The 121,896-nt window shown below is 35.8% G+C and overlaps 4 protein-coding genes across 19 annotated transcripts; all 4 read left to right on the top strand.

The window, feature by feature from the left end:
- Positions 1-1,231: 1,231 nt before the first annotated feature.
- Positions 1,232-3,098, top strand: LOC129242637 (phospholipid scramblase 2-like). 2 transcript variants are annotated; one of them, XM_054879396.1, is made up of 5 exons: positions 1,232-1,300; positions 1,460-1,791; positions 1,888-2,378; positions 2,500-2,658; positions 2,718-3,098. In XM_054879396.1, exons 2-5 carry the CDS (start codon positions 1,707-1,709, stop codon positions 2,739-2,741), a joined length of 759 nt encoding a protein of 252 aa, XP_054735371.1. In that variant the 5' UTR covers positions 1,232-1,300; positions 1,460-1,706; the 3' UTR covers positions 2,742-3,098. The 2 variants fall into 2 exon arrangements, with proteins under 2 accessions (XP_054735371.1, XP_054735370.1); XM_054879395.1 differs by lacking the exon at positions 1,232-1,300 and having other exon boundaries at positions 1,409-1,791.
- A 1,809-nt stretch (positions 3,099-4,907) lies between these two features.
- Positions 4,908-18,964, top strand: LOC129240166 (phospholipid scramblase 2-like). The gene is made up of 5 exons (XM_054875761.1): positions 4,908-5,343; positions 8,309-8,576; positions 17,740-18,230; positions 18,319-18,477; positions 18,875-18,964. The coding sequence occupies exons 1-5, from the start codon at positions 5,209-5,211 to the stop codon at positions 18,905-18,907; spliced, it is 1,086 nt and encodes a 361-aa protein (XP_054731736.1). The 5' UTR covers positions 4,908-5,208; the 3' UTR covers positions 18,908-18,964.
- A 3,986-nt stretch (positions 18,965-22,950) lies between these two features.
- Positions 22,951-41,132, top strand: LOC129240165 (phospholipid scramblase 1-like). 4 transcript variants are annotated; one of them, XM_054875756.1, is made up of 5 exons: positions 22,951-23,282; positions 26,203-26,470; positions 39,487-39,977; positions 40,066-40,224; positions 40,622-41,132. In XM_054875756.1, the coding sequence occupies exons 1-5, from the start codon at positions 23,148-23,150 to the stop codon at positions 40,679-40,681; spliced, it is 1,113 nt and encodes a 370-aa protein (XP_054731731.1). In that variant the 5' UTR covers positions 22,951-23,147; the 3' UTR covers positions 40,682-41,132. The 4 variants fall into 4 exon arrangements, with proteins under 4 accessions (XP_054731731.1, XP_054731732.1, XP_054731734.1 ...); XM_054875757.1 differs by lacking the exon at positions 22,951-23,282 and adding an exon at positions 23,593-23,712; XM_054875759.1 differs by lacking the exons at positions 22,951-23,282; positions 26,203-26,470 and adding an exon at positions 32,433-33,084 and having other exon boundaries at positions 39,500-39,977.
- Positions 41,133-47,585: 6,453 nt separating this feature from the next.
- Positions 47,586-117,051, top strand: LOC129240818 (nocturnin). Of its 12 annotated transcripts, none has more exons than XM_054876828.1 (7): positions 47,586-47,750; positions 48,770-49,066; positions 114,809-115,032; positions 115,405-115,470; positions 115,602-115,723; positions 115,791-116,495; positions 116,637-117,051. In XM_054876828.1, exons 2-7 carry the CDS (start codon positions 49,002-49,004, stop codon positions 116,757-116,759), a joined length of 1,305 nt encoding a protein of 434 aa, XP_054732803.1. In that variant the 5' UTR covers positions 47,586-47,750; positions 48,770-49,001; the 3' UTR covers positions 116,760-117,051. The 12 variants fall into 12 exon arrangements, with proteins under 12 accessions (XP_054732803.1, XP_054732805.1, XP_054732801.1 ...); XM_054876830.1 differs by having other exon boundaries at positions 47,586-47,849; positions 48,905-49,066; XM_054876826.1 differs by having other exon boundaries at positions 47,586-47,849.
- The last annotated feature ends 4,845 nt before the right edge of the window (positions 117,052-121,896 follow it).

Below are 121,896 nucleotides of genomic sequence, written 5' to 3'. Positions count from 1 at the left end.
ACGAAGTTGTATATATTTGTGTATGAAAAGAACATGTTTAAAAGCTATTTTTAAAAAAAATTTTAAAAAACAATGTTTTTTAAAATTCATAAATTTTAATTTTTTTTTTTTTTTTATTAATATAAGCCAGCAAATATTACGCACAGGATACATGTAAGTTCATAATTCTAATGTGGCTCAACTTGCAGATCCAAGAATATGAAGGAATATGATTTTTTTTTTCGTAAAATTAATTATAAATAGATAATCAAATGCTTCACAGCCTTTGTTCTTCCGGCTAAAATATATAAAAATATCGTACCCTAAATGAAAAATGAAAAATTGGAAGTCGGCTCAAGCAAAAGGAAAAAAAAACCACCTTGGGCTTTGAAGTTTTTTCTTAGTCAGTTCAATACTATAAAAAAATTATACTTTTGACATATCTATAAAAAAAAACTGTAAGTTGGAGTTTAGTAATTCTTTTTGATTTTATTGTTGGTTCTATTCTGGAATTTAGAAATACCATTAAACATTGCGTAGGTGGTGTGTTGCAAATTTGACTTTCTTCCGCTAAGTCCCCAGTGTGCGTCGTGTTATAGAATGGTGGCATTAGCATATAACATGACCATTAACATTCAACAGGAGTTAAAAAGTAATTAGTTGTGAAAATATTTTTAAATATATGTATCACCGGGGACAAAAACTTTTGGATTGATAAACTGCATTATTTTAACTCAAAATTCAAATCTAAACAGTAAACTGTAAAATGGTTATGTTTATTTTTATATAAAAAATAAAAATAATTTTTTAATAAAGAAATTAATTTTTTACGGAAAAATTTAGTAAAATTTTATTACAAAAAGTACATTCTAACGAGATTTTAAACAATTTCGCAAATCGTATTCCCCAACCCTGCTTGAAACTAACAAGGTGCTTTTACCAGAGCAGCTGCTTTGTTTTGTTATTTTCTTGCCATTCGATAATTTGCAAGTCAAAGTGATCGATATTTCTATCAGAATGTAAACAAACAAGCAAAACAAAAACGCAAAAGAGATAACTTGGATATCAAAACTTCCAAAAACCAAGAAAAAAACAAATCAGCTACTATAGCCGTTATATCTTATATTAATTCTCTGTACACCAGCATGAAAAAATCAAGCACAAGGTTGTATTTTCAACCACAGAAAGTTGATACACAACACTGGCTGTCCTTCAAATATGTCATTGGTTTATTTACTTAAAAATTAAAATTAAATAATTGCTAGCTATGCATGTACCGCAAGTACACAACATAGCATGTCGCAAAACTTTCTATTAAAAGGTAAAGGAAATTTGGAAACTGATTGTTATTGAAATTGAATATACGCCAATTCCAATGCATTCATGTGGCACTCGTATATTTCTTTATCGATTTGTTTTGTCTTTTTTCTTTTATCTATTGCCCGTTTGTTGTGGTTTCATTTTACCCTTTTTATTTAAGGAGTGTCTGTTACACAGTTTTTATTATTTAGTTCTTTTAATTTTTGAGAAATGGCTGAAAACTTCTTTAAATAGAGATCCAATATAACACAGCGAGCCCCAAAATAATCAAAGTCATATAAACAACGCTGAAGATAGCTTAACAAGTGAATGATAGATTCGTGACAATAGTCATATTCTCATAACACATTTAAAACCGAAAGTGCCTACGATTACATTCAATTTTGAGGCGATAAGAAACGTTCAGAATGCAAAAAAATCGTGACTATGAAGGTGTCCCACAAGATGCTCCACCAATTGTGAGACAGCCACGAGCCACAATGGGACCGCAAGGTAGTTTAATGTTTACGCACTTATGTATGCATATATACATATGCAGGTATTGAGTGTAAAATGTTTACAAGATCTTTCACATTTTCCTTTTAATAGAGACTTGGATGAGTATTCCTATCGGAATACCTAACTGTCCATCTGGCTTGGAATATCTAACGGCTGTTGACCAATTGCTTATAAAGCAACAAGTGGATTTGGTTGAAGTTTTTTTCGGCTGTGAAATGAAAAATAAATCAAAAATAAAGAACGCGGCTGGTGAAAATGTCTACTTAGCTGTCGAGGACACGCACTGTTTGACCAGAAACGTGTGTGGCTCCTGCCGTCCATTTGATATACAAGTGCTTGATAATTTTCAGAATGAAGTCTTACATATATACAGACCACTACGATGCGAGTCATGTTGTTTTCCGTGTTGTTTACAAACGTTAGAGGTATCTTCGCCCCCGGGAACGGTTATTGGAAGTGTAGAGCAAGAGTGGTCACTATTACGTCCATTATATTTAATCAAAAACGCTTATGGCGAAGAAGTATTGCGTATACGTGGTCCACGCTGTACCTTCAAGTGTTGCGCTAATGTAGAGTTCAATGTAAGTGACGAAAACTAAAACTCAAACATTTATATCATACATACCTACATGTAGTACGCATAATAGTTTTAAAAAGATTTGTGATTTTGAAATATGTATACATTATTTTATCGACGTGTAGATTTTCGCGATGAATGGTGACAAAATAGGAAAAATCTCAAAGCAGTGGACTGGCATAAACAAGGAAGTATTTACAGATGCTGATTATTTTGGCGTTAAATTTCCAATTGAATTGGACGTACGCATGAAGGCAGTGATTTTAGCAGCCACTTTTCTTATTGTAATTAATCATTTACAAAAAAAAAACGCTTATATTAATTTATTTCTTTTATTTTGTAGGACATGGTGCATTTTGAATATTAAATAAATGTTAAAAACATTTTACCAACTTAGCCAGTACAGCAAGCATTGCTACGACTTGAAGAATTTAAGTCCTCTATACTCAACACGCACATCAATAATTTTGCGCTCGATATTTTTTCACTTTTTATAATTTCATGCTAACTAAGGAAATACTTACAAATCAAAATGCTCTCAAACAAGCCACCAAACCCCGCCTTTTATAACTCCGTGACTATATATTTTTTTATTAATATTTACAATAACAATATCAAAAGACTAAAGTTATATTTATAATGCAAGCGTTTTTAAAATGTTTACAATAAAGCTACTTTGAATATGTACTTAAATGAGAAAATTGCAATAAATTAGTATTCTGAAGTGTTCGGTTCTTCTTTATAAAAGCGAGAGCTAACAAAGGCATAGCACAGATGAAAAACAACATTCGGGTCGAATTTTCTTAATTCAATGCGATTTCATAGTCCTTAAGTTTTAATTCTCGTATGACAGCCTGCAGACGTGCTCATAGTGGACATTAAATTGATGTGATTTTTCCAACGCTCCGGCTCTGAAAGTATTCGATGCGGTACCGACTGGCGGTAGCAGAGGAAGAGGAAAGCCTCCTATGCGTTGGAAAGATCAGCTGGAGAAGGACTTGTTTTCATATGTAGTTACCAACTGGCGCCGGTTAGCACTAGAAAGAAACGACTGGCGAGCTTTGTTAAAATCGGCCAAAATACTTAACGGTTATCGCGCCATTCAAAAAGAAGAAGAAGAATTTTTCAAACTTAAAAATAGTGAAGCATGAATCTAAATTTTTAAATGTTTTGTTTTTTAACAGCGTTTAGGCGATACATTTCAAATACCCTTTTATATATACATATGTAACGAGAAAACTCATAAAACGCTCAAATTTAGTTATAAAATGTGTGTACTATTACGACAACGCCCCTCCAAAATTAAATATTTGTTAAATTCTATTATGCAGGGTTGCTTTCTGCCGTCGCTTAAATTTACGCACTGAAATCGGCGCTCAAAGTTGCACACACTGTGCAAGGCGAATTCAATGCAAAAGGTGACAGTTACTTAATTTTTCGTTTTTCGTTTTTCGACAAGTCTAACGACAGGCTTCTTTCCAATACAAATTGAACGAACGAAACGAACAAAATAAGGAGAAATTACATGTTTATGGAAATTCTAAAAACACGTAGTTGTGGGCCACTTCTTTCATTTACTTTTTCAATTATGTTTTGTGACGGCCAAGGAATTTTCGAGACATTAATATTTAAAGGTATTAAATGACGTTTGACCATCGATATTTCCTCATTTTCCAACACTTTACTCGCTTCAATATTTTAAGTGTAGGCATTGTCATGCTGTGTTATCGTCACTTTGGAAATGTCATCAAGTAAGCTAATAAGTTGTACCCGCGCTCGTGATAGTTTGATGCATACGATGAAGAGAAAGAAGGACGCTGAGATTATGGGTGAGTCCCTTTTGCAAAGAAAGGAAAAAACTGAAATTATCAAAGACACTGTCAATGTGAGCGTCAAAAAAAAAATACCAATTGGTTATCAAACATGCAAAATGACAACCCATTGCTTCACAGATGTTGGCAATATATGGCGTAAAATATTTTATAACATCAATTGCCAAATTCATTCAATTTTTACCGCTTTAACACAATCATAAATATAGTATAGAGTTGTCTAGTAGTAAGAAATCAGTAAGTGTAAATAAATGAAAGAGTTGTTAGGGTAAGAAATCGATAGTGACGTTATTTTTTATTATCGATGTCATAGATGGAGTTGCAGCATGATGGAAAGAATAATGAAATGGCGCCTATCGTGGTCCTATTACTTTGCGCTCAGCGAATTTGACAACTAGTTACGTTATTTTAGCTCCAGTATGGCCAGATTACCATTTTCGTAACTTGATTTAGCATTTCTTTGTTTTTTTTTTTATTATTTTTTGTCTCGGAGTTTTAGTTCTTTATTCATGACATTTTTCTAGCTGTTCTAATTAAAATGTCATGTTTATAATTTTGTAAAATATACATTTTTTAATAAGTATTTAAATAATTCACTTAGTTTTATTTAGCTTTACTTTTTTTAACATCTGGTGGCATTGCCCGCGATTGCAGGTGTTGTTGGTGTTCTTCTGCTTTCGCTCAGATGGGCGCAATCTTCTTTCTATCATTCTTGTCGGCAAACGTCTTTCTATCACTCTTGGGCGCAATCTTCTTTCTATCATTCTTGGGTGTGCAGCATGATTAATTAATCAATTAATAATTGAATCATGAGTTCTAACATAATGTGAAACGTGACAACTTTTGGAGTGTAGTCTTCCTTATTTCTGTTTCTAGTCCTGCGTTTTGCTTACCCCTGGAAGGAATATATATCCGAGGGACTTGACTGATTCTCTCAGAAGGCGAGGAGTACTTATCACAGAAAACTTGTTAAAAGAAAATCTTCTAACATCTCAACCCACAATGTCGATGCCAATGAGTAATGTAGATAAGGGCGGATATGTGCCGGCAGGATTTGGAGCGGGGTACCCATCAGGAGGGCCTGCCCCTAATATGCCGCAAGGGGAAGCCTATGGGCCCTCAGCACCGGGTGCATATGTGAGTATGTAAATTAACTTCCGTAAAAGGGGCGTTAAAGTAATCTTGTACAACGCTACAAACAACTAAGAATGTCGTCATTATATCAAAATAATGTCTTCGTATATCAATATCAAAAATTTATTTGATTTATTTCGATCATTATAGAGCAGACAAATAAATTCAAGCCGATTTGGATTTCCTCCAGCGAAAAAAATATTGGTAATAAATGAAGATTAAGCACCGTTTCGCCAGAAAAAAAAACCTGGGCACAGTAGAGCAAAAACAGCAACAATATATTATGTTCTATTTTTACTTTTGGAATGTCAAAATCTAATTTAGACAAAATTTGACAATTTAAAGACGAAAAAAAATGCTTACTGCTACTGTCTGCTCAATATACCTTGTTCGTTAGAGCATTTTTATGCTGATTTCATATGAAAGGTATCATATTTGAATTTACTTGTTCATGACCTTCTTAATACTCTGGTAATTGGACTTTTCGGAGAAAAGAGATAGTATATATACACTTTATGGAATAAGTGGAAAAATTGGTCAAAAAATTGATCACACTATATTTAAGCTAATGTTAAGTAATGTTCCGCGTTTCGTGGGAAATATTGTTTAAATATATTACTTTGTGTAAAGAGAAAGTGAAGTTTGACCTCTAAGTGTACTAATCTTTGTGTATTTAGTGATTGGAAAGAGCAACAATATAAAAGTGTTTTTGTTAATAACTTTTGAAGGGGAAAAAACATTTTGCTTCTTCAGATTTGTAATGCTGGGGTTAATACGCATTGATTGGTACCACGCTTGATTTTTCTTGATAAATTTTTCCACTTATTCCATAAAGTGTATAATCACCAAAATGTTTTTTTGTACCTTTGTATTTTTTATAGAAATGAAGTTTTTTCAGAAACTCAAAAAGATATAATGAATTAGTAGTTTTCGAGGTATTAACGTTTTTAAAAGGCTTAAACTGGAATTTGACTTTTACTTGTTCCTAAACAAAAAAATCGAAAAATTTTCGAAAAATTTTAATCGAAATTTAACTTTATTATACTAAAATTTAATGGGTTATAAAACTGCGTATCCAATTTTTTTTTATTCAGATTAAACATTTTTATTATTTCATTCAACACCCTTTATTGGGTGTTTGGCTCTACTTTTTATTTGAGGTGTGTCTTTAAGTTGTTCCACGTATTGATGTTGACCTAAGCTGACACCGAATGGCACATATTTTTTATGAGGAGTTTTTTCATAACAGAAATACACTTGGTGGTTTGCCAATGCCTGCCGAGGGGCGACTGCTATTAGAAAAATCTTTTTCTACCCTTTCGGTGTTTCATGCACGGAGATTCGAATGGTTCCTGTACACTTACCATTCAGCTAATTGTTGCCTTTATTAAATCTTTTACTAAACTTGTGAAAGAAAGGTTACTATTATATTACTACGATAAGGAAGCCGATTTTTGGAAACGAGAAGCTGCTTGAATACAGAACCTTTTATTATTGAATCATGATCTGAATTCAGTAACGAATTTTTTTTTTTTTTTTTGAACATGTTTTTTAAATTATTTTTCATGTCGTTACTCATTTAAAACTTATTAACAGTTCCGTTCTGACGCATTTTTGAAGCCAGTTGGCTGAAACGCACCAATCCAAGTGGAAATAATTTAATGATTTCGAAAAACAAAGAATTTTAGACTTGAGGAACTGTGGCAAAGCGCTAAGAGAAATAGTTTGTAAAATAAATAGAACACAGTGTGTTGTTAAAAACATTTCGAGGTTTGGGCGTGAAAACTAGGTCCAGTAAAAGATCACAGGGCATTCTTCCAAAGATTCTGCAATCATAAAACGTTTTACGCTCAGAGAAATGTCTGCCACTGGAGCTTCTTCATCTAAAGTAGTAAATAGGCTGAACTTAAATTGCCATCCCGGTACCCTACAAAATAGATAGCGTCTTCAGGACAACACGCTTTTTCATATGGCAAAAGTTGCTCAGTTTTATCATATCCAACCTTATATACTGGACATCGGTCGAAAACTTGTGGGGAATCCTGGCAAGATGAGTTTTCGATTCTAAAAAGCCGTCTTTTGCCACTAGTGTGTGTAAATGAATTCTTCCTGACACTATTAAGAACCTCGTTCGAAGTGTTCCTTGTGAATTACTGGCCATGATCGAATATAAGACTGGGTGTAATAAGTAAAACTTATCTTGGTTTTATAATTATTCTTATATTGAAACTTTTCCGATGTTCAGCACTAATTTGAATAAATAAGTGAAGGTGAATACGTAAATAAAAATAATAGTTTTCTATTATTATTTTTTATTAATAATTATTGAAAATATCAAAGGAGAAAATAAAGCAATAGTGCAAATTTGTATGATGCCGATTCAAAAGGCTTTGCGTACAACAATGGTCGATTTTTTACACTACATTTTTTCCAAAGTTGCTAGAATTTCACATCGAAGCCCTTAATGTTCACCAAGTCGAAAACAAATCTTAAAACCCCGACTATTTTTTACTCACTAACTATAAATCTATATATCGTCCCCTTAGTATTAAAATAGCCTATAAATTTTTTGATGTTTTGAGAAAATGAATTTCAAACTTTTTGTCGAAAGTAGCTCTCACTCAAATCTCGTTATGTCTGTAAATATTTATTATTTTTTGTCTGACGTTTTGACCCACTTTGTGGAACTAGAATTTGACAAAATTTTGACCACATATAAAATCGACGATGGAGAATCCAAAAATTCAATAAAAAAATAATAGCCTATGAGCACATAGGCTATTGTTATACTAAGGGGACGATGCATAAATATTATTGTGATCGTTTTTATCTTTATTGCGTCTCACGAAGTCGCTGAATTTCAATGTACTCCACAAATTGCAATATAAGAAAATAAACTTTGTTATTGTATAATTTTATATTTCCTTTATTAAGACGTAATTTTTATCAATTATTTTCATTTGATTAGGGTTTTACTCCTGGCCCACCACAGGGCGGCGGCTATGCGCCCGTACCACAAATGCCTGCCTACGGTGAAGTTCCTCCAAATATTGGTGGTCCACAACCTCCATATGGTGGTATGGCTCAACCACAGCCACTGTACAATGGTGGCGGTGGCTTTCAACCTTCGCCTGGATTTGGCCCACAAGGTCCAGTAGTTACGCAACCGGGAATGCCGCCACCAGGACAACCTGGACAACCAATGATGCAACCACCACAAGCAAAGGGACCGGCAGGTGAGTAATATATAATATATGCACTCGTACATGTACAAATGTAATACATTTTATGTATATTCAAGTTCTGAGAAGTGTCAACTAAGGCATTCTCAGAGAGTATATGTAGCCCTCAAATCATAAACGGGCGGCCTATCCTTAAACGGGTGAAAAAGTAGGGAGTTCTTTGGAAAGGAAGTTAAATAAACATATTTTTTTCATTCAATGTTAAAAGTAAATTCCGGAGTATTTGACTCGAGGCTGGTCTCTTACAAGCGTCCAACAAAAGTCTTCAACTTATAGATAATGAATTTCATCTTCACTTGCACTACATGAATGTAAATCAATTTTCAAAAGGCAAAAGGCAATATAAAGTATTCAACGTTTCCACCGCAGTCGATTCTACGTTACCGAAAGGACCCGGATTTATATCCGGCCAAGGATTGCCACTCCAGCAGCATCCCCCGTATGTAAGTATGGGGGATGTTTATGCTGCTACAACAACAACAACATAAAGTATTCAATTCAGTATTTTTGTTATAAAAAACGAAAATAATTAAATATACATATAATATAATTTTTTTGGAAGTTTTCCAGTAAACAAAACAAAAACTTCATTTTATAACTCAAACCTAAAGTTGGGCAATGAAAATTTGGAAATAAACGAAAATTGATTTTTGTGCAGTATACCTTTGCACTAAATGCTGCTTGAAGACGGCATTGAGTCTACTAGAGTTTTGGGGAAATATTTTGGAATATTTTTCCATATATTTTGAATGGCTAATTTAAGGTAATTTTTACCACTCATCTGCCGTTGCGCAATTCGCTCTCAATATGGGTCCACAAGTACCACATGGGACTGAGATCTGGGCTCAATATAGTACGTTTGTTGGGGTGATTGATACACTTCATTTCAATGTTTAGAAACAAACAATGATTATTTACTCATAATTTGACACTGTTTTAAAGGAAAACTTAGTGCAATTCGCCATGACATACAGGCAAGTTAACGGAAATACATTAAATGCATGCATGGATATAGTGTAGCGGATTAAGACTCAGCGGCTCCGCTGTCTAGATCATGTCGTACAAACAGGCACAAACGACGACAAACAAATTTCAGACTGATTGATTGGTTTGATTAGTTTGGATTTAGGAGCTATTCGAGTAAGACATGCTTCGTGATTTTCGCTAAGATGGAAAAAGAGCAGAATTGTTTTTGTTTTTGGATGGGAAAAAATGCGAGGAGATAAAAGCAAAGTTGGATGCTGTCTATGGAGACACTTCACCATCTATGACCACCGAATTTAAACGTGGGCGAACATCCGTTTTTGATGAGGAGCGACCTGGACACCTGACAGACGAGTTTACCGAGGAAATCATTCAAAAAGTCCACGACATGATTCTCGCTGATCGACGAAAGAAAGTGCACGAAATAACAGAGGCTATAGGTGTATCGACCGGACCGGCAATTAATATTTTGCATGATAAGTTGGCGATGAAAAAATTGTCGGCCCAATGTGGGCCTCGATTGATCCCGGAGGATAACAAGCGAATGGGGCTGTTAACTTCGAAGCAGTGTTTGGAGCAATTTAAGCAAGACCTGAGGAAATTTTTGTGTCAAGTTGTTACCGTTGATGAAATCTGGATTCATCATTACACACCAGAAACTAAGCAACAATCAAAATAATGGATTTCTCCCGGTGAATCTGCTCCAAAGAAGGCGCAGACAGACCCATTGGCCGGAAAGATCATGGGATGCGAACGGAAGATTTTTTGGGATGCGAACGGCGTCATCCTCATTGATTTTTTAGGAAGGACGATTATTGAACAATATGCAGTAAGTTATTGGACCGCTTTTACAAAAAATTCATCCGGAGTTGTCGCCGCCAAACTGCATGAATTGCTGCTGCGTCCCCCATATTCACCCGATGTGGCTCCCTGCGACTTTTTCTTATTCCCTGACATGAATAAATGGCTCGTGGGAAAAAATTTAGTTCAAACGAGGAAGTCATCACCGAGACAGAGGCGTATTTTGTAGAGTTCGACAAATCCTATTATTGGAGAAGTTAAAAAAATGGCCGTTGCGTTGGGAGAAGTGTATCTTTCTAAAAGGAAACTATGTTGAAAAAAAAAATAAAAATAAAAAAGAAAGGGTGCCTTCATTTCTAGCACGGGTACTATTTGAATCTCCCTCGTATATATTTTAATGACCACATGAATATTTTCTTTTTGTTCCTATTGTCACTAGTTTAAGTTTTAAAAGATCATTGAATTATTGTTTATATTTGTTATATTAATCTCTGAAATAAAATCACATACAATGAATATCTGTTATTATTAATTTGAAAAACTTGTGTGTGGATGTGGTATATCTCTATGTATGCACGTATGCACGTACAAGTTCATACAACTTATACAGTCCGCGTCAAAAGATAGCACCAGATTTGACTATTTTTCCTTTTCCTCTAATCTTGTTTGTTTATTATTTTTTATAAAAGTATAGCTTTTAAAAATATTATATATATATATATATAATTGGCGCGTACACCCTTTTTGGGTGTTTGGCCGAGCTCCTCCTCCTATTTGTGGTGTGCGCCATGATGTTGTTCCACAAATGGAGGGACCTACAGTTTAAAGCCGACTCCGAACGGCAGATATTTTTGTGAGGAGCCTTTTCATGGCAGAAATACACTCGGAGGTTTGCCATTGCCTGCTGAGGGGCGACCGCTATTAGAAAAATGTTTTTCTTAATTTTGATGTTTTCGAGATTCGAACCGACGTTCTCTCTGTGAATTCCGAATGGTAGTCGCGCAACAACCCATTCGGCTACGGCGGCCGCCTAAAAAATATTATAGCATTATCTAAACAAACCATATAAATGCCAAGGTTCAATTTTAATAAAACAATAGAAAAATTCCACAAACTTTCGGAATTGGGATTTTTAATTCTAGACAAATTTTCGGTATGCATTGAATTGATTATTGAATTTTAATATTATATAATATAGTATAAGTGCTAAAATGTCACGTTGACTTCTTATAATTTTTTTCGTTTTCTATATATGATACAAAAATTCATATATACACTTCGGAATTACCAATTGATCGTTGCGTGCATTATCGATGACAAAAACTATTAAAAGTGAGTTTTCACAAAACTGGCTCCGGCGATTATCTTTGTTTTGGTTTTAAAATAGTCTAGGGGCCCATATTGAAAAATCGGAAAAATGTTGATTGCAAGGACTTTTTATTTAAATCCATTTCAGACGCACTGTGATATAGTTTTTGATTGGCGTGATAACCGCTTAGGCGAGTTTGGTCGAGTTTAACAAAGCGTGCTAGTCGTTTCTTTCTTGTGCTAACCGGTGCCACTTGGAAACACCAAGTGAACCCAAGTCCTTCTCCACCTGATCTTTCCAACACAGAGGAGACCTTCCTCTTCCTCTGCTACCACCAGCTGGTTCCACATCGAATACATTCAGAGCCGGATAGTTTCACCAACGTGCAATGGTCCTAAAATCTTCTGCATAATCTTTCTCTCAAACACTCCAAGGGACGCCTTATCGGATGTTGTCATAGTCCAAGACAATGAGCTATACTTTTATAAAAAAAAATCATAAAAATCCAAAAAAAGTCAAACTGGTAAAAATGTAGATGAGCTATCGTTTTGTCACGGAGTGTACGTAGCTTACTGAAGGTTTAATTCCAGTATATGCACGTGTACATATGTACGTATATGTAATTGCATCTTTGCTGATCATTGAAGTAATTATTATTTTAAAAGAATTTACTTGTTCCTTCTGCGATAAGACTTACCGACAAATGTGCGATAGTCGCGTCTGTCATATATTAAATATGCGTATTACGTCCAACATAGTCAATGACCTGGTATTTGTGTATGCTAAATGGAATGCAAATCGATCGAGAGTTGGTCTGTTGTGGGCTAATTTCAGTATATAATTTTGAGAACTCGAGTTCAGCGACGCAGAGTATTGATCTACTTTGCTTCGAAAAGATTCGAAAAATGCGAAGGAGAATCTGAGCATTTGGCATTCCCCTATTCATGTATCATACATACATAGATACTTCAATATACCTATATTTATATGCAACAATTGCCAATGTTTGTTTGCTAAAATTAGTATTAGTGTATTGTAGTTACAAATGGCTGTTTAGTTAGATTCTCACATTTCACCGCACTCCCTTCCTACACATGCATATGCACATTCATATACTAAAAAACCGAATACATTATAATACAATAAACCTACCTATGTACATGATTACGTTTCGAAAATTCTATGGTACCTTCACATCTTATCACTAAGTTCTTTAATTGAACAAATTAAATGATAAACGCGCGCAGCGAATGTGATGGCTTTACGTCCTCGTCGGTTTGAAATTCATCCACATACATTTAGTCTTGCAACAACGGTCCGGCTGGACAATACTTTGTGTTTACCAAGGCGAATTTATTACAGGGGACAGCAAACACATATAAGTAAAACCCTACATGTATTTGTTGTTGCGTTTGGTCCAAGCATCACGTCAAAATCAGTAATCAAATGTAAACTTACGAATGTAAACATACCAATCCAGACATACAAAGCATATCATTTTCACGTAAGCCACCTACGGCGAAAAATTCAGCTGGGTGAATGCTGTCACCTTAATAAATCCACCTTGGTGTTTACACATTTCATTTCAAATTTGTGTTACTTATATAGAGTAAAATTACATAACTAACGCCTTTCAAGCAGAATGTGCGAATCTCGATCGGGTAAAAATTTGTATGCTTCAACAGTTGAGTTGCACGGTTCAGCAGCAGCGGCTCCAAAGAAAACTCATAACGAAAGAAGTGCCAATAGCAACGGTATTGGTGGTGTGGGTGCAAATGTGTTGCGCATAATTTGGCATAGTTTGTATGAAAAATACGAATATTTGCGCAGACGTAGCGGTAGTTTAAAACTTGTGGTCGTGCGCGAAACGAATAAGCCTTTGGCGAAAAAATTTCGACGTTCGCTGTGTTTAAATAAATCGGCAAAAAAGAAAGGATATGCGTTTTTCCTAAGTGATGAGGATAAAAGGTGAGAAAGTGTGTAAGAAATGTCAGAAATAAATGCACTTTGTGCATTTAAGAGCCAAAGTCATAAAGTGATTAAGATTAATGATAACAAAGCTTATTTACTAGTAGCAAAGTATTTATGTAAATGTATTTATGGACTTTGGACAACAAAATTTACAGAACTTTAACAATTTTTACCTTCATTTAAATACGTTTTTTGCGCTTAAAAGAAGTTTACTATATAAATTTTCGTTGCTTTGTTAAGAATCCAAGTACTGGGTTTGCATTTAAATGTCTGTAAGTATGCAGCACACACGAGACCGCCAACGGATCTTTATTTATTTTAATTTTGGAACTTATTTTCGTTCATGGGATTTTTCGTGTATTGAAAAGCCTATGTTCCTAATAGAGTGGTTAGTGCCAATTTATACACGGAGACATCTGGAAGGGAGGCACTGAAAATTTGATGTTTAATTCGTGGTCACACGGGCAAAATTGTTTTCGGCAACATTCGTTTTTTTGACGCTTACTTCTGTATCATCTTCTGGTTCGGATATAGTTTCTTAAATATTTCATGAAGAAAGCAAACTGAGTTGGTTAAATAATAAACATTTTTTTATTTACATACACATATTTTTGTACTTGAATAAAAAAAATTAACTTAAAAATACTTTATATATAAAAACTTAACTCAAAATTAATTTGAGTATCTAGAAATGAAAATTTAGAAAACATTTGAAAAAAAAAAATTGGAATTCAATATAAAACTATCCCATAAGTTTTTTAAATTATACTTACTTTATTAGCAAAAATAATCCTGCATTTCTCAAACAGCGGTCTCATGTTTGCCATCGTTGATTTCTTCCGTTTGACTGAAAATCAACACAGAACTCAGAACTTTCACCCACAAAAGAAGAAAACATATGAAGTAACGTAAAAAAAATGGCTTGCAGTCAACTTTAAGATTGACAATACGAATAAGAGGCACAATGTGTGTCGCCAGTACGGGAGACAAACCCCTCTCTCTTCTCCTTTTCCCACGAACAGAATGTTTCCCTGTGTAAATAGGCGCTTATATTCAAAGTAGTAAAACAGCCCGAATATATATAATACGGCCAAGGACAGTCATTTCAGCAGCATTCATATATTTTATTCTATTACAAGTGAAACAACAGTAAAGGATATTTATTGACTCTCGATGGCTTGAGGGTTTTTTGTGATCGCGGTGGAGTGACCATTTGCAAAAACTTGTTATTGTAGTAGCGGTGTAAGAAGCAAGTTTTGTCAAGTGCTCTAAGATCTTACTGATTACAGCTATTTGAAATGCATGTCATATATATTTACATATATACACATATTCATTTACAGGGTGCGCCATCTTTTATGTCGGTATGAAAACACTGAATAACTTTGAAAAAAAAAAAAAAACAACTGATTTGTATAAGTGAGGTATTTTTATTTGGTTTGGTTATTTACAATTTACTAAAACTATTTTTTGAATACAATATCAATCAAGTGGCCACCTTTATTAACAATCACCCTGTCAAGCATTTCGGGTTTTATAGCGTCGTTTTCGGAACGAATGTTTGCCTTACTTTTCAGATAACCCCCGCTATCCGGAGCGGTTAAGTCAGTAACCGTCTAACCCTTTCTCACGCATTTGCGGGCCGACATAATGAACCAACATCCATCTATATCGGTTTCCATCGACCTTTTAATTTTATCGGTAAAAATATGGCCCAATGATGGTTTTGGCGCAAATGCCGGCCCAAACAGTTGCTTTCCGGTCATGCAAAGGCGTTTCATGGATCTCGTGTGGATTCTCAATTCCCCAAATGCCGCAATTTTGTTTATTCACGCTGCCAGAGAGGTTAAAATGTGCCTAGTCAGTCATTAAAATTTGCTTCCAAAAATTGGGTTCAGTGTTAACCATTCGAGCCACTGTTTGGCCCTATTCCAAGCGACGTGAACAGTCTGTCGGCAATATTCTTTGTGTCAATTGCACTTTATACGGAAACAAATTTAAATCATACCACAATGCACAGCATTGCGGTTTCACCGACGCCAAAATGCTGAGCTCAACGACGATGTTGGCTCCTGGGCAACGCTCTCCCTCACTGCTTCAACAAGTTCATGAGAACGTCTTGGTCGTTGATGAACGGAACGTTGACGATCTCCTACTGTCCCGTGCTCAAAAAAATTCGACGCCAAACGACGAATAGTATTGTCAGACAGTGCCTGTTTGCCGCGATACTTTTCGCGAAATGCGCATTGAGTTAGAACAATAGAACGACTATTTTCGATGTATAGTCGATCGGTTGGTAAATGGCAAAGTTTTACAGTCTTTACATACCGACATAAAGATGGCGCACCCTGTACATATTTATATGTCTTGCAGTTATATGATTACAAGCGATAGCTAAACAAATTTATCTATGAAACACTTGCGATAAGATGTTTGTTTATAAATTACTAGAAAGAACAAAGAAATTTTTTATTGTAGAAATACACTTGTAAAGATATGTATAATACTTTAAAGTAACGTACGCTTACACGATTGGTTTTTGTTGTTGTAGAAGTTTACAAAACCCTACCCAAGTATGATAGATTATCAGATTTGACCTTTAGCTATGGTAAAAAACGAAATAAAACGAGTAACTTCGGTTGTCACGTCACTGGGGTTTCGGCAGAAGAACTCGGCTCTCTCATTTCATACGTATTCGCATACTCGTCCAATCAGTCGTTGTACAGCGAAGTCCATGTTGGTTTGTTTTTTTGCGTATAACCAAAACAATCTCAGTTTATTTGTAAACCCGCTGTTATGACCCCTGTTACGTTAGCCAACCAGCTGATTCTTTGAAATTCGCTGAGAGCTTGTTAACGGTCTGATATTGACCACACCTTCTGAGTTTTTTTTAACATGCCTAATGCTGTGAAATTATCAGTGGCTAATGTTGTTGTTTTTGTTGCTGCAGCATAAACATTCCCCATACAATTACGGAAAACTGCTGGAGTGACAGTTCTTGAAGTCATCGGTCGATGTTATCTAACGGCAGGCCTAGGAAACAGGAAACGTAAAGGGGTGTTACATGAGCGAGTTCAAGTGTGCATGTGAAGAGGTGGTTAGTGTAGTGCAGATGAACTTCACATGCCAGTCACATGTTCGTCATCCTCGATGGGCTCACGATCTCTTCTGAGGCATTCATGCCGCTCATAAATGGCTGTTTTCTTTAAATTATCATTACTTGAACATCGCACCTGAACAACGGGTCGTTAGTTCTGCCTTTTCCAAATTAGATAAAGAAGAATAAAGAACCAAACGAAGTACCTCTTGTCATTGTCATTGTCTCTCATCATGGCCGTCCGAGTGAAAGATTTAATAAGTCCTAACGTATGGCGCTGAGCCTTGGACGATGAGGCGTCCCTTGGCGTGTTTGAGAAAATGATTCTGCGGAGGATTTTTGGACCTGTGCTCGTGGGTAACGGCGAGTATGACAAGCGATGGAACAATGAGCTGCATGAGCTTTACGACGACATAGACATAGCGCAGCGAATAAAGTTCCAGCGGCTTCGTTGACTGGGTCATGTCGTGCGAATGAAAACAAACACTCCGCTCTGAAAGTATTCGATGCGAAAGCAACTGGTGATAACAGAGGAAGAGGAAGGCCTCCGCTCCCTTGGAAAGATCAGGTGGAGAAGGGCCTGGCTTCACTTGATGTTTTCAACTGGCGCCTGTGAGTATGAAAAATAAACGACTGGCGCGCTTTGTTAATCTCGGCCAAAATCGCGAAAGCCATTAATGCGCCAATCAAGAAAAAGAACATATATTCATATATAAGTATACATGTGTTCCCTCGATAGTCCGTTCTAAGCTTGCGAAACGCTTCGGATTTATATCCGGCCAAGGACTGTCACTCCAGCAGCATTCCCCAAACATAAGCGGAGAATGTTTATGCTGCTACATCAACAACAACATACGTACCACATATTTAAAATATGTGAAAATACGGATCTAAACTATGTATTTCTCTTCAGTCCTTTAGTTGTAGTAAATTGATGAAAATCGACAAATATATGGCAGATATTAATGAGTGATGTAATTTTTTTACATTTTTAGGCGATTGGATGAGTATGCCAGCCGGCATACCGAATTGTCCGCGCGGCTTGGAATACCTTACGATGGTCGACCAGCTTTTGGTTAAACAAAAAGTCGAATTACTCGAAGCTTTCACCGGTTTCGAGACCAATAATAAATTCTCAATAAAAAATGCGCTCGGTCAAAAAGTCTATTTCGCTGTAGAAGACAGCGATTCTTGTACGCGTAATATATGTGGTTCATCTCGTCCATTTGATATGAAAGTATTCGATAATTGCCGTAATGAAGTCATCCATATGAACCGACCATTAGCCTGTTCGGCGTGTTGCTTCCCATGCTGCCTACAAACAATGGAGGTATCCTCACCACCTGGCTGTGTAGTTGGCACCATCGAACAAGAATGGTCCTTATGTTCGCCCTCATTTCGTATAAAAAATCATAGTGGTGACACAATGCTACGCATCGAGGGACCCTTCTGTACCTTTTCAATGTGTGGCGATGTACAATTCAATGTAAGCCGATGGAAATAGTTGTTAAGACTGATATCGATGCATGAATTAGTATTTGATATTGAATTGATTATGTTTCTAATTGTTTTAGATTGTTTCCTTAACTGGGGAGTCTGTGGGAAAGATCGTAAAGCAATGGTCTGGTTTAGCACAAGAATTATTTACTGATGCTGATTTCTTTGGTATTACCTTTCCGCTGGATTTGGATGTGCGCATAAAAGCTGTGCTATTGGGCGCTACTTTTCTTATTGTAAGTACTCGATTAATATTATAAAGATTTCACAGTCTCATTTGAGCAAGAGTATTTTTCATAATTGTGTTATATTGTATATAGAGCTATAGCGTTAAGTTTTATCGTTTAAAACTGTTAACACGTTTACGCCGAAGAATTTAAGGATTGAGGTAAACATTGAATCAGTAAACAGTGATTGTGCAGTACTCGTAGTTGGCTAGCATATTTGTTTACATACATACTTACGCATACATATGCATATAAATTGAGTAATGAAATTCTAGAGTGTAAAGCTAAAATCGTATGAGATATAATTTTATTTTCGTTGTATATGTAGATATAAGGAGTTTTTTAAATATTTTCTTATTCTGCAATTAATGTGAATAATAAAAATTATAATTTTCTCTGTTTTTAGGACGCCATGTTCTTTGAAGGAGAAGGAAATTGAGAAACTGATCGACCAGGCATGTTTTAATGAGATTCACATACAACACCGGTAAAAATATAGTGAAATGTTTAAAAATATAGCAACGGATACACACTTCGAAATTAAATACTTATGTTTAATATTAAAACTTTTTCAAAAAAAACAAAAAAAAAACCATTTTGGATAAATTCGAATAACTAACTAGTCCACTTGAAACCAAAGTAAAAATATGGCTTAAAAATATATGTTTTTATGAAATATTTGCTATTTAAAGTGTAAATTACGTGTGTAGTTACGCATTTTGTATGTATTTTTGCACTAAGCCTATGTGTATATATGTACATATGTATGTATTCAATAGCTTTAAAAGTATTGCTGAGAAATTCGCTCTTTGTATGAATTTTTTTTTTTTACTGTTTTTATTATAATCTTTGTAAATGCAAATTTGTTAGAGCTAATAAAATTTAATACTCATGGCCTTATAGCCCTACAAATATAAATGTCTGTATGAATTTTATAATAACATTTACTTCATTCATTCATTTCATTTATTGGCAAATAAAAAAATATATACAATTAAAAAAAGAATTGAATTAATTAAGTGGATTACGATAAAAAGGTTTCTTTGACAACTTTTGCGTACGCAAATCTATAAATGTTGCACAATATTTAAAATAGAAGTAGAAATTATAATGCGGTGTTAAATAAGAAAAGACTAATCAACAGAAAAATATGACCCCTATTATGAGCAACATTCGATCTTCGACTGTAGTCGAAAGTGCTGATCGAACGAATTTTCATTTGGTATTATGGTGCTCATTCGTTGAAGAATAGGACTATTGTGAATTTCGATCGATCGACGCATTTACAATAGATAATTTTTTCTCAGCTGATACAGCAAATCAAAATAAAAGAAAAACTGATTGTATTGAAATTCTTTGCTAACAACATTTTTAAAAGTTAAAAAAAGTATTTTTTGTGAAAATGAGTACAACGGAGTTGTGGTTCGACGATTTATCGGACGATGAAAGATTAGTGGAACTAGCTAGAAGTAGAAAACAGTTGAGGGGCGCATCCAACCCCTACAAATGGCTTCCACTGAGTACGTTTAGAATTTTCAAAAAGTGTTGACGTACTTAATATTACAGAAATTTCCTTACAGATTTTTAAAGAACTTTAGATCATCTAAAGAGGCGTTTATGAACCTACTGTCCAGTACAGAAAACTAGTTGCAGCAGTGCACCCGAGCCAAATCCATTCCAAATATTTTAAAGCTAGCCACAGTTCTGCGATTTTATGCTCAGGGATCGTACCAATTGAGTATTGGTAATGAAGGTATGCTAGGACTTGCTCAACCCACTGTGTCTGTTGTGCTATCGGAAATAATAGATGTCCTGGAAAATTATATTTGCCAAAGATGTATACAATTTAGTAGTATAGAGGCTGATCTGCAACAAAGAAAAGCACATTTTTATTGCAAATACAGCATAAGAAATGAAATTCTTAGAATATTATAGAAAAATCTAAAAAGTATTAAATAGAAACCTTTCCGCCACAGTTTCTGTTTTATTTTTGTTATAAATTTTCTTTATTCAATTATTCGTCATTCGAAAAAATATGTATTTCAGTTCCTCTACGTATTTCAGCCCATGCCTGCCAAGGGAAAATAAAAATGTATTTCTATAAACATCACAAAAAAAAAAAAACCAATATTAACCTTAATCCATTTTGCTGCCGTTCTAACTGGTGGTCCCAAGCAATTCAGCTCCGTTGTAAATTCCTTACATTTTTTTGCTGCTTGAACTTTGGTGCAAATCCCTTTTGCGAATTGTGGATTCGTCTTTCTAATTGTTGTTTGGTACTCACGACTTTCGACCTGCATAAAATTAACAAAATTAGTATATATTTATTATTTGGTTACTATAAAACCATAAATAATCGCAAACAACTTACATTTTAACAAGTTTACCCACAATACGCAACACAATCGAAAGCAAAATTGCATTCGACTCTAAATTCGGTATTCAACGAAAATTTCGACAGGGCTGCACCGCTCATAATACCAAATTGACATTCGATTTTCGATCTTCGACAACCAACGAATATCGAAGATCGAATGCAACTCATAATAGGGGCCTATGTGTTATTATTGTAATAACATAAAACATTCCCAATAAACTTTTCGGTAATGCCATCCGCAATCCGAATGTAAGCAATTTCGATTTACAGAATTCATGTATGAGCAAATACTAAAAAAGGTACTAGTAAGAATGTTCACACCGTTCACCCGTTTACGTCTTTTTGATATTATGTCGACATACACAATATATAATTGGACCAGCATGTGAAGGCACACTGCAAGACACTAACCACCTATTCACATGCTGTAGCAAACCCATGATGGAAAGAATAATGAGATGGCGCCAAGGCGAATTTATTACAGGTGACAGCAAACACATATAAGTAAAACCCAAGGCGAATTTATTACAGGTGACAGCAAACACATATAAGTAAAACCCTACATGTATTTGTTGTTGCGTTTGGTGCAAGCATCACGTCAAAATCAGCAAGCAAATGTAAACATACGAATGTAAACATACCAATACATACAAACAAAGCATATCATTTTGACGTAAGCCATACCTACGGCGAAAAATTCAGCTGGGTGAATGCTGTCACCTTATTAAATCCACCTTGGTAAAACCCATGATTCAATTCAATTCTATAATTGAATTCTATAATTGAATCATGAGTAAAACCCTACATGTATTTGTTGTTGCGTTTGGTCCAAGCATCACGTCAAAATCAGTAATCAAATGTAAACTTACGAATGTAAACATACCAATCTATACAAACAAAGCATATCATTTTGACGTAAGCCATACCTACGGTGAAAAATTCAGCTGGGTGAATGCTGCCACCTTAATAAATCCACCTTGGATGGCGCCTATCGTGGTCCCGCTACTTTGCGCTCAGCGAATATGACAACTCGTTACGTTATTTTAGCTCCAGTATGGCCAGATTACCATTTTCGTAACTAGATTTAGCATTTTTGTTTTTTGTTATTTAGTCTCGTTTTAGTTCTTTCTTCATGACATTTTTCTAGCTGTTCTAATTAAAATGTCATGTTTATAATTTTGTAAAATATACATTTTTTAATAATTATTTAAATAATTCACTCAGTTTTATTTAGCTTTACTTTTTTTTTAACATATGGTGGCATTGCCCGCGATTGCCGGTGTTGTTGGTGTTCGGCAGTCAAATCTCTCTCTCGCTACTGCAGTGTTGCCTAGCTTTGGATATACAAACGCACTAAATGCACATTTAAAGAAAATAAAACATGAAATTTTTATTGAATTACTCAAAGAACTTTGTATGCGTGACAAATTGTCTGTAGAATGTGCGTTTTTTTAAATAAATGTGTTATGCTTATGTATAATTTAATTTATGAGTTTTTTTTTTAAGCGAGACTCTTTTGTTAAGGGAACGACTTTTTTGCTATATTTGAAGTTATGTAACTAGATAAGGTACTCTTTTTGTAAAAATGTCAGTATGGTTTCTTTAGTATTTTCTGTTATTTTGTTGCTTATTTTTACTATGAATACACCTCTTGATGCTCTATGTCTTACTAAGGATTGATGACCGGAAGAAACGATTATACCTCTATGGTTTTAATTCGCATTCAATAAATTCAAAGGCTTTTTAAAATGTGTAAAAAGGTTTTCAATCTTAAGAAGAGTTGAGAGAGGGGCATTTAATAAGTTTGCATAACCTTAAATGGAGCCAAAAATTAAATTTGCACTTTGAAATTATCAAATTTTATAGGAGTAAAAAAATTTTCATTAGCACTAAAATCTTCTCAGAGTGACCTTTTTTAAACTTCTTTTGCATAATAATACAGTTTTTTTTAACCTAAAGTTTCGCTAGCCTTAAATTAAAAACAAAAAGAAACAAACACCAAACTTAAAAATTGTCGCATTTTCGGTATAAAAAAGCACTAAATTTATTGCGAAGAGCAAATGGTTGGCAATACTGCACAACTCAGCAAACGTGACGTCACGTACGCTCTGATGGGCGCAATCTTGTTTCTATCATTCTTGTTTTGGAGTGTAGTCTTCCTTATTTCTGTTTCTAGTCCTGCGTTTTGCTTACCCCTGGAAGGAATATATATCCGAAGGACTTGACTGATTCTCTCAGAAGGCGAGGAGTACTTATCACAGAAAACTTGTTAAAAGAAAATCTTCTAACATCTCAACCCACAATGTCGATGCCAATGAGTAATGTAGATAAGGGCGGATATGTGCCGCCAGGATTTGGAGCGGGGTACCCATCAGGAGGGCCTGCCCCTAATATGCCGCAAGGGGGAGCCTATGGGCCCTCAGCACCGGGTGCATATGTGAGTATGTAAATTAACTTCCGTAAAAGGGGCGTTAAAGTAATCTTGTACAACGCTACAAACAACTAAGAATGTCGTCATTATATCAAAATAATGTCTTCGTATATCAATATCAAAAATTTATTTGATTTATTTCGATCATTATAGAGCAGACAAATAAATTCAAGCCGATTTGAATTTCCTCCAGCGAAAAAAATATTGGTAATAAAAGAAGATTAAGCACAGTTTCGCCAGAAAAAAAAACCTGGGCACAGTAGAGCAAAAACAGCAACAATGTAGTTATTATGTTCTATTTTTGCTTTTGGAATGTCAAAATCTAATTTAGACAAAATTTTACAATTTAAAGACGAAAAAAAATGCTGCTTACTGCTAATGTCTGCTCAACATACTTTGTTCGATAGAACATTTTTATGCTGATTTCATATGAAAGGTATCATATTTGAATTTACTTGTTCATGACCTTAATACTCTGGTAATTGGACTTTTCGGAGAAAAGAGATAGTATATATACACTTTATGGAATAAGTGGAAAAATTGGTCAAAAAATTGATCACAATATATTTAAGCTAATGTTAAGTAATGTTCCGTGTTTCGTGGGAAATATTGTTTAAATATATTACTTTGTGTAAAGAGAAAGTGAAGTTTGACCTCTAAGCGTACTAATCTTTGTGTATTTAGTGATTGGAAAGAGCAACAATATAAAAGTGTTTTTTGTTAATAACTTTTGAAGGAGGAAAAACATTTTGCTTCTTCAGATTTGTAATGCTGGGGTTAATACGCATTGATTGGTACCACGCTTGATTTTTTTTGATAAATTTTTCCACTTATTCCATAAAGTGTATAATCACCAAAATGTTTTTTGTACCTTTGTATTTTTTTATAGAAATGAAGTTTTTTCAGAAACTCAAAAGGATATAATAAATTAGTAGTTTTCGAGATATTAACGTTTTTAAAAGGCTTAAACTGGAATTTGACTTTTACTTGTTCCTAAACAAAAAAATCGACAAATTTTCGAAAAATTTTAATCGAAATTTAACTTTATTATACCCTAATTTAATGGGTTATAAAACTGCGTATCCAATTTTTATTTTATTCAGATTAAACATTTTTATTATTTCATTCAACACCCTTTATTGTTTGGCTCTCCTTTTTATTTGAAGTGTGTCTTTAAGTTGTTCCACGTATTGATGTTGACCTAAGCTGACACCGAATGGCACATATTTTTTATGAGGAGTTTTTTCATAACAGAAAATACATTTGGTGGTTTGCCAATGCCTGCCGAGGGGCGACTGCTATTAGAAAAATCTTTTTCTACCCTTTCGGTGTTTCATGCACGGAGATTTGAATGGTTCCTGTACACTTACCATTCAGCTATTTGTTGCCTTTATTAAATCTTTTACTAAACTTGTGAAAGAAAGGTTACTATTATATTACTACGATAAGGAAGCCGATTTTTGGAAACGAGAAGCTGCTTGAATATAGAACCTTTTATTATTGAATCATGATCTGAATTCAGTAACGAATTTTTTTTTTTTTGGAACATGGTTTTTAAATTATTTTTCATGTCGTTACTCATTTAAAACTTATTAACAGTTCCGTTCAGACGCATTTTTGAGCCAGTTGGCTGAAACGCACCAATCCAAGTGGAAATAATTTAATGATTTCGAAAAACAAAGAATTTTAGACTTGAGGAACTGTGGCAAAGCGCTAAGAGAAATAGTTTGTAAAATAAATAGAACACAGTGTGTTGTTAAAAACATTTTGAGGTTTGGGCGTGAAAACTAGGTCCAGTAAAAGATCACAGGGCATTCTTCCAAAGATTCTGCAATCATAAAACGTTTGTCTGCCACTGGAGCTTCTTCATCTAAAGTAGTAAATAGGCTGAACTTAAATTGCCATCCCGGTACCCTACAAAATAGATAGCGTCTTCAGGACAACACGCTTTTTCATATGGCAAAAGTCGGTCGAAAACTTGTGGGGAATCCTGGCAAGATGAGTTTTCGATTCTAAAAAGCCGTCTTTTGCCACTAGCGTGTGTAAATGAATTCTTCCTGACACTATTAAGAACCTCGTTCGAAGTGTTCCTTGTGAATTACTGGCCATGATCGAATATAAGACTGGGTGTAATAAGTAAAACTTATCTTGGTTTTATAATTATTCTTATATTGAAACTTTTCCGATGTTCAGCACTAATTTGAATAAATAAGTGAAGGTGAATACGTAAATAAAAATAATAGAGTTTTCTATTATTATTTTTTATTAATAATTATTGAAAATATCAAAGGAGAAAATAAAGCAATAGTGCAAATTTGTATGATGCCGATTCAAAAGGCTTTGCGTACAACAATGGTCGATTTTTTACACTACTTTTTTTCCAAAGTTGCTAGAATTTCACATCGAAGCCCTTAATGTTCGCCAAGTCGAAAACAAATCTTAAAACCCCGACTATTTTTTACTCACTAACTATAAATCTATATATCGTCCCCTTAGTATTAAAATAGCCTATACATTTTTTGATGTTTTGAGAAAATGAATTTCAAACTTTTTGTCGAAAGTAGCTCTCACTCAAATCTCGTTATGTCTGTAAATATTTATTATTTTTTGACTGACGTTTTGACCCACTTTGTGGAACTAGAATTTGACAAAATTTTGACCACATATAAAATCGACGATGGAGAATCCAAAAATTCAATAAAAAAATAATAGCCTATGAGCACATAGGCTATTGTTATACTAAGGGGACGATATATACATACATAAATATTATTGTGATCGTTTTTATCTTTATTGCGTCTCACGAAGTCGCTGAATTTCAATGTACTCCACAAATTGCAATATAAAAAAATAAACTTTGTTATTGTATAATTTTATATTTCCTTTATTAAGACGTAATTTTTATCAATTATTTTCTTTTGATTAGGGTTTTACTCCTGGCCCACCACAGGGCGGCGGCTATGCGCCCGTACCACAAATGCCTGCCTACGGTGAAGTTCCTCCAAATATTGGTGGTCCACAACCTCCATATGGTGGTATGGCTCAACCACAGCCACTGTACAATGGTGGCGGTGGCTTTCAACCTTCGCCTGGATTTGGCCCACAAGGTCCAGTAGTTACGCAACCGGGAATGCCGCCACCAGGACAACCTGGACAACCAATGATGCAACCACCACAAGCAATGGGACCGGCAGGTGAGTAATATATAATATATGCACTCGTACATGTACAAATGTAATACATTTTATGTATATTCAAGTTCTGAGAAGTGTCAACTAAGGCATTCTCAAAGAGTATATGTAGCCCTCAAATCATAAACAGGTGGCCTATCCTTAAACGGGTGAAAAAGTAGGGAGTTCTTTGAAAAGGAAGTTAAATAAACATATTTTTTGCATTCAATGTTAAAAGTAAATTCCGGAGTATTTCACTCGAGGCTGGTCTCTTACAAGCGTCCAACAAAAGTCTTCAACCTACTTATAGATAATGAATTTCATCTTCACTTGCACTACATGAATGTAAATCAATTTTCAAAAGGCAAAAGGCAATATAAAGTATTCAACGTTTCCACCGCAGTCGATTCTACGTTACCGAAAGGACCCGGATTTATATCCGGCCAAGGATTGCCACTCCAGCAGCATCCCCCAAAAAAAATTTCTTTTAAATATTTTCTTCATATAAAAAAAGAAAAAATCCAAATATTGTACAAAACAAAACTTGCTCGATTCTTAGATTAAAGTAAGTTTCGAATCGACATTCATTTTATGTGTACAACTTTTTTTGAATTTTTCGTTATTGTATACAGAAATTTCAAATGATTCGAATGAAATTTTTTTTTTTTTTTTTATTTCTTCCATAAAATATTACACCTGTCGTTAGACAATAAGTAATTTGATTTACAAAAAGATGGAATGAGAGTGATATTGAAGGGCCAATGCCCCCAAGCTCATTTAGAAGAAATATATACATATTATTTAAAAACAAGTGGTTAACAAACAATGACATATACGATTAGTTGGCAATTGATTACAAGGATTTTGCAAGATCTGTTGGTGTTTGACGGTTAAGCCGACTTTGGGTAGATTTTTCTTTATTTGGTAGTCTTCTCATCATAAGATTTGTATGCGTTAATAGTCTATTTATGTGTCTTCTGCTAGCGCTTTGTATTGTTTCATCAATAGTATCGATGTCAAGGTCGCGATGAATATTTGCGTTAGGTATGTACCAAGGTGCATTAGTTAAGGTCCTAAGTATTTATGAAAATAATGTTTCAATTCAATTGAACAATGCTTTCTTTGACCAATTCTATATGGAAATGAATGCGTTTGCAAACGATGTTTTCGGCTATGAACAAATGTTGGAATCGAATGAAAAAGGAAAGAAACGCGAAATGATAAAAAAAATTCTTGGAAAATTTAAAATGAATGGTGCTTCATTGGAAAAATTCAGAGGTAATAAGAACATACACAAGATAAAGTTAGAATTCGAATTTTTAGATTTATTTTGTTTATTTCTCATTTTTTCAGAAGTACACCACACAACAACTCATTCCAACTCTGATTTTGAAATCCTGTTGGAATTGGTGATCGATAATTTTGTCACTATAATGGTCAATGGAAATTTGCGTGTATCAGACCCTGCATATTATTTACCATATCAACTTTTTATGGAACATATGGACCAAATGAACACAAAAAAATAATTTAGTTTTGTTTTGATTTTTTGCAACATTTTGGTTTTCAGTTAACACAATAAAAACAATACTGTTTTTTCGTGAACACAAAATTCTAAATTTATTACGTTGTTTGTTTAGAATTTTTTTAGAAAAAAAGTAAATTTTTTGGTTTTGAGGAAATTTGTTTATTGTTGCTATTTGTGAAAGCGTAGATATTTGTAAGTATTTGACTATAATCCTAAAAGTTAATGGAATACCACTATGACACATAGAAAACATTTTTTCAAAGGGGTGCTTTTCGAAAATTATAAAAAAAAATTGTTTTCAAAAATTTTGAAGAAATAAAGTAAAATAAAAAAGTTTCGAAAGCATGAAATTTTTTCAAAACCAAATTTTCCTCAAAAAGATAAAAGAAATTTCTTCGAAGAGGTGTTTTTCTAAAATTACAAAAAAAAAAATTTCAAAAATTTTAAACAAATAAAATAAAATAAAACTTTTTCAAGGGTATGAAATTTTTTCAAAACAAAATTTTCTGAAAACCAAACAAAATTAAAGCTTGACTTGTTTACAGTAGCACAGAAAACAAACTATGTGACTTATCACGTTGAAATTTGCCATGTAAGCTTATAACAGTCCTACCAAAAAACAAAAAAATGTATTTTTGCCATATGTCATCCGCGGACCGTTTTATGGGTAACGTCTCGTTCATATTTGAATAGGAGATATGAGGTGCTCAACCCTTAATTAGATGAGCCACAGAGAAACCAAAATAATTACGCTATAACTGCTTCACCAGTTCAGTAAAATTTCATCGCAGGCTTTTGAAAATCAGTTCACTATATACATATGTAGCAAAACTGTTGGGGTGATTGATACACTTCATTTCAATGTTTAGAAACAAACAATGATTATTTACTCATAATTTGACACTGTTTTAAAGGAAAACTTAGTGCAATTCGCCATGACATACAGGCAAGTTAACGGAAATACATTAAATGCATGCATGGATATAGTGTAGCGGATTAAGACTCAGCGGCTCCGCTGTCTAGATCATGTTGTACAAACAGGCACAAACGACGACAAACAAATTTCAGACTGATTGATTGGTTTGATTAGTTTGGATTTAGGAGCTATTCGAGTAAGACATGCTTCGTGATTTTCGCTAAGATGGAAAAAGAACAGAATTGTTTTTGTTTTTGGATGGGAAAAAATGCGAGGAGATAAAAGCAAAGTTGGATGCTGTCTATGGGGACACTTCACCATCTATGACCACCGAATTTAAACGTGGGCGAACATCCGTTTTTGATGAGGAGCGACCTGGACACCTGACAGACGAGTTTACCGAGGAAATCATTCAAAAAGTCCACGACATGATTCTCGCTGATCGACGAAAGAAAGTGCGCGAAATAACAGAGGCTATAGGTGTATCGACCGGACCGGCAATTAATATTTTGCATGATAAGTTGGCGATGAAAAAATTGTCGGCCCAATGTGGGCCTCGATTGATCCCGGAGGACAACAAGCGAATGGGGCTGTTAACTTCGAAGCAGTGTTTGGAGCAATTTAAGCAAGACCTGAGGAAATTTTTGGGTCAAGTTGTTACCGTTGATGAAATCTGGATTCATCATTACACACCAGAAAATAAGCAACAATCAAAATAATGGATTTCTCCCGGTGAATCTGCTCCAAAGAAGGCGCAGACAGACCCATTGGCCGGAAAGATCATGGGATGCGAACGAAAGATTTTTTGGGATGCGAACGGCGTCATCCTCATTGATTTTTTAGGAAGGACGATCATTGAACAATATGCAGTAAGTTATTAGACCGCTTTTACAAAAAATTGAAGGAGACACGGCTGCGTTCGGCAAAAAACAAGGTGGTGTTTCAACAGCACATTCATCCGGAGTTGTCGCCGCCAAACTGCATGAATTGCTGCTGCATCCCCCATATTCACCCGATGTGGCTCTCTGCGACTTTTTCTTATTCCCTGACATGAAGAAATGGCTCGTGGGGAAAAAATTTAGTTCAAACGAGGAAGTCATCACCGAGACAGAGGCGTATTTTGTAGAGTTCGACAAATCCTATTATTGGAGAAGTTAAAAAAATGGCCGTTGCGTTGGGAGAAGTGTATCTTTCTAAAAGGGAACTATGTTGAAAAAAATAAAAATAAAAAAGAAAGGGTGCCTTCATTTCTAACACGGGTACTATTTGAATCTCCCTCGTATATATTTTAATGACCACATGAATATTTTCTTTTTGTTCCTATTGTCACTAGTTTAAGTTTTAAAAGATCATTGAATTATTGTTTATATTTGTTATATTAATCTCTGAAATAAAATCACATACAATGAATATCTGTTATTATTAATTTTAAAAACTTGTATGTGTATGTGGTATATCTCTATGTATGCACGTATGCACGTACAAGTTCATACAACTTATACAGTCCGCGTCAAAAGATAGCACCAGATTTGACTATTTTTCCTTTTCCTCTAATCTTGTTTGTTTATTATTTTTTATAAAAGTATAGCTTTTAAAAATATTATATATATATATATATATATAATTGGCGCGTACACCCTTTTTGGGTGTTTGGCCGAGCTCCTCCTCCTATTTGTGGTGTGCGCCTTGATGTTGTTCCACAAATGGAGGGACCTACAGTTTAAAGCCGACTCCGAACGGCAGATATTTTTGTGAGGAGCCTTTTCATGGCAGAAATACACTCGGAGGTTTGCCATTGCCTGCTGAGGGGCGACCGCTATTAGAAAAATGTTTTTCTTAATTTTGATGTTTACGAGATTCGAACCGACGTTCTCTCTGTGAATTCCGAATGGTAGTCGCGCAACAACTCATTCAGCTACGGCGGCCGCCTAAAAAATATTATAGCATTATCTAAACAAACCATATAAATGCCAAGGTTCAATTTTAATAAAACAATAGAAAAATTCCACAAACTTTCGGAATTGGGATGCCACGATTTTTAATTCTAGACAAATTTTCGGTATGCATTGAATTGATTATTGAATTTTAATATTATATATTATATTATAATATAGTATAAGTGCTAAAATGGCACGTTGACTTCTTATAATTTTTTTTCGTTTTCTATATATGATACAAAAATTCATATATACACTTCGGAATTACCAATTGATCGTTGCGTGCATTATCGATGACAAAAACTATTAAAAGTGAGTTTTCACAAAAATGGCTCCGGCGATTATCTTTGTTTTGGTCTTAAAATAGTCTAGGGGCCCATATTGAAAAATCGGAAAAATGTTGATTGCAAGGACTTTTTATTTAAATCCATTTCAGACGCACTGTGATATAGTTTTTGATTGGCGTGATAACCGCTTAGGCGAGTTTGGCCGAGTTTAACAAAGCACGCTAGTCGTTTCTTTCTTGTGCTAACCGGTGCCACTTGGAAACACCAAGTGAACCCAAGTCCTTCTCCACCTGATCTTTCCAACACAGAGGAGACCTTCCTCTTCCTCTGCTACCACCAGCTGGTTCCACATCGAATACATTCAGAGCCGGATAGTTTCACCAACGTGCAGTGGTCCTAAAATCTTCTGCATAATCTTTCTCTCAAACACTCCAAGGGACGCCTTATCGGATGTTGTCATAGTCCAAGACAATGAGCTATACTTTTATAAAAAAAAATCATAAAAATCCAAAAAAAGTCAAACTGGTAAAAATGTAGATGAGCTATCGTTTTGTCACGGAGTGTACGTAGCTTACTGAAGGTTTAATTCCAGTATATGCACGTGTACATATGTACGTATATGTAATTGCATCTTTGCTGATCATTGAAGTAATTATTATTTTAAAAGAATTTACTTGTTCCTTCTGCGATAAGACTTACCGACAAATGTGCGATAGTCGCGTCTGTCATATATTATATATGCGTATTACGTCCAACATAGTCAATGACCTGGTATTTGTGTATGCTAAATGGAATGCAAATCGATCGAGAGTTGGTCTGTTGTGGGCTAATTTCAGTATATAATTTTGAGAACTCGAGTTCAGCGACGCAGAGTATTGATCTACTTTGCTTCGAAAAGATTCGAAAAATGCGAAGGAGAATCTGAGCATTTGGCATTCCCCTATTCATGTATCATACATACATAGATACTTCAATATACCTATATTTATATGCAACAATTGCCAATGTTTGTTTGCTAAAATTAGTATTAGTGTATTGTAGTTACAAATGGCTGTTTAGTTAGATTCTCACATTTCACCGCACTCCCTTCCTACACATGCACATGCACATTCATATACTAAAAAACCGAATACATTATAATACAATAAACCTACCTATGTACATGATTACGTTTCGAAAATTCTATGGTACCTTCACATCTTATCACTAAGTTCTTTAATTGAACAAATTAAATGATAAACGCGCGCAGCGAATGTGATGGCTTTACGTCCTCGTCGGTTTGAAATTCATCCACATACATTTAGTCTTGCAACAACGGTCCAGCTGGACAATACTTTGTGTTTACCAAGGCGAATTTATTACAGGTGACAGCAAACACATATAAGTAAAACCCTACATGTATTTGTTGTTGCGTTTGGTCCAAGCATCACGTCAAAATCAGTAATCAAATGTAAACTTACGAATGTAAACATACCAATCCAGACATACAAAGCATATCATTTTCACGTAAGCCACCTACGGCGAAAAATTCAGCTGGGTGAATGCTGTCACCTTAATAAATCCACCTTGGTGTTTACACATTTCATTTCAAATTTGTGTTACTTATATAGAGTAAAATTACATAACTAACGCCTTTCAAGCAGAATGTGCGAATCTCGATCGGGTAAAAATTTGTATGCTTCAACAGTTGAGTTGCACGGTTCAGCAGCAGCGGCTCCAAAGAAAACTCATAACGAAAGTAGTGCCAATAGCAACGGTATTGGTGGTGTGGGTGCAAATGTGTTGCGCATAATTTGGCATAGTTTGTATGAAAAATACGAATATTTGCGCAGACGTAGCGGTAGTTTAAAACTTGTGGTCGTGCGCGAAACGAATAAGCCTTTGGCGAAAAAATTTCGACGTTCGCTGTGTTTAAATAAATCGGCAAAAAAGAAAGGATATGCGTTTTTCCTAAGTGATGAGGATAAAAGGTGAGAAAGTGTGTAAGAAATGTCAGAAATAAATCCACTTTGTGCATTTAAGAGCCAAAGTCATAAAGTGATTAAGATTAATGATAACAAAGCTTATTTACTAGTAGCAAAGTATTTATGTAAATGTATTTATGGACTTTGGACAACAAAATTTACAGAACTTCAACAATTTTTACCTTCATTTAAATACGTTTTTTGCGCTTAAAGGTAGTTTACTATATAAATTTTCGTTGCTTTGTTAAGAATCCAAGTACTGGGTTTGCATTTAAATGTCTGTAAGTATGCAGCACACACGAGACCGCCAACGGATCTTTATTTATTTTAATTTTGTTTTTTTAAGTTTGGAACTTATTTTCGTTCATGGGATTTTTCGTGTATTGAAAAGCCTATGTTCCTAATAGAGTGGTTAGTGCCAATTTATACACGGAGACATCTGGAAGGGAGGCACTGAAAATTTGATGTTTAATTCGTGGTCACACGGGCAAAATTGTTTTCGGCAACATTCGTTTTTTTGACGCTTACTTCTGTATCATCTTCTGGTTCGGATATAGTTTCTTAAATATTTCATGAAGAAAGCAAACTGAGTTGGTTAAATAATAAACATTTTTTTATTTACATACATATATTTTTGTACTTGAATAAAAAAAATTAACTTAAAAATACTTTATGTATAAAAACTTAACTCAAAATTAATTTGAGTATCTAGAAATGAAAATTTAGAAAAAATTTGAAAAAAAAAATTGGAATTCAATATAAAACTATCCCATAAGTTTTTTAAATTATACTTACTTTATTGATTGAAAACCAACACAGAACTCAGAACTTTCACCCACAAAAGAAGAAAACAAAAACGTAAAAAAATGGCTTGCAATCAACTTTAAGATTGACAATACGAATAAGAGGCACAATGTGTGTCGGCAGTACGGGAGACAAAACCCCTCTCTCTTCTCCGTTCGTCCTTTTCCCACGAACAGAATGTTTCCCTGTGTAAATGGGCGCTTATATTCAAAGTAGTAAAACAGCCCGAATTTATATACGGCCAAGGACAGTCATTTCAGCAGCATTCATATATTTTATTCTATTACAAGTAAAACAACAGTAAAGGATATTTATTGACTCTCGATGGCTTGAGGGTTTTTTGGGGTCGCGGTGGAGTGACCATTTGCAAAAACTTGTTATTGTTGTAGCGGTGTAAGAAGCAAGTTTTGTCAAGTGCTCTAAGATCTTACTGATTACAGCTATTTGAAATGCATGTCATATATATTTACATATATACACATATTCATTTACAGGGTGCGCCATCTTTTATGTCGGTATGAAAACATTGAATAACTTTGAAAAAAAAACAACTGATTTGTATAAGTGAGGTATTTTTATTTGGTTTGGTTATTTACAATTTACTAAAACTATTTTTTGAATACAATATCAATCAAGTGGCCACCTTTATTAACAATCACCCTGTCAAGCATTTCGGGTTTTATAGCGTCGTTTTCGGAACGAATGTTTGCCTTACTTTTCAGATAACCCCACAAAAAGAAGTCCGGAGCGGTTAAGTCAGTAACCGTCTAACCCTTTCTCACGCATTTGCGGGCCGACATAATGAACCAACATCCATCTATATCGGTTTCCATCGACCTTTTAATTTTATCGGTAAAAATATGACCCAATGATGGTTTTGGCGCAAATGCCGGCCCAAACAGTTGCTTTCCGGTCATGCAAAGGCGTTTCATGGATCTCGTGTGGATTCTCAATTCCCCAAATGCCGCAATTTTGTTTATTCACGCTGCCAGAGAGGTTAAAATGTGCCTAGTCAGTCATTAAAATTTGCTTCCAAAAATTGGGTTCAGTGTTAACCATTCGAGCCACTGTTTGGCCCTATTCCAAGCGACGTGAACAGTCTGTCGGCAATATTCTTTGTGTCAATTGCAATTTATACATAAACAAATTTAAATCATACCACAATGCACAGCATTGCGGTTTCACCGACGCCAAAATGCTGAGCTCAACGACGATGTTGGCTCCTGGGCAACGCTCTCCCTCACTGCTTCAACAAGTTCATGAGAACGTCTTGGTCGTTGATGAACGGAACGTTGACGATCTCCTACTGTCCCGTGCTCAAAAAAATTCGACGCCAAACGACGAATAGTATTGTCAGACAGTGCCTGTTTGCCGCGATACTTTTTGCGAAATGCGCATTGAGTTAGAACAATAGAACGACTATTTTCGATGTATAGTCGGTAGGTTGGTAAATGGCAAAGTTTTACAGTCTTTACATACCGACATAAAAATGGCGCACCCTGTACATATTTATATGTCTTGCAGTTATATGATTACAAGCGATAGCTAAACAAATTTATCTATGAAACACTTGCGATAAGATGTTTGTTTATAAATTACTAGAAAGAACAAAGAAATTTTTTATTGTAGAAATACACTTGTAAAGATATGTATAATACTTTAAAGTAACGTACGCTTACACGATTGGTTTTTGTTGTTGAAGGAGTTTACAAAACCCTACCCAAGTGCCAAGTATGATAGATTATCAGGTTTGACCTTTAGCTATGGTAAAAAACGAAATAGAGGGAGTAACTTCGGTTGTCACGTCACTGGGGTTTCGGCAGAAGAACTCGGCTCTCTCATTTCATACGTATTCGCATACTCGTCCAATCAGTCGTTGTACAGCGAAGTCCATGTTGGTTTGTTTTTTTGCGTATAACCAAAACAATCTCAGTTTATTTGTAAACCCGCTGTTATGACCCCAGTTACGTTAGCCAACCAGCTGATTCTTTGAAATTCGCTGAGAGCTGGTTAACGGTCTGATATTGACCACACCTTCTGAGTTTTTTTTAACATGCCTAATGCTGTGAAATTATCAGTGGCTAATGTTGTTGTTGTTGTTTTTGTTGCTGCAGCATAAACATTCCCCATACAATTACGGAAAACTGATGGAGTGACAGTTCTTGAAGTCATCGGTCGATGTCATCTAACGGCAGGCCTAGGAAACAGGAAACGTAAAGGGGTGTTACATGAGCGAGTTTAAGTGTGCATGTGAAGAGGTGGTTAGTGTAGTGCAGATGAACTTCACATGTCAGTCACATGTTTGGTATGTATTGGGCAATTCTGGATAAGTGAGAGCTTAGTCTGCGCAATATCCGGGACGTTATTCTGCCAGTTAACTCGGGTCTCACCAGCTAGCAGAAGCTCTTTGTCTGCGATGGGTGGCAGTTAAACTCTGATAATGTTATCCACAAAGATGGCAAGTGCCACTCGGTGAATGTTGTTGATATTCTGTTTGTATCTATGAGTTCCAGTAGTTTTTGTGTGTGTGGAGATTCCTTCTAACGTGTCTTAGAGGTGGTTCAGCCGTTTGCACTTGCCGTCTGGGGCGTTTCCTACGATAGCACCCCATCAGGAATTGCTCGCTGATCATAGTGTTACGATCCATAACAGGGAGCATACATGCCTAGCTGTGTAGATGCTGAACCGGCGGCATCAATAGCATCCCGCCGCCGTTCTGCGGGCAGTAATTTGGTATGTCTTAAGCTTCATCCTGCGTAAAACCGGTCGACCGATTTCCTTGGCATCAACGTTTGCCCCAAGTACTACTGGCTAGCGGTCATCAATCAATCGGGAGAGTTGTTCTCCCCTGGTGAGCTCCGAGAAACCGTGCAGGTTTCATTTTGTATGCTTAGGAAAGGCACCGGCTTGTTTCGTGATGTAGAAGACGTGGATGCTGAGGGCATCTATAACGAGAACATTGGCATTGTGGTCCATTCCCTATCACCTCCACTCGTTGCACTTATTACATCTAACTGAAGTTGAGTTTGGTTAGAGCGTTTTTTGATAAACACAGTAAAATTAAATTTCAAATTTCCTAATCGAAAGTGTTTGGACCAACCTAATTGCATAGAGATACTCCAGTGACGAAAGAGGAGGAGTGAGATTCATTGCATTGGACCGGTTTAGTTTATTGGGGCGATAGCCCTTGGTCGGACAAAATCCCAGTTTTGATTGGTAATAAGTTGGCTTATTGTTTTTGTGATAGCTTATCAAATTCTGCCTAGGTCGATTTGCCCATCGGTGGTCGTAGTCGATGCCATTCAATCTAACGACAGCAGGTTCTACGTACCTGTTCTCCCGACTAAATGCCATAATTTCAGCTATTTAACACTCGACATTACACTATCATTATCTAATTCATTCCCGTTACTTAAGAGAAAATTTGGCAGATATTTTCAAAATGGATGTATTCTTATACACGATTTCCGGATGGGCATATACATTCCGTACATACATACATGCATTTATTCACATTAAAATCAGATAAGTGTGTTTAAAGTTGATGCCGTTCATATGCAAGTGTGCATGTGTGTTTGTATCTTGATATATTTGGACAAGTGACGAACAACTAACTATTGTTGACTTTGAAATCTATTCAATCTCTTATATTCACGCCCAAGTTCAGTTGCTCAATTGGTGTCGCTTAATTGTCTAGTAGTTTTAGTTCAAATGGCGAAACGGTTTTGTTTTGTTTGTCTACCATACATACCTACTATGTATATATGTATGTACGTACTATCTCACTAAGAAAAATGTAGAGGAATGACTATTCAAAAACTAGTGTCATAATTATTTTATATGTTATCAACGTATTAGATTAAACCTTTTTTATATCAACTACTTCAGATAAGAAATCTTATAAGATTACAAAAAGCTTTCCAAAGAAAACCGAACTTATTATAAATAGATATTTCCAAAGAGATATAGCCAGAAAAAGATATTTGTTACAAAAAAAAGAAAGCATGCCTTCTTGATCAAAAAGTTCCCGGAATATATTCAGAAAACTCAACGCACTTATGCCAGTCTTTAATCCACCTCTCAAATCATTGCTAGACCTATTTTCGGTATAGCTATCAGGGCAGATGATATTTGTTTCGTTCTTGGTCAACAATTCACGATTAATGATGGCAATGTACGTCAGCATGGTGCAAAATTCACGAGTTGTTTTCCCAAAAATCCTTTCTTTTTTGGTAAATGTCTCATAACGCCCAAATAATAGTCCTTACTGACTGCCTGATCTGGCAAAAATTCGTGGAGTACAATACCTTTGTAATCCATAAAAACCGTGAGCATCGCCTTCTTTTTTTTGCTGAAAACGACGTGGTACATTCGGAGCACTTCACTCACTCGCCTGATGTCTGGATTGCGTGTTGTACTCATAAATCCACGCCTCGTCTCCAGTAATGATGCGTTTGATAAATGTTGGGTCGGATTGATCTTGGCAATCATGTCTTTGGCGATATCAACGCGGCCTCTTTTTTGCATGAAATTCAGGTCCCTTGGGACCAACTTTGCAGCAACTCGGCGCACACCCAAATCATTAACTATAAGTATGATACAATGCCCTGAAAGGGTCTATAAGCAATGTTCGTGCCCTCTGCCAGCTATTTTACTCTATTGATGTTTTCATCAGTTTTCGATGTCCACGGCCTGCCACTACGTTCGTCATCCTCGATGGGCTCACGATGGCTGTTTTCTTTCACCTGAACAACGGGTCGTTAGTTCTGCCTTTTCCAAATTAGATAAAAAAGAATAAAGCACCAAACGAAGTACCTCTTGTCTTTGTCATTGTCTCTCATCATGCCCGTCCGAGTGAAAGATTTAATAAGTCCTAACGTATGGCGCTGAACCTTGGACGATGAGGCGTCCCTTGGCGTGTTTGAGAAAATGATTCTGCGGAGGATTTTTGGACCTGTGCTCGTGGGTAACGGCGAGTATGGCAAGCGATGGAAGAATGAGCTGAATGAGCTTTACGACGACATAGACATAGCGCAGCGAATAAAGTTCCAGCGGCTTCGTTGACTGGGTCATGTCGTGCGAATGAAAACAAACACTCCGCTCTGAAAGTATTCGATGCGAAAGCAACTGGTGATAACAGAGGAAGAGGAAGGCCTCCGCTCCGTTGGAAAGATCAGGTGGAGAAGGGCCTGGCTTCACTTGATGTTTTCAACTGGCGCCTGTGAGTATGAAAAATAAACGACTGGCGCGCTTTGTTAATCTCGGCCAAAATCGCGAAAGCCATTAATGCGCCAATCAAGAAAAAGAACATATATTCATATATAAGTATACATGTGTTCCCTCGATCGTCCGTTCTAAGCTTGCGAAACGCTTCGGATTTATATCCGGCCAAGGACTGTCACTCCAGCAGCATTCCCCAAACATAAGCGGAGAATGTTTATGCTGCTACATCAACAACAACATACGTACCACATATTTAAAATATGTGAAAATACGGATCTAAACTATGTATTTCTCTTCAGTCCTTTAGTTGTAGTAAATTGATGAAAATCGACAAATATATGGCAGATATTAATGAGTGATGTAATTTTTTTACATTTTTAGGCGATTGGATGAGTATGCCAGCCGGCATACCGAATTGTCCGCGCGGCTTGGAATACCTTACGATGGTCGACCAGCTTTTGGTTAAACAAAAAGTCGAATTACTCGAAGCTTTCACCGGTTTCGAGACCAATAATAAATTCTCAATAAAAAATGCGCTTGGTCAAAAAGTCTATTTCGCTGTAGAAGAAAACGATTGTTGTACGCGTAATATATGTGGTCCATCTCGTCCATTTGATATGAAAGTATTCGATAATTACCGTAATGAAGTCATCCATATGAACCGTCCATTAGCCTGTTCGGCGTGTTGCTTCCCATGCTGCCTACAAACAATGGAGGTATCCTCACCACCTGGGTGTGTAGTTGGCACCATCGAACAAGAATGGTCCATATGTTCGCCCTCATTTCGTATAAAAAATCATATTGGTGACACAGTGCTACGCATCGAGGGACCCTTCTGTACCTTTACAATGTGTGGAGATGTACAATTCAATGTAAGCCGATGGAAATAGTTGTTAAGACTGATATCGATGCATGAATTAGTATTTGATATTGAATTGATTATGTTTCTAATTGTTTTAGATTGTTTCCCTAACTGGGGAGTCTGTGGGAAAGATCTCAAAGCAATGGTCTGGTTTAGCACGAGAATTATTTACTGATGCTGATTTCTTTGGTATTACCTTTCCGCTGGATTTGGATGTGCGCATAAAAGCTGTGCTATTGGGCGCTACTTTTCTTATTGTAAGTACTCGATTAATATTATAAAGATTTCACAGTCTCATTTGAGCAAGAGTATTTTTCATAATTGTGTTATATTGTATATAGAGCTATAGCGTTAAGTTTTATCGTTTAAAACTGTTAACACGTTTACGCCGAAGAATTTAAGGATTGAGGTAAACATTGAATCAGTAAACAGTGATTGTGCAGTACTCGTAGTTGGCTAGCATATTTGTTCACATACATACTTACGCATACATATGCATATAAATTGAGTAATGAAATTCTAGAGTGTAAAGCTAAAATCGTATGAGATATAATTTTATTTTCGTTGTATATGTAGATATAAGGAGTTTTTTAAATATTTTCTTATTCTGCAATTAATGTGAATAATAAAAATTATAATTTTCTCTGTTTTTAGGACGCCATGTTCTTTGAAAAACAAGGAAATCGAGAAACTGATCGACCAGGCATGTTTTAATGAGATTCACATACAACACCGGTAAAATTAATTTGTATATAAAAATATAGTGAAATGTTTAAAAATATAGCAACGGATACACACTTCGAAATTAAATACTTATGTTTAATACTAAAACTTTTTCCAAAAACAAAAAGAGAAACCATTTTGGATAAATTCGAATAACTAACTAGTCCACTTGAAACCAAAGTAAAGATACGGCTTAAAAATATATGTTTTTATGAAATATTTGCTATTTAAAGCGTAAATTGCGTGTGTAGTTACGCATTTTGTATGCATTTTTTCACTAAGCCTATGTGTATATATGTACATATATATGTATTCAATAGCTTTAAAAGTATTGCTGAGAAATGCGCTCTTTGTATGAATTTTTTTTTTTACTGTTTTTATTATAATCTTTGTAAATGCAAATTTGTTGGAGCTAATAAAATTTAATACTCATAACCTTATAGCCCTACAAATATAAATGTCTGTATGAATTTTAAATAACATTTACTTCATTCATCATTTCATTTATTGGCAAATAAAAAAATATATACAATTAAAAACAGAATTGAATTAATTAAGTGGATTATGATAAAAAGGTTTCTTTGACAACTTTTGCGTACGCAAATCTAAAATGTTGCACAATATTTAAAATAGAAGTAGAAATTATAATGCGGTGTTAAATAAGAAAAGACTATTCAACAGAAAAATATGTGTTATTATTGTAATAACATAAAACATTCCCAATAAACTTTTCGGTAATGTCATCCGCAATCCGGATGTAAGAAATTTCGATTTACAGAATTCATGTGTGAGCAAATACTAAAAAAGGTACTAGTAAGAATGTTCACACCGTTCACCCGTTTACGTCTTTTTGATATTATGTCGACATACACAATATATAATTGGACCAGCATGTGAAGGCACACTGCAAGACACTAACCACCTATTCACATGCTGTAGCAAACCTACTCACCTAACACCCCTCTCCTCTGAACTCAACCGGTCGAAACAGCACGCATTCTGGGTCTACCGTTAGATGAATTAGACAAAGACAGCCGATGACTACACCGCACTGATAGGGTTAAGTGAGCTGCTAAAACAACAACCACGTACCGGAACGACTCCGATTTATATCCAGCCAAGGATTGTCACTTCAGCAGCATTCCTCGTACATGTATGCTCTTGCATAATGCAAAATGAAGCCGTTTTTTGATATTTACTATGTATATATAGACTGACTGTTTTGTTCAAATGAGCAGACGCATATTCTGGAAAAGGGATATTATTTTGCTATTCTTATGGTCATTAATAATGAAATTCTTAACATAGATATTATATAGGGTGATCAATTAAGAGGAGTTTTTTTCATTTGCGTTTTTTTTACAGATCGCGCGCGAGTTGTGGCAAACTGTCATCGTGGATTTGTTGAACAGCGTTTGGCATTTCATCATGGAAAGACTCACACCGCAACAACGTCTACAAATTGTTCAACTGTATTATGAAAATCAGCGTTCTGTGACAAGCCACTTGCCATACAGCTCGTGAAACAATGACTTTATTGAGAAGTCATTTCGGAGAGCAGCTGATTTCACGTTTAGGACCTGTGAGTTGGCCACCAAGATCTTGTGATATCACACCTTTGGACTTTTTTCTTTGGGGATTCGTGAAGTCCAAGGTCTATGCTGATAAACCAGCTACGATTGAAGCTCTGGAAGCCAACATTACGACATATCAGTCGAAATGCTCGAACGAGTGATTGAAAATTAGACCTTCAGAATGGACCACCTTAAGCGTAGTTGCGGCCAACATTTGAATGAAGTCATATTCAAAAAGTAAATGTCAAAGAATGTCCTTTCAAATGATAAATAAAGGTTTTGAACATAATTTACATTTTTGTTTTTTTTAACTATTGAAAAAGCACCTCATGATTGATCACCCTATATAATTAGTTAACCCGATTTTTTAAACAAAGGCTCGCGAACACATATACCCGAATGGATTGGTGAGTGACTACCATTTTCCAATAGCGGTCGTGCCGAGTATATTTTTGCCATAAAAAACTCCTTATAAAAAATATATGCCGTTCGGAGTCGGCTTGAAACTGTAGGTCTGTATATATATAAATATAATATATGTAAAGGGTGACAGTTCAATATATTGTTTATAAGCCATCAGAAGCATTTGCGTCTCAGTTTTGTTGATTTTTTTTTCTGTGATGGAATTCAAACGTAATAGTGTGATTGCGTTATATTTGGCTGGAAAATCACAACCAGCCACTGTTCGTGAGCTCAGTCACCTCAAAGTGAATAAAATATTTGTATATCGCACTATAAAACGTTACAATGATACTGATAGCATTGGAGGTGGGCCAAAAAAAACCGCAACAACGCCAAAAATGGTTCGGAAAGTGAAGGCTCGACTTGAACGAAATCCACGTCGAAGTGGAAGAAAAATGGCCAAAGAACTGAAAATATCGCACGACAACATTCGACGCATATTGAAAAATGAGCTCAAGGTCAAGGCTTACAAGTTTCAAAAAGCACACGATCTTTCACCCCAGCAAAAGAAAAGGAGTTTTTGCGCTTGCACGAACTTAGCGAATTTCCTAACATTGTATTTTCTGATGAAAAAAAATTCCCAATAGGGCAGTTCATAAACACTCAAAACGATCGTGTTTACTTGACCGAACGCTCATACGGGCTGAGCCTACTTATTGCCCCTCGAAGCAATTTCCCATCGCAAGTAATGGTTTGGGCCGCAGTGACTTCTGATGGACGCTCTCCAATCGTTTTTATCGAGCCTGGTGCCAAAGTGAATGCGACTTATTATCGGGAAAATGTTTTAGAAGCTGCATTACGGAAACATTTCGGTCGTAAACCATGGACGTAAACAGGACTCGGCACCGTCTCATAAAGCTCGTGTGAACCAAGAATGGTTAAGAAATCATGTTCCACACTTCATTTCGTCAACACAATGGCTTTCGAATTCGCCAGACGCAAATCCGATAGACTATTCCATCTGGTCAATTTTGGAAAGCAAGGCGAGGACTAAAAAATATGCCAGTATGGATGCGCTGAAAAAATCGATTATACGAGAACGGGCCAAAATACCTCGACATTCGTGCAGCATGCAACTCATTTTTTGACCGTTTGAAGGCTATAGTCAAGGCAAAAGGTGGTCATATCGAGCTAAAGTAAATACAGTGAAATTCCTTATAACCGGACGCTCACCGTCGCAGTGTTTTTGTCCGGCTATGGGAGATGTCCGCTTATAAGGGATGAAGTCACAAAATATATACCACACGTATAAATTGTATTGTACATATGTAGTTTATTTAAGAAATTTTTGGAAGTAAAGAATATTTGCATACTTTAGTATTACATATAAATACATATATGTACATATATCGATTAAGTACATTGTACAAGTCTTTACATTTCAATACTAATACAAACTAAGCTTCTATACAAAGTTTTAAAATTTTGGAGTATACCTTGATCAAGGGGTTGGCTAACTGCCGTTGTATAATACTTGGCGGCAAGAAAATAATTTTTATGTTGGTTAAGTTTAATTCCTTTGGATGAGAAGCCGCGTTATCTAAAAACAAGATAATTTTTCGATTCTGGGCTTTCATTCTTCGATTGAACTGCTGCAGCCATTCACTCATTACTTCTCGAGTCATCCATGCTTTTTTATTAGACTTCCAATCCACTGGCAGTTTTGCGATTGGAACATGCTTAAAAGATCGAAAACGGTCTGCTTTACCTATAACCAAAAGCAGCTCCTTATCTCCAGCCATGTTAGCACAGAACAAAATTGTGAGTCTTTCCTTTGATAGTGTACCGCCCACGCATTTTTCGGATTTAAGAGCGAGGATTTTGTCAGGTAAGGCACGAAAAAAAGCCCACTTTCGTCTGCGTTGTAAATGTCTTGAGGCTTGTAACCGGTCAACTGAGATGGCAGTTTTGTCCTAAACTGTTCGACACCATCCTGGTTTACATCTGCAGCTTCACCAGATACGCATTTGAAAGCAACATTATTCCTTATTCGCCGTTTGTTTAACCATCCATCTGAAGCATTAAAATTAGGTACACCCAGTTTGCCTGCAATTTCCATTGCCTTTGCTTTCAAAATGGGACCAGAAATCGGAATGTTTTGACTTCTAGCCTTAGCGAACCAATTAAAACACATCTTGTCTATTTCAGAGCCGCCTTCTTTAAGAAAGCTTCGCTTTTGATGAACATTAACTCCAGACTCCCATTTAGAAGGATTTTTTCCTTTTTTTTTTGATTTCAGCAGCTAGTGTTTTGCCAATATTGAACCTTTCAAAGCAAAAGAAACGTAGGCTCACTATACTTTACCTTTTTGCAATTCCACGTACTGTTAATTTATCTTTTTCGAAAACATTAATAATTTCCATTTTTTTTTTAATAGAAAGTACCTTCTTTTTCGGCGCCATATTATTACGAACTTTGATGCAACTGACTCCATTCGCATGCAACTGACTTAACAAACTGAATGGAAAACTACTCTTAATTTAAAACACAGGACTTGAATGTGTGCATTCATGTTAAAAGGGGAATCACCTACATATTTCATTTTTATAATGAACAACAAAGCTTGCTTGTGATATTTTTGAATTTTGTCCGTTTATGAGAAATTTTTTTATGAAAATGTTTTGAAATACTTTGTCCGCGTCCGGTTATTAGAGTGTCCGTTTATTAGGATGATATTTGTATGAAAAAATGAATGAAAAACCTGTGTGCCCAAAATTTATCCGGTTATTGGAGCTGTCCGGTTATAAGGACTGTCCGTAATGGGGAATTTCACTGTATATGTTAAAATTGTAATCATTTTTGAACAATTTTGACATTGAAGTCAATAAAAACTAATTTCACACAAAAAAGTTATGGTGTTTTGAATAGGTAACACTTCATATAGTTCACCCTGTATATAAATCTAATATATATAAATATAATATAATATATGTATATAAATATAATTATATATATATATATATATATATTGACGCGTACACTCTTTTTGGGTGTTTGGTCGAGCTCCTCCTCCTATTTGCGGCGTGCGTCTTGATGTTGTTCCACAGATGGAGGGACCTACAGTTTCAAGCCGACTCCGAACGGCAGATATTTTTTTATAAGGAGTTTGTAAATGCAAACTTGTTGTTGTATTATATTTATATATATATTATATATATATATATAAGGGCTTTCCAATAAGAGGTGTTATTACCGTAAGAGATCAATGGTTTCGTTGCTTGTGTGGCACGTAGCGCCGTCTTGTTGAAAATAAGATCCAATGACTCCACCGAACCATAAATGGCACCAAACAGTCACACTTTGAGGAAAGAGAGGCTTTTCAACAATAACTCTTGGATTTCTGAGCTCTAGATCCGACAATTTTGCTTGTTGACGAAACCACCGAGGTGGAAATGGGCCTCATCACTAAAGTAAAGTTTCGATGAAAATCCGGATCATTTTCATGCATTTCAACGTCCCAATCAGCAAAGACACGACGTTGTTGATGATCGGCCGGCTTGAGTTCTTGTGTTAACTGGACTTTATAAGCCTTAAGACCCAAATCTTTATGCAAAATACGGTGTAATGAATGTGGAATGCCTAATTCCAAAGAACGACGAGGAATGGACAAACCTGGGTTTTTTCGGCTACAACAGCAATATTCTCGATTTTCGGCTGTTCTTGAGTGTCGTGTACGGGTTTTATTCTTCACATTACTAACTTGTCCCAACAGCTCGAATATTTCACCAATTTCTGTATTGCGGTCCGACAAGGTGCTTCACGATGACCCAAAAATGATCGAGTTTCACGAACCGTCTCTGCCAAATTTTCACCATTTAGTGAATTTTAATAATTTCAATGCGTTATTTAAGCGTGTATCGTTCCATTTTTATTAATGGCGGAGTTTCTACTTGTCAATTATCAAAAAATTACATCTTCAAAAGTTACATCTACCGAAATAGCGGGCTATTCAAAATAACACCTGTTATTGGAAAGCCCTTTAGTAATTTCGTATAGTGCCGTACGAATTTTCGTCAGTTCTTATCTTATAAAAAATTTAATCAGTGGTTCTTATTAAACTTCTTCTAAGGACGTTAACTGTGTTTCTAGAATTATTTTTTTATTTTATTGAATAGTCAGAAGAATTCTGTGAAAAGCAATGCGTTATCGAAGTACAGAGGTACCAATAGGATTTTTCGTGAGTAGCTTCACGCAAATCCAAATAATATTCCTTGAAAGGATATTTTGATTTTTACAATTATTGAGATCTTGTTCCTATTTCTACGCTCGTCGTTCAGTCTTGGCCCAATATTAGCTCAAAAGAAATTGAGTGTATTTAAGGTCATATGAGATAAGACGAGTTTAAGGGCCAAATGGTTTTACAAGCTATTTGAGCTCCTCTAAGTGTTTTCTGAACGAAAGTCACACCATTTTGTTTGATTTTATTGAATTTCCCTTGCATATCCAACTGTGTAAACGAAAAATCTAGAATGTTTATTCGCCAAGTCCAATACTTATCCATACTCTGCCTAATAACAATGCGATATTTATTGACACAAAAATATTTTTTCTTTATTTATTTGTATTTGTTTATACCCGATGCTCTCTAAAGACGCTAATAAGAGGGAACAACACATAATGTAGAAGCCACATTTGCAAACAAAAATTCAAACTACAAGCACGTTTTGCATGTGAATTACTACTCTCTTTTATTCACTGGAGCTCAAGTCAATGTATGTATGTATGAATGAATGTATGTATGTCTAAACACACCAAAGACACTGAACCCGTGAGAGCCGATGCTTTAATAGAAACCACCAACAATGCTCGTTAAAATTAACAATGAGGAATGTGTAGATGTTCAGTTGGGGAAAGCAGTATGCTCTTGGAAGTCTCTGGCGTGGCTAGTGCTGGCGGCTAGTTGATGCCATCGGTGTTGGTGGTACTTGTTCGACTTTGGGGCGGAAATGACATTAAGTGCAGTACTGCAAAACAATTGATAAATATCGGAAGGGACACAAATCATCACGTCGGGCATTATAAAAGTGATATAGATTTTAAAAAAATGTTTATTCGTTCAGTAAATGCGATTCCATTCGATGCATAGTATACATTTTTTTGAGAAAGAATAAGAGTGATTTGAGGTGAATCAGTGAGTGAGTGAGTGACAAGTGTATAATAGGCCAGTCACAATGGCTCCGTTGCGGCAACGTATATGACTGACAAGACGTGTAAAACGCAGCCACAGTCAAATTATTGCCGCACATAAACAAAAAATAGATGTTCTGGTCGTGAACACAAATATGTATTATATTTCGTTATGTATAAAGATTTTTTGTTGATTGTGAAATATATTATAAAATTAATAATATATATATAATTGGCGCGTACACCCTTTTTGGGTGTTTGGCCGAGCTCCTCCTCCTATTTGTGGTGTGCGTGTTGATGTTGTTACACAAATGCAGGCACCCATAAAGTATAAGCCAATTTCGAACGGCAGATATATTTCATGAGGAGCTTTTTCATGACGGAAATACACTCGAAGGTTTGCCATTGTCTGCCGAGAAGCGAACGCTATTAGAAAAAACGTTTTTCTTAATTTTCTTGTTTCACGGAGATTCGAACCTACGTTTTCTGAATGATAGTCAAGCACCAACTCATTCGTCTACAGCGGCCGCCGTTAATAAAAGAAGCGTTATTAAAAATGGGAGATATTTCAGTAATAATACTAATTTTAATGCCAATTGAACCGGAAGAGAGTTTAAATAGAATTTTTGGGAGTCATAGATGGTGGGTGCCCCCAAAAGTTTGAGATCGGGACAGACGGAGACTTTTCAGAACAAATTTTTGATTTTAACTCGCTTCTAGATTTGGTTAAACCTGGCCTATTTCTATACATTTCGAGCTCTTGTCGAACAAACAAGGACACATTTGAATTGACTCGGTTAATTTAGACTCCATTTATTTTTTTAATATTATTTGATATAATAAAACGCATCACCGTAAAAATTTGTGTGATACAAAGTTGTTCTTTAAACAATACTTGGCGGTTTCTATTCAAAAGGACAGTCAAATTCGTTGCCGCAACGGACGCAACGGGTGCATTGTGATGGATCTATAAGTGCAAATGCATATTCCTTATGCGGATCACCGCATTTATTACTAAAACCAACTAAAATTGATTTGCAAAACAATTAAGTGTGTAAGAATACAACAAGGCTAATTGAGTGCAAGTGCAAGGGCAAAGGAAATTAAATCAATTGATATTATTAAGAGGCTACGAATGTCGTTACAGTATGTTCCTGATATCGGCGATTGTCCATTATGCGGTGGCGCTTTACAAAATCTTCAAGAAATTCATGTGAGTTACGCATAAGAAAGTAATATTTACTTTAAGTGTGTACCTGTGTATGTGTGCATGCATGCATACGTATGAACATACATATATTTTTGCTAAATTTACGGTTTTCATCGGCTGATTGTAAGATGTTGACGTTTGTTAGTTTGCCAGCCAAAGTTCATCTTCATGGAAATATTACCTAATTTCATAAAGACGTTGGCGTTAGCAGTAGAAAGTTGTCTGATTATGCAGCATGTACGCATACACACATATGTACATAATTCCATACATACTTTTAGGTATATTGCCAATATCGACAAAACAATATGTTGATTGTATACACATTAGGGTGTCCCTTATGCAAATGAAAAAAGTGACAAGAGCAGGCACCATTTGGTTAATTTTGCATTTGACAGTCAGACATTGGATACATTTGGATTAAGAATATATTTAAGTCATTGGCAATACTTACCAAATTTTTCTGGTTAATACCGTTAAAATATTATTTATTGCCATGAGTAAAGAAAAAGTAAAGTTTGACCGATAAGTGTATTTACTTTCGTATATTTAGTGATAGATAAATGCAACATTCTAAAGTTGTTTTTATTAATTAAAGGTGACAAAAATCATTTCGCTCTTTCAGTTTAATTATACTGGGGTCCACATTCATCGATTGGTACCCCATCGACTTTTTTCTATCAATTTTTCTTTGTGCCTCACAAAGTGGCAAATTGCCGAACCTAAAATTTAATTAAGTTATACTTTTGATGTTGTATCTGCAGACAGATTTCAAATGGATCATGCCAAGATTGATAGAATTACCTGTGACGTCAGCGCTGCATACTAACAAACAAGCAATGGCAACTGTCAAACATAAGAAACTATACATATACATACAAACCCTTTTTTTTGCCATGGCGTCATCGGCAAAAGGTATTGTTATAATTCGTGATTTTATAATTTTACACGCGGCACTTCGTTTTCGTTAGTTTGTTTAATTAAAAAACAGCAAATCTTAAAATCACTATATTACCAAGCCATTCAATGAATATTGAATGAAAAACAAGTAATTTCTTTTCTTTTGTTTGTTTATCTGCAACGCTGACGTCATCGATTGTCAAAATCGGGAAAAATAAAGTAGTGGGTTTCGGAAGGCGTCATCGTCTGTATGTTGTATTCATTGTGCAGATCTATAAGCAAAAACACTCTCAGCTGGTGGTCAAAAAATGCCCACAGCTGAGATCATCTGATACCAAAACGCTCCTTCCTCTGTGTCATGGTTCGTTTCGTATATTATTAAAACAAGTTTCCAAAAACGTGTTTTAATTTAGACATTTCTCAAGAAAAAACTTTATTATAAGTAAGGAATATATATTAATAAAAATATTTTTTACTGTAAACTCTCTTAGTCAAAGTTATTATTTTGTAGTTTCTTTGTGCTAATGTAAAGGTGAGGCGATAAAAATATGACTACAGATTTGATTAGCGCCGGCAGTAGTACTTCGAGCAGTGCTCAAGTTAACATTTGCGAACGTGAACGAATTTTGCTGACTGTTAACCCAAGTAGTAAGAGAAGCAGCTCTAATAATAGTAAGAAGAAAGCGAAATTATTAAATAACACAAGTAGCAAGGGAAGAAGCGCCGTAAGAACCAGTAGAGTTTTTAACCCGGGGTTTTTCGCTAGGCAAATACAAACACAAACGTTCGCAACCAGGTAAAAATTACCACATACTAGATAGGAGTATAATTAATTAAATATTTATTTTACGTAGGGAGCGCGTCTTTTGTTTCTTTGCAGAAAGGTACTTGAAGCGGCAAGTCACGATATTTGGTAGGAAAAAAACTTAAAAGTGGTTTTATTACCTCTGTGGTATTTTTTACCCAGTAACGACGAACGCCATGTTAAAAGTAGTAAGTTTTGTAATTAACTTGTGAAAACATTCTAGTTCCGGAGTTTCCTGTCACCGATCACTTTAGTGCTTTCAACGCAGCGTTATCGCAGAACGAATTCGAAAGTTTTAGTGCGATTAATAATCGGCCATGTGGAATAAAATGTGTGACTATATTTCACTATAATTTAAAGAGATTTTAATAAATATTTAAAAAATGTCCGTCCAAATGTGCACCCAAATACCTGCGTTCCAGTATCGTAACAAAAATTAAAAAATAAAAATGGTACAACACGACAACCGAATATTTAAAGGCAAAAAAATTATTTAACTATGCCCTAATGCCCTAATGCCCTGAAATTGCTTCATAAAACCCTAATTTGACGTAACAACCCCACCAATACGCTCAAACAGAAGCACTAAGCACTCACAAGCACAATCCCACTCCTAGAACTTGTCAAAAAATGCGAAGAAGAAGAGTGTCTGTATTTATTATATGATTTTGTAAAATGTTCGGTAACCTTCGGGTACGAAGGTTCTCTTTAGCGTAATGCGCATGAGCTATTTTAGGCAAAGTAAAGATTGCAGTAGATATCAGTCGTGAATGATTCCTAAATGGCATCTTTTTTTATGACATCTTTGACATTTATCAAGTAGACAGATGTACAATTTTACGCGATAGAACAAAGCGGTAAAATTATTGAAACTTATTATGAAAATGGCCGATGTTTAAGAACAACATATCGCAGAAGTCGTAACTTTTTTGGTGAAAATAATCGTCCGAATGAGTCGACAATTCAAAGGTTAGTGGGAAAATTTTAGAAACTCGTTCTGTGGTGGATAGAAAAGGTCTGACAGATCAAAAACTGGACGTTCTGTTGAGAATATTTGCCGTTGTAGCACAAAAACATCGATATCACAACATTCTCAACAATTAGGCATTCATGAATCGAATGTTTGGCAGATTTTACCTGTAGACATGGACATTTGGTGATGGACATTTAAATGATGCCATTTGCCACATATAATTGTTAAGAGCTGTATTTTGAATAAAAATGTGGGACCTGAAAAAAACTAAATTTTTACATATTTTATTTTACAGCAAAATCTGGGCATGTCTTTTGAAAGACCCTCTATAATGATTTATTGCGGCTACCCTAGCCGAATGGTGGGTGCGTGACTGCCATTCAGAAGTGCACGGGTTCGAAATCTTAATGATAGAAAAAGTTTTTTTTAATAGCGGTCGCTACTTGGCAGACCACAGCGGACCTCCGAGAGTATTTCTCCCATGTAAAAGCAGGTCATGAAAACCATCTGCCATTCGGAGTTGGCATAAAACTGCTCTATTTGTCGAAAAATATCAGAAGCATCACAAATAGGAGAAGGCTAACAACAAATAAAAGTGCAGGCGACAATATACCTTCTGCTCAAATATGAACGAGACGTTATCAATAAAACGGTCCGCGAATGACATATGGCAAAAATAAATTTTTTGTTTTTTGGTAGGACTGTTATAAGCTTACATGGCAAATTTCAGCGTGATATGTCACATAGTTTGTTTTCTGTGCTACTGTAAACAAGTCAAGCTCAACGCGGACCGTTTTATTGATAACGTCTCGTTCATATTTGAGTAGAAGGAATATATATAGTGGTTCTTAAACCGTTTTGTAATTATTTGCCTTTAAAATGCCTTCAGTAATTTCACTATAATCTGGCACATTCTTCCATATTTTCTTCTACACTTCACTTCAATTAATCAAGTATACAGTCACACTCCTGGTTACCCTCGTTTTTATATTTGTAATAAAAATATTGTATTTTATATTTGTAAAAAAAATTGTTCAGCTCCTCCTTCGATGCCGTCTTTATCTCGTAGCGTAGCGTCGTCCTTTCATGAGCTTCTCCAGTTTCGGGAACAAGAAAAAGTCACAGGGGGCCAGATCTGGGGAATACGGTGGCTGTTTTTGGCCAAAGAGTCGCGCACAAGCAACGATGCGTGAGCAGGGGCGCTATCGTGATGCAAGAGCCAATTTTTGTTCTTCCACAAATCCGGGCGTTCTGGCGGATTGCTTTGCGCAAATTGCGCATAATTTGCAGGTAATATTCCTTATTGATCGTTTTACTCTGTGGCAAGAACTTATGATGCACAACGCCCCTGCAATCGAAGAGAACGGTAAGCAAAACTTTTACATTCGACCGAACTTGGCGCGCTTTTTTCGATGTTGGTTCATGCGGCAGCTTCCATTGAGATGATTGAGCTTTGGTTTCCACGTCACAGTCATAAACCCACGATTCGTCACCAGTTATGACCCTCTGGAGCAAATTTGGGTCGTCGCGGACAGAGTCCAACATCTCATTAGCAATGTTCATGCGATGCTGCTTTTGGTTGAAATTGAGCAGTTTTGGTACGAGTTTTGCACGACCCGTCTCATTCCCAAATCATTGGAAAAAATCGAATGGCACGAGCCAATCGATATGTCTAGGTCCTTAGCAACTTCTCTAACGGTAATTCGACGATTGGCCAATACCATTTTCTTCACTTCATCAATTTTTTCGTCTCTTGTTGAAGTACTCGGGCGTCCGGCACGCTTATCGTCGTTCACATCTTCTCGGCTTTTTGAGAACATTTTGTACCACCGATAAACTTTGCTTTGGTCTCCGTATGACACAGTCAACATTCGGAATGCATCCGCGCACTTAATTTCTTTTTCACACAAAATTTGATACAGCTTCTTTGATCCATCTTTTTGAATAGGTAAAAATCGAAGACGAACCGAAAAACGTGCAAGCAAAGCAGCTGTCAACAATTAACTGACCATTCAAAATAGCCGAACTCGTCGGCATGAGTGAGAGACATGAGTACCAACATATCGCCACAAAATTATCGAAATTCGATATAAGTTACCTGCGAAAATTTAAAATTCGCGATACTTTTTGAACACACCTCGCATGCAAAATTATTTTTCTTTCAGCTTCGGTTGCGTCTGTTTGTTTCCATTTGATTATGAACGCGAAAGCAAGACTGGAAATGATCAAATAAGTTGAGTTTCGAATGATCTATTCTTAACGGGACTTATTCGAAAGCATAGGTTGGTTTGTTCGCAAAATGAAATCAGTTATAATTTAAAATTTACACTTTGTGTGAATAATTTTGTCCCTTAAAAATATGAGTAATCGTATGATTTTCATTAATATTTTTTTTATGGAGTAAAGTTTTGCTAAGTCTATGTTAGTTTTAGATAATACAATAAATATGTGGATTTTTCTTAGAATACCATTCTTAATTATATTAATTTTTGTTCTCAAGATACAGCTTATTGAATGAAAAATTAGTTGTTGTGTGAATAATTTTATCCGTGTGTGTATATCTTTCTTTTTTTCATTTTCTTTTCTCTGCTATATAATTTCAACATTCTGTATATCTTATACTCTACTGGGTCCCTGTGCTAACTCCATATACATTATCTTTATGTGTACTTGCACTGTATTAGTACTTAATTATTATAATAAAAGTATCCACAATTTCAAACATTGTAAAATAACCTTTGATTATGTTTGAAAACAAATAAAATAAACAAAAAAATAATTATGTACTATACTTAATTAAAATAAATAAAATACTTGATTTTCTATAAACACTCCAATAAAGCTTGAATACCAGATGATTTGTTTTCAAGTGATAAGCTTATATTGAGCATTTGAAGAACCTAAGTGAATTTGGACAAATTCGATAAAGCGTATGCTAACGGCAATCCGAATAACTCAGCGAAGTAAATTCTCTTGGAAGTTTCTATTGATGATTTCTCTCTTTAACTACAGACAACAGAGTCTAGCTGAATCTCAATTTCAAGAACTGTTTTGGGTTTTTCGTTAGTTAGTGCATATTCCGAGTTAGTTCATATTTCATAAGCGCCCTTAAATGTTCCTATCCGCTTTCTAACACTTTGAGCGTCGCAGCAAAGGATATTGTGTTTATAGTTTACTAGCACACCCGGCCACCTTCGCTGGGCACACTAAAATAGAATAGATATGGTTTAGAACAGAAAATATATGATTTTCATATTATTTATTTCTTTATTCTTTATTCAAGCGCTTTGGCATAAACAATATTTTTTGTTTTTCTATTTGTTTTTGAGTAAATATGAAATATAAATTGAAAATCAGGAAAAAAGAAGATTGTTGTTTCAAATCAACGCATATGAATAAACAATCGTCTTTTTTCCTGATCGTCCATGAATTTTTCGTTTCAATTTATATGTTTTATTAAGCATTGGAGCTTTTTTAACCATTATCCATTTATATTTTTCAAAAAAAAAAAACGAAAAAAAATTTTTTTTCCACGAACACATAATTTCTTTCGGATTTCACATTAAATTCTCAAATTTCGTAAGAAATTATTCACTGTTCCAAAATCCACTCCATTCACAAACAATTTTTACATGTTGCACTTACGTTTTTTCCTTATGGCATCCAAATCAGAAAGAAATATTGACACATTGTAACTCACACTGTCAATTTGACAGTTCAGTTCCGCCCCAAGCGTTAAAAAAGTAAGCGACATTATGGCTGGCTCAAAAGAACGCTGTACGCGTTGCCACTACTCCGAATTACTACCAAACTTTACGAAACGCATTTTCAATACTTACTTAACAATGTGCGTAAGTTTGGTTTAATTCGGTGCAAAGACACGGCGGGTCCACGTTTTGGCATATATTTCGAGACCCTAGTCACGGAGCGGCCTGAAAAATACTCTGTACTAAAGCATTCACCAACAGCTTCCATTTGATACCCATATTGTACATACACGTCCGAAGGTTACCCGGGTCCACGTTTTGACCTATATCTCGAGACCCTATCTACCAATAGGTATTCAAACTATACAGAAATCATCTTCAATACCTACTTAACAATGTGTGTAAGTTTGGTTTAATTCGGTTCAAAGACACGGCGGGTCCACGTTTTGGCATATATTTCGAGACCCTAGTCATCAATATTTTATAAGAGCGTACAATTGTTGGCGTATGCCGATGATATCGATATCATCGGCCTTAACAACCGCGCTGTTAGTTCTGCCTTCTCCAAGCTGGATAAAGAGGCAAAGCGAATGGGTTTGGTGGTGAACGAGGACAAAACGAAGTACCTCCTGTCTTCAAACAAACAGTCGGCGCACTCGCGTATCGGCACCCACGTCACTGTAGACAGTTATAAATTCGAGGTTGTAAAGGACTTCGTTTATTTAGGAACCAGCATTAACACCGATAACAATGTCAGCCTTGAAATCCAACGTAGAATCTCTCTTGCCAACAAGTGCTACTTTGGACTAAGTAGGCAATTGAGCAGTAAAGTCCTCTCTCGACGAACAAAACTAACACTCTACAAGACTCTCATCATGCCCGTCCTGACGTATGGCGCAGAAGCTTGGACGATGTCAACATCCGATGAAGCGACGCTTGGAGTGTTCGAGAGAAAGATTCTGCGTAAGATTTTTGGACCTTTGCACGTTGGCAACGGCGAATATCGCAGACGATGGAACGATGAGCTGTATGAGCTTTACGACGACATAGACATAGTGCAGCGAATAAAGATCCAGCGGCTACGTTGGCTGGGTCATGTCGTCCGAATGGATACAAACGCTCCGGCTTTGAAAGTATTCGATGCGGTACCAGCTGGTGGTAGTAGAGGAAGAGGAAGGCCTCCTCTGCGTTGGAAAGATCAGGTGGAGAAGGACTTGGCTGCACTTGGTGTGTCCAATTGGCGCCGGTTAGCACGAGAAAGAAACGACTGGCGCGCTTTGTTAAACTCGGCCAAAATCGCGTAAGCGGTTATCGCGCCAATTAAGAAGAAGAAGTCATCAATAGGTATGAAAATTACCCCGTATTAAAGCACTTATCAACAGCTTTCATTTGATATCCATATTGTACAAACACATTCTAGGGTCCAGGTTTTGGTCTCTATCTCGAGACCCTAGTCACGGAGCGGATGGAAATACTCTGAACTAAAGCATTCACCAACACCTTCCATTTGATACCCATATTGTACATACACGTCCGAAGGTTACCCGGGTCCACGTTTTGACCTATATCCCGAGACCCTATCTACCAATAGGTATCCAAACTATACGGAAACCATCTTCATACCTCCTTAACAATGTATGTAAGTTTGGTTTAATTCGGTGCAAAGACACAGCGGGTCCACGTTTTGGCATATATTTCCAGACCCTAGTCATCAATAGGTATGAAAATTACCCCGTATTAAAGCACTTATGAACAGCTTTCATTTTATACCCATATTGCACGTACACAACCAAAGGTTACCCGGGTCCACGTTTTGACCTATATCTCGAGACCCCAGTCACGGAGCGGCATGAAAAATACTCTTTACTAAAGCATTCACCAACAGCTTCAATTTGATATCCATATTGTACAAACACATTCTAGGGTCCACGTTTTGGTCTCTATCTCGAGACCCTAGTCACGGAGCGGCATGAAAGATACTCTGGACTAAAGCATTCACCAACACCTTCCATTTGATACCCATATTGTACATACACATCCGAAGGTTACCCGGGTCCACCTTTTGACCTATATCTCGAGCTCTATTTCCAAAATAAAATATGATCCATGTTACTCGTGGATGATGTAGCTTTCGAATGGTGAAAGAATTTTTAAAATCGGTCCAGTAGTTTTTGAGCCTATTCATTACAAACAAACAAACAAAGTTTTCCTCTTTATAATATTAGTATAGATTAACTGCATTTATTGTAACATCGCCGCCCTAAAGCAACTTTAAAAATTCCTAATGGGCGTTTTTAAAAAATAATAAATATATCTACTTGACCGTCTGGGCACTTGCGTACAACAAGAAAAAATATTATCATGTATTACCCATAAATACATTAGAAAATATAAAGGTAACAGACGCACGCTGTAAATTCACATTTTAATCTTAATCTGTGAGCCATGTGTGAGCTCATACTGATAACGGTCACATATCAACAGCCTTCAAACGCAAGTAAAGCCCTGAAAATTATCTGCGTAACAACAAAGAAATTGTTTTATTGTGTGTAAACTATAATAACTAATAAAAATATTTTAAATAATAGATTAGCGTTCTAAAAAATCTTAATAATAGCATCTTGCTTCCACTTTTAAATTTTGCTAAGCTTCAATATTTGACACCTTAGAACCTTCATTTTTAGAGAGCATCGAACATCTGGAAACTCTCTTTGCTCTAACAAATATATACTCACATATGTAAAACTCAACTATTACATGCTAATCTAAATGACATCTGCAATGACCTATTACCCTTTTTGTTATGTTTGCCGGAAACGGTCACTTCACTTAGGAGATGTTGCCGTATGCCCTGCAAAAATATTGCATATCTCATATGAGAAAAGAACAAGAAAAGTTCATTCTTTCCCCAAATTATATATTGAATGTATGTGTGTACTTATATGTAAAACAATATGAACATATCAAAATATAAATGAAGTTGCTTTCGATTCAAAGCAAAAAAAAAAAGTGTTGGTTTTATATTGCAAAAGCATTTGACTGTGGGAAAGTTCTGTTCAAAGTGTGTGCCGCGTTTGCTCAAGACAATGCACTGTGTCACAAGTCACTCAGAACAATGCCAAAACTACATGAATTGAACTTCGAATTGCTCCACATCCATCGTATTTGCCAGATTTCGCTCCCAGCTGCTACTGGCTGTTCGCAGACCTAAAAAATGCTCGCCGGTAAGAAATTGCGTTTGAATGAAGGGGTTATCGTTGAAACTGAGGTATATTTGAGGCAAAAGATAAATCGTTCTACAAAATTAATATTGAAGCGTTAGAGCGGCGTTGGAATGCTTGCGTTGTTCTTGATTAAATTATGTTGATAAATAAAACTAATTTTGAACAAAACGTGTTTTATTTGTTAGGCCCGGGACTTTTCAGCCCATGTTTTATTTGTTCAACATTAAAATGCACACTTTCTTATAAACGCAATTATTTAGACGGCAGCACAGCACCTCAATTGCAGGGCTTAAATTGTCGACGACGTCTAATTAAAACTATTTAAAATTTAGCCACGACGAATGAGCAGATCTTGTGCTGCCACTAAAATATGAAATGTAAAATGTCTGTAAAATTTTAAAACTTATACTTTATGTAATAAAAAAAATAACGCAATCAAATATTTATGCTTTTTGAAATGTAATAACAATCGATGATTTAAAACAAATAAATTGATTTGTTTTCATTTTTACACCAAAAATGTACCACTCGGAAGAGTTTATTTTAATTTTATAGAAGTCAAATATTTTCAAAGAGCAGCAACGAAAGTATGTGTTTCCCTAACGTTTGTTTTGTAGCTGTCGCTTTGAAAATATTTCAGAAGATGGCTTTAAAAAGTTAGGGTTAGTCAAAATTTTCAAAACAAAAAAAAAAATGATTTGTTTTTGCATTTTCTTAAAGTATAATATCTTTAAAATATTGTGTGAAAATTTGAAGTGAATCCGACAAATACTTTTCGAGTTATTCAACAATTATTAAAGGGCGCTCGGGCGCTCCGGAGCGTTGGAGAGCAAGTAGCTAGCAGCAGTAGCAGATAAAAGTGGCAGATAAGCGCAATAACGATAACACGCGAGAAGTTAGAATGTTAGAATTTTGGAAGCTGCTATGACGGCTGAAGAACCATTACATGGCCTAGGAATAGATGACCGAGTTTAAGTAACTAAATAATTCGAATTACTCTACATAAATCGATAGCAAAACTTTAAATACGTTTTTCTCAAAACCTATGTTTTTTGAACTGGTGATTCTGTAACTTAAAACCCGTTTAGTAGATTTCAATAAAATGTATACTGCTTTTGAAAAACATAAAAAACTCGTGCCTGATCGAAGGATTTTTTTTTTAAATTGCGATTTTTGTTAAACAATTAATTATCGGTTTTTCTGTTAATTTTGAAAAAAAGCTTTCTCCTGTCCGAGTGATTTTAAATAATTCTCCAAAGACTATTGATGATCCCCGCAAGGGACTTCTGGAGAAACGGGATCCACACAAACAGCCATAACTTTTACAATTATTATTTTTTTTTTTTTGTAATTTTGCTAAAGTCAAGTCGAAACATGATGTATTAATGCTATGTTTTTATTTTTATAAAATAAGGCAAAAAAAAAATTATTGAAAATTATCATTTTTTCGTGCCTCGGACTACTCCTAACCCCTTAAGGCGGCATGTGCAGAAAAGGAAATTTTTCTGCCGTTACGTCGTGAAGTGCCGTCATCAATGTGCTTAGACTATCATTTTTCGCTCGGTCTATGTAACACAACCTCGACATAATCAAATTGAATTGGCTCGTGTAGTATCGTCTCTTTTTTTCTTTGCTGTACATTTACAATGTATTATCCTTATCACAGAATGCCGAAGAGCGCGCCGCTGTATTTACGAATCTCGTGTAGTTCGCATGAGTTTACTGTCGATGGACGAGTATGTATGTATAAATGAGATTGCAATGTTTTCATTCGAATTTAGTACGTTTTCAATTCAGTGCGCGTAGTGATCTAATAAAGTCTAGCACATTGCTTTGCTACGATTTTATTTCGTTATAAATCCGTTGCTATTTTGCTTCTATATTTTAAAAGTGAATATTTTGACATGTGCACCTTCAATGAAAAAAGTTTTTCTAAAGAATATATCACTACTAGTGCACTTATTTAATCCTTTTTGAGAGTAAGACTATTTTTTAACGAAAAAACGATTCTAAGTTTACAAATGTGTTGCAGATTAACTTTCGTGCAATTATCTTGTGTAACATTTTTTTAAACTAAAATCTTTGCTAACTAACAAAACAAAAAACAAAAAAAAACTTGTGCATTCATAGGCGCATAAAAGCAATTCTATCCGGTTTTAAGAAATTTGCGCTGGTTTTGTTTACTTGTTTCGAAACAACTGCACTTTGAAGTCAATCCATGGAAATGGTAAGCATAATAACCTTATTTGCGACTGATAGTGGGCAAGCGAGTTGAACAAACCTACGTACATTGATATACATATGTAGTGCGTGTAGTACATTAATATATGTTGCATGGAATAAAAAATATGAAAATTTGTGAACTGTACTTTATATTGAAACTTCGTCTAAAGAGTACCTTCAAGAGGTGTAGGATTTTGTTTTTTAATTTGAAGACAAATAAAAATGTTAGGGAAATGGGAATTTTTTTTCAACCAGTTTATTTTTAAGTTCGGTTACTTTATGCTTAGAATATAAAATTTTCACCACTGTTTCGACTAGTTAACCTTCGGAAGACACACCGGTCGTGAGTCACCCCACAAATGATTTGATGGGTTGTAGTTTGTTTATTTCTAACATCTGGAAATATAGCGTTAGCTGTATTTTAGCAACGCCGATTTTACTCTTTGATTCATGCAGGAAGTCCTCAGTAGTTGGTGCGCACCGAATATATGCAGATTTAAAAAAGTGGTGGGGTGAAATTTACCCCAGTGCGCAGGTCGCTTTTATTCTTTGCTTACCTATACAGTCAACGTCAAAAGAAAGTGCACACCATGTCCTAGACTAACACTATTTACATATATCATTGTCATTAAAATCAATTATTTCATCATTTCATAATTCAAAACAGACAAAAAAATGTCCACCAATTAGAGGTCGACGTCTAGACTACATGGCCATTATTGGTCTAAAAGAAAAACATGGAATTAAAAAATATAAAAATTCTCCTTTAACTAAACTAAGCTAAATATATAAAGGTATATACTGACAGCCTCAAAGGAAAGTGTACACCACATATCGATAATTTTTAACTATTTATTTTTTTAATTTTATACAGAAATATAGTTCATACTACTACAAAAACCATATAATGCAACTAAAAAAAAATAAAAAATAAATAATTGGCGCGTACACTTCTGTTAGGTGTTTGGCCGAGCTCCTCCTCCTATTTGTGGTGTGCGTCTTGGTGTTGTTCCACAAATGGAGGGACCTACAGTTTCAAGCCGATCCGAACGGCAGATATTTTTATGAGGAGCTTTTTCATGGCAGAAATACACTCGGAGGTTTGCCATTGCCTGCCGAGGGGTGACCGCTATTAGAAAAATGTTTTTATTAATTTTGCTTTCACCGAGATTCGAACCAACGACCTCTCAGTGAATTCCGAATGGTGATCATGCACCAACCCATTCGGCTACGGCGGCCACCAACTATAATGCAACTAACTAATAATTCACTAATATTTATGATTTTTCTATTTTTTTTACTTTTACTACTTTATTTCCAAGATAATATTTCGATTTTGTTTTACCAAAAATTTATTTTACCAAAATACTTCGGCTGCCGTAACCGAATGGGTTGGTGCGTGACTACCATTCCGAATTCGAATCTCCGTGAAATACCAAAAGTTATTTTTCTAATAGCGGTCGCCTCTCGGCAGTCAATGGCAAACCTCCGAGTGTATTTCTTCCATGAAAAAGCTCCCCAAAAAATATCTGCCATTTGGAGCGACTTCAAACTGTAGGTCCTTCCATTTGTGGAACAACATCAGAACGCACACCACAAATAGGAGGAGGAGTTCGTCCTTCAAAAAGGTTAGAAGCGCCAATTATGTACCCTATGATCTGAGAGTACCGGGAATGTTTAAATAAAACAAAACAGAGTTAAATTTCAGGCAAATTTATTTTATCTCCTTCAAAATATGACCCGTCTGAAGCAACACACATGTGCCAACGTTTAAGCCAGCCCTGCATGCATCTCTGGTTTTTACTTGGTGTTTGATCACTGAAACTGGTTATCACTGAAACTGAGATAAATCGTTCTGCGAAAGTGGTATTGAAATGATAGAGGGGCGCTGGAATAATTGCGAAATTCTTGATGGAAATTACGTTGATGAATAAAGCTAATTTTGAACAACAAAAAGAAAGTGTTTTCTTTATTTGGCTTGGGACTTTTCAACCCATGTTTACATCACGGCAGACCACCTGGTACCCGAGAGTAAGAGCACACGCTCCTCACCAAATAATCGAATGTGCTCATTATACTGCCTATGCAGTTGTCAACTACGCTGTATGTAAAGGGTGTTTTTTTTAGAGGTTAGGTTTTCAAGATGAAATAAAACGTCTATAATTTATTGTTATGGCCAAGAATTTAGCTTTATTATAAAGATAAGGGTTTGCCATTATGTTTTAAAAATGATTTCGGGCAAGTGGCCGCCGCGGCTGGCTCGAATAAATTCCAGCCGAGAGGCCCAATTTTCGACCACTTTTTGCAGCAATTGGGGCCGTATGTCAGCAATAACGCGCCGAATATTCTCTTCCAAACCGTCAATCGTCTCGGGCTTATCTGCGTAGACAAGCGACTTCACATAGCCCCACAAGAAATAGTCCAGTGGTGTTATATCGCACGATCTTGGAGGCCACGCCACAGGTCCACGGCGCGAGATAATGCGCTCACCAAAAGTTTCCTTCAATAAATCGATTGTTGCGTTGGCTGTATGGCATGTAGCGTCGTCTTGTTGGAACCAAAGGTCGTCCACATCAACATCGTCCAATTCAGGCACGAAAAAGTCATTTATCATGGCTCTATAGCGCTCTCCATTGACTGTAACATTATGGCCGGCTTCATTTTTAAAGAAATCTGGACCAATGATTCCCTCTGCCCATAGAGCACACCAAACAGTGACTTTTTGAGGATGTAACGGCGTCTCAGCAATGGCTTGTGGATTATGTTCACTCCAAATGCGACAATTTTGCTTATTGACATACCCATTCAACCAAAAGTGAGCTTCATCGCTGAACAAAATTTTCTTGTGATGCGTCGCGCGAACCGAACCATTATTTTCGTAATAAATTTGCACGATTTGCAAACGTTGTTCAGGTGTAAGTCTATTCATTATGAAATGGCAAACCAAACTGAGCATATATCAAGTGACAGCTGTCAAAAAGACCATCTACGAAAAAAGTAGTGCCAACTTGAAAACCTAACCTCTAAAAAAAACACCCTTTATATATGCAGTCATCAATATGTATATATTTATATCTAGACCACAAAATCAAGTTCAAGAGTTCTATTTTCCTAGGGTATTTGTTTCCTTAAAGCCATGCCAAGTGGGCAAATTTTACGAAAAATGCGCAATTGTGCCCAAATCAAAAAAAAAGCAGAAAACAGTTTTGAAATTGCATTAAAAGTGCGTTTGTGAAATACGTGAAGAAAACAGAGGTGGTAAAAAGCTACAGCTGACGCATCAATGTGCATACCATACATATACACACGTACTTATCTGCCTGTATATAGTACTCGTATGTTTCTGTATGTATTTACGCGCTGGCAGACAGTCATTCAATTGTGGATTGCTAAAGAGATCGATAGCGTCACGATACGGTGAGTCTTTCTTTAACATCTCGACACTCAATTGTTCATTTTATAGCAACTGTTAAATTTAATTGAAAGTAATGGCGATATTTTAAGTGTCATGTGGGCATGCCATGTTTTGTTATTGTCATTTTGAAAAATTTCGTCAAGTAAGCCAGCGAGTTGTGCCTGCGCTCTTGTTTGTTTGAAAGCATTGTTTGATTTGTACAATGAAAAGGAAAGAAGTACGGCGAGATTTTGCAAAGTAGGGAAATGCACAGTCTGGAAAACTGAAATTATCAAAGATACTGGCGATGTAAGCATCACAAAATAAACATGCAAAATGACGGACCATTACTTCACAGAAGTTCGTAATATGTGACTTAAAATATTTAATGACATTAAATGTCAAATTTATTCAATTTTCCGTCTCAGTTGGCAATTTCACTGAAATTAACCATTGAAAGTATTTAAAAATTTAGTGTCGAGATGCCTAGTAATGAAAATGTACGCAAATGGGTGCATATAGAAGAGATATGTACATATGTATGTGATTTTTTCAAAATTTCTCAAACGTCTGCGAGAATGTTTAGTACGTGGTGAATAGAATTGCAATGGACAGCGGGTAACGGGTTGACGGGTGGTGAACATAGGCTGTTTATAAACATATTTACGTATGCACATATGTATGTTTGTATTAGCTTATCTGTTGCTAAGCGGCTCGTGTGAATCTCTTGTCAAATGAACTCGTTCACTTTTTATCTGAGGTTCAAAGTATTATTTGTGTTAACGGAGCATCACACGTACTACAAGTATGTACATATATGCAACATTAGCTTTTGCATTCGATCTGCTCAAAACGCTTATACTTTAAACTCGTCTCATCTGTTTGTAAAATTTGTGAATGAAATCAAAACGAAATGATTAATTCCGAAGAGTCTTTGGTATTATTACCAATCTTTTACTCAACTAATTTTTGCCCAAAGTAGTTTAGTATTGAAAATGGGCGAAATCGATCAATAATAACGATAGCGAGAAAAAGAACTTTGGACAGCGTATAAATTGTCAGCGCTTTGTTGGCCTTTGAGTGAAATTGAAATTCACTCGTCGCTTCATTTTTTCCTGTTATTCTGACAGCGCTCAAAGCAACCATTTGGTCATCTAAGATTTCAAAGAAAAACAAAACAAAGCAAGAAAGGCGAGCAAAACAAGCCTGTGCTTTGAGATAGACGAGCAAACGCTCTTCTAAATGCTGGATGGGTTGTGAACATACGGCGCGTGCAATATAGAAGTATTACATACCATATTTTTATTTGCACAACGCCTTTTATGTACATACATATGCTTATTTTTAACAAAGAATAAAACTTAGCATACTTCTAGGCAGCATACAAAAAATCTATCATTTTATTTATTACTATTGCGAAAGCATAAAATATAAATAAAATAATGGATAGAAGAAGAATAATTTTAGCTATGTTTATCTATCTGTCTGTCACTTTACACGAAATTTGGAGTGAAAATTATGATTCATAGTATACATACGAGATGATATCAGAGAAAGGAAATATTATTTTCAAAAATATATTTATTATTGTTAAACAAATTTGGAAACAAGAGAACAACTTGAATCTGAAAAACACCGCTATTAGAAAAAAACGTTTCCTTTATTTTGGTCTTTCACCGAGATTCGAACCTACGTTCTTTCTGAATTCCGAAAGGTAGTCAAGCACCAACTCAGTCGGCTACGGCGGCTGGCGTGGAATACATTAACGCTATTAAAAATTGAATATATGAATTTGAATATACGGACCTGTTATACAAGGTGGCGCAAAAGTAACCTTGCGATGTTTTTTGGCTGTAATTTAAAAAAAAATGAAAAACTTTGATTCTTCTTGTGGATTATTTTTATTTGGTATTTTAATTTTTTTTACATCAAGTCGAGAATATGATGCCATGTAAATGGCCGCCGCCACCGTTGATTGCCATTTGAGCCCTTTTTATGGCATTTTCCATCACTTTGGCCAAACCTTCCGCCGATAGGTCCTCACATTCTTGACGGATATTGTCTTTAAGAGCTGCAAGAGTCTGAGGCTTGTTGACATAAACCCGCGACTTCAAAAAAGCCCCACAAAAAGAAGTCTACAGCGGTCAAATCCGGCGATCTTGCTGGCCAGTGCAAATCGCCAAAACGGGAGATTAGACGCCCGGGAAATGCATCCTTCAGCATATCGGTTGTGGCACGTGCAGTGTGTGCCGTTGCATCGTCCTGTTGGAACCACATGTTTTCCAATCCCAATTCATCAAGTTGCGACAAAAAGAACTCGTTGTTCATTGCTCTGTAGCGCTCACCATTCACAGTAACCGTTTGGCCCGCGATGTCTTCGAAGAAAAAAGGTCCGATGACTCCTCCAGCGAGCCCACCATACAGTGACTTTGAGCGGGTGTAATGGCTCTTCGTGGGTTACACGCGGATTTTCAGTGCCCCAGAAGCGTAAATTTTGCTTATTTACGTACCCGCTAAGATGAAAATGGGCCTCATCACTCATGATCATTTTTGATGAAAAATCATCTTCCTCTTGGTAGTGATTAAGGATGGCTTGAGCGTACGTTAGACGCGATTGGCGGTCAGCAGCTAACAACTGATGCACCGTCTGGACTTTGTACGGAAACATCTTCAAATCTTGTACCAAAATTCGCTGTAAAGACCGTCGACTGATACCCATTTGCGTGGCACGTCGTCTGGTCGATGTCAACGGCGCTTCCATGACATCCTCGGCTACAGCAGCAATATTCTCTGCAGAACGGCTACTTCGGGGTCTGCCACGCCTGGCAGCATCTCGTGTTGTGCTAGTATCTTCGAGGCGAGCGGCTAAACGTCGCAGTGTTTCACCAGAAGGCGTTGGACGGCGAGGGTATCTGCGACGAAATTCACGTTGTGCCAAAGTCACGGACCGATTATTGGTCAAATAAATAGTCAGCAATATTGCGCGTTCTGGAGCAGTGAAGCGTAACATTGATTATTAACGTGTATTTCGCACGTGTTTACTACACAAATGTCAAAACAGAACTGACATTAGGGGCCAATCGCAAAATTTATAGCATTTTCTGATAAGAGGATTACTTTAGCGCCACCTGTTACATACTTATTTCTACTACGGGGTGTCTTTTTGATGTATATTAGACGTATTGGCAGCACCATTTCAATTCTTACTTATAGATAAACTTACGTTATAATTCTAGGAAAATAAGAAAACCTTCGTTATAACTATAGAAAATCAAGGAATTTTGGATATAATTTTTATATTTGGTTGCTGTCTGCAATATTGTGTTTTAGTGATATTTGAAGTGATAGTTCTAGAAATAATTGTATAACTTAGTTTTTGAGTTTGGCTATTATTTTCGGAGTGACTTTAATTCAATATCAAAACGGCGTTTAGTGCTACTTGTGGAGTGCCAGACCGGCACTTCAACCATTTCACTTCAATCATTTCATGAATGCATATGAAATCTATAGCGAATATGCAAAATGAGTCATCGAACACTGACGAAGAAGGGGTAAATATTATATTATATTTTGAATGTAAGGAGGCGAAAAAGAATGAAGTTGAGAACAGACATTTATTTAGTTAAAATTTATACTTAAAACTTGGTATAACAAAAAATGTCCGCCCAAGTGAGATGTACGCCTAATAGAGGTGTCCATTAGGAGAAGTTGCACTGTATACTCGTTGTCCTATATATCATTTATTTTTTTTATGGTGTTATTATATATATATGTTTTTGTTTCCTTGTTCACTCCTCTCGGGAGCATAGGGCTTCGACAATCTATTTTATTACTGACAGGGTAGGTGATTAGCCTGCCGCTAGCCTCAACAAGAGGCTGTTATAGACAACCGGTGTATGGATGAAATTATAAAATCCTTGTGCACAAATGCACGCGTGAAGAAAAACAAGGCAATGTTCATAAAATTTTAATTTCTTTATTCCTTGATAATATATAGATAGATAGATAGATAGATATGTAGATACTTTATGAGGTTTGCACTTTGATCTCATGGCCTTTGTGCCCTCTACTCTACTACACAATACCTCATCCAGACCCAGTTCCCTTATTAAACTCAGGATGTCGCAACCTTGTGCATTGAAATCTCCTGAGATTGGTCGCAGAAACGACAAGAGTCCGTAGCCCAAATCCTGATCATTTGCAGGGGATCACGCAGTCTGCAGTGGCCTGCGAGAATGCCCGCTAGCATTTTCAGTTTATTCTTGGGCTAAGTTATGAGTTTTTTAAACCTCTTTTGCTTGTGCCTTCCCAGAAAGGATTTCGCCTGTCGTAGCCCCATAGTTTGGTGCAAACCTCCCTTAGCCCTAGCCCTTCACTCCTAAGCTTCTCCTTGTTGGTGTTTTGTCCCATGGCAAGAAAGACTCGGGTCCTATTAAATGCGAGTTTATACCTTCTATTTCGTTCCCAGTTATACCCATGTGTCCCGGGACCCAAATTAGCCGGACGCAATTGTGCATTAAGAGTAGATTAAGTTTCTCGATACACTCAATTACCAGGGGGGACTTGATCTCTCAGGACGATAGGCCCATAAGTGCTGTCTGACTGTCGTTCAGAATGGCTCATTCCGGAAATTTCTGTCTATGTTTATCTCCGGACATAGACGTATAGCATACGTCTTCGCTTGAGAGATGTTTGGAAATTACCTATCGGCACAGAGCGCTTGGTTCTGGGGCCGTAGCTTCCAGTACCTATGCCTTCTGGGGTATTCGAGCCATCTGTGCGCCAGTCCAGGGTACACTTCTGGGGTTTCTTCTTAAATGCAGTGATAATATATGTGATACTTTTAGATGGCATTTTTAAGAAGAAGTAAAGAACTACTATAAAAAGCATGCAGCATGGTTATCTTTATTAACTGTCACTTAGGCCGAAACAAAAAATGTATATATTTTTCGCATTAAAAAGCTCTGCTTGAATACCCTTATTTATTTGTAAATGTGTGTGCAGGCATGTTTATTTATAGATACCAGCAACTATTTGATGTTGAGATATCTGTCAATCTCCTATGAATTTCAACTGCAAATATGCATACACCTGCGTTGTTTTTGTTTTGCATGCAGTTGTAATTGTTTGCCGGAAATAAATTAGATTTATCGGCGCTTATGTGAAAGTGTACTTGAATTATTTGAGAATGCCAATCGCTCGTTGAGTTGCAACTGAATTCGTATCTATTACAAATTAATAAATCATGACAGCACGGGAAATACGGCTGTAGGTGTATCTGTAGTATTCGAGATTTGCAAGTAAATAGTAAATAAATGCTAGAATACATTTAGAAATATTAAGCAAGGCTTATTAGGTCGTAGTATACAGGTACATATGTTTTTGCATGCAAGCGACTTGTTATGAGTATATACTTACATATATTATATATAACTCATGGGCTGATAAGTCCCGGGCAAAACAAATAAAACATCCATCAACGTAATTTCCATCAAGACCAACGCAATCATTCCAGCGCAACATTTCCATACTTCTTTTGTAGAACAATTTATCTTTTGCCTCAAAATAGGTCTCAGTTCTAACGATAACCTCTTCATTGGAGCGAAATTTCTTACCGGCGCGCATTTTCTTAGGTGTGCGAACAGCCAGCCTGGAAGCCACATCTGGTAAATACGATGAATGTGGAGGAAATTCGAAGTTCACGCGGTGCATTGTCTTGATGAAACAAAAAAACAGTGCGCAAACGCGGCACCCACTTTAAACAAAACTTTTTCATAGCGTCACTCTTAACACAATAACTCACGAACTAATGAATAGAGGATCCTAAAATTCAAATAGCCATCCTTTTAAGGTTAGTACTAACTGAAAACGAGGTGAATGCAATGAAACTAGTTCTATCTAAGTGTTAGGCCGGGAGTTTTCAGTTCATATGCTATATTCTTAGGCTAAGATGAGTTAGTTACAGTGGCTGCCAGCCTACGAATATGTCATTATTTTATTTTTTAGAAAAAGAAACATATTTTTAATAATTCGTAGAAACACATGGGCATCTATTGTACTGAGGATCGCTAGAGAACCGACAAAGTTTCGATAGAAGAGAGGTGTTCGAGTGCATACAGTGTTACACATATATACATACATACATACATATAAGGTGAAATCCAAAATAAACAAGACTGACCAAAAATAGAAACGACAGGAGCTCTGATAAATTCAAGTTTTTGTATTCAAAATAGTCCCCTCTGGTCCTGATACACTGTTTTGCGTGATCTAAACGCTTTTCGAAAGAATGTTTCAGGTCATTAACCGGAATGTCCTTCAGAATGTCGGTACAAGCCTTTTGGATGGCCTCTACGGACCCAAAACTTTTCTTTCCATTGCCAAATGCAATTTTCTGAATAGGTAGAAGTCACAGGGAGCCATATCAACACAGTGAATTGTTAATGGTTAAAATGCGATTTCTAGTAAAAAAATCAGTTACAAGAGTGGATCGATGAAACGATGCATTGTCATGTAATAACCTGCTTCGCGGTATTCAGGGCGAATTTGACGTATGCCAAGATAGAAATTGCATTGACGGTTTGGCCCGTTGGCACGAACTGTCGTGGAATCGTAAAAATAAAGAGGCATCGACTTGATTATTGACTTCTTCAAACGCGATTTTTTGGGTGGTGGCTCGTCTGAGGCCTTCCATTCGTCACTTTGACGCTTAGTTTCAGTTTCATGTTTAAAACACGACATTTCGTCACCAGTTACAATGTTGTAAAGGAAGTTCTCGTCTTTTCTCGTCTCTTTAATGAGGTCTTCCGAATGTTGAATTCTGAGCAATTTTTGGTCCTCAGTTAACTTGTGCGGAATGAAACGTGCACAGACCTTTCGTAAGCCCAAACTATCAGTTAAAATGCGATAAATCGATGTTTTGGAGATATTCAACTCCGATTCCATGAATTTCAACAATGATTTCGGTTCATTTGTCATTTATGTTCATTGTCATTTATGTCCTCACAACCATCTCTGAAACATGCAAACCAGTCATGAACTCTAGCACGAGATAGACAATCAACGCCATAAACTTTTTTCTTTAATTCAAATGTTTCGGTAAACGTTTTACCGATTTTAAAACAAAATTTGAGATTAGCACCTTAGAAGCAATAACTTCACTTCCACTGAACCGAATGTCACCAAGCTTTTACTGGTAGTCAGCTAGGGATGTAACTTCCAACTCACGAACTCAGTAAAAAGATGGCGCCATCAAAAACATTTTTATGACGCCAGCCTTGTTTATTTTGGACTTCTCCATGCATGTAGGTATGTACATACATATGTCGTGTTCGATGCTTCCTCATTGTACATATTTCCATAACAAAATTTTAGAGTGTTGTTTATATCAGCTGAGAAGGGTCCTACACTGACAAGTTTGTCTTCAGTTCAATTTCCTAAGTCTACATCTGTATATGTACATATGTATGTGCATATGTACAACCCAGTACCCACACTGCAAATGTACTGTATAACTTGTGAATATAAAATAAAAATGTAGTATGCAGTATTTTCATTGAAATATTTTGAAATGAATTTTAAATTAATTACACTGTGCGACAGTGATTTTATACTTTTATGGCGACCTAGTACAACTTGTAGGTATAGTAAACCTAAGAAAAATGGTATAGGAGAAATTTCCAATACACCTTCAAAATCTCATTTTATGGCCATAAAACCGTTTTTAGTAGGTGTGTGTGTCAGCTCCGACACGCGACTGGAGTTTACTCCTTAAGAACGATTACCGTGATATTTAAAAATATATTTAATATGCAAAAGAAGTAAATGAAGACCTTTTCTATATTACTGGAAAAATTAAATTTATTTATTCTATTCGCTATAGTAAGCCACCTGGAATGAACAATTTTTTTGGAGTTTTTCTTTTTTAAGCTGTCGTTGCAATGTCCACTTATAATAACACTACAAATATCAAATAGGTATTTTTGATCCGTACTTAAATCTTTTTCACTGGATATATCTGGTAGTGTGAATATAATTGGTTTATAATTGACGAAAGAAAGCTTCACACAATCCTTCAATTTTTTCTCTATTTCACCGTTAAAGCTTTTAGACGTAGAGCCATCAATGTATTCAAACAAATGTCTAAACGGTAGTTCATTGGCGTGTAATTGGCAGATGAACCATTGCAAGGGTTTTTGAAGACAATCTTCTCCAAAGGTTCAGACGATATCACTGGTTCACTGGTTCTCAGCGAACGCACAAGCACTAGATAGGAAACGGAAATAAGCACCAAAATGTGGGCAGTGTTATTTCTGACTAGAAATTAGCAACCACAAGGAAATATATATTTTCTACAAGTTTGCACCAACAAACCAGCGCCACAACGTATGCAGTGCTATTTCTCACTGAAAATTAGGAACCATAAGGAAATATATATTTCCTACAAGTTTGCACCAACAAACCAGCGCCACAAGGTATGCAGTGCTTTTTCTCACGAGAAATTAGCACCCACAAGGAAAATTTATTTCCTGCAAGTTTGCACCAACAACCAAGCGCCACAAGATATGCCGTGCTTTTTCTCACTAGAAATTAGGAACCACAAGGAAAATATATTTCCTACAAGTTTGCACCAACAACCAAGCGCATGGCAGGCAGTGCTATTTCTCACTGGAAATTAGCAACCAGAAGGAAATATATATTTCTTTCAAGTTTGCACCAACAAAGTAGCGCCACAAGGTAGGCAGTGCTTTATCTCGCTAGAATATAGAAAAAGGGCAATGCGTCACTTCCGTCAGCGTACACTTCCGTCAGCGTACGCCAGTGATTCACACGATTTTACTACCCATATTTTTTTCATACCGTGGGCCTTATATATCGTTTCTTAAGGAGTAAACTCCAAAAACAAATTCGAAATCGGATGGAAATTGGCGTAGTTAGGAGTGATTCTTTACATCAACCTACTGAAAAACGGTTTTATGGCCATAAAATGAGATTTTGGGGGTGTATTGGAAATTTCTCCTATACCATTTTGTTTAGTTTTTCTATAGCCACAAGTTGTGCTAGGTCTCCATAAAAGTACAATATATTTAATTTTTTTTGTTTTGTCACACAGTGTTATATGGTAAAATCTGTTTTTTAGGTATTAACAAAATCAATTTTTCTTGAGATAGATCTTTTTTAATGGCATGCATTTCTCAGTTAAAAAAAGCGTACTCATAAACATGTCATTCGACTTTTTGCGTAAATTATTTAGATTAATTTGCAGCTTATCTACTCTCCAAAGCACATGGGTTTTCTATTTCATTTGTGAATCTATTTTCATATCATAATCGAATATTTTATGTACCGCAAGTTTATGCTGTTAGGCAAAAAAATTGCTTGCTTCTGAAAAAATTGTACCTCATTTCCAGCTGATGGCTTATGAAAATTCCATCCATAAAGCGCCTTAAAGTACATATATTGCCTACGCCATATACTGAACCTATTTACGCGTATACAAATATTTATATACATACATAATTTAATTACCTTTTTAAAAAGGTGTGTCAGAGCACTTTATTAGAAAATTCCTCGCCACATATGTTTTGCTGCATTTTTTATTAGAACTACTTTAGCCCGTAACAGTGTTTCAGTTGAACAGTAAAGGAGTAATGCAAAAACACTGAAGTAAAAAGATTTCAATACTCATTAATTACCGGCATATATATACATGCTAACTATATGTATTTTATGTATGTACGTGGATTCTAATGTACCAGAACCACAGATGCATAATGAATTGTGAAAGTTATTTATTTATTAAAGTTATTTTACTCAATTTTTTTGTTTACTTTACATGCGTTAAGGGGGTGTGTATTTGTTTTCTGCAATAACTATCTTTAAGATGTGGTATCGGGTGTTTTTTAAAAGCTTCAGAACTTAAAACGATAATGCAAAACAGAAATATTGGTGGAATGATTTTTTTTTCATGCCATTATTGATTAAAATGATTTCCAAACAGCGAGCGTTATTTCTACCAAGAAAAAGCTCCTCATAAAAAAATATCTGCCGTTCGAAATCGGCTTAAAACTGTAGGTTCCCTCATTTGTGAAATAACATCAAGACGCATGCCATAAATAGCAGGAGGAGCTCGGCCAAACACCCAAAAAGGGTGTAAGCGCCAGTTATGTATGTACTCAATTTGAAGGACAAAGGCCAAAATGTTGAGAACGACGACGAATTGGTGTTTCGGTGCTTTTTCAGTACTTTGCTCTATGAACTTCGCGAACATATTTTTTTTTTTTTTCAAAAGAAAATTTCCATTATTTGGTGCGTGATTACCATTCGGAATTCATAGAGAGAACGTTGGTTCGAATCTCGGTGAAACCAAAATTAATAAAAAGCATTTTTCTAATAGCGGTCGCCCCTCGGCAGGCAATGGCAAACCTCCGAGTGTATTTCTGCTATGAAAAAGCTCCTCATAAAATTATCTGCCGTTCGGAGTCCGCTTGAAACTGTGGAACAACATCAAGACGCACACCACAAATAGGAGGAGGAGCTCGGCCAAACACCCAAACAGGGTGTACGTGCCAATCATATATATATATATATATATATGTGGTATATGTATATATATTTTATATATTTAGAGTCCGTATCAAATGCGCCTTATTCATATTAACCATAATGGTATTAATTGCAGTCTCCAGAACGAAATGGTGTTATAATATAAGGACGCTTATTGGCTTCACGCTTAACTGCGCCCCATACGTATTAATCTTGGGGATTAAAGTATGGATAGTTTGACTGCCATAAGTTCGGTGCTATGAGGTCATGGATATTTCCAACCATTCAATCTTGTGTCGCCACCGCTTTGTGAACAACGATGTATGCAGCAGAACTCATCCGAAATCCTTGAGATACAATATAAAATACCTTAGCATACTAAAAATTTAAAGAAATTAAAGAATCCAAGAAAGAAAATTTTTCGTAAATTCCAAAAAAACCAGCGAATATATTATTTTTTTTAAGTTTAAAGAATATTCTAAAAATTATAACTGTCTAATTAAGTTTTTACAGAGTAACTACACTTTGAATTATAGCCAATATAAAAACCAACCCAAAGCTCTTTGGAGTTTTATAAAGCCTAAAAAAAGTGCCGTAGCCTTTCTATCTGTCTTATTTTTCAATGATAAAAGTCTAAATTCTGCTAAAGAAGCGGCTAACCTCTTCGCTGATATTTTTAAATCTAATTGTATTCCTCCGTCCGTTGGTTATTGTGAGTTCGAGTATGATGCGAATTCGCCTGTTGACTTTGCCTCTATCTTGTTATTTAGGGATGACGTTGCTAAAGGTATTGCTGAACTAAAGATCTCTTCACACTTCGATTGTTCTGCTTAAAAATTGTTTTTCGCCTTCATATCGCCCACAGTGGATCTTCAACAGATCATTATCTACAGATTTTGCTATGTGATGAGAAAAGTATAAACTTGGTTCGGTTCGAGTAGTTCTCATACTTTTGCATATCGTCTCTTGCAAACTTTGAACTGGCAGTGCAGTTTTTGCAACTGATGGCTGATTGGCTTGTTGCGGGCTGTTCGTTGATGGAAATCAGTTTCTCTTAGGTCTCGGCGGACAGTTTCAGGATAGAACTTCACAAGGTATTTTTCAACTTTATTTGTATTAGTGCGATCTAATGTTGATTTTTACGTACTCTTCGCAAAATCCGTCTGGAATCACTGTCGTTAAAAATCTTTTTATGCGCAGTTTAACCTTATTTTGCACTCGATTTTCGAGCTTATAACGCGCAATAATGTATTGAACAGTGCCGGCACTTAATTTCGCCATTTCAGCTATTTTCCTTTGACTGTTGACTTTTGCATCTTTACAGTGATTACACACTATTTCATGTGCTTCAACAGATGTTTGTGCATGCACATCATTTTGGCTGTGACTACATATTTACGTGCTTGATTATGCTATGTATGGAAAATATAATTTGTTTTCTCTTCAAAGTATATAAATATAGGTATATGTGAAATTAAATAATAGAAAAGAATTTTTTGGGGTAATGTGTTTTCAAGATTTTAATTGAATATTGCCTTAAGCGATTGCTGCACCATTTGCCTGTGAGCCACTATAAATATATATATATATATATATATATATATATATATATATATATATATATATATGAATATATAAATTTTTAAGCTACTAATATAAGTATTATCTAAAAGTATAAGAGTGCATAACACCTGTTTTTCATATAAACTATTCCTTTATACAATATACGAGTATTCAAAGTGATTTTCATAAACTCTTATTTCCACATTTTGTTTATGAGTTGCACAAAATAATGATTTGCCAAAAAAACTTAATATCATCACTCAGAAGTGTTATGGGATTTCAACTATTTTGATATGTTGTTTATCAATTAAAAGAGTTCTTGTCATGATTGATTGCATTTGTATTTTGTTGTTGAATGTACAAACATATATACATACATATTTATGTGCACATGTGGCTTATTTTGTTGTTTTCGGATGCTCGCGGAAATTTGCATTTATCATTTATTCAAAAGTTTATTGTCTTAATTTGGGTACTTTCAAGGCCAGAATTTTTTGTAGAACACGCGCGTTTATTACTTGGAAGATTATTTTACAAAACTTACTACTTTATTTGCTTATTAAGAATCGTAATAAAATCGAATTTTATTCACAAAAATATGATTGAATGGTCTTTTATTATTCACTCTATTAGCACTTACGCCCATTATTGGGTGTTTGACTGAGCTTCTCCTACGATTTGTGGTGTATTTTGATTTTCTACTACAAATGCAGGGGCCTGCAATTTTAAGACGACTCCGAATGGAAAATGAGGTTTTATGACGAGAGATTTTTCATGGAAGAAAAACATTCAAAGGTTTGCCATTGCCTGCCGAGTGGTGATAGCTATCAGACTATTTTTTGTTGTTGTAGTAGCAAAAACATTCCTCATACGTGTACGGGTAGTACTGCTGGAGTGACATCCTTTGCCGGATATATTTATATGTAGTAAATCCGGCTCGTTCCGGAAACGTAGAACTGACTGTCGGGGGAAAACCTTTTCCAATCATTTGATGTTTCGGGCCATGGTGGCCGTAATAAAGGGTTTTCCAATAACAGGTGTTATTGGTGAATGGATTGCGCTATAGAGAGATGATTAACGATTTTTTATGGCCGGAATTTGATGGTATTGATCTGGACAACGTTTATTTTCAACAAGACGGCGCTATGTGCCACACAAGCAACGAAACCATCGATCCTTTACGGGAAAAGTTTCCGAGCCGTGTTATCTCTCGAAGAGGTGATCACAATTGGCCACCGAGATCTTGTGAGTTAACACCTTGTGACTTTTTTCTTTGGGGCCACGTGAATGAGAAGGTCTACACCAACAGCCTAGAGTCGATTCAAGATCTCAAAGATGGAATTTGTGAGGCTATCGAGGACATAGGGCATCCACTTTGCAATTCGGTTATGGAAAATTTCATAAAAAAGACACTGTCCTGTAAGCGTGGTCGTGGGGGTCATTTTGATGATATTATTTTCGACTATTTACGACATACCTTCCTCCTTGTAATGAAATAAACATCCGATCATTTATATTAAAAAGTATCATTTTTCTTTGATTATCAAAATAACACCTCTTGTTGGAAAGCTTCGAAACTATCAAACGGATTTTAATACACATCAGTCCCTTAATTAATTAATTAATTTTATGACAGCATCGCCTCATTTTGTGTGAAGAATGTTAAACATAATGAATATTTTTTTATTTTGTATTTATTTTTTAATTAAATTTGACTTGTTTCTATAAATATAAAGTTTCTTTTATTTTCCCGTTTTTTATTGCTTAAATTAAATTTTTTGATCATGAGTCAAATGAACATTTTTTACCAGGGACTAATGCGGGTTAATAAAAATCATAGCCAATAAAGTTCAATATATTTAAGCTAAACAATATATATATTATTATATATTTTAGAAATATTTTAGTGGATTTGGACAGTTTTTTAAACATTTTATGAGAATTTTATTACTGCTTAAAATATCACATTTTATTTACAAAAAAAAAAAACAAAATGAAAATACAAAACAGAAATATTGTTGGAATAGGCCTCTTCCGTTCGCTATTTCCCCGTTCGCTATCTTTATGCTCGATTAACTTAATGAAAAATTTGCTTGCGAAAGCCACAACAAAATTATCGAGCAAGATTCGCCGATAGCGAGTATGGCTATAGCTGATTAGATTGGTATAACTCACTGTCATATAAATACATATAATTTAAGGCAGCTCTATTCCTGCCAATATATGTATGTACATGTATACCAGTTGCTCCAACTGTTCACCACTTGCTAACGCTTGGCGAAAAGAAGGAACCTAGTGAAGTTAAATATCGATCGATTGTTAAGCGCGCTGTATGGCAAATTGCGCCATAAGTTGTTGGAACCAAATGTCGTCGATGTTTAGCTGCTTAGTTTTAGGAAACGAAAGTTCAGTCAGTATGACTCGTTAGCGTTCGCCATTGGCCGTAACGGCCTTCCTGATTTCGAAAGAAATAAGTACCGATGATGCCGCCAGTGCTCGATATCGATAGTTCTCATGCAGCAAAAAAAAAAAAAAAACAGCCCATACATACATGCATATGTCTATTTGAGAAGCGGTGAACGCTGCGGTTCCCGTAGACTGTGTGCACGAAACCTCATAGACAATGCTTCGTAATGCGTTGTCCAACATTGGAGGGAATGTTTTTTATGGGAAATGATAACTATTCTTGATCAACAATGGCACTATATTTTTACACACATATCACAGATCAATAAGAAAAAACAAAATAAAAACAATTTAATCATTTCACTAGCATTTTCATGCCCTCTTAAGCCCCAACCCATAACACCCTTTCCCTGTCGACCCTTTCCGTCGAAACAGCATGTTTCCTGGGCCTACCGTTAGATGAGATAGGCGATGATGAACGGTGGCTACCTGTACTAGCATTGCTTAACGAACTGGTACAACAACGGAGGGACAAATATGGCTAAATCAATTACTCTCATCATTTTGAGTATTTTGGTATATGTATGTCTATATCTTTATCGATTCAACAAAACCTGAGCACAAGTGCGCGGGTATAAATAATTATGATTTTTTTCATCCTCATTTGTTGTACATATTAAAACTAAAAATACGCCCAATGATCATAACAGAGAAATTTAAAAAAAAAACCTAAAAAGTCAACTATTGAATGCATAACTGTTTGCTAACTACAGGATTGCAGTTTATAAACATTTTAACTTGCATAACCATAATACTTGCATGTGTATATGTATGTATGTATATGTGCATAGGTACATATGGGAGTGAAATTAGACGCAATCTCATCATTACTCTTCAGAAAAATTTGAAACTTTTTGCTCATTCCAAATTGCCGTGTTTTGTTTCGAAGGTTACGCCACAACCAACTCGTAAAATAAAATTTAATGGCAAGGATGAAAATGCCGAAAAAATGAAATAAATATGTTTGAAAGCAAAGTAACGATTAATTGAAAAAAGCAGCGCCAAACTTTTGCCAATAACAACAATGACTGTGAGAAACTCAACTCACCTACCAAACACACAGGCAGAGAAATCACGCTGTAGGAGAACTAATGAACTAAGAACAACACTACCAACAAACGATTTTATGCGACAATCAAGCAAAATTTAATGCGACAACAATGACTATAAAGCGCAGAATACTAGTACATATACAGATGTGATGGAGAGTGTGTGTGTAAGTGTGTGGGGTCGAGCAACAGGTAACAACAATATTAGCAACGACTGCAGCACTAAATGCAGCAAAGGCTGCGATCGGACGCCGACTGTCATACCACCAAGCCAAGCAACTAGCCAGTCAGCGATGTTGTGAATGCTGTTAGCCTCGATCTAGCCGATATAAATAAGAAACGTCGCTTGTTGCTCGGATTACTAGTTCAATGTTCTAAACGCAAAGTGTACACGCGAGCAAAACGTACGGAACCAAAGTCAACTAAACATAGTTAACATACAGATGATTAACAACTTGAACCGTTAAAGCAAAAGTGAAAAATAAAATTAATGAGTGCTATTAGAATGAATTATTGAATAAAAAAAATGTGTTAAAATCGTTAAGTGATAAATAAAAACTAAAAGGAAATAAATAAAGTAATTAAGAAGCAAAAAGGCTGCAAATTCAGCGCATGCCCCGCAAGTAGGAATTACCTTACAACCCTTATAAACAGTTCCTCACAACCTTCACCTGAAACTGTTTCCAAATTAATTCGCACTATGCAATCGCATCAGAATACTTTCGGCTCTGAGGCTTCTAAACGTTATGGTCATCGCCGCACACCCACACTGGGCAAAGCAATGCCTGTCACTTCACTGCTCTTACACTGTACGCCACCCACTATGTCCTCATTACGGACCAGCTGCATGAGTGATGGTTGCACACCTGACGAGGAGCGGCCACCACTCTTCTTTCAAATAGAATCAAATTCTATTGCCTTCAATGAGGTTAATAATACTTCTACTTCCACTTCCGAGCTTAAAGAAGTAAAGCCAACGAGTGGCGAAGATGCGCACTCTTTGAGTGAAGAGCTTAGCCTCGAACAGGAATATGAGTTGCTCGTTTCAGAGTGCAGCAGCGATAATGGTGATGGTGATCCACCAAGCAATGATCAAGAAATTTCCATCGTAGGTAATTCAGTATTCTATACACCATGTTTGACATGCACTGGCAATGCACCTGGCGATATGGATGCACGCGCCACCGCCATCAATGAGATGTGTCGCCGACTGTGCACTGATGAATGTCGTCTGCGTTTGAGCTTAGCCGGTTTCGAGCCGCCATCAGCGATGACCTTGAAATCCAGGGAGGCGCTGGCTGAATACGTGCAAGAGACATACCTACGGCAACGACCACAGCTGCAGCATACTTGCTCAGAGGATACAGTGTGTGCTCATGCTTTGAGTGAATCGGAGAAACGAGGGGCAGATGAAGTCGATAGAGTTGCTGCAGCAATTGAGGAACCAGTAGAGGCGGCTGCAAATCTAGTCACGTCCGCCACAGCAGCTAAGACGCCAGCAGTGCGTCCCCCATCATGCATTACAATTCAACGCAAGAAATTTCTCACAGACATTTTAACAACGAATGTAAATGACACAGATAGTGATTCCAGTTTTGTTGATGAACAAAAGGAGCTGGCAGACGGGACAAAAAAAATACTGCCAATCGTCAATAATTTGGTTAGGCCTGCACGTGAGCTAGTTGATGAAAAAGCGACGAATACTCCTGACAACGACCACCCTGATGGTCATGCTCATAGTCGCGATCACATGAATGCCCCAATCGTTGATCAACACGAGATGGCCATGCTCAAGGACTTCCGTGAGAAATTCGAAATTGCGGAAGCATTGGCAAAGACCTCAGCAATGACCTCAACGCCGCAAATAAAACAGCGTCTGGCGGCGCGGCAACTGGAAATTACGAGCGCAAATGCAAACGCGAAAGCAGCGGCGAGGGCGGCGGGCAATGTAACGGCGAATGCTTGTGATGTTGCAGTGGCAAACAAAGACGAGTGTATGTCGCCAGCAAAAAAGCAACAAACAAAACAAGAAATACGACAACAACGACGACGTGAGCAACATAAAAAGCGACAGCAACACCAACAATCACCACAAAAGGGTGGGCCAGCCAATTGCGCGCCAGCGCATGCCACATTCACGCACTACAACAACGCAATCAACGTGAACGATGTGAATAGCCGCATTGATAAAAACAACGAAAAACGCAAAAACTATCACGATGAATATGCCGAACGTAGCAGTGACGACGCCGAAACTGTGTGTAGCGACGACGACTACAACGACAATGACAGTGACAATGACAGCAATTTTGGATTTGCCGGTACAGACAATACGGCTACCATAAAACAACAGCAACACCGCCAATATCAACAGCAAGAAAATATTGTAAGCGATTACGAGCCACCGCGGGATTTGCTGTTGTATCTTGTGAGGTAATTGGCATGTAATTTTAGTAATTTATCACATAACATTTAAAAGAGGAAAAACTAGTCGTTCCAGTAAACGGCAATTAATTTCGTTAATCTTTGCTTTACAAACGTTTCGCGTTGATCGGGTGTCTGAAACGGCGTCGCCCAAAAAGATATTTGGATAAGTCTTGGCACATCTCCGCTCCGCGAATCGATATGACTTATATGTGCGTGCGAATATTTTGTATTTTTTCCCCGCTTTTTATGCAAACAAAGAATCTGTTGGCATTAAAGCTAGAACTCCATATAAAGTGTTTCAGGCGCTATGGCGCTCAGCGGTTTATTCTGCTGACAAATCGTATAGCTGAAAATGTAGAAGAAATACGATAAACTGGTTTTGCAGTCAGGGCATTATTGATCACTTAAATAAAAGGGTAAATTTTTAGATTTTCATTTTTAATATGCATACTTACCTAAATACGTACATACATACATATTAATATTATTATATATAGGAGTGCAAGCTATAATGGCCATCGACTCCGAATACAAGTTCTTAGCATTAAAACTATATTTTATTCCGCAAGTTACATTCAACTAAAAAAATATAAATTCTCAAAATATTTACATAGGATGGTGCTCTCAGCTAATTTTTTATGCTGATTAGTAATTAAATGTTTTTGTCCAATACACTCTAACCAACAAGTGCTGAATTTATTATCGATGTCCGCAATAAGTTTATCGCCGGGTCGGGTTAAGGTTGGAGTAATTTTAGATTTTATATTTCATTACCATGAACGAATAATGCACACAGTTTTGACAGACTTATCTTTAGTTTTGCATCAAAATTGTAGAGGTTGAGTAAGAATTTAAAGCACTTTTATTAGAAAAAAAGCAACAACAATGCAAAAGGTTTTTACCACATACTCAAAAAATATTTCTTATGGTCAAGTACAAGCCGTTGTTGCTATTTTTGTAATAGCAAAAATATTGCAAATAATTGTTTGGGAATACTGCTGGATATCTGCCTTGCGTTATTGTGGTTAACTCTCATACTTTCAAAAGACATGCCGTGTTAAAAAAAATATGTACAAATTTAGATTTTTTTAAGTTTCTATACTTTTATTCAAAATACGGCTCTGAACATTATATGTGAAAAATGGCACCATTTAAATGCCCACCAGGTAAAATACGTCAAACAGTCCATTCCGAATTGCCGACATTGTTGAGAACGTCGCGATATCGATGTTGAAGGTTGTTTAGCAACACTTTGAGCTACAGCATCAATATACTATGCAGAACATCTAGTTTTTGTTCTGCCAGTCCTTTTTCAATCCTCCACAGAATTAGTTTCTTGAAATTTTTTCACCCATCCTTTGAACGATTCGAACGACTATTTCCATTAAAAACCACGACTTTTGCGATGTGTTGTGCTTAAAGATAGACCATTTTCATAGTAGGCTTCAATAATTTTAACGAGTTTTTCTATCGAGTAAAATTGTACATCTGTCTACTTGACAAATGTGAAAAATGGCATAAAAAAGTCACTGATTGGAATTATTCGAGTCACTTTTGAAAGACTCTTTATGAATGTGGCGGCCGCCATAGCGAAATAGTTTGGTGTGTGTCTACCATTTGGAATTCAGAGAGAACGTAGGTTCGAATCTCTGTTCACGAACCAGAAAAATAATAGCAAAAGGTTTTTTTCTAATAGCGATCGCTCCTCGGCAGGCAATGCCAATCCTCCGAATGTATTTTTGCCATGAAAAGCTCTTCATAAAAATATCTGCCGTTCGGAGTCGGCTCAAAACTGTAGATCCCTTCATTTCTGGAACAACATCAATACACACACCACAAGTACGAGAAGGAGCTCGGCCAAGCACTCAACAAGGGTGCAAGTGCCAATTAATTTAGTTTGTTTATGAATGCATATTTGCACATTTTGCATAGCCATTCGTGAGGTTATATGTACATACATACATACATACTTATGTAAATATTAAAGACAGTTTACTTTTAGATCAACATCTATCTCTATACAATTTGTTATTGTTTCTAAGCCAATACGCTTGAGTGGCCTTAAATTGTTCAAACAATAAATCTTATGAATTGCCTATTATTAAGTGTGTGTGGGCATACAAAGTAAAATACATACATACATACATACATACATACTTTTGTTTCTTTTCGGCGGCCGCAAAAACTATTTCGTAGAGGTCATAGTGATGTGTACATACATATGTACATACTATCAAGTATAATAAAATATATTTCATATTTTAAGCATACATATTTCAAAATAATTGGCTTACTAAGCGCACAAGAGTGCTTCAGTAATGAGAATAACAATCAATTTAAAATGCCTAAATAAATACATATCCGCCAGATAAACTCTACTATACACATAACTGCTTAAAAAAACAACCAAACAAAAAAAAAATAAACAATACGCATAAAGTTCAAGGTGAATTAAAATAAAACGTTTTATTCTACCGATTTTCGCAATCCAGTTAGTTCCACATATTTACGTTTATTATATATAACTCCAAGCATACATACATATATCTATGTGAATTCGGTTTGTTTATAAAATAAATATTAATGTTCATGCATACATATAATATATATGTGATAAAAAAATATGCTGTACAAACATCTTTGTCAGAGTACTGTACAAATATTTAGATTGATTATGATAATTGCCAATACGAGCGGAAACAATGGGTTAATTATGGCAAGGTTCACATCTGTCAAACTGAATGTTTTACGGATAAACAAACTAATTCAATTGAGTTAAAAAACTGTTTCATGTGCTTTATAACAATTTCGAAACTGGTTTACTAGTTTATTACTCCTCTTGACACTTATTTCTTTTTTAACAAAAGTATTGCGAATCGGAAATATTTCTACATATTTTTAGAGAGTAATTGTATGCATTACTGGGGTTCAATGTGATTTAGATTTTTTTCTTTTAATATAATATACCTATGAGTACATACATACAAAACATACTTACTTAATGTATGTGTATAATTGGAGCTTATCTCCTTTATTGGGTGTTTGGCCGAGCTCCTCCTACCATTAGTGGTGTTCATCTTGTTGTTGTTCCATTCTAGTTGTGTTTTTTTCCTTCTTTTCTCTTTAGTCCGTCATAATTCTTCTGAAGAATATCGTGCTTAGACTGAGTTTTAAATGTAATTTATAGTTTTATAGCTTAGACAGGCGATGACATTAATCGGGATTAACGGCTTAAATCGGATTTATCTTGCGAATTAAGTGCAACTAATGCGGATTGACAACTAGACTTAATTCTCATAATTTAAGCGGACTAGAGGAATTTTCGATAGCAACATTGCTGAAAAATGACAGTTAATATCTATTGTGAAGGAAAAATAATGAAACTTTTAAAGGGAAGAACAAGAAAGACTGGATGCAATGCTAGTTTGAACTAACACGTTCCAAATTACATTAATTTTTGGGAGCAGTTTGAGAAATTTCAATTTAAGATTTTTTTTAAATAAATAATTATTGTTTAGTATCCCGTATTTGTTGTGACACAATATCAGGATATACGCCATGAATGGGAGGAGGAGCTCAGCCGAATATTCAAAAAGTATGTAAGCGCCAATTATGTATATATAAGTATATACGAGGTGTGTTCAAAAAGTATCGCGAATTTTGTGTTTTTTCAAAAATTATTCATTTATTCATTAATATCTATTATGTCCCCTTCAATGTAATCCCCATGAGATATTATGCACTTGTGCCAACGTTTTTTCCAATTTTCGAAGCATTTCAAAAATCATTTTTTTTATCTTGTTCTTGTGATCGATGCCGTCTTTATCTCGTCAATCGTAGCGTAGCGTCGTCCTTTCATGGGCCTCTTCAGCTTCGGGAACACGAAAAAGTCACAGGGGCCAGATCTGAGGAATACGGTGGCTGTGGTATCCTTAGTGTGTCGTTTTTGATTGAGCTTTGGTTTCTACGTTATAGCCATAAACCCACGATTCGTCACCAGTTATGACCCTCTGAAGAAAATTTGGGTCGTCGCGGACAGAGTCCAACATCTCATTAGCAATGTTCATGCGATGCTGCTTTTGGTTGAAATTGAGCAGTTTTGGTACGAATTTTGCACGACCCGTCTCATGCCCAAATCATTGAAAAAAATCGAATGGCATGAGCCAATCGATTTGTCTAGGTCCTCAGGAACTTCTCTAACGGTGATTCGACGATTGGCCAATACCATTTTCTTCACTTCATCAATTATTTCGTCTGTTGTTGAAATGCTCGGGCTTCCGGTACGCTTTTCGTCTGAGAACATTTTGTATTACCGATAAACGTTGCTTTAGTCGAAAGTACTCGTAGCTTCTCCGTATGACACAGTCAACATTCAGAATGCATCCGCGCACTTAATCTCGTTTTTCACACAAAATTTGATACAGGTTCTCTGATCCATCTTTTTGAGTAGGTAAAAATCGAAGACGAGCCGAAACACGTGCAAGCAAAGCAGCTGTCAACAATTAACTGAACATTTAAAATGGCCGAACTCGTCGGCATGAGTGAAAGACATGAGACCAACATATCGCCACAAAATAATCGAAATTCGAATATAAGTTACCTGCGAAAATTCAAAATTCGCGATCCTTTTTGAACACACTAGTCTTAGGTATCGGAACAAATTGCCTCCCTTGAGCGGACACCTCTATTAGACGGACAAAAGTTATCTGATGGTGACTATCCGCAAAAGCGTGGTTTTCCTGCATTAGGTTTATCTTAATTATAATTTCATGATGAGGAATTGGTATTGTAGCATTCAATGGGGTGCCTATGTTTGCTTTAATTAAATGGTATATAACATCAAACTAAGAATTCAATATTGCTGTCAACTTACAGATTCAATTAAATGCCTATTTTTACATTACTGGAAAGTGGCAAAATCTCAATTACAATTATCTCAACCAATGGCACTATTAAGAAAAATATGAAAATTTTTTTTGCTTAAAAATACATATATATGCACCATTAATCCGTTATAGTACGGGTACACTTAACTTGCAAGATCTTTGATCGATGATAATAACCAATGAGATACCACCACAATTCTCATAATGCTGCGAGTAATTATACAATGGCTCCGGTCAAATTCGCCTAGGCGACTACTGCTCAACCCAAGAAGAAAAGTATTGAGACACCAAAATATCATATAAAATAGCAAGACGAAATGAAGTCTGACGTCAGCTCCCTTCGCAATACAAAACAGACAAAAGTAGGAGAAATTACATGTTTATGAAAATTCAGTGAATGGCTTAGTTGTACTGTGATTTGAGATATAAAAGCTCTAAATGCATTTTTTTTGCGTTTTTATGCAGAAGACGCCGTAGTTGGAAAGTATGTGCATGCTTTCGCATACTCTTCTTCTTCACAAACAAGTAATTCCTCTTCCTTTTGCTTCTTTATTCATGGGCGCTTACGAAATGCGAATTCGGAAGGCGCAATCTGTTTCTCTATCATTCTTGATAGAATAGCACAAAAATATCAGGTGTTTTTTAGCTACAAGAGAACTGTCGACATCGATAACTATGGTTGGACAGCTGAGAATGTCAAACTATATAACGTTTCTGTTCAGTAAGGTTCGGCAAATCATCATAAATCGTTTAATGTATTCACGAAGTTCTGTTCACGATTCTGATTCTTGCGATGCGTTACGGTGAATGGCGCGCTATCGGGACCATGCTCACTGAATTTTTGTTTCCCGAAAAACAGCTAAACATCGACGACATTTGGTTCCAACAAAGCGGTGCCACATGCCATACAGCGCGCTTAACAATCGATTTATTGTAAAATTTAAGTCAGCATTGACGCAACAGGGCCAAATTTATTGGAAAAGTAGTCAAAAATTGTAATCACCATGTAATGGACCATATGTAGTATATCAAATTAAAAAATAGATACTGTGAAATCATCTACCAGATTATAATAATAAAATTCATTCCAACAATATTTCTCTTTTGTATTGTTATTTTAAGTTCTCAAGCTAAAAAAAAAAACACCCGATATTAGAAACATTTTGCAGTAGCAAACCGCGCAGCTACATAATTTCAGTAAAAGCCCGATTTAACAACAGTATAAATCAAAACAACTTTTTCTAATTGTTTCACAAAGTGAGCTATGCAGCTACACTTTCTTCGTCACAAAATTAGCTCTCTCGCTAAACACTTAGCTCTTTCCTCGTCAACTCTGATAATAGCACGAAATACCACATGCAATAAAAAAGTTATGTCACAGGCGGTCATTGCCATTCTCGTCTTATTTAATTTTACTTATTAACCCATAATAGAAATCCTGAGTGTATTGAATATTAAAGAAATTACTCATATGACGTGGGGTATTACATTTAATATTTATTTCTTCAGCGTAAAAATATTCTGTACATGCGTGTTTATGAGTTAATGATTGGAAGTATGTAGTGTTAAATGTGCCCGATTTGTGAATAACAGTTTTGTTTTGAATTATTCTGCCATATTACGGTAACCGAAGGATACCTGCGGCGAGAGCTATGCTCGGATTGAAAACACAGTATGTGAATCGAATTCGTAGTGTGTCGTTTTTCTGTTTCATAAAAAAAATTATAAATGTATTATATGTATATTTCTTGGAGGCGTAGAAGGAGTAGGGAGCATTGCAAAAAATTTAACCAACCTATATGCATTCATTTATTCGTTTGTTCAATTAGTAAATCTAGAAATACAACCTTTCTTACAGACTACATGGAACTATGAGTGTTTCTAAGAATTGTAAATATTTACAATATATTATTATTTATTACTTTTTTTAATATTATTACTTTGTAAAAAATTCATTGAGTGATAATTTCAACTTATCTTTCAATAGAGACAAATCAACTGCCAAAGAACTTGAAATCTGGTACTAATCAAACGTGCGAAAGAATACATCATTACTCCGAAGATTTTTTCGACGGCTTTTTACCCTTCTAGCTATTTTATGTGCTAATATTTTTTTACTTTCAATATATATACTTACATAATGTGGTATGTTTGGAGGGGAGAAACTAATATAAGCTCTAAATGCATTTTATACCCTTTTTATCGCTTTAAGAAATAAATGATGGGCACGAAAAATTTAGTCAGGTTAAAATAAATATAACATACAATTTATATCTATATATATAAAATTCAAATTATGTATGTATCTATAGATCGACTTGCGTCCTAAACGCATAAACCGATCGTAACCAAATTTGAAACACGAACTGGATACCTTACCGGGATGGTCATAGGCTAAAAAATGTTTTGATATATATAGGGGGCGTGGCACCTCCCATACAAATGGAGTTTTTAACAGTCCGTATTTCTGAAAGTATTTACGTGAGGCCACTGAAATTTGGTAAGGGGTTATATGACATTAATCCTTACCACATCCACAAAAACTGCGTATAACGAAAAAGGGGGTGTGGCACCTCCCATACAACTGGAATTTTTAACAGTCCGTATTTCTGGAAGTATTTACGTTAGACTACTGGAATTTGGTAAGGGGTTATATGACATTAAGGGGTAACACCACTGTACACGCGTAAAATAAACACGATTTTTAAAGAATTTTTTTGTATAGAAGGAAAGGGGAAACAATCACTCTGATTTGGGAAGTTATTACTTATATACTAAAATACAAAACTACAAAGTTTGATCGAAAAATTTTACAAAATGGCGGCATTGGAGACATTTTTGTAATGTGGTTTCTCTTGAAGGAGCTCCGCGGCACGCAGCACAGAGGGTGCAAATTTTAATCTGGAACAAAGAAACATTTTTTTTCTTAATCTAGATAAGAATAGCTAGAGAAACACGTAGGGGATTTAAAAAATATTTATTTTTGTGGAATTAGTAAGCATTTGAAGGAAAAAACTCTATTTTGGACTAAAAAAACGGCACTTAAATAATTATAACAATCGTTTAAATTAATCTATCGAAAATCCCCTACGCTCTTCTCTTAAGAAGGTTATTATACAGACGTAGTGAAAAACCGGATTAAAAATATTTAAAATTGTTTGAGTTATGCTGCGTGCCAATTTCAGAAAACGTGTTTTGAGAAAAACGCGTTTAAAGTTTGGAAATTTGGAGAAGTCGTTAGGTAGCAGTCACTAACGCTTGGTTAAAAGCTTAAAATATTTATGAAATAGACTTCGGTAACGTATAAAACTTTTTGTTCTGTATTTTAAAAGGTTCAAAGAATTTTTTAAGCTTATAAAAAAAAATCAATTTTTTGAAATTTCTACAGTGGTGTTACCCCTTAATCCTTACCACATCCACAAAAACTGCGTATAACTAAAGAGGGGGCGTGGCACCTCCCATGCAAATGGATTTTTTATCAGTCCGTATTTCTGGAAGTATTTACGTTAGACTACTGAAATTTGGTAAGGGGTTATATGACATTAATCCTTACCACATCCCCAAAAACTGCGTATAACTAAAGAGGGGGTGTGGCACCTCCCATGCAAATGGATTTTTTAACAATCCGTATTTCTGGAAGTATTTACGTTAGACTACTGGAATTTGGTAAGGGGTTATATGACATTAATCCTTACCACATCCAGAAAAACTGCGTATAACGAAAAAGGGGGCATGGCACCTCCCATACAACTGGAATTTTTTATAGTCCATAGTCTCTAGAAATATTTAGACTAGACCAATGAAATTTGGGAAGGGGTTATATGAGGTTAATTCCTAACACCTCCAAGAAAACTGAGAAAAACGAAAAAGGGGGCTTGGCACCTCCCATATAAATGCAATTTTTCATTGTCCATATCTCCGGAAGTATTTGGGCTAGACAACTGAAATTTGGTAAGAGATTATATAAGGTTAATACCTGCAGGTGCAGATGAAAACTGGTGATAGCTAGAAATGGGGCGAGACACCTCCTATACAAATGGGATTTTTCATACTGCATATTACTTGACGCATTTATGGTATATTAATTAGAATACCAAAAATTGGTAAAAAGTTTAATGAAGTTAGTATTTAGTACTCCTAGAAAAAATATGAGCTTAGAGAAAAATGGGGGTTAGACCATTTGATATAGAAACGAATTTATATTATCAACGATAGAGGTTACGGATCAAAAAGTCGCGTACGAAACTATTCAAGGAATGATTATTGAAAATAAGGGAGGATTATTTTTTTTGGATGCGCCTGGAGGAACCGGCAAAACATTTCTGCTTAATTTGATATTGGCTGATGTAAGAGAAAAGCAAGAAATCGCTGTGGCAGTTGCTTCTTCAGGAATAGCGGCTACCCTTTTGTGTGGCGGACGAACAGCTCACTCAGCTTTTAAGTTACCACTGTCTATGCAAATATCTGACACACCGATGTGCAATATAAGCAAAAACTCAGGTCAAGGTAGGGTTCTAAAGACATGTAAGCTAATCGTGTGGGATGAGTGCACAATGGCCCATAAAAAGTCGCTGGAAGCTTTAGACCGATCTCTGAGAGACTTGAGAGGTAATGATCAACCCATGGGTGGTGCCTTACTCTTAATGGCAGGGGATTTTCGACAAATTCTTCCAGTTATTCCGAAAGGAACCGCCGCAGATGAAGTGAATGCCTGCTTAAAATCGTCATACCTATGGGACTACGTTCAAAAATTGACTCTTTCTACAAATATGAGAGCACATTTGGGAGGAGATGCTTCAGCAGAAGTTTTTTCTGAACAACTACTTACAATAGGCAATGGAAAAATACCAGTTTCTTTACCACCAAATTTAATTTCTTTTCCTCCAGGTTTTTGTCAACTTATGTTATCAGCCGATGCTTTGATAGAAAGGGTATTTCCAAATATTTCAGCCAATCACACAAACTATAGATGGCTTCGAGAAAGGGCAATTTTGGCACCTAAGAATGACGATGTAAATGTCATTAATTCCAAAATTCAAGAAATACTACCAGGAACTGTCACAACTTATCATTCCATTGACACCGTCGTCGAAGAATCCCAGGCTGTTCATTATCCCGTTGAGTTTCTTAACTCCTTGGACCCATCAGGAATTCCTCCTCATCGACTGATGCTTAAAAAGAGGGCCATGATAATTATGCTGCGTAATTTGGATCCTCCACGTTTATGCAATGGCACAAGGCTAATCATCACGAAACTTTTACCGAATGTTATAGAAGCTATGGTTTTATCAGGAAATTTTGAAAACCACAAAGTTTTCATACCAAGAATTCCAATGATACCGACGGATAACCTTTCAATTTTAAACGCCTCCAATTTCCTATTAGACTGGCTTTCGCAATGTCCAAAAGTAAAGCTCAGGGACAATCATTAGCTGTAGTAGGAGTCAATCTAACCAACTCATGTTTTACCCATGGCCAATTATATGTAGCCTGCTCCAGAGTTGGTGCACCGAAAAACCTTTTTATTTATACTCAAAATAATATAACAAAAAATGTCGTATATCCGATCGTTTTAAATAATACCTAAACTGACTTAAAAAAGTTAAAGTTGTTTAATTTACATTGCATTCTTTTTGATAGAAATGTGGGGTGAAACCCACGGGTATAAGCTAGTAAGCTATAAAAACTATTTTTATTTTATTTTTTTCTACATTAAGCATACTACATTTGTTAAACAAAACACTAATATCAGTTGTCTTTGTTATGAGCAAAATGGCGCAATTTAGATTTAACTTCTCTCATTAGGCAAAGGACATCAGCTTTTGTTACGGTATCTGCCGCTCGCTGCCAATTCATTTTAAACTGCTGCTCATTTTTAATTTGGTTTTTTTTTTTGTTTTTAGCAATTTTTTTTTACGATTGCCCAATATTTTTTAATGGGTCGCAATTGTGGACAGGGTTGTGGTACTTTTGAACAATATTTGTTCCCCGCGGTTTTCATACCAATTCATAGCAAGACGGCTATAATGGCACGATGCTAAATCGGATCAGAACAGATTTGAGTCTATATGTTGTTTTATGTATGGCAGCAAAAGTTTTTGCAAAGACTTCTTCATATAAATTTTTTTATTTATAGATTTATAGTGCCCGTGGTAACGAACGTTTTGCTTTTGATCGGCAGATCGCTTGTCAAACCAAATATTTTTTATGGAACATCTCCAACATTTTTAGCTTAAATGTACCTGGGACTTCTCCTCTCTTCGTTGCAGTATACAATTCAGCGCCATGAATCTGCTTAAAATCGGCTTTGTCGTATGTTTCCTCGTCCATAACCACACAGCCATACTTATGGATGTCTTGACTGTATAATTTTTACGTACGTGCTTTAGCACTCATATTTGGTTTATAATTTCGCTTGTGTTCTACAATCCTTTTATACTATATGATCGTAAACCTTCACTTTTGCTCAATTTTTGGGCGTAACTTTTCGACCTATAAACCATTTTTGCAGTATCTCGAAGTGAAAGACAAGATGTTTTTCGGTATAATGACACAACTTCTTTGGATTGTGACTGCGACGCAAAGCCTGTTTTTCCTCCACTTTCCGACATTCATTAAGTCACTAAGGGTTTAGTAAAACTTTTGTAACACATAAGTTACCGTAATTTTTGGACTATTTAAAGTTTTTGTTATGGCAGTGTACGACAAGTGACCATTTTCTTGCATTTTGTGCACAATTCTCTCCGCCAGCTCACACTTAACCGAAAACATTTTGAAGAATGCATAGAAGTTACGAAAAGTGAATATGCCAGTTAAAGTTAATAATGACAATAAACTTTATGAATAGGTGTACTAATTTTTTTTACAGTTACTTTTATGCAAGTGATGAGTAAACACAAACGACTAGTTGCTTTCGTGTCCATTCTTTATCTGATTTTAATAGAAAAAGTATTTAGTTGTCGAATATCATTCTGCACGCATTTAAAATATCGCCTGCTCATATATTTAATTTTAAATTTTTACAAATTTTATAAATTTTTATTAATTTTAAATATTTTATATATCCACTGCATGTACAATATTTGTCAGTTAAACCTATCCACTGAGATATTCGTGATTTTGTTTACACTTGGCGTTGATTGCAATTCCATGCAACTAATTAAGACTACTGTTGCTGCTAACACAATATAGGCTAACACGCTTGCAAAACACTACAGTCGCAAACCTATACCATAGACGGTTTTTATATTCATTAATTTAATATTATATTTTTTTTGATTTTTTCTTTTCTAGGATCATTTGCTAAAACTGAAACTTTTTGACATAATGATATTATCAATGTCTATAAAACGTCGCTCAAGTACTTTTTAAAAGCCAACTAATCGTTATAAGTACAAAAGTAAAGAAATAATTGTGTTATCGTGTGATATTTTAGTATACATATGAGAAAATAATAATTTGTGGTATATATAATATTTGATGATCACCACATTAACAAAATTAAAATTTCATTCAAATTAAATGAAGTTGATGTAGTTTTTTGGAATAAAATAATAATAATAAATTGCGACATTAAGAGCCTTAATTAATATTTCGAATTAAGGCAATCAGATTGTGCAAAAACTCACACGTAGGCCAGATAAACGCATACAAGTTGACTGCAATATGGAATTTTTACTCAAGTCGTCGCGCCTTATTGTGACGTCACGCACATTCACGCGTCGACGAGTCGCGGTGCCCATACCAAGGTAAGGCTAACTGGATCAATTATTTGTTAGTCATTCCTATGAATGTTACACTTGTGTACTCGTACATATGCCTGTATATCGATAGGTCAGAGTTCTCTATAAATAAAACTATAAGTGAAATTTATAGGCAAGAATTTAGGTCTAGTACATACAGCTTTGGGCAGAGGAATAAATTCCTCACAATAACATACATATAATGATGATTATTTCTAATGGAAAACAGTTATTTTTGCACATATATATATTTTCTTTTATTTCTTCTTCTTCTTGATTCTTCTGCGTGATTTTGACCGAGTTTAACAAGGCGCGCCAGTCGTTTCTTTCTCGTGCTAACTAGCGCCAGTGTTACATACCAAGTGAAGCGAAGTCCTTCTCCACCTGATCTTTCCAGCGCAGAGGAGGCCTTCCTCTTCCTCTGCTAGCACATACTTTGAGAGAAAGATTTTGCGGAATATTCTTTTGGATTTCAGTATTATCAAAAAAACGCAAAATAATTTTTTTGAAAATACTGAAATAAAAGAATCCAAAAATCAAAGGTCAAAAAAATCTTCCGCAGAATCTTTTATCTAATAATTCAATATCTAGAATTATAAGGAGATCGAAAAAATCGGAATTTATCACATCTTGGGCTTCGCACTGAAATGGCGCACTTTTACAGATCTGCGACCAAAAAAGAATCTTATTTAAATTTGGTTAAATTTGTTTATTTAATTTCAAGGTGAAGTCCAAAATAAATAAGGCTTATCTAAAATAGAAACGATAGGAGCTTGTTCTGATAAATTCGAGTTTATTTATTCAAAATAGTCCCCTCTAGCCTCGAACACTGTTTTGCGCAATCTAAAGACTTTTCGGAAGAGTGTTTCTTGTCATTGACCGAAAGGTCCTTCAGGATGTCGGTACAAGCATTTTGGATGTCCTCTACGGACGCAAAACGTTTTAGTTTCATGGCCAAATGCAATTTTCCGAATAGATAGAAGTCACATATCAGGTGAATACGGTGAGTGATTGATAGTTAAAATGCGATTTCTAATAAAAAAAATCAGTTACAAGAGTGGGTCGATGAGATGATGCATTATATGCAATAAGCGCCAGCGTCCTCCTTCGCGGTATTCAGGGCGAATTCGACGAATGCGATGCAACAAACGCTTCAAAACCCCAAGATAGAAAGTTGCATTGACGGCGTGTCCCGTTGAACTCCTTGTAGCCAATTTCTTTTGAATCGTAAAAACAAATGAGCATCGACTTGATTTTTTACTTCTCTAAACGCGGTTTTTTGGGTGGTGGCTCGTCTGGAGCCTTCCATTTGACGCTTAGTTCATGTTGGAAACACCATGTTTCAACATCAGTTAAAACGTTGTAAAGGCATTTCTTGTCTTTTCTGGTCTCTTTAATGAGGTCTTTCGAATGTTGAATTCTGAGCAATTTTTGGTCCTCAGTTAACTTGTGCAGAATGAAACGTGCACAGACCTTTCGTAAGCCCAAATTTCCAGTAAAAATGCGATAAATCGATGTGTCGTAGATATTCACGAATTTCAACGACGATTTCGGTTAATTTTTGATAAATTAACGAACAATTTCGATGGAGTTGATTACTGATTTTGGGCGGGTCCGTATGTTCATTGTCATTTATGTCCTCACAACTATCTCTGAAACGTTTAAACCACTCATGAACTCTGGCACGAGATATACAATCATCGCCATAAACTTTTTTCGTCAATTCAAATGTTTCGATAAACGTTTTACTGATTTTAAAACAAAATTTGGGATTAGCTCTATGCTCGAAACTCATTTTTGGAGCGATGACACAAACATACTGACACTTTAGACGCAATAACTTCGCTTCCACTGAACCGAATGCCACCAAGCTTTCACTGGAAGTCAGCGAGGGATGTAACTTCCAACGCACTAACTCAGTAAAAAGTGGCGCCATCAAAAACATTTTTATGACGCCAGTCTTTTTTATTTTGTATTTCTATTATTGATAACGAATTAAGCTTCCCGGGAGCTTCCTAAAACTTAATTTTCTATCGATTTATGAATATAACCTCTTTAAAGTGATCCTTGAACAGGGTGAAAAAAGGCCAGACCCGAGTGCTCAACCAAAGGTTTTAAAAAAGGTGCCCAATGGAGGGTTAATGTAATTTTTTAACTTGGACCACCCATCAAGCCTTATGCCCGATCACCCTAACCAACAGAACATAAACACAAAGTAATTGAGCTGATAATATTCTGCTGATAAGACTTGTTAAGCATTGTTTTTTAACAATAACATTTCTCATATTATGCATACGTTGTTAAGGGTAACCGAAGCACAGTATCCTCTTCTAAGCGAAAATGTGACATGTTTTCTTTTTATTTCGTTCACTTTTATTCTCCATTTTTTCAGCCACTTTTCTAAAAGTCTGAGATATTTATTCAGCTCTCTAGATGCCAGAGACGGATCATTTTGAGAACTAAGCACAGCGGTGTCGTCAGCGAATGTAGATATAGTCAAACTATCGCACTCGGGCAGATCAGAAGTATAAATTAAATACAAAATTGGGCCTAGTACACTGCCTTGAGGGACACCAGCTTCAATTTCATATTCATGAGTCACATAATCGTTGCATTTTACTCTGAATTGTCTGTTTGTTAAGAATGACTTTTGACATGGAAAATAAATTCAGGTTTTCGGGTTCATTAGTAAAAAATAGCAGTCTTTATTTATCTTTGAATCCTTTTTTGTACTACTTCATATTTATGCACAGCATTTAAAGGGGATTAACAAAACAAAACTTCAAATTCTTTGAAAAAATAACATCTAAAGCAACAAAAACAAATAACACACTGCTAATAAACTGTTTTTACAAACTCTAACACAGGCTTTTATATTAAATACATAATGTGAATACGTTACGAACGTTTCTGATTAACTTAATATTTGGTATGATAACCGTTAGCTTCAATAACATTTTGCAGGCGCTTTTTCATGGAATGGACCAATTTGTTCATGTCGTATACGTCCGGTGTATTCTGCCATTCATCCATTATTGCAGTTTTTTATGCTGCTGTATTCTGTGAATGTCTTTTCCGGACTCTTTTCTTCAAAAAGGCCTACAAATTTGATTTTCTTACATTTTGTGCAGACAGCAATGATTTTTTGCGTGCTGCTCTCGATGGATATTTGTGGTGCAGTATGGAGAGACAACATTACCACACTCCTCATTAAGCTCCTTTGCAAGTGTTCTGAAGGAAATTCTCGGGTTTTGATCCAATTTTCGGATCATCAAGCGTTCTGTACGTCCAGTAATTTTGGTTTTAGTCCCATCTGCACGTTTTTGCTCTGATTTACACTCTTATCCGCTCGATTTATAACATTATAAACTATCTGACGTGTTACCGAAAACATTTCAGACAATTCCTGAACACTTTTCCCCCAGTGGTTATAATAGTATAATAATTGCGTAATATCAAAGGATAATATTTTGCCAGACATTTTAAAGACAGAATATTTAAATTTGAATAAAGCAAAAATGTTTCACTGAATTGTAAAACGAAAGCATCAAAGTGATCATTGCAAAGCAGAGATAACGGTAAATCGTAGTTAATCGCGCAACGCATTCTAAAGAAATTGAAAAAGCAAAATGTAAAAACAGTTTATTGACAGTGTCGAAATAGTGTGCTATTTGTTTTTGTTGTTTTTTTCTATCAATTCCCTTTAAATCCTGTGCATAAATATGAAGCAGTACAAAAAGCCTAAATAAGAGTTCTAAATAAAGAGTGATATTTTTTGCTAATGAAGTCGAAAAATTAAATTTATTTTTTATGTCAAAAGTCATTCTTGACAAACTGTATGTGATTGATGCAAATTTGAAAAATGACTACACAAACCAGTCAGCAAAAAATTCAATTGATCGCGCGTAGCCATTAGGAGCTAAACTTCATGCATATGTGCATATCGGACATTCATACATATTTATGTATTCATATATGTATGTATGTACATACATACATATGTAAATGCTATGCAGATTCTTCTGTGAATTTGTTCCTCTAGAAAAATACGAGCAAATTTTGGCGCGTCGCCCAATTGTGTTGTTGTTACTTTCTAGAGTCAAAACCAAAATAAAAATTATGTAAATATAATAAAGGGGTTTTCAGTAAGAGCGCTTCAACTTTTGAACTTTTTTGAATAAAACACAAATGGTTTGACTTTTTTAACTAATTTTTTTTATTATCGAGTTTGAACATATACATTTAAGTATGAAATTCGATTTATTTGCATGACCACCGCGTGCACGTTTTACGAAGTCCAATCGTTGAACCGAATTTTCGACCACTCTTTTGCATAAATCGGCCGAAATTCCAGCAATTTCGCGTTCAATATTGGCTCTGAGCTCACAAATCGTCGCCGGCTTGTTACTGTAGACCAATAACTTCACATAACCCCAAAACGGGACGGCTTGTTCAATGGACCGTAAAATAGCCGTAATGCTCTTAAAGTAGCAGCAACAGAACGATTATTTTCATAAAAAATTTGCTCGATTTGCAATCGTTGCTCAAGTGTGTAGCGTTCCATGATGAAATGTATACTAATGAAGTTTACAAATGACAAGCGAAAAATAAAAAAATATTGCGTCGTTCGCCCTCCCTATCGGAAAAAAGTTGAAGCGCACCTATTGAATAACCCTATATTTATAGCGAAAGAGTTGCAAGCAAAAGAACCAATAAGACGAAGAGTCATATACCCCTAGAACAAAACAAAGATCGACTAGGCTTTAACAGCTATGAGTGGGCGTCACGTATTTACAAATTGATATATGCGTACATACCTATGTATGTGTAAATACATATGCATATTTCTGATTATAGTATCGGACTTTGTAGAAAGTGAGGCCACGCGCTCATGAAGGCAATGCGCTTAGGTAGAGATCAAGCATAAACAGTGGGGGTCTTTGATTTAAGCTAGGTGAGGATGTAGACGGCAATGAGTTTTATCTACAAACACTATGTTTTTATATTATAGTTACATATACTGTTGTATCGTATATTTACATATGGTACTTATGTATGTATGTATGTATATATGTATTGTATAATTGCATATGTTTTTTGGGTTGAATCTGTAAATGCGGACATGCTATACAGATAAACATACGTATGTATGTATGTGTTGATATCCATATCGAAGTATGCATGTATGATGTGGTTCATTCAGCGTCTCTAATGCGGACCACAAACACGCAACAAATCATAACAATCAATTAAAATTCGTTTCGTCACATACTGTGGATCGGTTGGCAATTTTTATTTTACGTTGTTTGCCGCCGAGTAAACATGGAGCGCGGAAATTAAATAATAGTCATGTTTGGAGGTGTTTATTATGAATGTCCCCATTTTTTTCGCTCATCTATTCCCTTCGAAATTAAAAAAAAAATGGGAAAAATCGTCAACTTTTCCACAGGCATTCAAGAAAAACAAGAATTTTGATAACTTCTATCTGTCGAATTTTCAACCGATTCTGAGGATTTCTTAAGTGTTTGTGGCCTGCTTAACTGGCAGGGCTTTTGTCCAGATCGCTCATTTGGTGCAAGAACGTCGTAACTTAAAAAATTAAAAATTTGAGAAAAATGGCTTTAAAGTTTTCAACTTACTTACTATGCCTCCCTAAGTAAAAGTTACGACAGTCTCGTTAAATGACGTAACACTTCATATCGCCTTGAACTTTTTACACAGCATAAAAAAAAAAGCTAGTGGTAATTTCTGCATACCTAACTAAAAAATTATATACATACATATGTTTGTTATGATACTCTTGCAGAAAACAAACGAAATGAATGCTTCCAAACAAAAAAAAAACTTACGTTTATAAATGTGTAAACGTATGTACATAGGTGCGTACGTACCCAAATGCCAAGTATACAGTGGCGGCCAAACCATATGCAACTATAGTCCTATTAAGGAGTAATCACAAATTTGTTTAGTTCAATTTGATAGAATGTTGATTGAAAGTAAAATTAATATAGTTTAATTTAAACCCCCCAAATAATTAAATGCGTGGACAAAACAAATACAACTTTTTGAAAACAAAATGAAAATTATTTTAAACTAATATTTCGTTCTCCATTTTTGGAACGACATCAAGACGCACACCACAAATAGGAGGAAGAGGAGCTCGGCCTAACACCTAAAAAGTGTGTCAGCGCCAATTACTTATTTATATATTATTACTGTTTCATTTATTCGTAGCGAGACCCTTGATTTTTTAATACTGCTCCACATCGTCTTGGCATTGATGCAATTGAAATATCGATGGTTTACATCGGAGTAGATTGCCAAGCTTCTTGAAGTTTATTGAAGAGATCATTGTCATTTCTTATGCTACAGTGATATATTCGCCTATTGACCATCTTCCAATCGGGTCGAGATATGAGGACTGCGATTGACATAAAAGTCTCTAAAATAATTTTTTACTGTATTCGCCCCTAATTCCATTAAATTAACATAATGACTCAGCTATGCTTGCTGAAAAGCAACATCGCACCTTTACATATCATCCCCTTAGTATTAAAATAGCCTATACATTTTTTGATGTTTTGAGAAAATGAATTTCAAACTTTTTGTCGAAAGTAGCTCTCACTCAAATCTCGTTATGTCTGTAAATATTTATTATTTTTTGACTGACGTTTTGACCCACTTTGTGGAACTAGAATTTAACAAAATTTTGACCACATATAAAATCGACGATGAAGAATCCAAAAATTCAATAAAAAAATAATAGCCTATGAGCTATTGTTATACTAAGGGGACGATATACTATATGTAGTACCTTCACGGGGCATTTCTGTTTTTTTATAAAAACGAAGATCATATCGCTCTTGTGAACTGGCCTTCGCACATTATACATTCCATCGCTGCTTATTAAATTAAATTTGGACACATCACTGAAGAGAACAGTTTTCCATTTACCAATTGGCTAATCCAGATGCGATTAAACGCTCTAATTCGCCTTTCACAGCTTTAATTTGTCTTTTTGTGCTGGGCGACAATTTCGTAATGAAGCTTTTAACAAGCGCATATGGACAGTTCTCCTCGATATTTACAAAATTAAATGTTTAATGATCCGCGGCGGTTAAATTTTAGGTTTTTATTAGCCTGTTGTACTATCCAGGTGACAATTGTTGCTATTGTTGTACATGCACATTCTCTATACATGTATGCTGCTGGAATGACAGTCCATGACCAATTGTAATGGGAACGAAACCTTAGCTTGACAAGGTATTTTTTCTTTGGCTTACAGGGTTTGATTGAAAAGTAATGAGCCTTCCCGCGCGGAGCGTCTGCCAAGCGGTCAACCGAATCGGCTGGTGGGGGAAAATTATCGTTGGACCTTCCCCTTCCATCAGAAACCGGTCCCAGTTCACTGGAAACAGCGGTGCAGTCAACATCGCTCCACGCGTGAAAGCTGCTTTAAAAGTGTGTTAGGATTTTGCAGTGTCGAAAATGCAGCGATCTTTGGAGCAACGTTACTCAATCAAATTTTGCGTAAAGCTAAACAAAACGAGTGCCGAAACCATTGGGCTACTCAAGGAGGCTTACGGGGACCAATCTCTGTCCAGTGCCCAGGTAAAACGGTGGCACAAGTCGTTCAAGGAAGGCCGGGAGGACGTCGAAGACGAACAGCGATCTGTTCATCACGACAATGCGCCGGCGCACATCGCCTTCCTCTGCACTTCTGCAATGGCCAAGATGGGGGTTCCGGCGCTTCCCCACCCTTCCTACAGCCCAGACCTGTCCCCTCCGGACTTCTTCTTCTTCCCACGCCTGAAAATAAAGCTGAAGGGGAGGCGTTTCGACTCCATCGAGGCGATCCAAAAAACTGTGGCAGCCGAATTGAACGCGATTCCGGCGGATGAGCTTAAAAACTGTTTCCTGCAGTGGAAGGACCGCTACCAGCGGTGTATTGACGCTCAAGGGCCCTTTTTTGAAGAATATTAGTTGTATAAGCCAAAAGGTTTAGTAAAACTGCTTAAAAAAAATAAGGCTCATTACTTTTCAATCAATCGCTGTACATTGTATTGCTGACCACCTCGGTAAACGACAGACTCTTTCCTTAGAATTTATTTACAATTAAAAATTTTTTTTATGAAATTGTTTAATGAGCGTATTAATTATTCTCGAAATCGTACTTTTGTATGTATTACATTTTATAGACATCCTTTTTTGTGCTTGCTCTTCAAAAATCAGCATTCATCGCTTTCCGGGACTCTATTTCACATTTGACTATTCCGAATATAAATCCAGTAAATCGTGTTGCTATGGTTAGACAAATTCCGTAAAAAATAATGATATTAGATCTTCCAGTATCAACACAGCTAAAAGTAACAGTAAAATACCGCTAGATTGCTTGCAACTATTGTCGAGAGTTGCATTTGTTGTGCCCACGCATTTTTCATTGCCTATAAACAATTTATAATTTGCTTAATTTGGATAAATTAAATACAAGTAGGGGGGATTCTGCTGTTTCCGTGGCGCCGCAATCTTATGGCGGATTCTTTTAGAACTCGACAAAAGAAAACGAAATGAAGGAGTAAAATTTTTTGATATCTCGCTTAGTTTTCGAGATATTGAATAAAAAAAAAGTAAGTTTAGTGTTAATGTTGGGGATGGGGGTTTTTGTACCTCCTTACTACATACACGCATATGATGTTTTAATTTTGGGTTCAATGGTTTTAACACGGAAATCAGTTCTATGCAAAAATACTGTGGATTGTGTAGCCGGAATTGGACTGATGAGGGTTATTTTTTTGAAGCGCGGCCAAAGGCGGCCCACGCGAAAAGAAGTACTACGCAAAAATACTGTGGATTGCGTAGCCGGAGTTGGACTGATGCGGGTTATTTTTTCGAAAACTAAACGAGATATCGAAAAATTTTACTCCTATATTTTGTCTTATCTCGCCGAATTCTATCGAAACTGAAGAAAAAATTATTACAATATTATTATTTTTTATTTAATATCTCGAAAACTAAGCGAGATATCAAAAAATTTTACTCATTCATTTCGTTTTCTTTTGTCGAGTTCTATACGAATCCGCCATTAAATTGCGGCGACACGGAAACAGCAGTATTGCCCAAGTAGGCATACCAGTCTAAACTAATTTTGGCTGGAATTTAAAACAATGTCTATTTTGGAATTTCTGGCAAACTATAATGTTTTTTTTAATGAAACTTGGTGGAGATGTTAGTGAGGTGTTAAGGAACACTCTTTATAACTTTAAATTAATCGGGAAATAATAATTTTTTAATTATTTACATTCAAAATGCCCTTGGGAACATCACTATAATTTGCCACATTACACTCTATATTTTTTAACATTTCACTATAAATCACCAAATATACACTCACACGCGTGTTTTTACCGATTTTTATGCTAATATTCTAATTATATCTATTAAAATTAAATGCAAATACATTTGCCTATGCAATCACATTCCAATTTTAAGCGCGAATAAGAAGAAGATTGGAATTACAACAGTATGGTGTTGCCGGATGCCTGCAAATGAAAACAAAAATTAAGTACTTGAGTTTAGTGTTAATGATGGGAATGGGGGTTATTGTGCCTGCTTACTACATACACGCATATGACGTTTTAATTTTGGGTTCAATGGTTTTAACACGGAAAGGAGTTTTACGCAAAAATACTGTGCATTGCGTAGCCGGAGTTGGACTGATGAGGGTTATTTTTTTGAAGCGCGGCCGAAGGCCGCCCATGCGAAAAGGAGTTCTACGCAAAAATACTGTGGATTGCGTAGCCGGAGTTGGACTGATGCGGGTTATTTTTTTGAAGCGCGGCCGAAGGCCGCCTACGCGATAAAGAGTTCCACGCAAAAATACTGTGTTAATTAATTTAATTTAATTTTAATTACTTTATTATTTTTTGTGATACGCTTAACATCATTGTTTTTAAGTTTAAATGAGTTGTATGTTTTTATTTTCAAATTTATTTCTCAACTTTAAATTACAGCAAAAAATACTGCAGTTTTACAATGAACCTTCCACTGAACATCCCTGCGTGCGAACTTCGTTTTCATTTCAGGTGTATGGCAACACCAACTTTTCGCTAAATTATAGAACTTTAACATTAAATTACTTAAAAACTATAAGCCTCCGGCAGGTTCTGTTTTCAGTTTTAAGATGGGGATACACTCCTCTATCACCCCCTTTTTACCGTTTTTTCCAAAGCGATAGACATTATACTAAATTCTAGCCCTAATTTTACTTTAAATTTTCCAAATTTTCCAAAATGAACTAAAAAATTATAGGGCAATAGTTGCCTGATGTTTTGGCCACCACTGTACGTATGTATATATGTACATATTTGTATAGCCACCCAAAGTTATTCAAACAATACGAAGAATATGGAAATACAGCAAAAAAGCTTTACAAGGAACATATTCTACGTAAAAAAATAATCTGAACGAAAATGAAAAGACAGCATCACTCAATTCGTTCTGTCCGGCATGGCGCTGAGGTACGAGTAAACTCGAAATAAGATGTCAACCGCGTTCTCATTGTTGTTTCGCACACGTGAGAATCAAAACCGAAACGATTTCGAATTCAACGAAATAGCTGTTAAATACTTATTGAAATACCAGTTTCACTTCTAATAAGTCACTTTTAGATTCGAGTCAGTTTCATCAAAGCCGCTTCCAAGAACGGTTTGGTCAAATGTTTAAGAATACTTAACTAAATCATCAACGCCAATAAATCTTTGAATTTCGTTTAGAACTCTATCTAATTTCAGTAAATAACGCAGAAATTGTGTTTGCGGGTAAAAACAACGGAAATTATTTTTAAGGCAACAATTATTGTTTGGCATAGTGAAAGTGAATTTCGTTATATCTATAAAAAAATTTAAAATCGTGTTTTTAAGCAAACAAAATCGATTAAAACTTTTAGTGAAAATGGAGCAAGCTATGCAAATAAAACCCGCCAATAAAACGCCTTGCAAAAATGATCGGAAATCTTATTTGCAAAAAGTGATGCTAACTAGGTAAATATGAGTTTAGAAATTAAATAGCATAGGTATGGGGAATTTAACTGCTAACTATTGAACAAGAAACAACAATTTTTTATATAACTTTTGCATCGCTTAAACACTTAATGAATTGACCGGCCAAAACTGACATTTTATTCATAAGTAAACAGCATTCAAACAAATTTTTTTATTTATTTTAATTCTAAACCCGCATTCAATACAAATAGCTGCTGGGATTTTCCCAACTCATTGACGCTGCCTTGTTGAAGTGTTTGTTTGTATACGAATTTCAGGTTTGCAGACATTCTCCATTGACACATTACCAATACACCTTCGCAGTATTATGGCATTTGTTTTTTATTTTGTGTTAGGCGAATAGTTGAAGTAGTAGAAATAAATAAAGAAGCCGGCAAAACTTTGAATATCAAAACTAAAAGAATTTATGAATTTTAGTTTAGAATATTTCAAAAATATATTTGGTTTCCGCAAAACGGCTGAGTTTTATTTCTGAATTGATAGTAATAAATTCTAAAAGCTATGTTTATTACAGTTGTTAAGTTAAAAAGAGCTAAGTCGACTTATTTAAAAACTTATAATTTAATTAAAAAATAATAATTTTGTATTTTGGTGTATACTTTTAAGTGTCTGAAGTCACTTTTATTTTAAAGTAATATGTATTTACATTTCTTTATCCTCAATATTCAAAAACCTATTACGAAATTGTCGATTAATATGATATTTGACGGAGCCGCTGAGGGCGAGAGGTATTGGAGTGCGCAGTAAAAAAAATAAATACGTTGAACGTTATAAAAACTAAGGTTTCATTTAACACAAGAAAAATTTTTCAAAAAATCAAAAACGGATTTCACTTCTACTTGACGAAGTAATGCCGTCATCTTCCGTCTTAGCAGATTCAAAGTAATATTCGTCAGAACTGTCACTATCTAACGTATCAACTCTAGATCGCTTAGCCATCGTACCTAGGATAAAATATAAAATTATATAAAAAGCCTGCAGGTTCCTCTGGCAGTGAAATTCGTTCTGATTCTACCGTCGTCTCACGTCGTATGTTTACATTATAAGGAAGATAAGACTTCATCGCTAATGGTTCCTAATGTATTTGGATGAAAACGTGACTATTTTACTATACCTATGCTTATCTTATCACCCCAAAAGGGTGTACGTGCCAACTATATATATCTGTAAATATATATAATAGTACAACATGGCAGCTTATGTTAATATTTCCTGCTTTAGACCATTTCCCTCATTATGTTGTTGGTATTTTTAGGAGCATAAACAAGCCATACATGTATGGGGATTGCTGCTGGAGTCACAGCACAGCAGGTTATAGATCCGCTGCAGGCATTTGATGGAGGCTAAGTCACCTCCAGGGGCACCAAGAAATATCTCTTCGATTTAACTTACGAGGTCCAGGACCTTACACAATACCCACTGGACCTATTAGTTTATAGACGGGCTATAGACGGCATTTATCGGTATTCTCTTACCATAGGTTATAAACGGCATTCATTGGGATTCTTTAATTACCACTCACCCTAGACGAAGTGCTTCAACTGCTTCGTGGGAGTCGCGTCATCTTTGCAGAGCTCTTTTCAGTATATTGGTTTAGGTTAAACTCCCATCTATTCACAATCGGTCTTGACATATTCAACATAAATCCAGCATGGGAAGATACACCGCACGACCACCTATTTACGTGCCACCTTAAACCCACTCACCTAATACCTCTCTCCCTTTGGGCTCACCCTGTCGAAACAGCATGTTTCTTGGGCCTACCGTTAGACGAGATTGACGACGACGATCGGTGACTACGCCGGGCTCGCTTGATAAACGGCTACAACAACAATAATGTAACCCCTCAAATATTTTGGCAACCTGAGCCACCTAATTTGAATTTAGCTTGTTTAAACGCGTCGGCCCGTGTAATTACCCATTTAAGCTTTAAGCTGACTTGTTTTGTTTTCACAAAGTTATTCAAGGGAGAATCGTGGGAGTTGAGTGAAATGATGCAGAATCTTCCAAATATAACGCAGCTTAGTTTTTGTTATAGTCAATGTTACATTTTTTTCCATAATTAAATGTAATTGAAACTGGTTTTTGTAACATATAAAAAATACCAAACAAACCATAAACAAGTATTACATTTGGAAAAACAAAAAACAGAAATCGAGAGTCAGTAAACCATTAAAATGCACTGAACTGGTAAATTCATAAACTCCCGCTCATTAAAAAAAAAACAAGTAAGGGAGTGCTAAATTCGGTCCGGCCGAACTTTTTATACCCGCGCACATTTTAGTAAAATGAAATTTGAGCGTGGATATAATAAATATTGGGAAAAGTGCTTTCATTTTTCGTTGATTCCAAACAATAGCAGCTAGTCCAAATAAAATTCTACCATACGGTTATATAGGGTGATCAATCATGAGGTGCTTTTTTCAATAGTTAAAAAAAAAAACAAAAATGTAAATTATGTTCAAAACCTTTATTTATCATTTGAAAGGACATTCTTTGACATTTACTTTTTGAATATGACTTCATTCAAATGTTGGCCGCAACTACGCTTAAGGTGGTCCATTCTGAAGGTTCAATTTTCAATCACTCGTTCGAGCATTTCGACTGGTATGTCGTGAATAACACGCGTAATGTTGGCTTCCAGAGCTTCAATCGTAGCTGGTTTATCAGCATAGACCTTGGACTTCACGAATCCCTAAAGAAAAAAGTCCAAAGGTGTGATATCACAAGATCTTGGTGGCCAACTCACAGGTCCTAAACGTGAAATCAGCTGCTCTCCGAAATGACTTCTCAATAAAGTCATTGTTTCACGAGCTGTATGGCACAGAACGCTGATTTTCATAATACAGTTGAACAATTTGTAGACGTTGTTGCAGTGTGAGTCTTTCCATGATGAAATGCCAAACGCTGTTCAACAAATCCACGATGACAGTTTGCCACAACTCGCGCGCGATCTGTAAAAAAAACGCAAATGAAAAAACTCCTCTTAATTGATCACCCTATATTATATGTTTAAAGTATGGTCCGAATCGAATTTAGCGCTTAATTTCTTGTTGCAATATAATTTAAAGTGATGGATATATTTTTGACCAGTTTTTATATGACACGTAAGATATTTAAAATATTTTTTTAGTTTGCTTTAATAGTCATTAAATCACAATAGTTCAGGGTATTTGAAGTTCGATTTTATGTTTTGGCTGTATTTTGTTTAAAAAGCTGTGGCGGTTCATTGGCCTTTCTTTTATCAGATAGATACAATATGCGATTTACTAAATGAGTTCGATTTCAGTCAAAGACCGTATAAAAATACTTAAAATCCACTACAAATATGGAGGATCTGTGAAATTGTAATCGTCTAACAGAGCCTGGAACAAAAATGTTAAACAGAAAAATTTGAGTCGATTGGTTCGACACAAGACAGAAAAACACCAGTGCATGTTTGTCCTGACTGGTCAATTGAAAATATCGCTGCTGTAAAGGGGAATGTGCTTATTTTCAACAGATTACGATATCAAGAAATTGTAGCAAAGTTGTTTTTTGTTTTTTGTCTATTGCACAGTGCAACAAAGTGATATGGCAAAACTATTTCTAAAATCATCCAAAACTATTTTAAATATTTATAAATCTTATTCTGAAATGTTGGAAAATAACATCAGGCAAATGACCACCACGGCCACGATTACTGGGCAATTTCTTTTTCATGAAATTTTCCATAACCGAATTGCAAAGTGGCTGCTCTATGTCCTCGATAACCTCGCGAATTCCATCGTTGAGGTCTTGAATCGACCCTGGGCTGTTGGCGTAGACCTTCTCTTTCACGTGGCCCCAAAGAAAAAAGTCACAAGGTGTTAAATCACAAGATGTCGGTGGCCAATTGTGATCACCTCTTCGAGAGATAGCTCGGTCCGGAAAGTTTTCCCGTAAAAGATAAATGGTTTCGTTGCTTGTGTGATACGTGGCACCGTCTTGTTGAAAACAAACGTTGTCCAGATCAATACCATCCAATTTCGGCCATAAAAACTAGTTAATTATCTCTCGATAGCGATAGATAACACCTGTTATTGGAAAAGTCTTTAGTTTTTATTTTATAAACAAAATGTTATTTTATAAACAAAATGTTATTTTATAAACAAAATTTTATTTTATAAACAATATTTTATTTTATAAGCAAATTTTGATATTTCTATGGGATAGCAGAGCAACAACATCGCATTGTTTAAATGATTTTGGCCTACAAGATCAAATATTGCAATTGATTTACTTTCCACAAGTGCTATACCCTCTACTAGGCATACCTATGTAAATACATCCATAAATAGATGACGAGTTCTCATTTATAATAAGTGTTTAGTTTAAAGTTAAAAAAAGCTCAAACTTTAAAAACCCTGTATTCATTCATTAAGCATTTGAATATACTATTATAATTGATTTGTAATACTTTGGTTTTGTAATACTTTCTTTAGAGAAATAATGAGCTTAAGGCATAACCATAGTGTATTTATGGCAGCTTTATTTTTACGAAAGGCGTTGTAAGTATATTTTATTTAGATATGTATATTTATAAGTATGTGTGTGTCCAAATGAATTATTAACATTTACAGATGAATTACATTAATCAACAGTCGAACATTTGCAAGAAGTTTGAATTTTTGTTCAATAAAACCAAAGTTGAACGATTTAAGATGCATGGAGTATGTATATACTAGGTTGTTCAATAATTATTGTGGTTCGATATGAAAAACACATTTTTATAGTTTGAAATACAGTTTATTTATTTTTTTTTTTTTTTATTTAAAATTGGAAAAGTAATGAATTACAGTCACAATGATTATAAAGCATTAGCGGCAAGGCCATCAGCTTATATATTATTTAGTATAGTCTCACTGAGCATCAATACACTTATTCCAGTGAGTTTTCAATTATGAATTCCATCGAAGGGGCCGCAAAATATGCTTCCACTGCTCAGCATTTCAATGAAAATCCTTTCCAAGAATGCATTTTTTTAGGTCTGGAGATAGATAGAAGATAGATAGTCCACAATCTGGTGAATACGATAGATGCCCCAACGATTCGAACTTAAATTCATAAATATCAGCCATTGTTAAAATGCTGTTGTTGTTGTAGCAGCATAAACATTCCCCATACTTACATTCGGGGAATGCTGCTGGAGTGACAGACAGTCCTTGACCGGATATAAATCCGGGTCGTTTCGGTAACGTAGAACCGGCTGTCGTGGAAACGATTGTTAAAATGCTCTTGTGGAACGGTGCATCGTTCTGATGGAAAATAATTTTTTTTCTTTTGCAAACTGTGTTTTTTTCACCAAATTTTTCCTGCAGCTGGTGTGAAAGCTTGCTGTAATATTCAAAATTTATTATTTTTCCAGTTTGCAAGTAATCCACAAACAAAATTCCCTTCGCATCCCAAAAAAAAAAACTGACTCAAACATCTTCTTGGCCGACTTCTGAAAACAAACTCGTTTCAGAGCGGAAGTACCAGGTTCGCGTCCCTTTTTAACCTCTAGTTTTTATTTAGGATCATGGTGATAGACCCAAGTTTCTCCTATAGTGATGAATCGACGCACGAAATTCACTTTATTCTTTCGAAAGCGCTCTAAATGTTGCTGATAAAATTGTTGTTAGCGAATGCGGCACCTGTTGTGCACACAGCTCAATACTTCAATCAAAATATTGCTTACGTTGTCCAATCAGATGTTACCGATAGCATAAACGCATAAATTGTTTCGTACGAGCTAATATTTAACCGGACCGGGACCGAACCGAATCCGTCACAATGGTGCAGATCGGACCTAATTTTGCTCTAATAAAGTAATATTGTTTTATTGTAATAGTATAGAACATAGGAATCCTGCTGATAGGACGTGCGATGGGTTTTAAGTCCGCGTCGTTCTGGTAAAGAAGACCCAATTATTTTAGGATAAAAATAAGTGCGAATAAAGTGATACTTTAAAGGTGTGGAATGGCATGCCGTACGATCTTCTTGGCATTATTATACATTTGGCACGTAGGGAACCAAATTAATCTCGAATCATATGGCCCTAGTAGTCATTTTTAAAAGGGCATAGATCAGTAATAGCTTCGGCGTTGCAAATAGATTAAGTCTCTATATCTTTACAAATGTAGTTTTTGTTATAAACTTATGCTCACGTAACTCAATTGTCGTAACTCAAACTGTTTTAAGTCTGTGTCCTCTATTAACCCTTTGCACTCCAGCTGAGTAATGCATAGAGGCTATAAGCAATTCAAGCACTATATTAGTTACAAGTACATACCTACGATGTAATTTTAGGACTTAAAATTTCTTAAAGTGTGATATCTTTCGAAACAATTGCCCATATGCATTCGCGGTTTACCGGGACAAGTATCACAGTATTCCGAAGTTTCGCGTCTTTGTCCTTTTCCTGTCTATTAGAACAAACAATACAATCTCTTTTCTTGCCTTTTCGCAATGTGTGCAGTTTTTTGTCCAATCTTGCTTCAGTTGCTGAAGTGGAAGGTCTTGATCGATCTTCGCGGAATTCACCTACAAGTTGATCGACTAATCTTTTGACGAACTTCGCATGGGGCAGAGGTTTTTCTTTCTTGCTTTTTTTACACACTTATATAAAATGTATGCATTTATTGCAGACATCTCCATTCCTCAAAAGAACATCTCGCGGTGGAGGAGATTTTCTTAGAAAGCAATATGATGATGCGTATTGATCAGCGCAATCAACACCACCCATTGAAGCCGCGTAGTTAACAACAATTTTTGGCTTTTGTTGTTCACCTCCTCTTATAAATCTAGTTTTTGTAATGAATTTTGCGCTATTACTGGTGCGTATTAGCGTAACCACCCTTTTATCTTTCAAAGACAAAATCCTCGTTCTTCCCTTTTTGAAAGCGATCGATTTATTTTCACCGAATTTGGGTTTCTTTATTGGATCAAGTATGCCCTTGCGATTGTTTGTAGCTGTTAGATGGCATTTCATTTGTAATAATTCTTCCGCCAGGAGAATGCTAATGTAATATTTATCTGTATACATATGGTAACCTTCTGCATCTGGTACGTTCGACAATAAATTGTTATACAGTTGCAATGGAATTCTAGTACTGACAGGCAATTGATGTTTTATAAGATTATCGGAGGTAATACTATTACCATAATATGGGAGAGTATTGTACATATACCCAGTTTCTGAGTCAGCCAAAACGTATATGGGTATGCCCCATTTTGTAGGCTTATTTGGATTGTAGGTTATAAAACTAATTTTACCTTTGAATTTTATTACCGATTCGTCGACACATATGTAAGTATATCTTGCTCTGGTACATAATATTCCGCAAATTTTGAATTGATTATTCCATAAAATTACTGACCCATTGAATCCGTGTTCTGATGTCTGTTTGTTGCTGATTAACTGTTTTTAAATGTAACATCCAAAATAATTGGTTCAATCTGCTGTTAGTGAATACATCAGCAGAAATGGTATTTTGGTATTTGCACTAGTAGACCAACAATCTTGAACATTTGGCAGAAAAACAACCATGTCGCTAAGCTGACAGCGGATTTACTGTTAGCTTTTTCAATGTCGCAAATACGGCGACAACGGAGGGCAAAGGGTTAAAATACATATTATTTTGGGAAAAAGAAGGTCATTATTTTCTCGGTAGATGTCTTTAGTAATGGATATCTCGTAAAGTATCTATCAAACAATTTAAAGTTTACGCTCGTTGTCAAGGCGACATTTCACACTCAAAAAAATTATTTTGCTGTTTTTTGTTTCTTCCCTTCAGTTGCGAGTTACAGGGTGTTAACAATGGAAGTTAACAAAGAGAAAATTCGTAACATTTTACAGTTTTGTTTTCGATAAACACGAAAATGCAAAACAGGCCGCTAAAATTGTGAATGGCGTTTATGGTGCCGATACTGTAACAGCTAATTCGTGTAATTTTGGTTTCGTCCATTCCGTTCAGGCATTTTTGCTCTTCAAAAAAATGTCGAGAAAATCACAAAAATAATCGAAATTGACCGGCATGTTAGTAGTCGTAACATCGTTCAGAAGCTAAAGGTCGACGTCGACTATAGAACAGTTTAAACCATTTGCGCAAAAATTTTACACACAAATATTGGATTTCTCTTCCCCCAAACTATTATTTTAATTTTCCAAGGTCCGCGTTGCTATTGTTGCAATTTGCTTACATAATTTATTTTTTGAATTAATAAAATAAAAACGAAAAATCACTGCCCCTATTTGTTCTGAATTTAGTTACGAAAATAATAATTCTTTAAGCACTAATCATGAAAAACCAGCACAATTTCGTTGGGAAAAATACGTTGAATGTCACTTTAATATCAACATAGGGAACAAGCCAAAAGCGATAATTCTGTAATTTAGTCATACTCGATTATAACGGTAACTATCCGATGAAAAGAAAAGAGAATTCACACACACATATGTTTGTATGTTTTTGTAAAATCCAGTACTAGTTTTTCGTGATTAATTTCACTGAAAAGTGACCAACAATGTAAATATTTTACCGAACATGACTACACTCAGCTGTGTTACTGCCTTTGGTAAAAAAAATGGCATCAAATGTTAAATATTTTTTTGTAACTAAATGCTTTTTTTATGATTTTTTTTTGTTTTTATTAATACCTAATATTTTTGGTTAATATTGAAAGTTTGTCGCAATCAAATGTACTAATGTACTATACTCCTATACTAATAATACTCAGCTTTTGTACTAACGAACTTTTCCTCAACTCTTCTTTTTCTAGGATGGGCTCTTTCAATTCGGCACCAAAAATCAACAACATCGACTCTCAGGATGACAATCTGGAAATACCGAAAGGCTTAAGCACAACCGATCTGTTGCAACACGTCAAGCATTTGAGGGGCATTCATCAGCCACAGTTGCTGACAAGATACTTTGTGAAGCCATCACTGACTAATGATGTAACTGACGGAATGCGTTCGTTAAAGCTAAACACAGTAGACAGAGGTTTGTAAAGGTCTAAATTATTTAGGAATAAGACTAGACAGCATTAACTGAGTTGTTAGTATTTTATGTATGTATGAATGTATTGTATATATCCATATGTTTTGCTTTTCATAGATATTTATGTGCATATTTACATTTGCATAAAATTCCACCCACATGCTCTCAATCATACACACATACATGCATATGAATGTGGAGAAAAGTAAAAAATCTGTGAATAATACATCAACCGAAAATCCTGCATAAAATATGTAAAATTTTCTTTTAAAAATTCTGCCGTCTACAATTCGAGAGTGTCTGCTGCTGTTGTTGATTATGAATTCAGCGCTGATAATAATCACAATGATTTTCTACGTTTTATGTTCATTCCAGACTATAACGCGGCCTCGAAGTTACCCAATCATATACGCGTTCTGCAGTGGAATATTTTATCACAAAGTAAGTTCTAAACAGGATATTCAAATTGTTTGTCAATTGTGAGTGAAAAAATGTAGAATTCATGAGCCCAGTTTTTTTTATACTGTATTCTTGCATTTTAAAATATGTTTTGTATTTTTATGTTTTTTTAGCTTTGGGACAAAACAACGACGGTTTCGTGCGCTGTCCAGAAGAGGCTTTAACATGGGAAAATCGAAAATTTCTGATCGTACAGGAGATACTACAAAACAATCCCGATATTATTTGCCTACAAGTAAATGGAAACATTTCACTTAACATATCAGCACTTTAATTAACTTCCGGCTCTGTACATTTTATAGGAAGTGGACCATTTCAAATTTTTGCAAAATATTTTGGGTACACAAAACTATGAAGGCATATTCTTTCCAAAACCCGATTCACCATGCTTATATATTGAGGAGAACAATGGACCTGACGGTTGCGCCATCTTCTACAAACGCGACAAATTCGAACTAAAGAATTTCGATACACGCATTTTGGAGGTGTGGCGCGTGCAAAGCAATCAAGTAGCCATTGTGGCTGATCTTGTCGTAAAGGCTACTGGTAAGGAATTCTGTGTGTGCACAACTCATCTCAAAGCACGTCATGGTTCCTTGCTATCGAAGCTGCGCAATGAGCAAGGACGCGATTTGTTGCGTTTTGTGAAACAGTTCGCTGGTCAACTTCCCGTATTGATTTGCGGCGACTTCAATGCCGAGCCCACAGAGCCAGTGTATGCCACAGTTTTAAGTGGTGAGGTATTGAAATTGGCCAGCGCCTATGCAGATGTCAAAGCCAAACGTGATGAATGTAATAATGACAGCGCTAATGAGCGAAAGGCTGACAAAGAGTTGCACGGTAATGAGGCAAAGGAGAGGAGAGATGAAAGCGGGGAGTATGACTGCGATGACAAAGTGATTCAATCAATACAGCGGGAGCCGCCTTATACCACTTGGAAAATACGTGAAGATGGCGAAGAGTGTCACACCATTGATTATGTCTTCTACTCACCTGAGCAATTCAAGGTAAATAAATAAATTTGTATACGCCACAAAGGTATTGTAATTTTATGTTATGTTATTATGAATTTAGCTTTTTTTACTTCTTTTCTTAATTATACAGTTATAGTTACAAGCTCATTTAATAACTTATTTTATATTTTGTAGATTCGAAATTGCCTGGAATTCCCCCAAGATGACGAAGTTGGCAAAAATCGCACGCCGAGCTTCCAGTATCCCTCGGATCACTTTTCATTGGTGTGCGACTTCGAAATATTAGATAAGCAGTAAATACGGTTGTTGCTTTTTAATGCGTTCAATGTATAACAAACAAAAACAAATCAAGGCATTATTAGAATTATCCAGTTTTGCTGGCGCCGCACAACTTTCACTTCATTGGCATTCACAAAATCAATTAAATAATTGTGATATTAGTTGTTAGATATACTTTAGAGATATGTAGTTTCATTAACATACCAACAAGCTGATCAGAAAACAAACTGATACATTTTTTGTAATACTTGACAGAAATAAATATTAATAGTAGAAATATAAATGGATATGCATGTGGTACAATTAAATACGTTAATCGTCTTTGTTGTAAAGGGGGAACATTTGGAAATTCGAAAAAGGTGAGCCAAGAAGCACCGAGAGAATACCCTATGATCAAAAAGTACCAGGAATGTTTAATTGAAACGAACCGCACACGTGGGAACCGGTCCATACTCTTTTCTTATGTTGGTAGGACTTTAAGACACACATCTGTCACTTTTTAGCGCCATCGGACCATTAGTGCCTGCCTGGCCGGCCGGAAATATGGGCAAACAATTCTTGGATTTTGCATGATGATAACGCGCCATCGCACTGAGCCCAAATTGTGCTGGATTTTTTGAACAAACACCAAGTAAATACCATCGTGCAAGCACCGTATTCACCTGATATGGCCCCGTGCGACTTCTTTTTGTTTCCCAAGTTCAAGTTACCACTTTGTGGAACGAGATTTCAGTCAATAAAGGAGATCAAAGAGAATGCGACGAAGGAGCTGAAGGCCATCCCTTCGTCGGCCTACCAGAGGCGCATGAAGGGCTGGGTTAAACGTTGGCACATGTGTGTTGCCGGTCATATTTTAAAGGAGATAACATAAATTTAACTCTGTTTTGTTTTATTTAAACATTCCCGGTACTTTCTGATGTGTAATATATATATATATATATATATATATATATATATATATATATATAATTGGTGCGTACACCCTTTTTGGGTGTTTACCGATCTCCTCCTCTTATGTGTGGTGTGCGTCTTGATGTTGTTCCTCAAATGGAGGGACCTACAGTTTCAAACCGACTCCGAACGGCAGATATTTTTTATGAGGAGCTTTTTCAGGGCAGAAATACACTCGAAGGTTTACCATTGCCTGTCGAGGGGCGACCGCTATAAGACAAAACTTTTTCTTCATCTTGGTGTTTCACCGAAATTTGAACCTACGTTCCCTCTTGATTTCGAATGATAGTCACGCACCAACCCATTCGACTACGGCGACCAAGAGATCGGTAACTGATAAAAAGCTCATAGTCTTCAAAGCTGTGCCAAGTAAAAGGATAGATAGTGAAGGAGGAAAGGAGAGAAGTAAAATAGTGAAATAGATAGAATAGAATAGAGATAGAGAGCTCGTCTTGTGCGCATTTTCCAGATTCTTGGCAAATCAGAAAATATTCTCCAGCTTGAGAGAACGAATATTACTCGTTCTCATGACATCGTTACTCAAAATTTGTAGCCTTGCTCTAGTAAAGGTAGCACACTTGCAGAGAAAATGCTGAGTGCTATCCGCCTCCTACAAGCAAGACAGGCACATTGGGTCCTCAATGATTGCAATGGTGGTCATATGCTGACCCCATGAATCGTGTCTTGTAGTAATACCGACCATCAACCGAACGTCTTTTCTTCCAAATTTTAGAAGAAAGTTCGGCAGTTTTCTGTTCAGACTTGTCATAAAATATTTTGCAGTTCCGCAGAGTTTTTGACTGGACCATCGCTCCTGATATAAATTGCATACATAATCGCTGATCCAATTCATGATCCTGTAAAACTGATTCCGATTATTGGCTCTCATACCTGTGGGGTAACCACTGATCCGCAGTTGGCCAAATCATCGGCAATTTCATTTCTTTAATCACCGCGGTTTCCTGGAACCCATACAAGTACATGTTTATTACGTCTTGCAACAGAATTAAGCTTTTTCTAACATTTTTTAACAATCTTTAATTTTTGACTTGCAGCCTGACTGTCACTACTGCTGCTACTTTCAGAATGGCAAGCATTTTCGTTTGGAAAACAGATGCCATTCCTCCTATAGCTTAATGCTACTTATATTAAAGGGAAGTATTATTGTTGGTGCTGTTGTAACAGCATCAAATTTTCCGTAAATGTTTTGCGAATGCTGCTAAAGCGACTGCTCTTGTCGGATATAAATCCGGGCCGTCCCAATAACATAGAGCCGGCTATTGGGGAAAATCTGAATAAAAAGGAGTTTTGTAAAGAGAATATTTTTTAGCAAAATGTAGTGGTTTATATTAACTAACATTAACATTGGATTGAAACAGATTCAAATGGGTTGGTAAAACTAAAATCTACTTAAAGGCAAGTAGCAGAGCTGATTAGTTTTAAAGAATGTGAGCCCATATACCTGAAATATCTTATTCAAACAAACCGCACCTGTGATAATTAAAAAAATAATTGAATACAACTGTCAACTGCTTACTTGCCACCATCTTTGAGATAGAGTGTGTATGTGTGCACGCAAGAACTTTGTAAACAAACTATTGTTCGGCATATTCTTCAAATTTTGGTAAGCACGGAAGTATTGAAAATATTAACGGCACCCTATGAGCACTCAGTGGTACAAAAGTTGAAATCGGGACGTACTTTGGTTGATGATTTACCTCGTTCCGGTGTTCCACTCATCTCTGTAAGCATTACAAAACCATCGAAGAAAAATAAAAAATTGTTCCCGAAGATCATGGTTCGGAGGAATTGAAGCGTGACTTGTGCCCAGACGTTGGCATGGATCTATGAAAATTATGTTGAAACGAAATTTTCAGTTCTTCTTGATTTTCAGCAAAAACAAAAATTGTTTACAGATTTAATCAGTGACAAATGGGTAAGACTCCGTCAGAAAATATGAGATTTGCAAGTGGTCTTTCGATTTCTTTGAAACTTTGGGAAATATTAGTTCTAGGTAAGATACATTCGAGCCTAAAAGGATTTTGAAAAATTTTCAAAATTGAGTCATCTACGCCATGTTGAAAATCGGGACCGTGTTTTTTTCAAAAATCAATATTTCTTGAACCGTTGGATGGATTTCAATGCAATTTACAGACAATATAGAAACAAATAAGTAGTTTAAATTAGTATTATGTTAAAAAAAAAATTTCGAAATTTTGACCAAAAAAAAGTCAAAAAAATTTTTTGAATCAATTTTTAGTTGATTTGGCCAGTTTTTTAGATTTTCTGTTATACACGTAACGATTCCTTATGATTTAACCTTTATTTTGAAAAAAAAAATTTTATGGTGTCTGTAATAGTTCTCGAGATATTGCGATTTTAGTGGAAGCGCGCACCGTGAAGTTCGCGGTTACGCAGCGCGGGAGTAGAAAAACGCGCACAGATCTGCAGCAGTCTGCTCCAGTCACTTCATACAGGAACACATAACGCAGCGCGAACCGTGCGTGCGTACGCGAACCGTGCGTGCGCGCTTCCACTAAAATCGCAATATCTCGAGAACTATTATAGACACCATAAAATTTTTTTTTTCAAAATAAAGGTTAAATCATAAGGAATCGTTACGTGAATAACAGAAAATCTAAAAAACTGGCCAAATCAACTAAAAATTGATTCAAAAAATTTTTTTGACTTTTTTTTGGTCAAAATTTCGAAATTTTGTTTTTAACATAATACTAATTTAAACTACTTATTTGTTTCTATATTGTCTGTAAATTGCATTGAAATCCATCCAACGCATTCGGTTGTCTCGGGTTCGAAGTTTGTAAAATTTCTCGGCATGGGTTTTCCAGGGATTTATAGGCCTTGAATCTTTCCCCGGAATGTCATGGATTCCTATTAAGGAAGATTATTATATTTGAATGATGCTGTTCCACAAATGTTCTTAAATGTAGGACTTACAGTTTAAAGCCGACTCCGAACGGCAAATGGTTGTTTTTGTGAGAAGCCTTTTCATGATAAAAATTCACTCGGAGGTTTTGTATCATTTTGCTGTTTCATGCACGAAGATCCGAACCTATGTACTCCCAAATGATAGTCATGCCCCAACGTATGCGCCTATGGCCGCCATTTGTTGAGCAATATAAAGACACACGCCAAAAATATAAGGAGAATGCATGTGGAAAACAACATAGAACCCAAATCCTTCAATCGGGGAATGTTAGCTGGTGGTTTTGAAACACTAAAGAACCTTGTAAGCTCAATGTTGGGGTAGTCATAGCATTTTTTATTGGGCATTGTATGATGAAGTGCAGGGTACAGCAGCTATCACCAAAAGGCTGCGATTTTTTTCTTAATGATCCGTTTTTCTTTAACGAAGACATGTAACCGCAAAGAGATTTTGTACGGTCCATAAGTTCTGGTCTCAGCGACTTTGAGGCTTTCTTCTTACTTATTTTATTATAGAAGTATCGCCTGTTTTCTTAAGTAACATGAATTAAATCCTTACGGAGCTATCTAGAAATCTTCGCTTTGCGCAAGGAATTAGATTACTGTAGCTAATTAAAAATATTTATTTACTTTTTTTGGCAAGAAATAAGTTGGGAATACTTTTTTAATTAAATCTGTTTTTTCTGTTACGTGACTAGTTAAAGTCACAGCATTTCTAATGAAACTTTTTGATGCCGGAAGTTAAAGCCCGTAATCTTCACAACATTCCACAACGTTCCAGCTAGACGGCGGACGGCGCTACTCGCCATATAGCCCGTAAAACAATGGATGTACTGCGTCGTCGTTTCGGAGAGTCATTTTTTATCTCTCGTCTCGGACCAGTGACCACCAAGATCGTGTGATATCACACCTTTGGACTTTTATTTGTGGGTGTATTGCAAAGTCTAAATACTTTGTGGATAAACCAGCTTCGATTGACGCATTGGAAACCAACATTACTAAAGTTATTCACGAGATACCCACCGAAGTCCTCCAGCAAGTCATTTTAAATTAGTGTTTATGGATGGCTGAATTATGGTGCAGTAGCGACCAGCATTTCAAAGGGATTATTGTTAAAAAAAATAAATGTTATCAATGGTCCTATACAAAATATTAAAGATTGCCCATTGGTATTGGAATTTCCGTTGTTTCATTTCAATTTTAAATACAATATCTCTAAATTTATCACCCTTTATATGTCATAAAAAAAGTATACAAT

Source organism: Anastrepha obliqua, chromosome 3, assembly GCF_027943255.1.
Source record: "Anastrepha obliqua isolate idAnaObli1 chromosome 3, idAnaObli1_1.0, whole genome shotgun sequence".
Classification (NCBI taxonomy): Eukaryota; Metazoa; Arthropoda; class Insecta; order Diptera; family Tephritidae; genus Anastrepha; species Anastrepha obliqua.
Note: the sequence above shows the minus strand (reverse complement) of the source record. Positions and strands in the feature narration are given on the sequence as shown.

Coding starts and splice junctions, on each gene's coding strand:
- LOC129240166 (XM_054875761.1), top strand. CDS start 5,209: ATGTCGATGCCAATGAGTAATGTAGATAAGGGCGGATATGTGCCGGCA. Junction 5,344..8,308: donor CCTCAGCACCGGGTGCATAT/GTGAGTATGTAA, acceptor TCATTTGATTAG/GGTTTTACTCCTGGCCCACC. Junction 18,231..18,318: donor GTGGCGATGTACAATTCAAT/GTAAGCCGATGG, acceptor TAATTGTTTTAG/ATTGTTTCCTTAACTGGGGA.
- LOC129242637 (XM_054879396.1), top strand. CDS start 1,707: ATGCAAAAAAATCGTGACTATGAAGGTGTCCCACAAGATGCTCCACCA. Junction 1,792..1,887: donor AGCCACAATGGGACCGCAAG/GTAGTTTAATGT, acceptor TCCTTTTAATAG/AGACTTGGATGAGTATTCCT. Junction 2,659..2,717: donor TAGCAGCCACTTTTCTTATT/GTAATTAATCAT, acceptor TTTATTTTGTAG/GACATGGTGCATTTTGAATA.
- LOC129240818 (XM_054876819.1), top strand. CDS start 80,613: ATGCAATCGCATCAGAATACTTTCGGCTCTGAGGCTTCTAAACGTTAT. Junction 82,346..114,808: donor TTGCTGTTGTATCTTGTGAG/GTAATTGGCATG, acceptor TTCTTTTTCTAG/GATGGGCTCTTTCAATTCGG. Junction 115,471..115,601: donor GTGGAATATTTTATCACAAA/GTAAGTTCTAAA, acceptor ATGTTTTTTTAG/CTTTGGGACAAAACAACGAC.
- LOC129240165 (XM_054875756.1), top strand. CDS start 23,148: ATGTCGATGCCAATGAGTAATGTAGATAAGGGCGGATATGTGCCGCCA. Junction 23,283..26,202: donor CCTCAGCACCGGGTGCATAT/GTGAGTATGTAA, acceptor TCTTTTGATTAG/GGTTTTACTCCTGGCCCACC. Junction 26,471..39,486: donor ACAAGCAATGGGACCGGCAG/GTGAGTAATATA, acceptor TTACATTTTTAG/GCGATTGGATGAGTATGCCA.